This window comes from Notamacropus eugenii, chromosome 2, assembly GCF_028372415.1.
Source record: "Notamacropus eugenii isolate mMacEug1 chromosome 2, mMacEug1.pri_v2, whole genome shotgun sequence".
NCBI lineage: Eukaryota > Metazoa > Chordata > Mammalia > Diprotodontia > Macropodidae > Notamacropus > Notamacropus eugenii.
Window position 1 is genome coordinate 338,220,814 of NC_092873.1, and position 101,224 is coordinate 338,322,037.

A 101,224-nucleotide genomic window follows, 5' to 3' on the forward strand; every position below is an offset into this window, starting at 1 on the left:
CAAGCAGTCTTGAGTCCCAGGGATGGTCTAGATAGGGGAGGTAGACCCAACCCAGGGAGGATCCTGATGGGTGTGGCTGGTACTCCAGACAATCCACAATCCTGGCTGGGTGATTTAGACCTCAAAAGAAAGCTAAGTAAGTGGTCAGTAATAGAATCAAAGAGAGGAATATCAAAAGAATGCTAAATTAAGTAAGGGGAATCCTAGAAGCCCAATCAGGCCAGGCTTTCCTGGGCCCTTCAGACCAATGGGACCAAAAGCTTCCCAGTCCAAGGGACAAAGTTCTTGGCTTGGGCTTGTACCCCATTACTACATGGCACACACGTATAGCTCCTTTACAGAAGAAACTAGGAAGCTCTGTCTGTTACTTGACTTGTACTAAAAAATTAACTATAATATACTAACGCTACAAAACTGCAGAGTTTGGTTTGCTCAATATACCAATAGTCACTTCCTAGCACTCTCTTTGTTGAACTCTAGAGATATGCCTCCTCAAGATGAAGCACAGTGCCTAACACATAGTAGGCACTTAATCAGTGTTGACTGACTGATTCTCCAGGCTAAACATCTCTAAAGTTCTTTTTTAGCAGATCCTTCCATGGCATGGACTGAAGGTCCTTCACTGATTTAGCTGCTTTTCTCAGGACACTTTCTAACTTAACAATATTCATTTTAAACGGTGGCAGTCAAAACTGAACACAATATTCCAGATAAAGTCTTACGAGAAGAGGGAAATGATTGCTTTTCTCTTCTATTAATAACCAATTACTGAATTACGACTAAGGTTTTTTCTTTCCTATTTCCTCATGCTCTCCTAGGTCAAATCTGCCCCCACTCCCCCATGTTAATCAGTCAGCATCTGAAGGACATTGCTGATATGGAGATTGAATTAATTTTCTCCTCCATCTTGTTCAGACCCTACTCAAATGGGGAAGTCCATTGTATTCCGCTCAGGCTTGGGTAGGGGTAGGGGTGGGAGTGGGGTAAATCTTTTGCCTAGATTACCCAAAGCTGGGGTGGTCTGGGAGCAAGAGTGAGAATCCATCATATCCCCTAGCCCCTCATTAGAATAGGTCTACCTTTCATTATAATATTCGTTCTTATTGTTTAGCAATCAGTGTTGATTGCCATCTGTCAGGAACATTCACTCTTCCAAGGGTATGTAAGCATCAGTAGGCTGTCATAATCCATCTTTGGTTCACAAGAGATGGCCAAATAACCAATCATTTAATTAATTATTTGCTAGCCATAATTAATAAAATGAAGAATTACCCAGAAATTATGTCTCTCAGACTTTTTATACATCACAGAGAGTAGAGTACAGGGGAGCTACCACCTCACTCCCAGGAGCTATGGCTCTTTGGACGTAGACCACGACCATATTAGCTTTTTTGCTCTCATATCACACTACTCGTTGATGTTGAGCTTATAGTCCCTTAAGACCCTCCAGGTCTTTTTCAGAAGAATTGCTGTCTAACTTTGCCTTTTCCATCTCGCATTTGTGAAGTTGATTTTTTTGTACCCAAGTGTAAGGTTTTTCATTTATTACTACTGAATTTTATCTTATTAGATTTGGCCCAACACTAAGTTAGCTAAAATCTTTTCAGATACTGATTAAATCTCTGCAGTGTGTTATTTCTCCCAGCTTTGTGTTATCTATGGATTGGAAGGGCATGCCATCTGTATTCACGGCATTCCTCTCATCTACTAGATTAGTAAATGTCTAAAAAGGAAATTCAATGAATCTTCTGTGAGCCGTTCTTGGTGGAGTCATGCTGGCTCTTTGTAATTGCTGCTTCTCTTTACATGTATTCGCTAACCATCTGTTTAATGATCTATTCCCAGGAATCAAAATCAAACTCCCTGGCAGAGTTTGCAGACTCTGGTCTCTTTCCTTTTTTGGAAAATAAGGTCATTTTCCCTTTTCCAATTTCATGGCACTGCTCCCATTTTCCATGATCTTTGAAATATTCTTGACAGGGGTTCAGCAAGCACATTTTCCAATTCTTATATTACTTAAGGATTTAATTCCTTCGAGTCAGCTGATTTGACTTCATTGAGGGCAATTAGGTGTTCTACTTTCTCCATACTTTAGGCATCAACTCCTGGTTAGTCATTTTTATTTTATTTCCTGTGTATGGCAGCAATGAGATGGTGAAGTGATTAGACCACTTGGCCTGGAGTCAGGAGGACTTGAATTCAAATTCAGCTTCAGATACTTAGACAAGTCGTTTAACCTCTGTTTCCTCAACTATAAAAATGAAGATGATAAAAACCTAGGGTTCTTTTAAAGATATATTGAAATAATATTTGTAAAGTGCTAGCACAGTGCCTGGTACATTGTAGGTGCTATAGAAATATCAGGTATTATTAAAGTAGTTAGCACAATGCCTGATGTAGTGTGTGTGTGTGTGTGTGTGTGTGTATACATATATGTATATATGTATGTACGTATGTATATATTTGTCCTTCGTTGCCAAAGAAGACCATGCCATCAGAGAAATTATGACATGACTTGAACTTGACTTTATTTTGAGTGAGGGAGGGCTGTGCAAGGTCATCAGCCTCACTTCTCCTCCAGAGTTATCTGGATCCAGTGACCAGATATTCATCAGGATGACTGGAGATGACCCAGGATGAGGCAATTGGGGTTAAGTGACTTGCCCAAGGTCACACAGCTAGTGAGTGACAAATGTCTGAGGTGAGATTTGAACTCAGGTCCTCCTGACTCCTGCACTGGTGCTCTATCCACTGCACCTCTTAGATAGAGGCATCCAGCGGCCTTTTCTATGAAAGACAGAGAAAGACTTGAGAGCAAGAAGAGAAGAACAGCACCCCCTCCCCCGGGGGCTTCCTTCTTCCTTTCCTGGTTTTGGGTTGCTCATTTCTTGCCTGATGTAGTAGGCACTACTTAAATGCTTATTCAGTTTCCCCAGTGCAAAGTTCACTCTCCATAGCAGATGAAACAAAAGCAAAATAAAAACCGAGGAGCTCTGTTCTCACATTTTTATCAGTTATCATTGACTCATCCATTCAAGCAATGGCTGTCATGTTTTTGCTCGGGAATGAGAAAATGTGCTCTCTGGGTGCGTACCTGAGAGAAGGCCTTAAGTCTCCATGGTTCTGATCTGCCTTTCTAATTTGTATTTCTTGTCTTGAGCACAGGTCATTGGATACAGATCCTGAGAAAAGGATATTTCTAACCTTGTGGCTATCTCGTCATTTCAAAGGATTGGGAGTCACTGAATCAGGTGTTGGTTGCTCTGTGGGGAGACATTCTTTCCCGCTACATCATTCTTGGAAAAGCTGACAGAAATCAGGAGGATGAACCTTGCATTCCTGGTTGGCAAGAATGTAAGGACCTCAGACTGCAGATTGAGAGGAACATCAAATCTGCTTAGCAGTCCCATTAAGTTTCTCCAGTTTTTCTTAGCTCCTAGCAGAGCATGAAAAATGTGGTTGATAATAGTTTATGTTTTGAATATGTGTGGTAGAATATAGTTTATGTTTAAGCATGTGTTAATGCATACATAGAAGTCTTTAGTGTTTTAAACATTTTTTTTTGTGGTAGAGAAAATAGCTGTCCTATACTTATCTACTGCTTTATACATTGAACAACTTTTTCAGAAAGGACCCTATTAAACCCTTTTGGGTTTAGACTCTAGACATGAACCCCACCTCAGCTTTAAGATCTTTTTCCCAAGACTCTCTGGTGAGAGGCATAAGCAAGAGGATATGAAAAAAAAGCCTGAATTTCCTCTGACAAGAGCCAAAGGTAGGAGCCCTTCTCTGGAAAGGGCTATAGGGTATCCTATCCATCCCAAACCAAGGTCCCATTCCTTCTTGTATCCTCCTTTTCCCCTCAATGTAGCTTTTAATAAGAGGGGGAAAAACAAACTGCTTTTTTTTTTTGTCCTTAGCTTCCCTTGTCAGCCTCAGTTCATTCTGAATTCCAGCATGTCCAGCACTATTTTTATTAGGATGTTAACACACTCACAAAGTAATGGTGAATGCTGGGGGCAAGACACTAGCAATTGCAGGTGGGACTCATTCAGGTAAGGATTCATATAGCTTATGGCACTTGAATTGAGCTTTTAAGGAATGTAGGACTTCCAACAATATAGAGGGTAGTCTGTACTTTCTTGCAAAAAAGGAAGTAGAATGGCAACACCTGATTCAGCAGTCATATACAGAGATCCTGCAACTCGGTTAATTTGACTGGAATATTCAGAACCAGAGAAAAAGTAATATGCAATAAGTTGAAAAGACAGGCGTGAGCTGATTTTTAAGAGCTTTACAAGAGTCTGTATTTAAGCTGCTGTTTAAGCAGTAATTCTTCATCTAGGGTCTCTAAATTTGTTTCCTTAATATTTTTATAACTATATTTTAATATAATTGATTTCCTTTGTAATTCTATTTATTTGTTCTGAGAAGGAAGTCCCTAGGCTTCACCCAGACTATCAAAAGGGGTTCAAGGCAAAAAAGACACAAAGAATCCCAGTCCTAGAGTTTCATCAGTGAAGTGTCTCCAGGGTTTAAAAAGCATCAATTTGGCAACTGAGGAGAATGGATTGGAGAAGAAAGCCTTGATGCTAGGGAAGCCCATTAAGGAGGCTCTTGTCCCTTCTGGCTAAAAGGAATAAATGTCCTAGGCTTCCTTCAACTTTCAGCACTGGGCCATGGCCAGCATTCCTGACTTTTGTCACTGGACTCCAATGACACACAAGGGAGTGACACCGATGACGTTGTGCAGTTCTGCCTCACTTAAATCCAATTCACTTATGAGTCAGGACTTCACCCTTGTGATGTCATAAGTCCTCTTGAGAACGAACAGCTTTTCAGCTAACATTTCATTGTCTGACAGAAGCTTTAACGTTAGTGCCTACTATTGAGGTGATCTCCAGTTTATCCTGTGTTTACCTTGCATGTGGAGGCAGCAAGGTGGCACCGTGGAGACAGAACCAATCCACCCTCAGACGCTGGCAAGTTACCTGTCTCCCCGTTTTCTCATCTGTAAAATTAAGACAAGAGCATCTACCTCCCAGGGTTGTCCTGAAGATAAAATTCTATTTACAAGGTGTTTTGAAAACCTTAAAGCACTATATAAGTGGGATTATTATACACACGTGTATATGTTTTGACTCATTATACATGCATATATGTATGTCTTGTTTGCATGTTATATATGTACACCTTGCAGGTTATGTTTGTCTTATTTCCATGTTATAAGCATGTGTGTATATGTACAGATGTGCATGTATACATATACACGCATATACGCACACATATAACGTCGTCTGCATGCTGTCCCGCCTGCTGAGCTGTGAGCTCCTGCGGAGTCTTTGCCTTTCTTTGTATTCTCAGCTCAGCACAGTATTTGACATATGTTGTCCTTCAGCTGAATGGTGTCCATTCCACAACTCTTCCTGACCTCATTTGAAGTTTTCCTGACAAAGAAATGGTTTGCCGGTTCCTTCTCTGGCTCCTTTTACAGATGGGGAAACTAAGGCAAACAGGGTTAAGTGACTTGCCCCATTATTCCATCCACTTTGTCACCTACCTGCCCAATAAGCACATGGTAGGTGTTTAATAAAAGCTGATTGAATGATGCCTTCAGCTGCAGAATATTAGGCGAGATGAGTCTGTTAATAAATATGCAGCTTTATCTGCCTGTTTAATTACTCTTCCATAACAAGGCATAATTTTCAGGAGGGCAAGTCTGCCCCGAACAAATATGGCGCCTCGGCCCAAGCTACGTCACGTCCCCTAACAAACATGGCTTCCCCGGAGAGCGGAAGTTGCGAGCCCCAAACAAAGATGGCGAGGGCGGGCCGCAAGCCTGGCGGAAGTTCCCTCCTCCCCACCCGTTCCGCCCCGCTCCGTGCCATCCCGCAGCGAAGACAGCGCCACGATGGCGGCAGCGACGGCCGGTCCGCAGGCTCTGAAGCGGCCGGAGCTGCGGGACGCCGCAGCACTGTTCGAGGCACATGGGGCGGAGGAGATCCGCGGGCTGGAGCGGCAGGTACGAGCGGAGATCGAGCACAAGAAGGAGGAGCTGCGGCAGATGGTGGGCGAGCGCTACCGCGACCTGATCGAGGCGGCCGACACCATCGGGCAGATGCGCTGCTGCGCCGAGGGACTGCTGGACGCCGTGAGGGCGACGGACCAGTGCTGCGCGCGCCTCCGCCAGCAGGGCCACGCTCCGGCGGCGGCTACGGCCACGGCCACGGCCACGGCCGCGTCGCGCCCCGCGCGCGCCCCCCAGGTCTCGCCCCCTCCCTCAAGCCCCGCCCCCCCAAGCAAACCCCGCCTTCCCTAGTCTCCCTGCCCTCCCCTCCCTGCAATTGATCCACACTGGGCACACCCCCCGGCCCCCGGGCTTCCTCCAAGCGAAGCCCGCGACCTCCCAGTGTGCAGAGGCACTGCCCCGCTGAGCTTCTGAGGGGGGCCCTCTTTTCATCCTGGGGTCACGAACGCCTGCTCTGTGGCAGGTTTAGGAGGAGGCAGCCCGAGGGACAGTGCAGGGAGGGCGCACCTCGGTCCTGGCCTCCAACACAGGCCCAAGATTAGAAATCCCGGGGCAGTTGCCAATCTGCAACGGTGGAAGGAAGGACTTTCCTCTGAGGGGCTTGAAAGTCCAGGTCCGAGCCATAAGGAAAATGTCCAAGGCGTTGGGTTAGGTTTGGAGAGTGGAGAGAAGAAATCTGGAAGGACCGCCCTACCTCCTACTGAGGGATTAAAAATAGCCAGCATTTTTAAAGTGCTCTTTACAAAGCACTTTACCAGTATAATCTTATCCTCTCACACCCGGGGAGGGAGGTGGGTGCTATTATCATTCTCATTTTATGGGTGAGGAGACTGGCAGGTGTTAAAGTGGCTCACCCAGGGGCTAAGAAGTGCCTGAGGCCGGAGTTTGAACTTTGGGCTTCCAGACACTTCACCAGCCTAACTGAAGAGCCAGGTTACATATAAAGTGTGTGTTCGTCCTTCTTTGCCAAAGAAGACCATGCCATCAGAAAAATGATGACATGATTTGCACTTGACTTTGTTTTGAGTGAGGGAGGGCTGTGCAAGGTCACCAGCCTCACTTCTCCTCCAGAGCCATCTGAATCCAGTGACCAGAGAGTCATCAGGATGACTGGAGATGACCCAGGATGAGGCAACTGGGGTTAGGTGACTTGGCCAAGGTCACACAGCTAGTGAGTGTCAAGTGTCCGAGGTGAGATTTGAACTCAGGTCCTCCTGACTCCTGCACTGGTGCCCTATCCACTGCACCACCTAGCTGACCCATTGACAGATAAAGTAAACACAAAGGAGAGAGAGGGCTAATAAGCCAGAAGATCTGGAAAGAGCTGGTAGTAGGTGACCTGGAGGAGACTTGGGATTCCCAGAGGAGCAAGTGTTTTCAGAAAGCTAGAGGGCATGTGGGATAATTTGACTGGATGGAGAGTTGAGTAAAAAGAAGTTATATGAAATAAGCCTGGAGGTAGGAGGTGGGGGTCATTGTGGAGCACTTTAAATGCCAAGCAGGGGACTTTATGTGCTATCCTAGAAGCAGTTGGAAACCACATGGAGATTTTTGAGTAGGGGAGTGACATGGGCAGATCTGTATTTTAGGAATATCAGTTTATCCAAAGTGTGGCAAATTAATACGAGGGCAGAAACACTGGAAGCAGGAAGGACAGTGAGACCATTGCACTAGCTTAGGCAGTAGGTTAAACTAGGGAAGTGGAGAGAAGGGGATGGAAAGGAGAGATGGAGGCATAAATGACAAGATTTAGCAAATAGTTGGATGTGGAGTAAGAGAGAGTGAAGAGTTTAGGACATTGGTGGGAAACCTCCAAGTCCTCAAGTGAGGCCCTTTAACTGAATCCAGACTTCACAGAACAAATCCCCTTAATAAAAGGATTTGTTCTGTAAAACTTGGACTCAGTCAAAAAGCAACACCCAAGGACCTAGAAGGCCACATGTGGCCTTGAAGCCACAGGTCCCCTACTTCTATTCTAGGCAGATCTCAAGGTTGAGCACCTGGGTGACTGGAAAGATGGTGATGTCCTGGACAGTAATCTGGAGGTTCATTCAGAAGAGAGGTGGATTTGAGGGAACAACTAATGGAATTCACCTCTTAAGTTTGTGATGTCTCTGAGACATTGTTTGAAATGTCCAGGAGGCCATTATCGATGTTAGACTTATAGTTTAGGAGAATGGGCCTGGATATAAATATATGTTGGTAATTATCTTTATTTGTTAGTTGAACCTGTGGAAGCTGATGAGGTCACCAGGTGAGAGAATATAGAAAGAAAAAGAAGAGTTTTAGAGTAGAGACAGTTTATAGGCATCACTTGCATGATGAACCTGTAAAGGAGACCACGATGGCGCAGTCCAGGAGAATAACCTGGAGAAAATGATGTCACAAAAACTCAGGGAGGACAGAGTGTTACAGGAAGGAGAAGGTGGCCAACAGTATCAAATGCTGAAAAGGGATCAAGGAGCCTGAGGACTGAGAAAGTGCCATTAGATTTGGCAATTGAGGGATGATTGGTAACTTTGGAGAGAGCAATTTAAGTTGAATATTGAGGTCAAAAGCCAGATTGCAAAGAGCTGAGAATAAGTAGGAGCAGAGTAGGTGAAGGTAACCAGCCTAAACTTTTGAGTTCTTTCAAGTAGTTTGGCTGAGAAAGTGAGGAAAAATATATGATGATATCTAGCAGGGATGATGGAATGTAATGAGACTCTTTTAAGGGTGTGAGAGATAAGGAATGATAGTGGGGACAATCTGCTGGAAAAGATGGGAAGGGTATACGTAGAAGGGCTATACTTGATGAGGTCGTCCTCTTCCTCAGAGGCCAGAGCAGGCCTGCCCAACACATATGGCCTGGAGGGGCTTGCAGTCCACCAAAGGATTTGGGGCAGCCAGCAAAAAATGTAGGATTGCCGCTGGGCATTCGCCTGTTTGTCATGTGGCCAGCAGCACCCAGCCATCTTCAGTCTATCTCTAGTCTCACCTATCTGCAAACCAAGGAATTTTAGCTTATTTTAATTTTGGCCCCTGCCTATTGCCAAATTGTGCAGGTCTGAACTGGGGTAAAAGGAGAAATACTGGGGGATGGTATCAAGATGAGAAGGGTGAGCTCTGTGAGAATGACTGATTTCTCTCAAGGTACAAAGGAGAGAACCTCTGCTGAGTGGGATAGAGAGGGATATTATGGGAAGCTTGAAGAGAGGTTTGGAGCAGCTGTTGTGGAGAATGAGATAGGTCATCAGTGGGGAGTAATAGAAGGATTGTCTTGCTGGGGCTGAGCACCCAGTTGAGATTAGATGACAAGTCTGTATTGGACTCAAGCTACATGATTTCCTCAGTTTCCTTTAGTCTTCATTCTGCTGCAGGTGAGAGGAGTGGAACGGGCAGGTGGTAGTAATTCAGGGTTGGGATTTGTAAGGGTAACTGTGTGATGTGACCAGGGACTGGAGCTGATTAGTACTGTCTCCCTCTTAAAATAATTTGTATTTACTTTTATTTTTGAAATACTGTTGTATTTGCCTACAGAATTTAAATTTCTTGAGGGCAAGGACTTTTTTTGGTTTTGGTATTTGCAGCCTCTGACACTTTGCCTGGGCACTTAAAAAAATGTTTGTTGACTTGAATTCTGTGAAATACAGCTCTGGAAAACCAGGCTTTGATTCAGATGAAGTTATTGGACTATGCCTTTAAACTCAAATCACTCTGGCTCTGATTGGCCAGTTGTCCCAACCTAAGCCTCCCTTTCTCATTGTTTGGGTTTTGATGGCTCAGAGTGGGTGTCAGTAGACCTTGTTTCTGTTCTAGTGTTACCTCAGACAAACTGAAACCCCAGAAAGATCTTAGCTTAAAAAGGCCAAGGTCATCCACTGAATCCAAAGCAATTGCCAATTGTCCTGACCTGTGTCTAGCCACTGGACTCCAGTGACTCTGGAGGAGAGAGTGAGGCTGATGACTGTGCACAGCCTTGCTTCACTTCAATCCAATTCGCTTGCAGCAAGTCAAGATATCACCCTCCTGATGTCACTGGTCCCCTTGAGAATGAAGGATGAAAAACGATGACCTGTTGCCCCTGCAGGAACACCAAGGCTTTTATTGCTGTTTTTCTGATGAATCTGATATAAAAAGTTGAGCTCTTTCAGAGCCTTGGAAAGTTGGAAGTACTTCCTTCATGTCAAACATAAGTTCTGTAGTTAGGGCATGCTAAAACGTATAGAGCTTATCCAAGATTTACCAGAGTACGCTTAGCATGAGCATCACTTGACAGCATCATGATAATGATGAATGTAGTGGTATAATACACAGGTTAAATGACAAAATATTGACAATTTGAACTTAGTTTTACCTTGAGATTCTAGAAATAGGCTTATTTTCATGGTAGCTGTGTACACTTAATTGTGTAATATTCTTACTCCCAGATCACAATCACCTCACATAGTTTTGAGCGCCCCCTATTACTCAGTGCTTGCAAAAGACTTGCCCCCAAGGAATTTGTAGTCTAACTATGGAATCTATAAACAGGTGAAAAGCTAAATAACAATAAAAAATTTGAATGGCAGTTGAAGAACTCAGTAGAATAAAAGTCCCATAGGTACATGATTAGTTGGCAAAATAATTGCTTCAGGAATTCAGAGGAGAGAACCCCAAAGGCTGGAGCTGGTCAGGGAGGCCTTCATTAGAAGTGAGATTTGAACAGTCATAAAAATGGGCTATGGAAGAGGAGGAGACAAGACAAAACAAGAGAGTAGAATGAGAGCAAGAGCTAGGAATTGTGGGAAAGGATAAGATCTATTCTGAAGACTGTGAGGAAGCTAGTTTTCCTAGAGTAGAGGATTCACATTTAGGTTTAGTCTGAGCTAAGGTTAGATAGAAATCTCAGGGTTCAGTATTGAAGGTCATTGAATGCCAGGCTTTATGGGGCCTTTTAAGGGATTTTGAACAAGACAGTGACATGGGCAAAGCTGTATCTGAAGATGATTAATCTGGAAGCTGTAATGGAGGAGACAGGGACCAGTGGCAAGGACTTCATTTTAAAAGGTGGTTGTAGTAAGCTGAGGTGAGCACAACCTGAACTCAGTGGTGGCAATGGGAATGGAAGGATGGATATAACAGAACTTAGAAGAACTGACAGGACTTGGTGACCAGCTGAATATGGAAGGCAAGGTTGAGGGAGTCAAAGTGGACTGCAAGATTTTAAGACTTCTGGCAGAACTATTCATGTAACATCCCCAGCTCTTATTTGAGATAGTTGATAGTTGAGACTGGTATTGATTAAAGGCAGTCATCAGAGTAGAGGAAAGAAGCCTCCTGGGAAATCATAGGTTTAAGCCACAGTTCATCAGACCACCAGATCCAAAGTAGGGGAAATGGGGAAACATAAGTGGTAGAGCTAGCAGGCAGGAGGATATCAAGGAATTAGCCTTGACACCATAGAGAGGAAGGGTACTGCTCAGCTTAGCTGTCATTATATTGTGGGATTTCTCTATCGAAGAAATTATTCATTTATGGCATCCTGTTAATTATTTTTCAAAATACATTTTTATTGATATCTTTTTTTATATCACCAAAATTTCTCCCAACATCCCTCCCTCTCCACTTATCCAAGGATCCATCGTATATAATAAATATTTTACTAAATATGTTGACCTGGGAAGAAATAATTAAGATACACAGCATGGGATATAAAGAGCTAGTTTTGGAGAAATGAGTTCAGTTTTAGATATATCAGAGGTGACATGAGGATACCAAAATGGAAAGATCCAGCAGGCAATTGAAAATATGAGGCTAGAAGATGACGGAGAGGGCAGACCTGTAGATTTGGGCATACTCTGCATAAGAGGTGATTGTTGAAACATATGGATAGGACCTGAGAGCAAAGAAAAAGAAGAGACCTGACTCTTGGTGGTCATCCGCATTTAAGGGATAGGATGAAAATAAACCATTGTGGATGACAAGAATATTCAGAGGCAGAAAAAGAGCCAAGATATTTCCCATGGAACCCAAGGGAGGAGGAATGTTGACACATAGGAGCCAAATTGATATTTCTGATGTGCAGATTTAATTTCCTACTCAGAAAGTTTCAGTGGCTCTTGATTGTGTCTAGGATAAAATACAAAATTCTCAGCCTGACATTTAAAACCTTTCATAATCTGGCTGCTCCCTACCTCTCCATTCTTATTTCATGGATTGCCTCTTCTTTAGTCAAACTGGCCCGCTTGCTATACACATCATTCCATCTCCCACCTTTGCTGTCCCCCATATCTGGATTGTTCTTTGCATCTCTAAATGGTAGAATCCCTAAGATTCCTTCAAAGCACAGATCAAGCACTCTCTTCCCATGAGGCCTTGCCTCGCATTGAAACTTGCATTTGCACTTGCTCTACCTTGCATTTGCTCAGAAGTGTACATGTTGGTTTTCCTCAGTTCACTGTAAACTTCTTGAGGGCAAGGGCTGACTTGCTTTTGTCTTCATGACTCCAGTACCTGGCACAGTGCCTGGCATACATAAGTGCTCGATCAGTATTTGTTGAATTGAAATGATAAAGGGAAGCCAAGGAGAGTGATGGACATAAATTGACATAAAGATAGATGAGAGAGGAGCTTGACTCTTCCGTGTGTGTGTGTGTCTGTGTGTGTGTGTGTGTCCGAGGAACTGAGTGAGGAGGGGAGGTGCTGTATAGGTGAACACAGTGTCATTTGCTCACTGATGTTCCAAAGCCAAGCTTTCTCACCCCTCAGAGTCGATAAGAACATAGCCTGCATAATTCAGGTTTGTTGCCCAAAATTAGTCCCCAAGCATTGCACTGAGTGGCAGGTGACCAAAGTTTGAGCTCTTCCATGTCCTTGATTTCTCCTGCAGCCCCCAAAGCCCTCCCAGGAGAAGTTCTACAGCATGGCTGCCCAGATCAAGCTACTCTTAGAGATTCCTGAGAAGATCTGGAGCTCCATGGAAGCCTCTCAGTACTTGCATGCCACCCATCTCTATCTGCTCTGCTGCCACCTCCACAGCCTGCTCCAGCTGGACTCCACCAGTGGCCGCTATAGCCCTGTTCTTGCCCGTTTCCCGATCCTTGTGCGTCAGGTGGCAGCAGCCAGTCATTTCCGGTGAGTTGTTGGGGTAGAAGATCATTTCTTCAGTTGATCTGGAAGCTCACAAATGTTTGCTTTTGTTCTGCTATTTAAGACTTCCCAGTTGTTTCTCAGGGTTCTGCCATGCCTTTGGACAAGTTTGAGATCCCATTTCCCTTTGTCATCTCCCTTTCCCCTTCATTTTATTTCTTCTTAGGTCAACCATTCTGCATGAAACCAAGATGATACTCAGATGCCAGACTGTGTCTGACCAGGCTGTTGCAGAGGCCTTATCTTCAGTCATGCTCCTCGAAGACAGTTCTCCTCGTCAGGCCCTTGCAGATTTCCTGCTAGCCAGAAAGGCCGCCATTCAGCAGCTTCTCAATCAGCCACATCATGGTAGGCCAAATTATTTTCCTTTGAGATTTGATCCTCATAACCTGAGAGAGAAGTTTCTCCGAGATTCTTTTTGACCATAGACTTGCACAGACATATATGTAAAATGAAATTCCTGTCAATTTCAGTAAAAGAAAATACTGTCTTCTTGTAGGTGCTGGTATCAAAGCTCAGATTTGTTCATTAGTGGAGCTTCTAGTCACCACTCTATACCAGGCCCATGCTGTCTTCTACACTTTGCCTGAAGGAGTGCTTCCGGATCCTTCCCTGCCATGTGGCATACTCCTCTCTACCCTGGACTCTGTCACAAGCCAGCAGCTTGCAGGTAAAGCCCCTGACCAGCTTCCTTAAGAGAATGGCATAATATATCATTCCATTTCAATTCTGATTTATTTCTCTTTCACAGTCAGGCCACAACCTCCTTATTATATCTATTTCCCAATACACCTTTAAGTACAATGGCTCCTCCTTTTCTCAAGAGCAATTAGAAATCATAAAACCAGAAGAGACCTTACAATGTCATTTGGTCTATGTTCCTTACTATTAAATGGCATGATTTAAATCCAGAGGAAGGAGTTGTCTGCTGACTATCTCCAGAGAATAGTGGAAGGGCATAGGAGTAGGAACACTTCCCAAGTTTCCATCTTTTTAAAAATCAGGTTTAATTCTGATTTTTTCATATCTGAATTCATATCTACCACTTCAAAGCATTCCCCACCCCAGGGGAATTCCCCACCCTCTTCCCAATTTTTCCTCTTCTTTTCCTGTTCCCTACTTTACTGGGAACCATTTTCGCAAAGCAGTAGGGAGTTGTGGAAGGGTTAGTTTGAGTGTACGAGTGAGAGTGAGAAAATGTGTGTGAGAGAGAAAGAGCATGCGCACATGCACACCACCTGTAACTCATTCTAGTTGCTTTATTTTTCCTACTTCAAATATTGACTTCAGGGTTGAAGATTTCATTTACCCTCAGTAATTTCTTTCGTACTTTGTGCATAGGAAGGGGAAGACTTAAGACTTCTGCTTATTCTGTTTAAACTCTTACTGACTAATAGGCTTCATCTGTTTAGGGAAAGGCATCATTAGTGTCTTGCAAGAGATGAAGCTGTGTAGCTGGTTCAAATACCTTCCGGTCTCCATTGTGGAGTTCCAGCCAACTCTTCGGACTCTTGCGCACCCCATCAATGAGGAGTACCTGAAAGACACTCTACAAAAATGGATCAACATGTAAGCCTCAAGGGAGAAGTTTCCGTAGGCTGGTGGCTGCTTTTCATGGTTCTCTGAGGTACAGTGTGTGATGTTGGATGTCCTGAGTGCCACTGCATGGTGCTGCTCAGGCCTGTGACGCACTCAGAAATATGTCACTGTCCTTAGCCTAAGGGGAAAAAAGTAGCACAAAAGGAATGGGACAGGGGATTCAGAAGAAAATGGTTGTGTTACAGGTGTCATGAAGATATCAAAACTGGGATCACCAGTTTGCTAGTTTATGTGAAGAGCCTGAAAGGCCTTGCAGGGATCCGAGATGCTGTGTGGGAGCTACTCACCAGTGACTCCATGAGCCACAGTTGGGAGGTAGTGTGCCGGCGCCTCCTGGACAAACGCATCTCCTTCTGGGAGGACCTATTACAGCAGCTGTTTCTGGACCGATTACAGGTGAAGGGAAAACGGTATAGGAATTGCTCTCAGGCAGTGCCTGGTCATCCTCTGTGAGGTGTTTGCCCCTTACTGTCTGCTTGACTCGGGGCATTTTCCTGTTAGCTTTCATGTCTCTTCTGTGCAGGACTCACCAGGGTTGCTCAACTTACTGTTTTGGTAAATAAGTCTTACAAATTAACATAGTCTTAGATGCCAGAGTGAAAAATGAGACCAGGCTTTAAAAAGCCCACAACTAAGAGAATTTTTTTTAAACTTGGAAAAATGACATCAACACAGAAAATGCTCATGGAGTTGAATTAAATGCTTGCTACATGCAAGTAAGGCACTGTGGTAGGCCCTGGCGGATACAAAGATAGAATGGAAAATGGTCCCTGCCCTCAAAGAGCTTATATTGTTTTGAGTGATACAACCTGTGCCATAAGTAACAGCATGTTTGAGGTGGAAGAGAATGCTAATATTAAACTGGAGGAGTCAGTAAAGGCTGCGCAAAGTCCAGGATAAAACCAAAGCTTCTAAGGGAGGGAGGTAGGGAAGGAAGAACATGTCATGCTCTGGGCACAGAAGTGGACTCATTTGACTGGAAGCTGGAGAGAAGGGAGCTGTGGGTGGTGGTGGATGCCTCTGAGGTTTTCTCCCAGGAATCTGATTGGGATTCTTTCTCATTCTCTCCTAGACACTGACAAGGGAAGGCTTTGATTCTATCTCCAGCAGCTCCAAACAGCTTCTGGCTTCAGCCCTGCAGGAGCTCGAAGCCAGTTCCAGCACCTCCCCCAATAAGCAGGTTCAGTTTGAGCACAACATGTCTCTCTTTCTCTGGTCAGAGAGTCCTTCTGACTTGCCCTCAGATGCGGCTTGGGTCAATGTGGCAAACCGGAGCCAGTGTGCCAGCAGTGGCCTCTCCATGAAAGCCCAGGCCCTCAGTCCCTACGTGCAGAGCTTTTGTCTTGCCCTAGATTCCAAACTGAAGGTGAAACTGGATGACCTCTCATCATACCTTCCCTCAGATGCACCCAAGGAGGCCTTGGGCATACAGACCAAGAATTCTGCTTTTGATAGGTACTCGGATGCTGGCACTGTGGAAGAAATGCTCCGAAACCACTGTGCAGCCTGCACTGAACAGATTGTGGCATGTGTGCGTACGGAGCTGCAAGGGGCTGAGGCAGTGCTACAAGGGCCGGCCCATACCCTCAGTCGTTCCAAGCTCTCCTCAGTCCTCTTCATGGCTAGGCTCTGCCAATCCCTTGGAGAACTGTGTCCCCATCTTAAGCGATGTATTTTGGGCAAATCGGGCATTTCTGAGAAACCCACAAAGGAGCCCCGGTCTACAAAGAAGCAGATGAAAGCAAAAGCTCAGGAAGTGAATCCTGTTCTAGCAAAATGGCAGGAAGTGAAAGAGCAGCTCCTGGATCAGAGTCTGCTGGGATACCGGCTTTGGAGTACAGCCATCACAAACGTATGAGGATGGGGGAGATGGGGTGGGGGCAGAGAGGAGGAGGGAGATAGAAATCTGCCCTTACATTATGTTAGAGGAAATAAGACATACACAAATAACTATAATACAAAGTGATTATGTTCATGAAAAGCACAAAATGTGACAAAAGTGCACTTCTAGCTGGGATTATCAGGGAGTATTGCATGAAAGAGATGGCACTTCAACCAGGGTTTTCAGTTTAGGGTTTGAGCAGGTAAAAGTGGGTATAAAAAAGTATTCCAGGCATGAGTCATAAACAAAATGGAAAACTTCAGAGGTGTTAAGGAATTGTTAACTAGCTGGAGAATTGGGGTCTGTGGGTTCATCCATTGGAACCAGATTTGGGAGGGGTGGGCCTTTAAATAAAAGGCTGAAAAGTTTAGTTTTAGTAGGTTTTTAGCTAGGGATTAAAGTTTTCTGCCATGTGTTGATTAATCTAGCAGTAGTGTTTAGTGTGGATTGGAATAGAAGAGAGATTGCAAATAAAGTCAGACTCCTCCACTAGCCCAGAGCAGACATCCTGAAAGTCAGAGAAGTGGCGGTAGAGATGGGGACAACTGTAAGAGATTTCCAGGGAGACTCGAAAGACTTGGTAGCAGTATCTATGGATGCAGATCGAGGAGAGAGGTCAAAGGTAGGTTTTAAGCCTGGTTAATCGAAAGGTTAGTTCAATTTAGTTTGGGCTATGTGGAATTTGAGCTGTCAGTGAGACATTCAGCTTATCACTTCCCCAGCTCTAAACCTGTTCACTTCTGGCACCAACATTTCAGTCAGTTGCCAAGGCTTGACCTGTTTTTGTCCCTGTCACTCCCTATATTGGATACCAAATCCTTTCGAGTCTACCTTGCAATGACTTCTCTTCAGATAGTAATTGGACTATTGCATTAAGTCTTACTGGTTTCCTTGCCTCCAGTCTCCCTCCATCCAATCCATCCTATACATTATCGAAAGATTAATCTTCCCAGTGAGGGTAGGGGTGTGAACTTAAGTGCCTAAAAAGCAGGGTTGTGATTAGACAATTTGGGGTTGTCTGTATAGAAGGTGATAGTTTAAATTGTGGCAGTGGAGGAGAGTGCTAAGGGAAAATATAGAAGAGAATGAAAACTAAGGACAGAACCTTGGGAAATGCCTGCATTTAGGGAGCTGGAGGTTACAGGAGAAATAGCATCTGAAGAGGTAGGAGAACCAGGGGAGCAGTGTGGCAGAAGCTAAGAGGGCAGAGAATATCGAGGAGGGAAGAGTTAACAGTGTTATTGAGGCATGAGCTGGTGGTGGAAAGGAGACATCCCGTACAGAATACTCTTGCAGTGGAAGTTAAGCAGTGCTTTAAGTTGTTAAATTAAGGTAGTGGTTTGGGGTGGGGATGGGGATATATTTTGAAGGATAGGAGAGACTGTGTAGAAAAGGGAAATGAGCCAGTGCAGAAGAGTATTGAGGAGTAACTGGATGAAGGACAAGGGATGAAGGGTGATTGATGGATCAGGTCCCTGGAAATGGGAAGGGATAGGATCAAAAGCACAGATGGAAAGATTAGACTTAAAGAGGCTGCCTCATTCTCAGAAACAAGATGAAGATGTAAAGTTATTCAGGTATGGAAGAGAAATTGAAGGGGCTCCTGTTGAATGATTTTATTGTTCTTAATATAAGGAGGCCTTCCTTGTGGAAAGAATGAATGTGGGAGCTTTGTGGGGTACTAGAAAAAGTTTACCGTCACTAATTTTTTTTTCTTACTAGATCCTTCTCCTGTTTTCCCCAATGTATTTTTTTCTACTTAGCACCATGACCTTAAGAACTGGAAATCAGCTTCATCAGCTGAAAATATAGGATCCCTTTTAGGGATCTCCCTGGAAAGAATTTGTTCTTTCCAAAATATCTACAATCCTTTTTGACTAGTAGTCTTTATTAAAGTGCCAGTTTTTAACTGAAAAGCTATGTTGCTGTCCTAGAAGTAACAAGAACATCCCATGTGCTGCTTTTGAGAACTTAGAACAAGGGAAAATAGTTAGCATTTACTCAAAAGGCTGAACGCATTACAAGATGCTCTTTCTGTTGCATATTCACGTTTATACCCACCCTGGATGTATCTGGGAGGTGTTCCATGAAGCCTCTTTCTTTGATCGCCAGGTCCTGGTTCATGAGTTCACCCAGTCATTACTTCTGGATAATGCTGGCTCCATCCTAGCTATGGCCACCAACTGGGATGAGCTAGAAATCCAGGAGGAGACAGAAACTGGGAGCAGTGTAACATCCAAGATTCGACTGCCAGTACAGGTGAGAGAGTCACTTTTATGTGAGCTTTTTTATAGTTAGAACTGCTTCTTGAGAAGCATAGGGGAAAAGCTGGACAAATATGGGTTCAGGTCCTGCTGTAATCTTGGGCATATGATCACCTTTCTGAGCCATACTTAGTTTTTTCTGAAGTAGAATTTCTTGCACTACTACCTTATAAAGTCGTAGGAATAAGTTAAGTTTGTGAAGCACTTTATCTTAAAGTGCTGAAATGTAAGTAATCATATTACAAAGTCATCTGCGACAAAGGACCTAAGTGATTTGTTGTAATTTCCTGGTGAGGCACAGTGAGTATACCAGGGCACAGTTAACTAGTGGGAATTGAGAGACTGGGTATGCTATTTTCTGACGCCTTTAGTAGGAGCCAAAGTAGTGTCACTTAGGGAATAACAGGACATTTTATAAATTAAGGGTTAGCACTTCAAAGTTCTAGTAATTGCATTTCCCAGTTGTTAATTTTCCCATACTCTTGTAAAGCATGGCTTCCCAAACAAGTAAAATTCTACCTTGTCTATGAATTTTGTTACCTATAGGCCATGAGAATGGCAGCTCCCTCACAAAGGACTTTTGCAAAAGTACCTAAGTGAAAAATTTTCATTTCCTTATTCTGGTTCTCTCCAACTGAAGTCTGTGTGCTCTGTGTGAAGTAGAGTCCTGGAGTGGTATATGGGGTAGGGATGGTTGATTTGAGAGGTCAAGACCCAAGAAGTCTTACATAGCTAAACCCATTCTGCTTTCCCCATGACGCATTTTGATGACTTGCCAACTCCTTTCTAAATGACAATATTTGATTCTTGTAGCCATCCTGGTATGTACAATCCTTCCTGTTCAGCCTGTGTCAGGAAATAAATCAGGTTGGAGGCCATGCCTTGCCAAAGACAACACTGCAGGAGATGCTAAAGGGGTGCCTGGTTCAAGTATTAGCAGGCTATGAAAAACTTTCTGAAGAGAAGACAACAAAGGTATGTTGTAGAGGCGCATCTTTGCCTAAAACACGACTTGTATTTCAGTAGCTCTAATGGAGGAGTTCAGACATATAAGTCAGACATGACTTTCAGACATGCTTGGCAATACCCTTAAGGAACACTTGGGTCAGATACCAATTATTACAGAATATCCAAATGCCTTTCTTACCCAGTTATAACCTTTTCTCAACCATGGGTTTCTAGCTGGTTTGCATTTTTAAAAATATGAAACCACTCTTCATGTATTTTTCCTTTTTAAGCCTGTACATACCCAAGTTTGATGCTGATCAAATTCAGCTCTTGGCTATATCTTTCCTACTAAGTGACTATGTAATTCCTATTGGTAGCTAGAACATCTAGCTTCCCTTCCCCTTAATTTAGTCCTTAAATTGTCATGGGGGGAGCTAGGTGGTGCAGTGGATAAAGCACCAGAGCAGGAGTAAGGAGGACTTGAGTTCAAATCTCACCTCAGACACTTGACACTCACTAGCTGTGTGACCTTGGGCAAGTCACTTAACCCCAACTGCTTCACCCTGGGCCATCTCCAGTCATCCTGATGTATATCTGGTCACTGGATTCAGATGGCTCTGGAGAAGTGAGGCTGCTGACCTGCACAGCCCTCCCTCACTCAAAGCAAAGTCAAGTGCAAATCATGTCATCATTTCTCTGATGGCATGGTCTTCTTCAGCAACAAAGGACAAATACACATACAAATTGTCATGTAGGACTCTAACCTGCCAGTACATGGTGTAAGCCTTCAGTCTGTTACAAATTGGAGGCTTTAACTTTTAGATCAAGGTTTAATCTTTTATCTAGAAACTTGGAATTTCAGTTTAAAAGTTTTTTCTTGAAATATAAAAATTTAATTTGCCCAAGACCAATTCTGGATTATTGGTAAAAAATTGTTGAGCACACACTCTTAGTATGTGTAATTTACTTATAGTAAATAAAAATAAAAAGTATATACATATACTACCACACTAATTATGTACATTATAAAAGTTACACAAAAATAGAAGTCTTAAAAGGGTAAGACAGATGAAATATTTGATCCCAGAGGCAAGTGAGCTATGGAACTGATCGAGTAGGGGACTGACATCCTCAGACCCAAGTCATGGAGGATGACTTGGAGGGGAAGAGATCAATTAGAAGGCTAGTGAATCTGTTACTGAAAGACTACTGAATCAATCAGTAGTCCAGTTGATGCAATGGAAGGATGAACTAGGGTGGGTGGCCTTTTGAACAGGGAAGGATGAAAAAAGATGTGGCAGTAGAAACTGCCAAATCTGTAAATGGTTGGATATGTTGGGGGAGGCAAATATGGAAGAAAGAAAAGGCAATGACATCCTTGATCTTTCACAATTCATCTCTTTCTGCTTCTTCTATGTACTTCACTGTCCCTTTGTCAGGGGTTGGGGGGTTGGCCTTGGCTCCTTGTATCCACCAGTCATTGTCTAGATACAGGGTGAATGGAGTTATGGCATTTTCCCATTAGCACCTGTGTAGCTGCTGCTATGAGGAATAAGGTTTCATTTTCCTTCAGAGATGACACCTGGCTCAGTAGAGAGAATAGCTGAGGCAGAATAGAGGGATATGGTGCTGGGAGCAGATCAGCCCTACAACTGGGCAGGGATCACCATGTCTTCCCATGTTGCAATTTGTTGATCCTTTAGGGGTCAGACCTAATCCCACCCTTTGAACTTTGGAGACCACTAACTAGGTTAATGAATGATTGCCCACATAATTCCTTTGTGTTTGGGGAAAACAATTTGCAGAAAGAAGGTGCATTTCCAATGACCCAGAATAGGGCACTGCAGCTACTTTATGATCTGCGTTATCTCAATATTGTGTTGACAGTCAAAAGTGAAGAAGTGAAAAGCAGTCGAAGTAAACAAGACTCCAGGTATTGTACCTTACCCTCCTCTAAAAGGCCATTTTGGGGGTGTGGTGGGGGGGGGGGGGTGGAGTTGTGCCCACATTGCTAATGAAATAGTGCTGACATGGAGGCTGCTAAATTCCAGGTAGAGGGTGTGGTAAGTGTAAGAGAAGCTAGGTTATTGGAATCTAATCTTAACACGTCTGCAAACCTTAGAGTGTAATTTGGCCCTCTTTCCCCAAAATTAACAACATGGAATGTGATGTGACCTCCTGAACGCTATAGCCCAAGTCTGAGGTTAATTAAAAGTTGGCTGCGCTCATCTACCTGTGGGATAAATGGTGAGCTACCATTTAAAAAGCAAAAATAAATAGAACAAATCCCAGTACTGGGTTTTTCTAGGACATGTATAGATTTTTGTAATAGCTTTCTTTTCAGGATACTGAAAAGCAATTCTCATTCCAATTTTTTCTTTTCCAGAATTGAAAAAGTAACAGACTTCTTAGAAGGTCTCATAGATCCTTTTGACCTAGATGTCTTTACACCACACCTAAACAGCAACCTCAATCGCTTGGTTCAAAGAACCTCGGTAAGTCAAGATGAGAACATGCTTCTGTCTGAGCGGTAAGCTTAGCATGGGGGAGCTCAGGTTACAAAATAAACAAGTCAAAGCATTTGGCAGTACATTAGCAGCTGCCTCTCAGCTGGAGAGTGGAGAAAAAGCCAAGCAAGTCCTTGTTCTAGTTAAAGGTGAGTTCCATGTTTATAGCAGGTACTAAACTTGAGGCAGGTCAAGTTAAATCTTAATTCAGATGATTAGTACAAAATCCTCCCCAAGGGATTGAATATAAAGATTGATCTTTTAAAACTGCAGCAAGGAAAACTTAACAAAACACAAATAGATTCCTGTGATCAGTGGTAAGAAAAGAAATCACTTTCAGATTTAGTATTCTCAACTCAAGGCAGAAAAAAAGTTGATCAGAAGCAGTATTTAACCTAAAAGAACACTTCCATACTTTAAAGCAATAAATAAAAGATCCCCATCTTAATTTAATTTGCCGTTTTTTAAATTTCCCAGGTTCTATTTGGATTGCTAACTGGTACAGACAATCAGTTTTCTGCCCGGAGCAGCACTTTCAACTCCCAAGAACCCCATAATATACTGCCACTGGCATCAAGTCAGATCAGGTAATCTTTCACATGGGACTTCACCTAGGCCCTGGGGTTTTCTGGTGACTCTTCTGAAACCTCTCCATTCCACTTTTCAGGTTTGGACTTCTTCCACTTAGCACAACTAGCATGAGAAAAGCTAAGTCCACTAGCCGAAGCACAGAACCCAAAGATCAGGTTAGTGAGCACAGCATTCTACATTCAATGGCTCTCCCTCCCCACTCTCCATACAACCTTTAGGGGATCTCCCTGTTAAATACTAAGAAAGAACTAAAATGACAACATGCACTAATGCTGCATTTAATGGTGGCGCGATACAAGTACAAGATCTTACTAGATTGAGTGGATAGTTGTTAAAAAAGACGATTGTGTTTAGACATTAAGCAGCCTGAGTGGAGGGAGTATTTTAGGCTGCTAATACTATAGAAAATTCTGCAAAAGATGGGATGGAGTTTTATTTAGCATACTAGGGAGGGAGCTAGAGTTACATAGCCAGCCCCAGAAAATGGTTGTTATTCATTTGGAAAATAGAAAAAATTGTTTTGTCCTAGTCATGGTTTCATCCTCCACAACATAAAATTTGTTAGGAGGAAACAGGAAACTTATTGCTTTTTCAAGCTGTTTGCCATGCAGTAAAGCCTGCAGCAATCTTACTGGAGTATTTCAAAACTCAAGCCAGTTCTCTCCCCTTAGTATCTATACTATCTGTTTGCCCTGTATCTATAACTGAAAAGCAAATGTTAGTTTTGTATTCTTTTCCCATTCTTTGCAGACCAGTCTGTGAAGACCTTCTTCCTAAAAACTTTTAGATCTTAAATGCTTTTTAAAGGCAGTGAGAGGAATAGAGAAAATACCATTCCCCCACCTCCAAGAGTCATTAGACTTCAATTTAGATAAAATTATGTCCATTCCAATCCGGTGCCATAATTTTCTCAGTACATTAAAACTTCCTCTTCAAGTGTCTGTGGCAAATCCTATTCACACTAAAAAACCCAACAGTGGGAAGAAGTGTAATTTAATTTAAGCTTATTCTTTTCCTGAAAAATTTGACTTAGTAGTTTTGTTTGTCACTCAAGTAAAAGTTAATATCAGTCTAGAGAAATAGTTTCTTCAAATCCAGTCTTTTTCTAACCTTACCTACTAGAGGAAAAGGTCCTCTCACTAGCAATCCCAATAGTTTAAGATCTGCTTTTATGTGTTGGGTGACTTTTAGAACAGAAGACTGGAGTGGGTAAAGCAGGTAAGAGAATCCTGGTAAAATCTAAGGCACTTTCCTTTCAATCTAATGGCAGGTTGTACTTCCAGCACTCTCCAGAGCAGATGATGACATGATGCGTCCTGGTTCCTTGTTCAGACAGCTTGTCACAGAGGAGGAAGACACATCAACACCATCTCTTTTCAAACTTAGTTGGCTCTCTAGTATGACTAAATAAAATGAATCAACTTATCGGGACATATCTCTTTTTCTAAATAAATATTACCATGTATTTATTAGTGCCTCTGCTAATTTGTTTCTAAGTTCCACCAATTTTTGTGGTTTCATTGAGGGCATGTGGCCCCCTAGCGACTATTAGAAGGTACTTCAAATATTAAATTGAACCTAAGCTAACACATAGTTCTACAGTACCTGTTACCTTAAACACCAGCTCAGGTTGCTTAGTCTTTACTGTTAGTCATCTGTGCCTTGAGAGACACAACAGGTGGAATTATCACAAAATCATTTAAGCTGCTAATGTACATTTGTGTCTGAGACAAAAGTTACAAATACAGTACAACTTCTTGTCTTTCAAAACTGTGCAGTGTTTGCTAAGAAGCTTGAAATTTAGCCTTTGGAGGATTAATGATATTATAGAAATAATCAGGGTTCAAGGAAGTATCTAAAAGACATTCTCCCTGGAATGCAAACACCTTACATAGGGAAGAGAAGAAGACAGATGGTAGGGAGGATGTTTCCATCTTACAAAGTCTAATCTAATAAGCTTGGTCTAATTTTCCTCCCCCTGTAACAGGGGAAATTAATTTCAATAGGACATCTGCATACTGAGAGGTAGTATGGTAGCCAGCTTCAGTCCCAGACAGAAGCAAGCTCTTTTATACTTTGGGAAAGAAAACTAATGTTTTTCATGCAAACTAGTCTTTACTAGTTTACTGAATTTTTTTTTAAAAAAATCTTTAAAATTTGAGGACCCCATGTTTTAAAAGGACTCCTTGCACAAAACAGTAAGTTTCCAATGGATTTCCAAATCTGAAATGGAGCCAGTATGGACTCTTAACATGCAGATGCGGTTTCTTCCTACCGTCACCTTCACTGGGATGACACCCACCCTGAAAAGAATCCCATAAAAATGGCTTCAAAGCCCCTTTGAAATTGCAATAGTGCAGCAAAACCACAAGTAAACAAATGCCTGCTAACCTGTTATTTCAAATATAGACTGAAAAGCCAACAGGCATATTTTGTGCAATTTTTTAACAAATTTTTAAGTTGAAATATCAAATCTGCACAGTGCTGTCCCTTCACAGAAGGCAAGGAACTGCTAGTTCATCATGTAGGAGGTCGTCCTCGGTGCTGTAGGCTATAAAAGTGTGCCTCCTTCAGAATCTGGTTGATGTGGAAGTAAGGGCCTTGGCATAGTGCAGACTGCTCCTGTAAGGACTGAGGGGTATTAGGGCTGGATCCGGTAATTATCTGGTTTAAGCTGCTTTCTTGAACACTTCCCCTGTCTGGGCTATTGATGCTGCTGCTGGTACTACTGCTGCTGCTGCTGCTACCACCACTGTCACTGCTTGAAGACTAGAAAACAAGAGAAAAGACAGAAGAAGGTTAATGGCAATAATATTAACTCTGCTTGTTCTTTTATACTCAGAACATTTAGAAAAACCCCTTTATTCCCCTTAATACTTCTGACATACTACTTTTGCCACCCATTCCAACAGCTACTGTGTAAAAAGGAAATTCTGGACCTCCAGGGAACATGTCAATCACTGGGAGCAGGTTATAGTATCAGTAACATTCTAACCATCATCAAAGAAAGGAAGGAAGGAAGAATGAAAGGAAGGAAGAAAAGGAAAGAGGCAAAAAAAGTGAAAGTAAAAAAGCAATTTTTGCCACAATTTTGTAGTTCTTACCTGGTCATGAACTACACTGTACTACTATGATAATCCAAGAAGTGTATTTTGCTCAATCTTTAATATAATTTCAGAAGTCTGTGTAAAAAACTGGCATTCCTGTTTGCCATTAATTTTGCCACTTGCTTCCTCCCTTCTAAACTGAACTCAGCTGACTCAGTGCCTCCTGCTGTCATATGGAACAATATCTGACATCATTATCAGATCTGATTCTGAATATTAGGTCTCTAAAAAGAGGTCTTCCAACAGAACTCATTTCAAAATTAGGTTATTATACTTCTTAAATAACCCCAAGTAACTAGGTTAGGAACATTTATTCCATTCCTAAGATTCAAAATTTAACAAACCAGTATCAAAAACCTTAAAAAGCATGCCAATACTATCAACAGAGCAAGGAAAGAAAACCTAAGAAATTTAGAGATTTAGTAATGATACTATATACAATGAAAATTTAAATTTATGATCTCCTTTCAATCTGTATTCTCCTTTGAATTCCTTGAGAGATAGGCAGAAATGAGGATATTTAAAGAAACTTGTTTTGCTGCTCTTTCATAAGAGTTGCTAAATAATGGCTATCTACCATTTAAATTCGAAATGTCATCGACACGTATAATTAAAACAATAAAAATAAGTTTTAATCATGTCAAGTTCAATATATATGCATGACCATTTGTAATAGCATGGATGACAATATTAGGGAAAGAGAACAAAACATATGTTCCACCAGTCATCTGTGTCTATTCAACGTGTTACACCAATTTTTACTACAAGAAGCCAAGCAAATTCAGAGAGATGAAGATAAAGTTCTTTTTAAGTTCAAGAAAATTAAGCCATATGAAGACAGGTTGAAGAATTTATCCACCATAAGAAGTGACAGTATTGTTAGCTGTAAAAATGAAGTTCATACAGATGTGGACTTTATACATAATTTAAAACTTAGCAAGTCAAAATAAGACAATATTGTCACTACAGGAATATATATCCTAGATTATATATGCTCAGGACTCCATTTGAATAGGCCCCTAGGTTAAAGAATGGTAGTCACAAAGTAAGTTTGCTACTACACTGGATAAGAAACCCACCGCACAGAACACTTTGTTTCCTCTTAGTCTGTTTTCTTTACTGTTTTTCGTTACGGGTGCTGTCTGAAAATTAAGGTGAGAACTATAATCAGTTTCTAATCAAGTTTTCATCTTAAATTATATCAAAGTCTACAATTGTAATGACGAATTTGGTAATTCTTGGTGAAATGGTAATGTCTATTTCAAAATTGCAAAAGAAAGATTTGAATAAGTAAAAACAAAATACCCCTGAACAAAGTAAACTTCAACCCAAATTCAATTTAACTCATACACTTGAGTACCACTGAAAATACTCCATGCCAAAAGATCTCATTAATTTAGATCAACTATTTCTGAATTTATAACATGGTCCTTAAACTATGAAAAAAAATCCAATTATAATAGCATAAATAAAATTGGGGAGAACATTCAATCTTTCAAACTTCTCAATTCCTAAAAGCATTTTGGAGGTGCACTATACACAAATGAATGCATCTAATTAATATTTTTTATCTATGAAAAGAAAGGTCTGTATGATATTCTCTACTTGATAACAATTTTCTACAGGGATTATGTGAAAGTTACACTTAGATAGAATTATTTCTAAGATTTCTATAATCCTGTTAAACTTTTTGTCATTCTTTTAAAAATAGTCTCTACAAACATACCCCACCCTCAGAGTTGTCCTCAAGAAACACTGTTTCACCATTAAATCATATTATACATCATAGCCAAATTCAATCACTCATTTGTAACATTCTTCCTGTGGAACGAAGCATGTTACTTCACCTATCTTACATTTTCCTGGAACCAATTAAGGATTTAAGTGAAACATGCAATACAGTTCTGAACTGATTCAGAATTGCCTTTAACCCAAAATTGTACAAATCAATAAACATTTATTAAGGATCCACAATGTGCAAAGCACCATGCTGTGGGAAATGGGTCACTATCATGTAGTTTATAAGACAAGTCCAACTATAATATGTAGTATTAGCATTAAAGAGGGGCAAAAAGCAAAGGATATCAGATGCAAGGCAGATGCAAGCCAGATACAAGAAAAGCTCAGTAAATAAAGGCAATACCATGCGAATTGGACTTTAAAAAATAAGTAGAAATAATAAATGGGCAGAAGGTAAGGGAAGCTATACATTCTGGACAAAAGAGAATATCCCACAAGCGTATGGAGGTGGAATGAACAAGGACAGAAAGTATTCAGTTTTGCTGGAGCAGAGAGTACAGGGCAATGAATGAGAGAAGGCTTGAAAGGCAAGGTTAAACACCTCAAAGGCACAAAATTGAAGTTTGTAGGCAATTTAGAGTTAATGACTAATAGAATGACATGACCTAGGCATGAGATAGATTTTCTGGCAGTTAATATGGATAGATAAAAGCAGAGGAGAGAAGTTCTACTAGCCCAGGCAGGTGGTAATGACAATGATGGCTACAAGAAAGGACATATTATGTAAGATGTTAAGAAAGTAAAATGGTCACAACATGGTAAATGTCATGACAGCTAGGTGGTGAAGTGAATACAGTCCTGGAGTCAGGAAGACTTGAGTTCAAATCTTGCCACTTCCTAGCTGTGTGACCCTAGGCAAGTCACTTAGCCTGTCTCAGCTTCAGTTTCCTCATCTACACAAGAGAGATAATAATAATACCTATACCTCAACGTTGGGACAAACGAGATCAAGCACTTACAGTATAAATTATAAAATGATCAGCCATGAGAGGGAATAAAGACTAAAAAGATCATCCCACTCCTCACTCCCAAACATTCAAACATGGGAGAATTAGGCAGAATGACTAGTAGTGTCTGTCACAGAACAAAATGGTTAAGTATGAGAGAGGAGTTACTGAGTAAAATTAATGAATGAATGAAAAGTTTAAGGGAAAACATAAGCTCTGTCCAGGATCTAAGATCATACATTCAGAGATGAAAGGGACTTAAGAGGTCCCCTAGTCAATTAATCAACAAACATTTATTAATGGCACTGGGAATACAAAAATACTGGGAATATAAAATATTCCCCTCCCCCAAGGAGCTTATATTCTACCAGGGAAAACAATATGCACACATATAAATAGATCCAAAATACATAAAAGTAAATATGAGTTAAATGGGGAAGACACCAATGAGTTGGGAAAGGTTTCATAGCTGCTAGAAGTGACCTCTGAAGGAGACCAGGGATTCTAAGAATTTCTTCATTTTATAAATGGGGAAACAGACTTAGTGACTTACCCAAGGTCTACTGATCTCACATTTAGTACTCTTTTGATTTCACATCCTGAGTGTGAGGTGCTGACAAATCACCTTGCAAACAGGAATGTAGATCTGAAGGTCAGAGAGGGCAGGACTAGAGATATGAGGCTTAAGAGTGATTTGCAGTGAGGCAGTCATTAAAGGTTTGGGAGTGATCGAAATTATATGATAGCAATTACAGGCAAGATAGTTCATAAAAGCTCACCTGCTAAAGCTTTCTCATAACCTGTTGGTGGTTCCAAGGGCATGAGGGAATTGAGAAGCCCAAAGACAGACATTCAGGGGAAAAAAAACTACACAATATTAAGGGAAAAGGAAGAGATTTGGGACAATAAGCAGCTGGCAATAAATGGATCAATAAAGTTTTTTGTTGTGTTTTCAAGATAGGATGGCTATGGTAGGTATGTGGGGAAGAGCTAGTACTGAGGCAGAACTAAAAGAGAGAGAAAAGCTGACTGTTGGAGGAAGGTCCTAGAAACAAGAATTCAAAGACACAGGCAGAGATGAATCTCTGAATGAAGATCATGGATACCTCAAATGACCAAAGGGAAGGGGAAGAGCCTAAGCAAAGACACTAAGAAGTTTTGAGAACTAAAAGAATAAATCAAAATCAATTTTACTTTATTTCCCAGTTCTAAGAATATACCTGTTGTGTACAAACTATCAAGGTCACCTCAATACTCAAAAGCTAGTGGGGCACACTGGCCCTGGAGTCAGGAGGACCTGAGTTTAATTCTGGCCTCAGACACTTGACACTTACTAGCTGTGTGACTGTGGGCAAATTACTTAACCCTGACTGCCTTGCCTCCCCATTCCAAAAAAAAAAAAAAAAAAGGAGTCCATTTAATTAGTGGGAGAGGGCAGAACAATACAGAGAGCTCTCCAGACTTATTCCTCTTCACACTGTTCCAGGCAAACTGGCCTACCAGCTATTACTGAACTCAGTAAGCCATCTCTGGACACTCACCCATAAGTGCCTCCTTCTATAATTTATGACACTCTTCCCAATGTCTCCAAGTTGTTAGTTCTCTTGGTCTTCAAATTATCCTGTATTTACTTATGTGTCTATATGTTAATCACTCCCTTCCCTTCCACACCTCAGAAAGTCAGCAGGTTGAGGAAGAAGTCACTCTCTCTTTCGATCTCTGTATCCCAAGCACCCAACACAATACTTGACTCAGCCTCAAAGCTTGCTGAATAGATCTCCTAAGGCATGGAACTGAATTCTAAAAGTCTAAGGGGAGAGGAGGGATTTTAAATCTTTTTTATTTAACTTTTTGGGTAACATTTTAAATTCTGAGCTCCTCAATTCATATTGCAGGCCATCATCTGGCACATATGTCTATATGTGTAAAACCATACAATGTATATACTTCTATTTATCAATTCTTTCTCTGGAGGTAGGCAGCATCTTCCTTCATAGGTCCTTGGTAGTTGATCTGTGTATTTGTAATACTCAGAATAAGTTACTGGTTCAGTTATCCTTTGAACAATATTGCTGTTACTACAGGTTTTGCATATTTCAAATCTTCATTGTTTCATACAAGTCTTTCCTTATGTTTCTAAAATCAATCAGCTCATCATTTCTTATAGAAAAATAGTATTCCATCTCAATCATATAGCACAACTAGTTTGGCCATACCCCAACTGATGGGCATCCCTTCAATTTCCAGTTCTTTGCCACCACAAAGAGAGCAGCTATAAATATCTTAGAACATACAGGTTTTCTTTTCCTTTTTTCCTGATCACCTTGGGAAACAGACCTAATAGTAGTAATTCCTGGGTCAAAGGGAGACATTTTAAGAGTCAACAAGCAATAAATTCCTAAATTCCTATTACAAACTAAAAACCATATAATGGTCATGTAAAAGTTTTTCAGGCTACATTTTGTTCTCATAGTAAGTTTACTCCTTCCAAAGAGAGAGGGTGATTTCTATGTAACTGTGATTTAATATTGTTTAAGAGACGACCAAAGCAATCATGATGAGAATCTCAGAAATACACTTACCACTACCTGATTAACAGGCCACAAGCAGTTTTCTTAGTTTTAGTCTTGTGGTAACACGCATGACTTCCTTCTGAAAAATCACAAAGTATAGCACACAAATCCTCTCACTTCAAGGGCAAAGTGATTCTAGGTAGATGTCCACAAAATAATATTCCAATCAACATACAATTCCATAACTGATCTCATGAGTTTCTGCCAGAAACAGATGCTTATACAAAGACTGGCTGCTCCAAAATTCATCTTTACCTCTGTGAAACTGTGATTAAATTTTAATATCCATCAACGTCTGACAAATTATTTTCATGACACCTTTATGGTAAAACAATAGAGAGGCTGAACTGTGAAAAAGAATCCCTTGCAAATACAGATGAGCAACAGGTATAAAGAAAAATGCAGAATATTGAAATGTGAGATCATAATTTATATATCAGATCCTCAAAAGAGTAATTATCCTCAAGGTTCATAGGGTTTTTATTATCAGTTAGAAAGAACATTTTATTAAAAATAGGTAATTGTGGGAAAAGAGTTTGGGAACTGGAGAAAAAAATCTTTGCAGCAAATTTCTCTGATAAAGGTCTCAATTGAGATATATAAGTAATGCATTCAAATTCATAAAGATAAAAGACATTTCCTAATAAATAGTCAAAGGATCTGAGGAGGTAGTAAAATGCTCCAAATCATCAATAATTAGAAAAATGCAAATTAAACGACTCTTGAAATTACATCTTATGCCTATCTAAGTGGCAAAGACAACAAATGAGGAAAATGACAAATGCTGGAGGAGCTATATAAAAAGCAGCATACTAATGCACACTGTTGTGCAGTTGTAAAGTGGTCTAGTCTTTCTGGAAAGCAATTTGGAAAAAGGCACTAAACTGTGGATACGTACCCTTTTAACTCAACTACACCACTATGATGCCTATTCCCAAAGAGGGGAAAGGAAGAAGGAAAGAACCTATATGTACAAAAGTATTTATAATAACTTTTCATAGTAGCTCTAAACTGGAAACGAAGGGGGAGCCCACCTATTGGGAGAACAAACTATGGCACAGAAATGTGATGGGAATATTACTATCCCAATAAAAAAATGCTGAAATGGAATTTCAAAGGAAATTGGCAAAACTTCTAATATCTGATGCAAAGCAAGCAGAACTAGAGCAATTTACATACTAACATTAAAACAATCTTGAAAGAATTTAGAATTCTAATTAATATAATAAGCCACCAGTCCCCAGGATTGAAGATGAATCCCAGAGTGCTGATGGACTTAAAAACAAGCCATACATATTTGAATATGGCCAATTTGCTTTACTGGACTGTGTATATTGTGGGTTGTTAGTTTTTTTGGCAAGGGGGAAAGTGGGGCTAATTATTCTATAAGGAGATTGGAGGGGAGAATGGTAAGTCAAATCAACAAGCATTTTGTTAAACTGCCAAAGTCCCTGTTCTTGAGGAGGAGGGAGTGGTATGGAAGGATTAAAAAAACAAAACAAAGTAAGGAGACCTTTACTAGCATGAAGGAAATTTAAATTATGCCTATAATCACAAGAACAGTTTTACTTTTTTTAAGCTTTGAATTTTTTAAATTGTGAATTTAACCAAAAAAATGAACATTTCCATAGAACAGAATAATACTGAACATGAAACTGTGAATCTTTATCATGTGGGGCTTACTTTTCTTTTAAAATACAAACATAACTTCAAATCTGTCCTGCATGTTGTCTGTGATTTCTTTTGGCTTTCTTTTGCTTCTATTCTCTTATTCTTTCTCATTCTCTCTCTCTCTGAAGCAATACACAGTCTTTTCACTTTAAAACAAAAAAAGAAAAAACTAGAAGATGTCTAACAAAATTACATAGTGAAGTAAAACAAATTACTACATTGGTCAACCCCCCAAATGGTATGCTTTGTTTTGCATCTTGAGTGCATCGTGTGTCTGGCGCTGGGCAGCATGCTTCATTCATCATTGGTACAGTGGTGCCAGCAGGTCTTTTCATTGATCAGTATTTTTTAAAGTCTTTCAAAGCTGTCTTTACAGGGCTGGTGTAATTGTTTTCCTGATTGTGCTCACTCTGCTCTTAATCAGTTCATAGAAGTTTTCAGGTTTCTCCAAAACAATGCTATTCCTCAGAGTGCAGAAGCATGATTTGTTCAGTTATTCGTTCTCATGACTTTAGTTTTCAAGATACTTTTTGCTACTACAAAAAGGAGTTTGTACATATAGACCCTTTTCCTTTGACTTCTTTGGGGGTGCAGAGCCAGTAATGAGGATGCAAAAAATTTATGACTTTTGGGGCACAGAACAGTCTGCACCACAAACAGCGCAGTAATCACTGAAAAAAATCAATTAGCAAACATTTATTTTTTCTCCTTTCTCTCCTACTGAAGAAAACAATATAAAACCTTAACAAATATGTATAGTCAAGTATAAAACAAATTCCCATGTTCCTATACCCAAAAATGTATGTCTCATTCTATAACTAGAGTCTTCATCCCCTTCTGCCAGGAGATGTATATATACATGCTTCATCAGTCTACTGGAACTGTGATTGGTCACTTCACTGATTAATGTACCTATTTTCTGCAGTCATTTCAACTGTTGCTTTCCCTTTTTGTCATCTTTGCCAATATGATAGATATAAGGTAAAGCCCCAAAGCTTCATTAATTTCATTTGTCAAATTATTAGTGAAATAGAACACTTTTTTAATATGAAAAAGTTTGAGTTTCTTTCTTTCAAAATTGCCTATTCATAATATTTGACTATCTATTGGGAAATGGCTCTGATCAGTTCTTTATCTTAGTTATGAGATCTTTATCAGAGAAACTTGCTACAAAATCCCCCCCACCTCCCAGTTAACTTTTTCCTCTTCTAATTTTAACTAATTGGTTTTGTTTGTTCAAAACCTTTAAACAATTTATCTAATCAAAATTACCCATTTTATCTCCTATGATCCTCCATCCCTTGTTTGATCAACTTTTCTTCCTCTAGGTATAGTTCTGGAAGATATTTTCCTCTTTGTTCCTCTAATATATTTTGTGACCTTTTCTATCTAGAAATTCATGTATCTGTTGCTGCTAAGTTGTCTCAGTCATGCCTAACTCTTCATAACCCTGTCTGAGGTTTTCTTTGCTAAAGATGCTGGAGTGATTTGTCATTTCCTTCTCTAGACTATTTGACAGATGAGGAAACAGATGTACAAGGCCCAGGGTCATATAGCTAGTAAATGTCTCAGGCCAAACTTGAACTCAGGTCTTCCTGATCTCAGGTCCAGCACTCTATTCACTGCACCACCTCGCTGCCTCAGTTCATCTACTTGGAGCTTATCTTGGTATGGAATGTGAACTCTTATGCTACCTAATTTCTTCCAGAATGCTTTTTTTGGATATTCTTAACAGTTTTATCAAATAGTAATATCATTCAGTAGTCTTTGGAGCACAAGATTTAATTCTTGATTGGTATTTTAAGGTAATATGGAAATTTTACTTCACTTCTAGTTCTTATTTAGCCTTTATTCCTCAGTCTCTCTCTCCCTTTATTTAGCCATAACGGATAACTGAACACTTTTTAAAAAATGTTCTATGTACTAAAATTTTGGGGGCTCGTTATTAATTTAAAAAGTAGAATATTTTATTTTTCTCTAAATTATTAAGTGAATTTTATGTGGTCTTCATTTGGAGGGGAAAGTTTCCCAATCCTAGTACACATGCTATGTATCTCTGATATCATAATAATGTGAATTCAATAAGTACTAAGACAACTGCAGAAATTAGATCAGGTGAAAGGGTTTAAAGCAAGCTTGGACACCACAAATTCTGTTTACTACTAAAAAGAGATTTTGAGAAAACCCCTCCTGGCATTTCTCAAATTTTTAGTCGTTTAAAAGGTGAAGTTTGAATTACTATAGACATTGTGTCATTAAGATTATAATTCTGCTAGAAACAAAGTAAAACACCACCAATTAGGGAATGTCTAAACAAAATGAGGTAAGTGAATGGAACGGAACATTACTATACTACTAATAAATGGCTATGAAGAATACAGAGAAGCACGAGAACTTATGTCAAAACACATATTGATGTTCTCTTAAATACCCTAACTTTCTAGTTCCTCAAACTACTCAACTCCCATGGCCTACAACTCCACTTTACCTCAGCTACCCACAGGAGTGGTCACACCTTTGATCCTGCAATTGACCCACAAGTGCTTTATTTTCATGATCAAAAAGCTAAAATCCCTTTATCCTGTTCACAATATCCTATATTATCACTCCATTTCTCTCTCCACCTGTTGTCAACATTTTGCAGCTCCATTTATCCCAAACCCCACCTATGGATTACTCTTACCATCTGCCTCTTTTATTCATGTGCTGCTGGATGGAGCAGGAGAAAGCTGGGCAACCATGTAGACTAGGGTTATTATCTAATTTTAACAGGACGCAAAGCTTTGACTCCTCCCTTAACTGACTCTCCACAGCCTGTGTTCCAAGTCTTCTCTTTTCTTTCAAAACTCTCATACCAGTCCTACCCCATACTCTCACCTCATACTTTAACTTAACTGAGAAAATCAAGGCCATTTCACCATGAGCTCCATCCCCTTTCCTTCACATCTCACAACCTTTAGACATCATCCTCTACTTTATCCTCCTTTACTCCATACTCTTGATGAAAAAAGTGTCTGAGGAACATTCTACATTATCTCTTTTTAAAATTTTATTTTCTCTCCTCACATATACCCCTTTTCACTGGAAAAACAAAACCCTTGTAACAAATATGCATAGTCAAGGAAAACAAATTCCCATTTTGGTTACATCCAAATGAAATGTGTCCCATTCTGTCCGCTGAGTTCATCACCTCTGTCGGGATGAGGGCAGCATACTTCATCAGTTCTCTGGAATTGTTGGTCAGTGCATTGATCAAAGTCCTTTAAACCTTTCAAAGTTGTTTGTCTTTATAATATTTGTATTTACTCAAGTTTTTTTTGGTGCCACATTACTAATTTTTAAGGTGGAATATTTTACTTTTTTTCTTAAAAAAATAAAGCGATTTTTTACATATGGAGTCTTCAAGTGGAGGGAAAGTACTTCCTCAACCTTAGGACACATGCTGTATCTCTGTAGTTATAATAATATGAACTCAGTACTAATTAACTACAGAAAATGGATTAAATGAACAACTAATTTCAACCAACTTTGAGGCTTAAAGCAAGGCTAGACAACTATGTAAATGTATAAATTGTTCTGGTCATGCTCACTTTGCATCAATTCATACATGTCTTTTTCCAGGTTTCTTTGAAACTACCCCTTTTATTTCTTACCACAAATAGCATTCCTTTACATCCACATACTATAATTTGTTCAGCCATTCCCCAATTAATGGGCATCCCCAACCCCCCCAGCAATTTCCAGTTTTTTTGCCTCTACAAAAATTGCTACTATAAATTGTTTTGCACATACAGGTCCTTTTCTTCTTTCTTTGACCAATTTAAGGATATTTAGGATATAGATTTAGGGATATTTAAGGATTCAGAACCAGTAACAGTATTTCTGGGTAAAAAGAATACACAGCTTATTAACTTTTTGCATACAGTTAAAAACTGTTTTCCAGAATGGCTAGACCAATTCACAACTCCACCAAGCAGTGCATTATTGTTCCTGTTCTCCTGCATCCCCTCCAACGTATTTCCTTCTCCTCTTTTGTTAATTTTGCCAATGGTATCTTAACTGACAAATCTAACAGTTCTCCTCTTCAATATGACAGTGTTGGCCAGCCTCTCCTCCTAGATAATTCTCATTTCTGGGCTTCCTAAAAATTGTATTCTCTCGGTTGTCTTGTTTGTACATATTTGTTTCTTTGTTGTCTCTCCCATTAGGATTGTAAGTTCTTCAAAGATAGACTGTCTTCTGCCTTTCTATCGTCAGTGCTTAGCACAGTGCCCAGTACTTAACAGGCACCTAAATACTGACTGACCACTTCCTTTGATGGATGACCATTTACAATTATATCCCCTATGGCTATATTCTCTCTATATAACTCACTTGGTGACTTTATCAATTTTCATGGGTTTAATTATTAACACTGTACAACTGATTCCCAGATTTCCATATCCAGCCAGAGTTTCTTTTCCAAGCTCTAATCCCATCTGAATCACCAACTGCACATTGATTATTCTGAAATGGATGTTCTCACAGGCATTTCAAACTCAACATGTCCAAAAAACTTATAGTATTTCCTTCCATATTCCTTATTTCTGTCAACACTATCCTTTAAGTTATTGTTTTATAACCTTTGGCATCATCTTCAACTCCTCACTCCTTTACTACATATATACAATCATGTCAGGTTTTGTTTCTAGTTCTTCAATATCCCTCACTTGTCCCTTTCTCTCTGCTTATCAAGCCACTACTTACAATGATAGCTTCGTCACCTGTTACCTAAACTATTGTAATAGCTCCCTAGTTGATCACCCTATATCCAGTCTCTCTTCACTTCAACCATTCTCTACAAGGCTCCCAAAGTGTAGGTCTGATAATGTCACACCTCCTATTCACACTCCAGTGGCTCCTTAATACCTTTGGGGACAAATAGATACTCCTCTGTTTGACATGTAAAACTCTCCAAAATCTGGTCTCAACTTACCTTTCCAGGCTTATTCACACATTAATCCCCTCCAAGTATGCTACAGTCCAGCCAAACTGGCTTCTCTTATGTACTTCATTTGCCATCTCTGGCTTTTGCCCTGGTTTGTCCCCTCCTTATCTCAAATGAGCTTCCTCCTTAGAGGAATTTCAGATTCCCTCATTTCCTTCAATACTCAATTCAAGTACCACCTTTCCTGATACAAACAAACTGCTACTGCATCCCTTCCCCCAAATGGCCTTGTATTTTGCATATAACTCTATGTATGTGCATATTGTTTCCACCAATACAATGTAAGCAGACTTTTTCACTTTTAACCTTTATACCAACAATGCCAAATAGCAGCAGTCCACCGTTAGCATTTACTAAATCATTGGTTATAGATTTACTGATGCAAAGGAAATTAATCCAAACTACTAAACATACACTACAATGTAAAAATGTAAGAATAGCAACCCCTCCCCCAAAAGACCCCCAAATGAAAACAAACCCCAACCCAAATGCTGCGTGAATATAAAAATCAAACCTGAACCTAACAAAAGGTAGCTCTCTGTCTGTTACAAAAGTGGGAGACCATGGGTGTGCAATAATGCAATACTATGAGACTTGCCTGATATGTACCTTAGTTTTGCTTAAGTCCACTCCCCCTTTCTTATAACGGATAATAACACTCTGGTGGTGCAGTGGATAGAGCACCAGTACAGGAGTCAAGAGCACCTGAGTTCAAATATCACCTCAGACACCTGACCCTTACTAGCTGTGTGACCTTGGGCAAGTCCCTTAACCCCAACTGCCTCATCTTGGGTCATCTTCAGTCATCCTAATGAATATCTGGTCACTGGTTTCAGATGGCTCTGGAGGAGAAGTGAGGCTGATGGTGACCTGCACAGCCCTCCCTCACTCAAAACAAAGTCAAGTGCAAGTCATGTCATCATTTCTCTGATGGCATGGTCTTCTTTGGCAACGAAGGACAAACACATAATAGCACTCTGGGCAGTGGAGGGGCATATATGTTTGAAAATAAAGATGAAATAAAAACAGAAAGTAGCAAGACTGCAGATCAACTATACTATGTGCCATATGAAATCAATCCTTCCTTAATTAAGTTGCCTGATCAAAACTTTTCCTCCCAACTGAGCTATAGTATAAAAGTAAAAACTATAAACCAGTGACTTACAGGGTTTTCCTCTGGAAAAATAACTGAACATATTTGGGTCTCAGTTTCCTTATCTATTAAATAAGTGGCTTGGAATATTTGACCTCTATGCTCCTTTTAAACTCTCAAATTCTATTATCTCTATGACCACCTCATCTCCCTAAGATAGCTGAGCAGGGAGGGAACAATTTCAGAACTGGGACTCTCAACTGCACAAATATGTTGGCAACATCTTCACGCTTTAAAAACAATCAAGCATGTGATAATCAGTTGCAACATTAAAAGTCTTGTATGCAAAATATTCACTGTAGCACTTTTTGTCATAGTAAAAAACTACAAAGTAAGTCCCAGCTGGCTAAGGCATGGCTAAATACATGGTGGCACATGAATATAATGGAGTTGGTGCACCATGGAAAATAACAAATGTGAAAAATTCTGAGAAAAATAAGAATTCTTTTAAACCAGGAAAATGATTTATGAAAACAAAACAATAAAGTGAAATGAATCTCCATGTAATTATAATGACCCAAGCTTGGCCCCAGGGCAGAGCTGAGAAAGTGGAACTTCTTTTCCTTTACTGCAGAAGTGAAGCACTACAGATGTGTAATATTACACATACTGTCAAATGTAGTCAATATTTTGGTTGGTTTTACTGAATAGTTTTTCTGTCTCAATCTGCTTACAATGGAAAATTTAAGTGGGGTGGGGCAAAGTAATATATTCATAAATGAGAATGTGATAAAAACAAAGACATCAAATGATAACTAAATTTAAGATATTAAAAAATAAAAAAATAAATATTCGTATAATTTAATGTATTTTAAGTGGACATGATATATATTACTAAGATTCCAAGGTCTTGAATCATAACCAAAGTTTGAAAATAAAAAATTAATGAAATTAAAACACCTGCGAAAATATAGTTTTGATTTTTCTGAAATTAATTTTTTCTTAGAATATGGTTCCTATTTGGTTATAGGGCTTAAAAACCTTAAAAAGCTCAAAACTGAAGAGACATACCAAAACAACCTAAAACTCCTGCTGGTTTTATCAGTTTTCTACATTGTTCTTGTTCTCAAATTCACTGCTAGTCATGAGAGATGGCTGAGGCCATAAGAAGCTTTAAAATACTTGGTTTTTATTCTTATTAATGTTACGGTCTTTTAAAACTATAACTGTTTGAAAAACCACATCTAACACACAGTGAATATTTCACAGGATTCTGAAATCATGCTGTTGCTTGGTCTTTGTTTATTCATCCTTTACTTTTTACACTGAGAATGCCCTTAGAATGTTGAGATTGTGACATCAATGGTTTTTCTCTACTGAGAAAAGAAAGGGACAAGGCAGAAGCTTGAGGTAAGTCCTTTCTGTTCTTTTCCTCTCATTTTCATTTCCAGATTGTTCACAGAATGTGATCTTTTAAGTCAAATATCTCAGCAAGTTGGGGATGAAGACGAAACAGACATTCGGGTTACAATGTGGTGTGCCACAGGCATAGCTCATACCTTTTTCAGGCGGAAATCTTTAAGTGTCACTTTGTAGTATTAGAGAGTAAGATTACATAAGAAAACTCCTGGTTTAAAATGAAGAAAGATATAAAACAAGCCACTAAGCTTTGTTATTAGCATCTAGGCAGCCCTTCTTAAACTTAAACCCACATGGAGTCATAAACCACAGTTTAAGAAATGCTGAAGGGTCTGAGAGTGGAAAAAGTTTAAGAAGCCCTGACCTAGAGTACTGGTGAGGAAAAAGTCACAATTATCTCAAAGTGAATGGGGCACAGCTGAAGAGGCCACCATCCCAAAAGGCACAAATTCTCCCTGACCTTCATCCCACTCTCTTACCCCAGTCAAGTGACTGGCCCCTCCATTTCTTCTTCTGCCCAGTACTGGGCTATCATCTTTCCAAAATCCATGACGACTTTAGGCGTCCTGTGAGAGTGCATAATGGCAGATTGTATCACTCCATACCCTACAGAGGCTGCCTAGCCCAGTACCCCATAACAGCCAGGATCAGTGCAGAATTATCTGATGATACCCAGGTGCCCTAGTTCTCTCCCAATTATCGCCCTTTCCTTTGCTTTGCCTTTCTTCTGTGCCCTTTGAAAACTTCTCTGTTGTGGTAGTGATTTAAAGTCAGAGTACCTGAGTCCTTTCCCTACTTCTGCCACTCATAATCTATGTAACATCTCAGGCAAGTCATGACTTCACCTCTCTATGCTAAGGTTTCCTTACCTGTAAAATGAAGGAAATAGATGAAATGATTTTCAAGGTCCTTTGCAGGCAAAATGTTATGATCCTGTGGTCCCTTTCTATCATTCAGTCCACTTTCTGGAGTTGGCTGAACTCTAGCTTTCTCCTGGAGACTGCATTTCTCTTACACACACTGACACAGAGCCAGGAGAAGCTGGGCATCATCCTTGTTCTACACTGCCCCCTTCAAACTCTTTTCATTGCTACCACCATTGAAGCAACAATCTATCTTCTTTTAAAATTCACTCCAGGATGTCTCTAGATCCTTGTTGCTGTCATTCTCTGAACCAACATTCTGCCTCCATTTTTGGTTCCTCCTTCCTCCTATTTGATTAACAGACTTCTCTGTCCCAATCCCTGTCCCAGTTCCTCAACTCACATGACCTTTTTGTCTATACTTAGATGCCAGAATTCCTCACTGTAACTCTCAATAAAGTGAGATCCATCACACAGAGCTGATTTCTATCCAAGAGCAATGTGTGAGATACACTGAGTGGTGAAAATGAAGTAAAAATTTGGGTTCAAATCTCACCTCCAGTACTTATTAATAAATAACCATGGACAATTCATTTCCACAAGTCTTGGTTTCCACATCTGTAAAATATGAGTTGGATGAGATCCTAACACCTATCCTTCCTCACAGGACTGTAAGGTTCAAATGAAATCATGTAAAGTATTAGGGAAACTTTAAAACATTATATCAATGTCAGTTATCACTATCTGGCTATAAAAAAAAGGACTGTGTCACCAATGGGGGATAAAAAAAAATGTTGTGCATGGATTTATATAACACCTCCTGTTTTCCAGATGTAATATAGTTTTTAAGAAACAGGATGATTATTCACTAGGGAAAACAAGTACCTTCCTTGCCTGAATCAACATCATATGTAATTCTAGAGGGAAATTTCAAAATTTTCCAAAATAATACATACTATAGATAGGAGCCCTTGTGAAAGTAAAGAAAAGCTAAAAATTAATACTATACCTAATTTAGCTCATATTAAGTGTAAGTTATACTCAGTATAAATATAATCTAGTCAAGACTGAATTAATATTTACATTTTTAAAATCACAAATAAGATATGTGAAGTAACATCAGGACCTAATGCACATGAACTAGAAAAGCACTGTTTTGTATACTATGTTCTTCACAATACAAACAGGGGTTCAATTAGAATTCTAATGCTATTATTTTTCCTCCTAAATTATGTATTAAAAATAAATGTGTATCAAATTTTTTGAGGAAAACAGACTTAAATTTCCTTCTCTCCCACCACTCTCAATTTTCCTGACTCTGCTTACCAAATGCTTACTTGTAAGAAAGACAAAGTTATGCAAAAACAACTGCTTGTCAATATATTTCAGGTACAAAAAGCTTTGCCTGGCCAAAATGGTTTGGGAAAAACTGCTTTAAGTTAAAGTACTCCTGAGTTCTCCTGGGTAGAGGTTTGGAGAAGCCATTTGGCCTCAGTTTCTTTTTTCCAGTGAGAAACTGAGGCTGGTATCTAGCCAGCTAAAAGCATATCATAATCAAAGATACTTCTTATAAGAAAGCCAGGGCAGCAGGGCAGGACAGACTGCTCCCTGCCCCTGGGGACAAAGCATAATTGGTGATTCAACTGCTACAGGTGGGAAAGACTATTTACCCCCAATAAAAAGCAGCACTCTTTAAGCCAACAGGACTGCTCTGTTCAAACCAGTTTGACTCTTCTAACTAAGACTTCAGAGCACCTCTGACTACCTCTTCAAGAGTTACTAGGGAAATACTAAATATTGCTGAAAGCGGGGGAAGGGGTGGAAAGAGAGAAGGAGCAGGAGAAAAAATACACAAAGGGATTGTGGGAACTTAAGTTTCTCCAGACATAAAATTTAATACAGGGAAGCAGTTCACAAACTGTGAGAAGCACACACAGTATGATCATTTTTGCAAATGGAGAAACTGTGCCAGATACTGAAACAAAGAAGTTGAACCAATAATAATTTTTTAAAATTCACATCTATTAACTCACTTATTAAAACACTTTTAAGACAAATAACTGTAATAAATAATAATCCTCAAATTTTCTATTACGCAAATACATCATTCAAAAAAACCCTTCAGGCTAAAAAGTTAAAGTGCCTTTTTAAAAAAGTATTTTAACCACTTTGAAAAGATATGAGGCAGTAAATACCAATACTTGGGCCTATACCTCAAGGAGGCAAAAAGACATGAAGGAAAGATCCCATCTGTACAAACATGTTTGTTTCATGGTAGCACTTCTTTGGAAGCAAAAGCCCAGGAATCTACATGGGTGCCTATCAATTGCAGGAATGCCTGAAGAAATCATTATATAAATGTAACAGTAAATAAGAATTCAGAGAAACTTTTTAAGATCAGTATTAACTAAATAAAATGACATCAGCAGAATAAAACCAGAACTCAGATCAGTGGAATGGCCAATCTGGACTTCAGAGGCCTGAAAGTTAAAACATATACCACTCTCCTCTCAGTAGACATAGTCATCCATGACCAACAGTGTTTGTTTTGCTTAACTATACTTTTCTGTACAACGGAGGGCAATGATGGGAACTGATAAGTTATTGCAGTAAGACAGACATAAAGGAAAACAGTGTCTCTTGAGTTATTACTGAAAGCATAACTGACTAAAAGCAGAAAATGAGATGAAAGCAAACTAAACAGAAAAAAGGCACAATATTTTTTTCCCTTTAAATACCAACCTCTTCCTCCCAATGTGTTAACCTTCAGGGGTGGGGAACCTGTTGCCAATCACGTGGCCCTCTAGGTCCTTGGGTGCAGCCTTTTGACTGAGTCCAAGTTTTACAGAACAAATCCTTTTATTAAGGAGATTTGGATTGGATTGTGATTGGATTCAAAGTGCCACACTTGAGGACCTACATTGGCCTCAAGGGCTCAGGTTTCCCACCCCCAACTTATTCAGTTCTTCTAATGCGACCAATACAAAGAATAATTGAAATAGAAGCAACTCAATTGTTTGGTGATAATGGGAGGATCACCACTTTCCTGTTTCTCCTCTTCTAGCTCCTTTCTGGCGGCCAATATCTTTTCATCTGAGAAGCAGCTGGGTATTTGGGCCCAGTTTAGGATTTCTGGTAAAAGTTTGAGGAAGAATGGGGAATTTAATTGATTCTGAATTTTGGATTACCTATTGATTTCATCTACTCTCTCCTTGTCCCATTTAAAAAATGGCTCATACCAGTAACATTTTTGTATTGGCACTGAGCAGTGTGGAAGAAACCCTGGTCCAGCCTCAAGACAGATGGGGACAAGAACCATTACAAGAGACTCAAGTGTCTGGGCATTATGTGAACCAAAAAGTGAATGGCAAATTTCTCCTTTACTTCCTTAATACCAATTATACACACTGAAGAAATATTTAGGTTTTACAAAAACAAAAATCTAAGAGTTGACCTCTAAGGCAGTTCTTGTTCAGCTCTATTTCTCTTGAAACTATAGACCAGTTATTTCCAGTTTCAAAACACAGAATGAAGAAAAGATAATAGGTAACTGATGATAAATACAACTTTTAAAAAATTAGGTCCTCCAATCAGACCTACAAACTATTATCTTTGATGCACATGTAAACACATCACATGTAGCAGAAGCAAAAGTGATACCAATGTTGAAAAGCAGAAGAGTCTCACTAACAAAAGGTCAAATAATTTCCAACAAGTTTTTCCCTACTTAATTGAAAAGGAACTTCAGCGTGCAATTGGAATTACTGTTACTTCAATTTTTAACGCAAGTGCTCTTTACAATCACTAGCGTGGTTAATTTTGTCCCTAGTAACTGGTCTTTCCCCTTCACCAAAAATCACATCATTCTAATTTCATCTAATTCACTCTATCACTTTCTGTTCAATAAATTCAGGTGTACTAAGCATTGATTCAAATGTGCCAACCAGTGCTCTAAGCACTAGGGGAGATAGCAAGTTTAAATAAGCCTTCAAGAAAGGTACTAATAGGGGAATATGACATATACACAGGAAATGAAAATATTAACTAAGGCATAAGAGCATTAGTATTATCCAAAATGATAGTACATCCAAATTGGGGGCGCCAAGGGAATGGGAATGGGTACAGGAGGACAGGTGGTGGACAAAAAGGCCAAGAATTCTAAAAGACTCTAGGAACTCAGTTTCTAGACAGTGTTTCTAACCTGCATCTATTACCTTTTGGATACAGTGGTAAGGAAGTTTTTACATATAGAAATCAAATTCAATTTAGATGAGCTAAATAATAACTGTTGTGATAGAATTCTGTTGAACAATATATTTTAAATAAATGGACTGGGGCTTAGCAAACCTTTATATGGAGATTTTTTTTTTTTGCTGTTGTGTTTGTCTTCATATGATTTTACCTGTAATACCAAGAGTTCAAACCCTTCTCTTTAATTAATGTGAGCTTCCATTTCCTAAAATGGACCAGCCTTTTTCATGTAAATCTGGTTCATTATCCATACACAAAGTACCACTTTCAGTAAGTTTGGCTTAGATATGTGTCCAGAAGATTACTGCTGCAAAGCTTTTCTAATATGTGTTGAATCCTCATATTTTAAGGGATTTTCTTTCATTACTCGTAAAGCTGTTCTGGAAACAGCTGCCTAAGTTTAAAAAAAAAAAATTTTAATTAGGAAAATCCCCCAGAAGCACCATGTAGATCTAGTCCTATACTGAACAATTATTAGATGTTTATATGTCATTAGTAAAATAATATTTAAGTGCCTACTATGTATCAAAGAAAGGCAGAAAGCAAATTGTTTTTCAAGGTACTTAAAACACTCAGAAGTACTTCAAATATTTTAAAGTGAAACTCTTTTCTTGTTTATTTCTCTGAAAAACTGTCACATTTCTTTTGGTTGCTCTTAACAATGTGTATATTTAGTTTAGGTAGCTTTTAAAAACAAGGGGCCTTAAACTTAATCCAGTTATTACCTCTGTATCCCAGGAGTCCTGAAAGACAGGGTTTCTGCTACTCCGTTTGGTCTGGGGGAGATGACTGTCTTCTTCATTGCCATTCCTTCTCCTTTTCCTGAAATTAAATCATTCAGGAAAAAAAATTAGCAAACTATTGACTTTTCAAGTGTAAATAAGAAGACATAAATAATTTTACATCTACCCTCTGAAATGCCCTCCAAAACTTGAATAATTCAATTAAAACTAGGGTAACTTAAGAAATACAACAGTACCACTAGGCACTGATAACAAAAACAGTATCAGTATACAAGCAGCAATAATGAATGAAATTAAGGAGTGTTATTTAGATTCTGTTCTAAGCCTGAAGAAATTTCAAGTAACTACCAGGAATACTGGTAGGATTAAACTGTTAATAACTAAATTATCAATATCTACCTAATTAAGTTCATCTTTTTACAATCCCTGAAATTACAATTCCATGTTAGCTAATTTTACTCCCTTCCATGTGATGGCAGTTAAGCCAGGTGTGGCTGCCAATCACTATTTACCCTTAAAACACTTTACAATAGTACTATGACAAACACTGAAAAGGTTAGACTCTTCTCTTGTTAACCCAATTGCTCAGATTGCTTGTACCAGTTAGTATTATGACATAGTTGTTACTTCACTGGATTATTCTGAAGGGGAAAAAAAACCATTTATGTTTTTCAAGGCTCACTGGTAAAAAGTTTTAAATTCATGTCTGACTCTTCTTAATCAAGTATTCTGGAAGGAATTTAAGTAATCAAAAGAGACAAGAGTATGGATGTACTCTGTACGGGCCACACTTAGAAAAAGGATCTCTACTGGGATTGTAAATAGCTGCTGAAAAACAATAAATTTTAGTAGTCAAAACTTGTCGTGTAGTTTAAGTTAGATTTGCTCTAGAGTCAACCTCTTCCTACTGCAATGAAGAATGATCTAAAGTTCAACTTCTATAGATAGAAAGCCAAAGACTGGGGTGGACAAGTGAAGTCTTCTCAAAGACTATTTAATCTTGGGCATATAGTATGGCCTCCCACTATGGATGCTTGACTTCAGAAATGTGTACAAAAATCCTAAAATAAGGAATAAGAGGCTCTAAGTCCTGAATCTCTCAGTTCCTTGAATTATGTTTTCCCTCTTAAATGTAAACCCTGTTAATACAGATAACGATCTCAATTTCTGCCTGGTCTGGTGGAAACGGATGTTTTCAACTCTGTTACCAATTTTCTGTGGGCCAAGTCTCTTTTAGACTCAGTTATCTAGCTGAAAAATGGAATAATTGTCCCTGTTTTCCTTACTTCCTCTCAAGGGCGCTGTGAAGAATATCACATCGGTACAATTATACTTTGAACTCCTTGGAGGTGGATGCCACACAAAGGTATTGTTATCATTATCATTAAGTGGGTGGGGGAAAAAGTTCAGCTGCCAGATATATAGACCTAAAAACTGCTACCCTTGGCACCTATTAAACTACCAGAGTAAGGGGAAATCTAAGGAACTGCAAGGTAAGCCTAAATCATTTATATCATGGTAAAAAGAAGTTTCAAGTATGAACCAACAATATGTATTTCCCATATGACAGCAGGAGTGGGTTGGAGTGGAGAAATCTTTGGTTGGAAAATTTGAATTTTCAAAAATGAGGGAAGTGTCCCAATAGCAAACCAACACACATAGGAACAGCACTACAGAAACAGAATAGACTTTCACCACTTACAACAGAAAGTACCTTGACTCTATTTATGATAGCATCAAAGCATAGACCTAAAACGACCATCTCTTTATAGATAAGTAGTTTCTATATGGCCCCAATTCAATCCTTGGCCTCTTAGCTTCTCTTTCTGATCAACTACTCATGTATGCTGATCATATGAATTTCAGGTTTTCACTTATCTGGAAGCTGGACCAAATAGAAATATTGTAATTCTAGGAACTGGTTTTGAGGTGGAGAGTGGGAAGGCAAACAGTCATTTGAATAAGTGTTAGCTTATGTTAATTAGGTGTCACTAATGAAAGACAAAAAAAATCCAACTTGCTACTCAATGAAATTTTGACCCTTAGCTGATTATGGATTTCCATTGTGATTTTGGGGCACTTCACCTTTCTGGGCCTCAGTTTTCTCATCTGTAAAATAAGAGAGTAAGGGTATATGATCTCTAAAGTCTCTTCTACTCCTAAAAATCCACACCAACAGAATGACCTGGATTTCAAAACATCTGGATCTTTTTCTATTTCATTCTGTGGCACTTTCCCATCACCCCTCATCTCCAAATAAATATGAGACTGCGCTGCACTGTAGTAGCCACTGAAAATTCTTGATTCTTTTAAGGATTCTCTCTGTATAAAGGTAGTTCAGCAAGGGCAGTAAAAAAGGGAAATAAAAACAACAGAAAGGAGGCAAAAAAAAAAAATCCAACTTGCTCCTCGAGCCTGTCTACCCTAATCACAAACCGAAGAATAAACTCCAGCGTTTGGAGGGAGCCAAGCACTGGGGCTAGACACGGGCGGTGTATGGTGAATGCTACCTACCCCAGGACAGCTGATTCTCTCCTCTTCCCAAAGCTGTCCCAGGATAACACTCCAGCACCTCCCCTTCGTCACATATCTCTCTACCACATGAGAACAACTTCATTGTCGAAGTCTTTCCCCCTTGCAGTGGAAAGCACAACTTCTCGTTCCGACATCAAGCAAACAGGAGGTAACCCCATCCTCCCGGGGGCAACACAACGCCGTAGCCCCCGCTGTGAGACCACAGGGTTAGACTCAGTCTTCCCTAAAGAAGCCAGGGGCCTAACCTGCCGCGGCTCACCTGAATTCCTACCGGGGGAGGAGGGGAGCCAAAGGGGTGCCGAGAGGCTCCCCATTAGTCCCCCTCGGGCGAACTACAGGGCTCCAGCAGCATCGAATCTGTATGCCTCCTCGGCTGCCCCCCGGAGCCCAGCAGCCAGGCGCCAGCACGGACGGACTGACGGACGGAAGGAGCCCGAGCAGGGTCCATCCCCTCCCGGCTCCACGCTCCACCGCTCCCGCCCGCCTCCCGCCGCTTCGGCCTCTCTCCAGGGAAGGGGGGTGGGGGGATCCCTTCTCTCACCTGGGGCGGAGGCGTTCGCTCATGGCAGCTGATAGAGCGGAGCGACGGCACGTCGCCAGGCGGGGAGATCGGCGGGGAGGTCTTCGGTTCAGGCGGCGGTAGCGGCGACCGCCGCCCCCACGCCCTCCCCCTCCGGTCCTACCCCCCACTACCGCCTTCCTCTACGCCGTCGGTGTGGAGTACCCCTCCACAGCACCCGTAGCACCACGACTTCCGGCGTCTCCCCGACACCCCCACTCCCCATACCACAGCCTCTGTAGGCCCGCCCCCTCGCGCTTGCGCAATTGAGTCGACCCGCGAGGCCCCCGCAATCCCACCCACCGGAAGAGGGGGTGTGGCGAGCGGAGAAATTCGATCTTCACCTTTCAGGAAGGGGGGGTGGGGAAGGGGGAGGGAGGAAGGTAGGTCCTCGTATGTAGGTGTCCGCGATTTTCGCCTGTTTTCCTCCTGATAATTACAGACACAATTCACATCCCCAAGTTACAGAGAGACAAGAAATCCATAAGGTCGATATAAAAATATTGGCGTCAAATTAGGGGTGCGTTTTGGAAAAGGAAAGCTCACAGCTATCCGGCAGTTGAAGAGACAGACGACGAGGGAGGTGGCCTTTTCTGGGGTCCTTTGAGGAGCAGCTGGAGGTAGAAAATGGAGCATCCCCAAAGAGGGCGTGCTCTGGGCTTTGCTGAACTCCCCGGAGTAGAGGTGGGGGGCTCTTAAAGTGAAAATCTGAGTTGTGAAGAGCCCCCCAAGAGGGAGAGCCGGCAGTGGAAGCCGTGCTCCGAGATGGGCACTGCCTAAGAGCGGGGGGCTGGGAGCCGGCCTGGCCTCTGAGCTGTCCCGGAACGTTAACCTTCGCCTTCCTTGGGGTTTACAGCCGAGGAAGGGAATGGGTCCGGGCTCTGAAAATACCCAAACCCCTGCCCAGCCGCCGAGCAGGATACCTGCAGCACAGGGTCTCCCGAGGGCCGTAGGCTTTAGGACTGGAAGGAGCTCGAGGTCGTTGTACATTCTGGGGAAACCGAGGCCCAGAGAGGTAACGTGGCCTGCTCAGTGTAACACAGCCAGCGCGGTTCTCCAGTGCTCCCTAGCTTTTTTCCATCACATCTGCTGCTTGTGCCCCTCCTCCCCCTTTCCTTCCTATCGATAGATGTAGAGGAGTCTAGGGGAAGGAAAAGAGACTCCCCGAAGAAACCAGAAGTTCAGGAACCACGTGGTGAGGAGAAGAAAGAAATAGGGGCTAAGGGAATGTAGATGTCGGGAAGGGAAAGAAAACAAAACGGGAAAAGAGAAGGATTTCTCCCTGAGGATGGACATACTGGCAGCGTGAATTTCAGAACTGGAAGAGACCTTAGAAATAATATGCTTCGACTCTTCTTATAGATACAGAAACTGATTGAGATCCCAGAAAATAAAAACCATTTACTCAAGGTCATATATAGTTAGTGACCAATTGGGAAGAAATAGGAATATCTCGACTTCTGACCCCATTCTCCACACTTAGTTTACCGAATAATAATGAAGATCATTTTCAAAATTGGCTGGGTTGTGTGTACACATACACTTGTCTAGTTTTTTTAATCACACAAAATTGACTCAGATTTCTCAAGCTTATAGAAAGATTTATTTTTCTTTTCATCATTTGTCACTAAATCCCATTTAGTTTTTCTTTATATTTACATGTTTATACTTTATTCTTCTGTTGGGAAGCAACACAGTGGATACAAATTTATTGCTTGAAATAGTTTTAGATCATGGTTTGAGTCTTAGCTCTGCAACTTAGTTTTATAGACTTTGGCAAGTAGCTACTGAGACTCAGTTTTCTAATCTTTAAAATGAAATTATTATTTGCCTAACAAGTTTGTTGGAGCCAAGATTATTTCCTGACCATAGAATACTATCTATTTTATTGTTTTTGTTTACCTAATCAATCTTTGAATTAGTAAAAAGTATGGTCTCTGGAACAAAGAAATTGATAATCTCCTTTTTCTGTTAATAACAATTGATATAAAGTGCAGTTCATGTTACCTTTTGCCATTTGTTATATTTAAGAGATACTAAAGGATTTGTTTACTGCCCAGTTTGACAATACAAATTCTAGCAAAGATTTTTGTGGTCTAGCATAGTTTTGTCAGGTTAAATCTCTGGAGTATACATATAGATCAGCATGTAGATCCCATTTTAGGAAATGTATTTACAAGTTGGTATGGATTCTAAGGAAGAGTGATGAAAAGACTGGAAACAGTATGTAAAAGGAACTGAGAATGTTTATTCTGGAAAAGAAAAGACCTGATTTCTATCTGTAGGACATAAGAGTTTGTCATGTGTCAGAGGAATTCGAATTTTCTGCTTAGTCTCAGAAGGTAGAACTTATACTGTCTCTAGATGGAAACGTAAGGGAGGACAGTTAACAATTCAAGTTGTCTAAAAATGGAATAGGATAGGTTGTTAAAGCCCCTTTGCAGGAATTGTTCAGGTAAATTGTAGGTGACTACTTAAGAATAGTGGTAATCCTGACATTTGTCAGAGATGTTATAAAGAGGGTTCTTACTTCAGGTAAAACCCTGAACTAGGTGGTCTTAGACGTCCCTTCCAACTCTCAGTTCTTAATGGCTCTAATTAACTTTTTCTTAAGTGTTCATCCACTGACAAGTTTTAGTGCTAAATTTACTTTATGATGGGAGAATTATAGCTTTAACTTTTATAGAGATCCACAAAATATTTTGTTGTGAATTTTTGGTCTACCTCTTGCGTGTTTCTGTTGTTCATCTAGTCTTCCTTTCCCATATTTTGTCCACATATCCTGCATTTTTCACTTCTGCTGACGACTAGCCCAGTTGGTTTTTTTTTTTTTAACCTTCATAGGCAGTATAGCATATCTTATCTCCCTCATGACCTGGTATAATTCTTCTATTCTCTCCAAAACATTCCTTTCTTATTCTTTGTCATCTGTTGTCTCTTTTCCTTCCAGTTTTTACTATATGCTTCCCTCCCATCTTTGTGTAAACCTGCCATATGCCTTCTTTCTCATTGCCTTGTGTTTTAATGACCAACCTTATTATTAGCCTCTTATTTATATTCTTAAGTTTCATTGTTCCATGATCCTTTTTTCTTTCTACCTTTATTTCTTCTTACCCTTCCCCTCAGCTCCCTCACCATGTTCATTGCCATCTTGTTTTTGGTTTTACATCCTCTTTCAGCACCTTTCTTATACTACTTATGGAACAGCTAGGTGGTGCAGTAGATAGAGCACCAGTGCAGGAATCAAGAGGACCTAAGTTCAAATCTCACCTCAGACACTTGACATTCACTAGCTGTGTGACCTTGGGCAAGTCACTTAACCCCAATTGCCTCACCCTGGGCCATCTCCAGTCATCCTGATGAATATCTGGTCACTGGATCCAGATGGCTCAGGAGGAGAAAGTGAGGCTGGTGACCTTGCACAGCCCTCCCTCACTCAAAACAAAGTCCAGTGCAAGTCATGTCATCATTTCTCTGATGTCATGGTCTTGTTTGAAAATGAAGGACGAACACAACAACGTAATTTATCATGTAGTGTAACTCAGGTCTCCTGATTGCCATTCCAGTACTTTATATCATGCTGCCCTATAATTCTAGGGCACACTTCTCCTTTCTACCTTGAATGATGAAATTATGGTGCTTATTAAAAGGTTTCATGTGCATTTATGTAAATATGAATAGTTACTAAGAAAGTTTGTTATGTTAGCATTCAATGTTTTAAATAAAACCTTTAATTTTTCTTAAAACCTTAACGTTCACCTGGTATCTGCTGGTGTGCTTCAGTGGTTAATGATTAATCCCATATTTAGCTTGTGTTTTAAATCTTTTCCTCTTTCTTCTTTATTCATCTATTTATTTGTTAGTTTAAGATTGTTATCCTCTCTTTTCTCTCTAAAGGACTTAGTATTTTACTGAAGGTAGAACTCAGGGTTGACAAGGAAATTCTCTTAATTCTCTTCTGTAGGTGATGATCCCCATAAGACCTCAGGAGAAATTATAAAATTCCTCACTGAGGTTGGAGACAGAGGCTTGAGTTTATTTTTAAAGCAAAAACTATCCCATTAGCTTATTTTCTACCTTCACAAAAATTTGAAATGAAGAGTCATTAAATCCCAACTCATTTCCTTGATGTTTAAGATGAGTATGAATGGGCACTGTAATGAACAGGTGGAAAGGAGGTTTATTTCCTTTATAACAATATGTTACATTTATGTTTCAGGAAGATGGCAGACATCTTACCTGAAATGGAGCTGTGTCCCAACTGTAAGAAACAATTTAAACGATTAAAGTCTCATTTACCTTACTGTAAAAAGGTAAGAGCCAGTCTTCCTTTTAATTCAGACATTACTCATTCCAATGCAGTTTTATTCCAAGCCCCAAAATCAAAGGAGCTACAGAAAGAATTAGCAAAAGCCGATGATGAGGAAACACGTAAAAAAAGTCAAAGTAAAAGAAGAAACACTAACCTTATGAAGGTTAGACTACATAGTGCTGAGTTAGAAACAAGAACTGATATGCAGACAAGTGAGGATGTGAAGAAGCAAATTAAAATTACCCCCCATCCAAAAAGGGTTGTGTTTCTGGCTGAGAATGGACATATGCTTTCTGCAGCAAAAAAATATTCCAAAGCAAAATTGACAAAATCTTTACCTAAATTGGGGCAAGACAAGAGCAAAAACCCTTCAGAAATTTTGGGGACGAGCCCTTCTAAACAGTCTTCTACCAATGAAGATAAAAAACATTTTTCAAGCTTGCTAAGTGATTTCAGAATTGAGCACCCAGGACAGAAACTGTTGACAGAGACATTAGACTTGCCTTTCAGTATTTATGAGAGTTTTCCAAGTCTTGATAGGAGTCAGAATCCTTATGCAACTCTGCAAAGCGATGAGAGAGGCCTCAAAGCTAAGAACCCCATTTCAGGAGCTTTACACACTGTCAATAACTCTGAAACCCAGAGAAGAATCACAGGATCACTCTTCGCAGCCAATTATGTAAACTCTTCATTGTACAAGATACTTCAGACTGGAGGAATGGAGAATCGTCACATCAAACACAGAGCAAAGAAAAAAGAGTTTCACTTTGGGTTAGAGGCAGCTGGAAAAGGTAGTTGGAATAAAGGATTTGAAGGTAATAAATCACCAGAGGTAGAGATATCAAAATCAAATTACATGAGAGATGGCCCTAGAAAACAAGTTAATAACAATGACTTAGCCACAGAAAGGAAACGTCACCATGACAATCTGAATTCGCCTTTGTTACCTTCACGAAAGCTAGCTCATGAAGAGGCTCTCTCTTTGGCAGATTTAGGTAACCAAAGCCTCTCTGCTTTGGTTTTAAAATATCTACAAGAAGAGGAAGGTGGGTACAAGGCTCCAGTCATTCCAGCTAAGCCAGTGGAGAATAAGAAACCAGTATCTTTAGAACCAGACCCTGAACCCAAGACTTGGGCAACCCAATCTGACTGTCATCTGCTGCCTTTAAACCTAACCTGGCATTGTGCTCCTAAAAACTTGACCAGTGGTCATGTTGAAGCAACTGGCAATAAAAGCCTACCTACATCTTTGGGGCTAGAGTGGTTTCCAGAACTCTATCCTGGGTATCTGCATCTAGGAATGTTAGCAGGGAGACCTCAGAAGGGGAATATTGAGCTCCAAAAACCTCACCACGATATCCCAGAAGAAAGCAGCTTTTTAAAAGGTAAACAAGTATTCCATTTTCAAATATTTAACTCTCCTGAAGGTCTCTTTATAGATGCATATGGCTGCTAAAATTTTGAATTCCTATTAATATTTGTACTAACTTTACCCCTTTCCATAGTGACAGCCTAGGTGCCTGACGGAACTACCATTGCCCCTTAAATGGTAGTCCTCCTGTGCCGATTTTCTAGGGGCCAAGACTTTGGTAACATCAAAAGGAAATGAGAAGGAAGAGTAAGTCCTGGGTGTGTAATATGAATGTGGAGAATATGGATTTGGAGGAGGGATTTGATGCCAGGGATTTGGGCATCTAACCATAGAGAACTTGGGTAAAAAAAAGGTACAGAGGACTTCTATTCCACCTGACCTTGGTCAGTCAGCCTTTTCTGAGGCAGAGACTTCTTATTTCTTCCTTTATCATAGTCAGCCCACAAGTAGGCACAGCCACCTGGAAGAGCTGGATATAGGACTGATGAACTAGTCAAGATAACTAGATAACAACTCCTCACTTATTACAGTTGGTCCTTTTCATCGAGCTGTGCCTTTAGAAATGGGACCTAACTCTACAGTTATAATCAATAGAGTTTCTTGGTTTTCCTTAAAAGGACCCTTGTACCAGGTCCTGATCAGAAGCTTCAAAGCATTGTCCATTGTATAAATAGATTCTTCATTGGTGTTCTCAGATGCCTCAGTGTTTAATTTTGTCAGGAAATTTTGGGGGACCTTTAATAGGTTTGAAACTCAAGTTAACTCTTATAACTTGGTATAAAAGGGGGAAGAAGGGTTCAGCTTGGAGACAGGAGACCTGAGTTGGAATCCTAGCTCCCATACTTATTTCACAAGAGACCTTGGACAATAACTTCTCATAACTTCAGTTTCTTCATAAGATAGGGATAATATTTACATGCTGCCCCCTCATAAAGTTGTTGTGTGGAGAGGAAAACAACTTTATATGCCTTAAGTTCTATGTAGAGATGAACTGTCATTATTGCTCTTGCTTCTTAGGAATATCAAAGTGTTCTTTTCTCATGAGTTTTCTGCGTTTTAGTATACGAGACGAATGTCTCCATAATGATGTTTTATTATTAAGGAAGACTAATAGCTGATTCTGTCATTGTTTATCACCTTCCTGAGGTTTTCCCTTAGGACCTACTGATATTAAGGATTTTTATATAACCCATCTCTTGAACTCTTGGTCTCAGACTCTCCCTCTCTTAAAAACTATGTTGTTGATAATACCACTCTTTTACATTTGATTAGCATTTTATAGCTTTTTACATAAATTACCATTCTGATCATGAAATTATCCCCACGAGACAGGCAGGACCAGTTGTATTCCTATTTTATAGATAAGGAAACGTGTAGAAAAGTGAAATTATTTGCCCCAGGTCATGTAGCGCATGATACTGGAGTTAAGACTAGAACACAGGTCTCATTACTACCAAGTCCTTTCTATTTTATAACACTATATAGTAAGTACAGTATGATACTTTACATATAACAGGGAAAGGGACTCTTTTTTGTGAGTTCTAGCTCTTGTTAAGGTTCTACTGGTAGTTTTACCAATCAGGGTTGTTGTGATGATGAAATGAGATAACTGTAAAGTGCTTAGCACAATGCCCAGCACATAGAAAGTGCTATGTAAATGTTAGCTGTTATTTTATTATCATTATCTAGTTTCCTTTTTAGGTGAAGGTCTTTCTGCTCAGTCTTGGCAATTGTATTGGAATAGAGATGACCTGTTTAAACATCTCAGGAGGTAGAAAATTCTTTACTTAAAGCTCATAAATACAGTGACTAGTGATTGCATGTCTTAACTTTTTTCATCGGCTGCATTCACCAAAGCAGGTCAGGTAGCCAATACTGTGAGATTAAATGTGTTATGAACAGATAAGATTATTCCTCTAAGCCCCAGTTCAGATCTTTATTAAGAACTCAAAGTAGAGGGCTAAAACGATATACTATCTTCACTAATTAGAGGTCTATAAATATCCAAAACTGTTGAGCTAAAATCTCATACATACTTTTGAGAAGACTCATCAGATGCTTTTCATCAATGTGTATCCCCATTCCTACACACTTTCAATGTGGGGATATTGCTTATAGTTTGATCTCTAAAAAAAACATCAAGTTTTTCCATTGATACTAACTTTCTTTTATGTCTGATTCTTAGGTCATCTCAATAGTTTCTGATATTGGCTCTGAGATGGCTGTGGTTGGCTTTGGGGCCATCACAGCAGACTCTTATGTTTTTGGATCAAAGTTGAGAGATATGGGCGTTCCAAGGATCTTGGGCTCTGGTGAAAAGTCAGAAACTGTGTCAGCAGCCATTAGGGGCTACTCCCAAATAACCAATATCTTCAAAGATTCTGGGACTTCACTTTGATTTATAGTTGGTTTAGAATGCAGCGCTGACCCATGGAGGTTATTGATAGTGATCACTATCTCCTCCATAATCCAAGTTACTTTGTTTAGGATATCTGCAAGGGTTAGAAACATCTCTCTGGGGTAATAGAGCTGGGTTCTCTGGAGGCCTGGTCAATCCAAAAGGCTAATGTTGATTCCTTGGGTATTATTGTTCAGAAATGATAACAACCAAGGACAGCGTATGTCAAATAAGAAGAGATCTTTGAGATATAGCCATGCGTAGGGAGCAGGAGATGATAAACTGGCAAAAGAGACTATGAAGAGTAGTCATACAGGAAGAGAGAGCAGTTTCTGTGGAGGAGTGGGGTTGGAATGTTAAGAGGTTGGGAGCTAGAACTGCAGAGAGTAGATAATTCCACCTAGGAGCAATCAGGCCTATTGGGTTATAAGGGACTAAATGAAACTAGATTTTGTGATTCTGCCAAGTTAGTATCTTACTGGGGTTAGGGAATTACAGAAACCTGTTCCTGCAATTTTGATGAATGACAAAAGGTCATTTTTGGTAAATGAAAGAAGATTCTTCTGGTTCTAGAAAAATAGGAGTTGGTTTGCATAGGCTTGGACATAGAGAAGTGGACTTGGTTGTAGTAGGGTCACAGACCAGGTTTCGGGGAGAAGAGCCAGGCAGAGCCCAGGGACCATTCTCTGAAGTTCAGAAAAAAAGGAATTTTCATATATTTAAAACATTTAATAGAAAGGCAGGTCTTAGGAAAAAAAACCAGTTGTCTAAGGCTCAAGATAAAAGGAAGATTCAGAGGGAATATGCATGTTTCTGAGATTTTTCAACAGGAATAGATTTTCTAAAGATCAAGGAAATGCTTCCAGGAAAGACTCCTGGATCCAAAGGAATTTTGAGGGCTGGTTTTAGAGTCCAGGGGACCCAGGTTTCCAGACTTTAGGATATATAGGTGACTTCTTGGAACCTAATTGATACCAGGACTAGGGTCCAGGTAGTATAGCTAGAACAAGGTTATCAGGCTTCAGACTCTGAGGGAAGAGATTCCTAGTTCATTGTGGCATTGCTAAGACTCCTAGAGTCCTATTTAAGAAAAAAAATCACTGGAGGAGAGATCAGGCCAGTGATGGGGAACTAGGGGTTCAGGCCAGGCCTTTATTTCCAACTGCAGGTCAGCCAGGCCACTTAGAATAGTAGTATGTTGATGCTGGTTTGCACACTTAATGTATGCATGTTGCTTTGAATGGAATCTAGAGAAAAGACTCAAATGCCAAGACCAAGACTTGAATGTCCATGGGATAAAACAGGCCAAGTGCATCGGTGATGAGAAAGTGTGACAGTTCTGTATTGTCCAGAAAGGGTGAGCATGTTGCAGAGTTTTAAAAGACCACCAGAGTTTGGGCTGGGATGGGAGGGATGGATGGAAGGCAGGTTCTTGGTAAACAGGCAGGGTGTGGCATCCAGGAGTTTAGAGCAGGATCAGAATTCAGTTTGGGGGAATGGTCTGTGTTATACTATATAACACTATCTTGCTTAAATGACACCAATTAGCAGTAGTGGTTATGAAAGTGGAAATGGGGTCCATAGTTGGACTTGAGTAGGCAAATCTGATTGAAAGATATCTGGATATCTTTGTGGAACTTTTAGGATATTTAGGATTTTCAGGATGTTTGTGGAATTTTACAACACGGTGGTTTCTCTTCCTACATTATTTTTCTTCCGCGAAAAAACCATTTTCCCCCAAGGTTGAGGAATATCCTTTTTTCTTTCCATTTAAGATCTTTTTCTCATCTGGCTAGTTTTCATTTCTATCATTTCTTGAAGCCCCTGATAGCTCTCTTCATTATGATTTTTGATGACAACTTGTTCTAGCTTAGCAGTTTTCATCTTCCCTGTAAAGGTCTTTAGAGATATCACACTGTACCCTATTGAGTTAATTTACTATGATGACAACTATGAGGACAATGCTGGATCATAGGGTAATGGGGGAGAACACTTTCTACTCATTTCATGTGTTTAGAAAGGGTGTGGGACAACATTGAACAGATTCAGGAACTTTTCAAAGTCAACACACCTGCATTATTCACATATGAAATATGGGCAGGAAATAATTGCTGGTTTGAGTTCCAGATGGAAATAAGATAGAGAAAGTAATGGTTGCTAATTAATAACTAGTGAGAGTGAAATAACTCAGATGTGTGGAAAATAAAATGACTATTACTATTTCTTCATGCTGTAGTGCAAAGGAGCAATATCGTTTTAGGTAAAATGTTGATTACAGTGTTGGTTCTTGCCTCTGATACTTACAAACTCTATGACCCTGGCAAGTTACTTCATCTCTCTGTAGCTCAGGCAACTCCATAGGACTTGATAGGTCAGAGAACCCAAGATGGAATCCTGGCTGTGCCTGGGTGACTGCTTGGTCAAGTCACTTAACATCTGGACCTCAGTTCTTCATCTTTAAAATAAAAAGGATGATCTGAGATGATTGTTCAGGTCCCTTCCAACTCTAAATGTTTGATCTACTAAGAAGTGGAGAGGTTGCCTGGTGCTCAGTTAGTTGAAGCTCTAGCAAAAAGGGTCTGTATAGTATGAGAACAAAGACCTGAGTGGCTTTGTGATGGGACAGATGAGGGGAATAGAGCTTTGGGTATCTAGGTACTGAGAATATGCAACAGAGACCATGGGGAGCAGACAGATTATAAAGTTAGATAACCATGGTTTGGGCAATATTGGAAAGAATGAACAGCAAGTAGGTACTTAGTTGGTGGAAGGAGTTCCTTATGTGGACACTCAAGCTCTCTCTCTCTCTCTCTCTCTCTCTCTCTCTCTCTCTCTCTCTCTCTCTCTCTCTCTCTCTCTCTCTCTCTCTGTCTCTCCACATATATATATATATATATATATATATATTCAATATTTGTGTGTGTATGAGTATATATATATACTGTAGATATGTAGATACACATGTTTGTACATGTGTGTGTTCATATACACGTGTATATATAGATATGTGTGTGATATTATAAAGGATACACATGAAGAAGTAACTGAGCACTGCATGTGCATCAGCTAACTTAAGAATTATGAACTTCCAGGGGAGCTAGGCTACACAGTGGATAGACTGGAGTCAGGAGGACCTGAGTTCAAATCCCACCTCAGACACTTAATAGCTGTGTGACTCTGAGCCAAGTCACTTAACTTCGATTGCCTAAAAAAAATAATTATGAACTTCCTTAACAGACCAAGGTGAATTGTCATAATTCTTGAGGGCTGCAGACTGTTGAAGATTCTTCTGATTGAAAAGAGCTTTGTATCAGGGTTTACATGACAGATGTGCATGCAGTATGTTGCCCAGAATCATGACTTTTCTGTAGCCCATTCTGGGGAATTTTCACCGCTAAAGATACTAAACTGTCCCTCTCCTAGGAAGATTTGGTAGGAGGAGAGGGTAAAACTAGATGGTAAGGACAAAGTGGGTGAAATTGGATGACATATTACAGTAAATTCTGTTTGCATTTATAGCTCCTCATTTGGAAAGAAGTCTGAGGGATGTAAAGATTGGAAAGCTTTCATCTTGGCTTACAATCTCCAACTTCTCTTTAGTGGGACTTCTGGGAAAAGTACAAAAAGGTGAGACCAGATTGATGATGATTCAGTTGCTGGGTTTGGATGATTTTACAAACTTTCTTTAGAAATCTCTATAGATTTGTGATATCTCTACCACTGGGTTTGTCATTTTATAAGAACCTGACCCTATCTCTCTATCTCCTGTTGGTTATGAATTAGCTTGAAAACATATGTAATAGATACCTATTGAGAATCCCAGACCTCTTACTATATAATGATGTTTTCCCATGAAATAGTTAGCCTCATCTCCTAATGAAGGATAAAACTGCTTTGGCAAAGGTAAGTTTATAACCTTTCTGGGCATTTGAAGGAAATAGATTAATTGTTCTTTAAGGTCCCTCTGAGAGAAATTTATGGAGTTATATTTTCATCTCCCTGACCAATAATCTGAGAGAAAAGACCTTGAAAAATAAGTCCCAGAATTAGAGTTCACTAACAACTAGACTCATGCTTCTTTTTAAACAGCTTGGATTAAATACCCAAAATATATCAGCCTGAAGAAGGGTAGCGCCGGTGGCATCACCATGCTCTTTGCTGGATACTGGGTCCTTTGCTACAGCTGGAGTTTCAAGCACCTGAGTAAGACTTCTGGCTTTTGGGCTTGAATTACAGACCCTTAAATGATGGTAAAATATATTAGGGATTGACTCTTCTTTTGCTTTACCAAGTAATGCCCTGTGCTTCTGACCTTTCATTTTCCACAAAGTTTATGCAGACAAAGTGCCTTTGCCTCTCAGTATTCTAATATTGCTCATGTGGCCTCTCCCATTTGCCATGTACACAACTGCACTTCCCCACTTATTTAGGTCCTTTGATAAATAAACCTTGAGTCCTCTACGAAAAAGTAATCTTCTCACCCTAAGGGAAGTAGTAGTCATTTCAGGCTTCATATTTGGACATAGATAAATGAATGTTCCTTTGTAGATCTAGACTGAGTCCAGACTAGGGGCTAAAAGCAGAACCCTCTAGGCAACCAGTCCTGAGACTTGAGTATGGCTCCAGACTACAAGTCAGAAAAGTCAGACATAGTAACCATTTGAAGGCCTAGTTAAGTCAGTCTGACATCTAACCCAACATATTCTTTGTAAGCCTGGTATTTCCTACTATCAAGCTTCCTAACTTTGACAACACATTCCTCCCCCCTCCCCTTTTTCTTCCTGTTGGAGGGAGCCTACGAAGGAAAGGCACCAGGAACAAAGTATCATTTGAGCTTTTGACTTCATGAGCTGTTTGGGGTCTAGGCTGAAAGAAAAACTTAATCCGTGACTTTGAGTCTCAACTTGTACAAAAAGACTTTACTTCATTTTATGCTCAATAATTGTTGCCTCTCAAACCTTACTTCTTTTTCTCTTCTCTAACCAAAGAGTTGCAACGTTGGCGCAAGAACCACTGATCTGGATACCATGTATCATGTCAAGAGTTCTTCTGATAGACTGAGAGAGACATAGTAAGAACCACTGCAGTTTATGTAAAAGCTTAAAATTTCATTTGGGAATAGGGGAGGAGGAACAGTAAAGTTCCTGAAGTATATTAAAATATTAGTGCTACATGTATAATCAGTATCAAATTGCTTGCCTTTACAGGAGAGGGGAGGGAGAGAATTTGGAACTCAAAATTTTAAAAAAGGGAATGTTAAAAATTGTTTTTACATGTAATTGGAAAAAATTAATAAAATACAATTTTTAAAAACAATTAGTGCTATAGGAATATTATTCTCATTGCTAGGATATTAGTAGTTGGAAATTAATGAAAAGAAAAAATAGTCAAACTGAATTTGTGCCTGATCACACAGACTGCCTTCCTTGGCCTGCCTGAATGGAGGGTGTGGAGTAGGAAGTAATAAGTATTCATTTTATTACTTTGGTGCACTGTGTTACAGTTAACCTGTGTGTTGGAGTCTTAGTTTTAAAAGGAAGAACAGATAAATTGCAACTCCATCCCCCTACTAGGCCTTAGCCAGGTAAATAGATGCTTTCCCCTTGAATTTGGTTCAGCTCTAGACCACTGGTACCAGTCCCTTCCATATTTCTGTATGAGGTTTCCATATTAGGAAGACTTTATAGCTATCTTCTCTAGAGCAGGAATTTCTGAAATAATGTTTAAGGGAAGTAATTTGGAACCCTCATTTTCCCATCTATATAATTTATGTGCTCTAGTCCTTTACTTTCTCTCACATTAGAGTAATGCTATTATACCGTCCTTTCTCTAGCACCTTTCCATTGACTTATATAATCCAACGACAATGTTAAAAACTTTACCTTGTCCTAGATCCAACATTTGTATTTTTCAAAAGGATCTTCTTAAAGAATGCCATTTTCTGGCACTATAAGGCTAAAGAAAAAAAAATCACAACATGTAATCATCTATCTGAACATATAACCAGCTGTATTAGGAAACTCCACTTAGCTCACAGCTAAGATATTAAATGTCATTTTTAAACCTTCGAGAGAAAGACTGACTACTAAACTCAAGTGCCTAGCTATGAATGTTACAGTAGAAGTCTGTCAATAGTAAAAAGACCATAGCAGTTTCAGGATACTCTGGTTCACATGATCTGTTAGAGAGTATGTGTGTTAGGTAGTTGCCTCTCTCTAACAGCTCATATCTTTGAGGAAGGAGTGTCCACATCAGTTTGCTAGTACTTTGTTTTTAAAGAAAATGAACCCACATCTAATTGATGCCATTGAAAGTTTTTCAGTAAGTAGCCAGTTTTCATTAGCACAGATGTGACACATTAAGTTGATAAAAATAAAGTTGCTTTGAGTCTAAGTGAGAACTTTGTACTCTTCCTTCCACCCATTCTCTTGTAATCCATTCACATCTTCAACGTCCACTACAGAGAGCTTAGGTCCATCTCTACCCTCACTCACATGCTATGTGCCTGTAGATGTCTCTCTTTGGAGGACTGGTCATTACCTCACATTCAGCATGTCTGAATAACTCATTTCTTTCACTTTCCACACCTCCATGTCAATCCCCTTATCTCCATCCATACCATCATTGATGCAATCATGAAGACTCTACATCTATGTTAATTCTTCCCTATATCAAGTTATATACCTAGTGTATAATATTTCTGGCTCCAAGGATAACTAAGTTATTTCAAAGGGAAAATCCTTTCCGTCCACACTACTCTCATACAAGTCCAGACCTTTATCTTATGCCTGGATTGTTATTGCAGCCTGATTGCTCTCCCTGTTGCCGTTCTCCTTCCTCTCAAATCCATCTTGCACATGTCCCTCTAAAATTCTACTTTCATCGTATCTCTCTGCTCATTCATCTTGTATACCCTGCAGAGTAATGTCTAACCTCTTTCAGGGCCCGGTCTAGATAACACAGTGGTGCTATTATCTCCCACTGTTCCCAACATGTTTTTTTCCTCAATCATCAAGAATCTTCATTGTCTCTCAAACATGGATGCATTTCCACTATTTTGTTGACCCAGATTCCATTGTCCCTTAGGGATCTACTCAAGTTCCACCTCTTTCGTGAATCCTTCCAAAAAGAAGCTAATCTGTGCTGCTTTCTATTACATTTTGACTTCCTGTGCTATAAAAGTAGAAAGGTATCATGGTGTAGGACAGAACCTTCAAGTTTTATGACCCTAACCAGATTAAAGTGCAATTGGGAAATGTTTAGCAAAATAAATAAAAATACCATAAAACAGAGTTAATGTTAGTTTGTGGTTTTCCAAATCAGCTTGCATCCTGTGGGGTTCCATTTCTATTTGAGTTTAACACTGTTTAGTGGATAGAGAGTTGGGTTCTAAGCCAAGAAGACGACCCGAGTTCAAATCCTACATCTGGCACATACTCACTGTGTGAGTCTAGGCAAATCACTTAACTCCCTCCCTCCTTTTCTTTTTTCCTTTCTCCCTTCTTTCCTTCTTCCTTCCTATCTCATCCAGGTTGGAAATACATTGGTCATTATGGACTGCTGTGTCTTTCCAACCTGAGTAATCCTTCTGCACCTCAGAACTCTCGATCCATTAGTCTCATCCTCATCCAGTAGTAAGGATTATAACCATTTGTCACCATGCCCTCTCTAGATAGCTTTCTAAAACAAAAGTTTTTAACCATTTTTGTGCTAATATAAAGGTCATGAATGGTACAAATTAACTGTCAGATGTGCATGTCATCACTAAGATTAAAAAGAGTATCTCTCACTTGGACCTAGCATAGTGAAAGCATAGAACCTCACACTTAGAATGAGTACCAAGTGCCTTCATTGTGTTAAAGGCAGGTATTGTATTAGAACAGATTATGAGACTTTGCTAGCTCTTAGGAACATTTCCAGTCATACATGGCAGATCCAGCTTGTGTAAAATATGAAATTGTGAATTTTCTTAAATTTTATGTTTTTTCCCTTGATATCATTTAACATACTGAATACCTCTCTCTCTCTCTCTCTATATATATATATCCATATATATATGAATGAATATGTATTCAATAATTTACTATATGTTATAAGTCAATAGCAATCAGATTCAGACATTCTTCCTTCATTTTTGTTTTGCTGCGTGAGGTTCATTCATTCATTGGATAAGAGAATAAGATGAAACATTTACCTCTCATGCTCAGGCTTCAGTGAGTTTACCTCATTAAATTACATTAATTTCAACATTAAATAAATAAGTTTCCTTATAGTGAGTATCATATGTGCTGTGAACGCAGGGGATATTTGCCCAAAGAGTCTTCCAGTTATCCAGATATTCTGTTATTTTCTGAAGAATACTGTTGATTGATTCTTGTTGCACTTGCTAGCACAATGTCCCCTTCCTCTGCACTGAAAGGAAAGAGTTGATGGGTTTAACTTCCTCCTCAAATATATACTACAAGAGCTCCCCACATTGCATGGTGAAACCCCAGCAGAATCCATGACAGCACATTTGATTTCCTTTCTCTCTCTGTATGTATGTATGTATGTGTGTGTAAACAAACACACAAGCCATATATGTGTGTATATGTAAAATGTGTACACATATATGATTTATTTTTCCTGTCAAAAAAAGGTCCTGCACTTAGCTAGAAAAAGAAACTTGAGAAGAGTACACATTGTCAACATCCTGATAGACCACATTCATTCACTCAACAAGGATTTTTAAGGACCTCAGAGTGGACAATGATGCTAGGTAGAAGAGAAAAGCATAAGCCTTATTGTCAGGGGCTGCAAAAATGAATGAAATGTGACTAATGTGAATATATGTTTAATATGATTGTATATGTAGATCCATACACTCACATGCCATCTTGCGGAGGTGGGAGGAGAAGGAGGGGGAGAAAACTTAAAACTCAAAAGCTTGTGGAACTGAATGTTGTAAACTAAAAATAAATTTTAAAAAATTTAAAAATATAAAAGAATAGAGGTGGGGGAAATGTTACAGATGTTGAATACTACATGTACTTTCAGATGAATTCACTATATTGTGATACAGATGTATTCACTGTAAAGTTTGGCTTTGTTATAAGAACAGTGAGAATAATCTATAAATGTATTTAATGAAAAAACAAAACACACATGTACACAAACCCCAGAAAGAGACAAAAAAACCTCAATTCCTTTTCAAATATGTGTGTGTATACAAATATGTACATATACACATATATATATGTAAAATCATTCTCTAGATCATTCTATTTACCATTTCTTTCTCTGGATACAGATAATGTCTTCCTTTATAGGGCTTTGTAGTTAATTTGGGTATTTATAATAGCCAAAGGGATTCAGTCACTCAAAGTTGTTCTTAAAACAATATTGCTGTTACTACATACAAGTAACTTTATTATAAATTTAAAAGGAATAGCAAGTTATACATAATAAATTTGTAGTTTTATATTCAATCATCTATTTACTATGTTGTGGAAGTGCTTATTTTATTTCTTAAGTTCAGAATAAAATAAATTATTTTAAATGGAAAAAAAATGAATGAAATGGAAGGCCAAGAAAACTAAGAATTCCACTTTCCCTCCTTCCCATAAAAGCTTGGAAAACCCTGGGCAATTTGGTATCCCACATCATACGAATTTAACAGATTCCTTCCTTTCTTCCTTCCAAGACCAAGAAAGAAGAGTAAGGACCTCAATCCCCCAAAGTTCCCAAAGGCTCTGTGTGGATACAGATCAATAAAATAATAATTGGAATAATAAAGATAACCTTTATTAACTTATATTTTTGCCTTTTTAAAAAGGCAAGCAATACCATTTGGCAGGAGATATAAAAATAAGATTATATTGCTGAGAATTGCCTAGGCATCTTAAGCATTTGATTTGCCAACATCTTCCCTCTCCCCAGTCATACTTTATTTCCTTAAGTTCAAGTAGTTCTTTCCTCACTTAGTACACATAGGGAATTATTCACACCCAGATCACTGATCAAAAGGTACTCCTAGTTCACAACATGAAAGGCAGAAAAATCCTCTTGGCCTCAATACTCACCTTAAAGCTAGTGAACTGTTGCAAAGGGTGCAGTGAGCTTGCTTGAGACTTCAGCTGGTGGGCTCTCTTGTTGACCATACTCAGAAGACATTTCCACAATGGAATCAAGTTTTGTTTGTCCTCGTGGTTGACTTACATTCTGAAAACATTAAAGGAAAAATAGGAGTTGAGACCTATTGAAGAACTCTCCAGTGTCAGGGCATGGTTTTATGCTCAGGGGATGATGAAGTACCCAAAGCCAAGCTTGTAAAGATTAGTTATTTGCTGGTTTATCCAGAGGAAAAGGGGGTGGAGTGGGGAGAGGAGAGTGATTAACAATTCCCTTCCACATTGCAACTTTCACCATCATGGTTTCAATATAGGTCGGGTCAGCATAAGAAATTAAATGGCAATTTTGGGGAAGTTTTGCAGAAACCAATGATATGTGAAGACTAGTAGCTGATACAGAAGTTTAGAAACTCAGAATTGCAGGGTTATTATATATTTTAAAAAGTCATTCCAGTAGACTCACATCGTAGGAGAAAAGGCTAAGTCCTTATATAATTTCCTAAAGGACAGTGAAGGTGAAGCATCTACCCTGATAGGTTTTACATGGATTTTCCATGTAAACCCCGCTGATGTGGAAGGGATAACTATACATTTATTTTACTTCTTCAGAAGTTAAGTGGGCAAGTTAAGAGAGATTTCCACCTTAGGCCAGCAATCTCCAGTCATAGATATTGCTATCAGCTATTTAGGACTTTCCCTTTTAAGACAGCAGGTGCCAGGGATGTTTCCTGTTTTACAGTGCCAGTGTCCTACTTGTATGAGTTAACATCTGCTGCCCAGCCAACAAGCTGTCTCTTTCTCCTCTTAGAGAACCACCCTAGAAATAACCTAAATGGACTGAGATACTAATGTGTAGTGCTCTATAGATTTAAAAGGGGATTTAGCGGTTATCTGGCCCAACCTCTTCATTTTTGCAAGGAAGGAAAAAGGCCCAGAAAGGTTAAGTGATTTGCCTATGATCACATAATGGATAAGTGACAGAGTTGGGATTTGAACCCAGTCCCCTGATGCGTCATTTTGTGCCTTGTACCGCCTCACATTTCAGGCCTTTGCTTTCCTCCCTTTACCTGCCCTCGTTTTTTCCTGTCCACCACAGAGAAAATTCCCTTTTCTTTCTTGTCAGATCCTACTTGCTCAAACATTCCATCTAAATCTAGGTTCTTTTGGGGGTTTAGTATGCTGTTGCTATTGAATAGAGTAACTGCTTCTGTGTCCACAGATGCTAGGCAGAGGCACACTGCCCCACTTCTACGTAGAAGGGCGATCGACACTCCAGACACAAAGGCTGGGATAGGTTTAGCAACTCTTTTATTTAACAAAAATCCTAAATGATACATAAGAGAAAAGCCAAATCACATGAAGCCAGGAAGTGTTTCATGGATCAATTATTAATGAATTCTATTATTATTGATATTATAACTATTAATTTATTATTAATTGATCAATTAATCAAACATTAAAAATATTAAAATTGTTAGCAGTTTGGGCAGAACACATGCAAAAAAAATACAGCAGACTTTAGAGATGTCACCTTTTTCATGGGAGAAAGAGGTGCCATTTTTCTGGGTTTAGGAACTCCCAGAGAACATAGCGATGGTAGAAAACTGAAATGAGGTCAATGTAGCAGACGTAGACCTCTTTCTAGTTCTTACCTTTGAGTGACTTTTATTATGCAGTAACAATGTCATCTTGGGGCTGAGGAGAGTACATGAAAGGGAATTAAAAAACCAATCTAACCCAACCCAAGAAAAACTCCCCCAACTTCAGTCTATTAATGCACTTAGTACCACAGACTGTTGTAAACTTCAGGTTTCCAAACCTTGAAGGGAAAGGATTCCCACCCAGGCCAAGGAAGAAAAAACATATGCAGGTAGCATATGCTGGGGGGGAAGGGAGGACTGACAACTAGGTTTCTCTTCTGCTGTTTTCAGGATCCTTAATGAGGAATTTTGTTAAATCAAGGGATAGGGAGTAACAAGAAAACCCTTGTTATACTGTATCGGTAGAATGGGCTACTTTGAAAGTGTGAGAAATTTGGGAGGGGGAAAACCTAGATCATAGGCATAAGATAGTCTTCTATGAGCTATTGGAGGCACAGAATACCTCTGTCCTTTGGGGGTTAGGAATTAGGAATCAGTGAAGAGTCTAATCTAGCTTTCTTATGTGAACTGGTGGTTCAAGAAAGTACATACTGTGCAAATCTGCAACCAGGTCCCTCTGGACAGAAGCCAACTAAGTAGTTGATACACAGTACTCTTCTCATATGGCGGAACTTACATAAAGGACCTACCAGGTCAAAAAGAGACATACCTTAGACTGCTCAGCCCCTATAGAGACAGGAAGAACAGGCTTTAGGGTGGGTAGGAAACTGACAGGAAACACAGGCAGAGAAGCTGCAACGGGAGGATTATCATTGAACAAAGTGATTTCCTGCCCACTCAAAAGTAATTGTCTGGACCTAGGGTCTTCATTCTTGCTACTCAAATAGGACACGTTATGCCAGTAGGGACTGTTAGATGAATCTATCACTTGACAATAGTCATAGTAGATGGAGCTTGAACTTTGATGGTGAAAAATATTTAGCAGACTACCTTTGGGGCCATGTGAACTTTAGGCATTGAACTATTCTCCTCATGATATCCTCCTCTGTTAACTAGTCTAGAAGCCTGGAAGGCTCCCAACACCAACCACACACACCTAGCAGTTCTAACCCAGAAGGGAGAGATTTCGTGAAGCTAGTACATATGGCTAACTTATGCTGAAGCTAATCATGCCTAAGAGGAATAATCCAGACACTTAAGACTAAATGAAGGGGATAACAGGAAAGATGTTATAGCCAGGTAAAAACATTCACGATCGTTTTTAAGACTTTTGATAAAATAGTGGCATTTGCCATTACAAAAAGTAGGGGCTGGAGAGAATTTGGGTTAGGGATATAAAAAATAGAAAATTTCCCCCTAAGAACTGCTTTGGCTATATCCCCCAAATTTTGGTGTGTTACTCTTAACATTGTCTTTAGTGATATCATCTATCATTTTTATGTTTTGTCTTTCATTGTTGTTTTGTTTCAGTCATGTCTGATTCTCCATGACCCCATTTGGGGTTTTCTTGGCAAAGATACTGGAGTGGTTTGCCATGCCTCTTCTAGCTTGTTTTACACATGAGGAAACTGAGGTGCACAGGATAAAGTTTGACTTGCCTAGGATCAACTAACTAATGAGTGCTTGAAGCCAGATTTGAACTCAGGAAGATATGTCTTCCTGATTCCAAGCCCAGTGCTCTATCCAACTGTGCCACTTAGCTGCCCTTTGTCCTTTAACCCACCAGTTCTTTAGGATTAAAATATTTAGTTTTCAATTAATTTCTTCTTCAGTAGTCCTTTGCTGAATTTATTTTTTTATTGCATTTGGTCATGAAAGAATGTATTTAATATTTTTGCATGTTTGTGGTCAATTTTTGTGAAGGTGCCATGCATAACTGAAAATTATGTATATTCCTTTCTATTGATAGGAGTAAAAGAGGCTGGAAATACTTCTATTCTGATTTGAGCATCAATGTCAAGGACTAGGGGACCTCAGCAATAAATCATACCTTTCACCCTCCCCACACACTTTTCCATAAGAGAAGAAAAACTGGACTCTTCTGTCAGTCACAACCTTACCATACTTGCAGAAGCCTTGATCATACCAGGGGCAATCTCGAATCTTGGAGGCTGAGTCAGCATGAAGGAAAAGGCATTCTTTATTGCAGCATTCTCCTGAAATAGTACCAATCACTGTTCTATTGTGTCCATCTCTTAGAACTCCTCCCTTCATCTCATCCCCACACCTACTTAGATTAATCTGGGTCCTTACATGGGAAATTTCTTTCTTCTGTCTGTCTTTTGCCCTTTAAAGCCATTCTGAGGTATTTCCATATATCTCCTATAGAAGTATGCCTAATCCCATGCCCTTCCCAGAAAAATAAAGAACCCTACTATTCTATCCTGCTGTTGTGATATTAGACTTATGGCTAGTGTCCTTGGCTCCTTGCCCACTTTGTTTGCATGAAGGGTCATGAAGTCCCTCTGATGAAATAGTAATAATAGCAGTTCACTTCTCAGTGAATACTACTTATATAGCACTTTAAGGTTTTCATTGTACTTTACATTTACGTCATTTGGTTCTCACAACAATGCAGTGAGGTAGGTGCTATTATTATCCCCATTTTACAGATGAGAAAACTGAGGCTAAAAGAGGTTAAAGTCACAGGCCATATTTGAATTCAGGGTTTCCTGGCTCAAGTCTAACACGCTACCCCCTGTACTACCTATTCCCTCCCAAGGGGAAGTTATAAACCCAAGTGCTCTAGTGTCCAGTGATTCAAAAGTCCAGGTCCCATCTCTTATAGGGATGGATTTATTTTGTGGGAAAAAATAAACTATGTTTTCCTAGACATTAGAGTTCATGTTAAAATTCTGAGATTCATTGCTTTTCATATCTGTATGGGGCCATCAGATCTAACCTCCTTATTTTACAGAGGAAAAAACAAAGGCTCAGGGAAATTAGGTGACTTCTAAGGTGAGACAATTAGTGGCTGAACCAGCACCATAGTCCAAGATATTACTTCAATAAGGCATCTGTTGAACAGATCCCTGTTTTGTATGGTGATACTATGGAGAAACAATCAAGTAATCAAGGCAAAAAGTTATCCTCTGAGAACTGGTTCAATATTTTAATGAGCAGAGTCTGTGTATTGAGGATTTATTCCATTTTTTCCTCCTCTGACAACTCTTTAAGAATGAAGGATAAACAACCTCTAAGAAAGGATTCTTGATCATGCAGTTCTCTTCAGCATCAGAAGGTGGTGCTAACACATAATTTTCCCCAGACTTTATTTCCTGTTGAAATAGTGTCGTCATACATCTTTTGTGGGTAGGTCAGTTCAAAAAGGCCAGAGACCATCCCTACTTTCTCCATTCCAAACCACCTGTTCTCATTGGCTACTCCTCCTTCCCTCCCCCTTCCCCCCCACCTCCACCTCCGTCAAGAAGACTCACAAAAGTTCATACAAATGGGCCCCCATCCGTGATTCCACTGGTATAAGGAACTCATACATTTGGTATAGAGCACCGTGTTAGAGAGTTGCTTATAGTGCTGAGCCATAGGTATCAGAAATGGGAGCTAACTTGGGTCTTTCTGGTTTCAGGGACAATTCCATATCTGCCATACAAAACTGTCTCTCTGGTCATCTAAATGAATGGGGAAAATGGGATGCTTTGGATAGGACATCAAGGAAGGATATTATGTATTCATTTGTTACAGAAACAAAAGAACAGACCCATTGATAAAGTCATAAATGGCTTCAAAGAAAATCAAAATTATACCTAACTTTTAAGGTTAATGTCTTAGAGGCAAGCCCTGCCACAGGACATCCATTAGGACTGGATTCAGATCTCTGATGCTTACTGCCTGTGTGACCTTGGGCAGATAACTTACCCTCCTTAGGCCTCAGTTTCTTCATCTGAAACATGAGGTGATTGGACTAGAAGGCTTCTTAGGTCTCTTTCCAGCTGCAGATCTATGATCCTATGAATGCTGTTGGCAAGATAGCATCCAAGCTGGATGATCCTTAAGTCTGATCTCTTGTGACAATTCTTACCATGGGGGGTGGGGTGGGGTGGTGTATGATTCTCCCCCAATCACCTGGGATTGGGCATTCTTTCTGGCTCTATGAAGATTAACATGCTAAATGATATACTCTTTACTTTGCTTAGATGATACAGCAACTCTTAAGATTAGTTCCCATGACTAGGGTTTGTATCAGAGGACTGGCCATTAAGGTTAGGGGAGATGTACTTATGAAAGAACCTCTCCCCTAAGTAGACTATAAGAAGAATGAAGAGAAATTGCTTCCAATCTCTTTTTGAGCACTTGATTCTTAAGATGGATCCAATATATTTTCTCAGATTTCCAGTTGGGTGGTGGGGTGCCCCCCTCCCCCTCCAGTTGCTACAGAAGCTCCCAATTCCAGCACATGAAAATGGCAAACAACATGAGCTCACCATGGCAAGCCCGAGATGAGACCTCAGGAACCTGGATGCCTCTTTGCTTTTTGTTCCTTTGCTGAGTGCAGGTATTTGACCAGTAACCATCAATCCTGAAAGATGGACATGTGCGGCCTTGGAGGCTGTCTTGTCAGTTATAAAACTCCTGGGTTTGTGATTGGTGCCAGCTACCCACCAAGTCATGCTACCTGCTGTGATGCTGCTTCTCTGAGATGACCACTTCTGGGAGGATGCTGCTGTTGAAAGGTTGTCTCCTGACTGGCCAGAAGAGCTGGACTTCGTGAGTTTGTTCAGACAGGTCTAAGGGGAGAGTGAAAACTATGCCACATTCCCACAAAATGGTCTTTACCTCCCAGGAGAGTATAATTGAAGTGATATCTTGTTTCATGTGTTAAGTACTTGTTACTATATACTTATAAGCCTTTGGTGTTTGAAGCATTTCTTTTTTTAGAGGAGGAAAAAATAGCTACTCTATACTTAATATCAACTTTGTATATCAAGTAACTTTTTCAGAAGGAACCCTACCAAGTCTTTTGTAGGGGGGACCCCAGACAGGAGCCATACTTAAACTTTATTTGAGAGATTTTTCTCCCAGGGACAGCCAGATAGTTAGAGAAAAACCCTTTTTAGGGGTCAGGTTCACACCCAGGATGGAAGGAAGGGGACAAGAATTTATTAAGTGCCTTGCAATTGTTATCTCATTTGATCTTTACAGCAATCCTTCAAGGTAAGTGCTATTATTACCCCCTTTTGCAGTTGGGGAAGTTGAGGCAGAGAGTGACTTGCATTGATACCAGATTGAAGCACTGTGCCCCTTTCTCCCTAGAAGAGGACAGGCACTCCTGAGACCACAAGAACTGGGATGGGGTTGGCACTCTTATGTTTAAGAAAAATCCTCAGTGATATATAGAACACCCAAATCAGATGAAGCCAGAAAGTACTTCATGGGGCAATGATGACATTAAAAAAATATATCAAAATGATTAGCAAATTGGACAGAACCCATGCTAAAAAAAAAAAATACAGCAGACTTTTGTCACCTTTTTACAGATGAGGAAACTGAGGCCCTGAGAGGGCAAGTGATTTGCCCAAGGACATTAAAGCAGGTAAGTGGCAGAGTAGGCATTTGAATCCAGTGTTTCAGACTGGATTCTTCACCAATATGACATCACCAAGATCTCATATTTCAACATGCTAATTCTATTTCAGTATGCTAATAGGACTAGATACCATTGTAAAGACCTACATGGAAGCTCCCTGCACTATACTTTGATGATTGCACTTGATTTTCAGTACACCCACACACTCACACCTTCAACTTTCCCTAGGAAAGTAGGACATGTTGGTTATTGTCCTTCATTCTCAAAGAGGACCAAAATGGCATCACTACATTGTAGTCAAGGTACTTTGTGTTTGACTGTGGCTGATCAGACAAATAGGAGCTTGGAAGGCTCTACCACTGGGCACAAATTGTCTATGGACAGGTCACCTATAGGGTAACCTGTAGTTTACATTTTCCTGGCAGGTGCAGAAAGGAAGTAACAGTGACCAAGTCCTTCAATAAACCCTGCCTAGCAGGTCTCGCATCCTGGAATGTACCTGTCCTCCTTTGAAAAGTTTGTCTTACCCTCCCCCTCTCCCTCACTCAAATCTCCTTCTTTTCCTTCCTTTTCTTAGAACCAGATTTTATTGAGCCTCCCTTAAACTCACCATCCAGCCCCTCCTTAGTAGGGTACTAAAGGAATGGACCCTAGCCAAGTGAAGCTTGGCACCAGAAAAGATGCATTACCAAATTTGGAGTAGAAGTAGCACTCGGGCATCTTGGTGAGGTCATACTGGTGCAGAAATTTGCACTGGTCGCTCCTCTTACAAAGCCCCCTCAGCCAGTGTTTGCACACCACTGTCTTCTCCCCATCATCATGCCGGAAGGGACAGAGCTTGCCTAGAAAATGCAGATGAACTTCAAGAAAATCATGCTTCTCCCTAAGGTGGGCTCACCTTCACCTACTCCCCCAGATGACATCACTACTTTGGGAGGAAGAAAAGTAGGATGTTTAACTACCAGTTGCCCCTTCTCACCTACCTCCCCCTCTTCCTGCAACTATAAATGGATCTCCTCCCATTGAGAGGTTTAGACCTTTTTTTGAGATTAGAGGAAGAAGATGCCCGAAAAAAGGAAACAAAACATGAGAAGATAAGCTACAAAAAAGGGGGGGGGAGGTAACCTATTTACTACCTACTAAACTAAGGCATAGCATTATTACAGTAGGCCTATCCTATAAAACTTCAGATTAGATCCTACCTGATAATATTACATTTAATGATCTATCATTTAAATTTAATTTTTTCCTAGTGTTAACAATAGAAGGAATGCTTAAATTTTTAAGTTTTCAAGGAGAGATGTTCTCAGGAATAAGAGGGCCTACCTAACTGATGTCATCCAAATGGTGCTTGGAAGACTCCCTAACCAAATACAGCTCTTCTATCAGCCTTTAATTCTGAAATTAAATTTCAGAATTTTAATTTTAGAATTTTAAAATTTTAATTCAATTTAAAATTAAATTGAATTAAAATTTCATTTAGAATTTTAAATTCTGAAATTAAAATTTCATTCCTTTGATTTCTCCATCTTCAATGGTTATTAAAATACAAATACCCCTGAGAGTGGTGATACCAGTACTATATGCAAGAATTTTACATTTTAACAAGGCCCCCCCAAGTAGTTATAGAACACATTAAAATGTAACTGGTATAGGAATAACAATGTGTCTTCCAGCTGTAGCCCAGATGTTCCCCAAATGGGGCAATACCACTAAATGCCACAGTGTGGTTATAGCCCTTTATAGTCCCCTAGACTATTGTAAAATCATTTTGGAAATGGCTGTACTAAGAACAAAAAGGGGACGTGGGGTGAGATCAAAGCAGCCTGGAAGGGGAGGTAGGAGTAGATTAGGTAACCTCAACCCATGGTTTCACCTATAAGCTCTAGGCTCTCTAAGCTCTGTCTCTAGTCCTCACTGCTTTCCCTGGTTATTGAATCAGATTTCTAATTGCTGTAAGACTTCTCTACCTAGCTGAATCTGAGGTACCAGGGGTACATCATTATGAAAACAGGATTCATTATCTTTTCTCCAAAACCTGCTTCTGCTTACTGACTTCTCAGTGAATGCCACCATCATTCTCTGAATTACTCAGACTCTCTCTTTGGTATCTGTTCCTTTTCTATTTCTACAGCTACTACTTTTAATCTGGTGTTCATGATTCCTTGTCTGAATCATTGCAATAGCTAAACTACCATTTCCATGTCCAGTCTCTTCGATAAGCTACTGCCAGATTAATTGCCATAATAAAAAAAGCTCTGACCAAATCATTCTACTCACTGCTTTAAAACAAACCAAAAAAAAAAAAAAGTCAGTAGTCTTCAGAATGCTGTCTAAACTTCTTAAAGTGACACCGGACAAGTCACTTTCTTTGTCCCAGTATCCTTATCTATAAAATGGGGATAATGGTAGCACCTACCTCTTAGGGTTATTGTAAGGATCAAATGAGATGATATATGTAAAGCACTCTATGTTAAAGTGTTATATAAATGCCTGTTATTATTATTAGTCATTATTATAATACTCAAGGATCTTTATAATCTGGAGCCTTTCTTCCCAGTCTTATCTCATACTTCTCCCAATCCATTCTAGCCTCTCCTGGCTCTATGAATATGCTCAGGTTCCCTGCTCTCTCTCTCTCCCCCTTCCCCCTCATCTCAGCCTGTTGAAAGCTTACCCATCCTTTAAACCTAGCTAAAATGTTGCTTTCTCTATAAAGCTTTCAGCTTCTAGCTAGCTGGATGTGATCTTTTCTTCCTCTAATTCACATAGCACCTTGTTCGTATCTCTCTTAGGCATTTAGGTTCTTTTTTACATGATAATGCTCCCTTATCTGCCACAGGAGATGGTAAAGTTTCTTTATGGGAATGACATCTCATTTGCCAAGCAGTACATACTTGGTACAGAATAGACTCAGCAAGTATGTGGTGGATACAGAAGATACAATTTCACTTCAGTCATGCTTAGAGCAGTCTTCTCCTTTTACTCGCTTATTTAATCAATATGCATTTATCCAGTTCTTAATACATGCCAGTCACTATGCTAAGGACTGGGGAGAGTAAGGAGAAAGGAAGAGAGAAAGAAAGAGAAAGAAAGAAAGAAAGAAAGAAAGAAAGAAAGAAAGAAAGAAAGAAAGAAAGAAAGAAAGAAAGAAAGAAAGAGAGAAAGAGAGAAAGAAAGAAAGAGAAAGAAAGGAAAGAAAAAAGAAAAGACAAAAGGAAGGAAGGAAGCAAGGAAGGAAGAAAGGAAAGAGAGAGAGAAAGAAAGAGAAAGGAAGGAAGGAAAGTAGAGAAAAGAAGGAAGGAATGGAGGGAAGAAGGGAGGAAAGAAAGGAGGAAGAAGGAAAAAAAAGAGAGAAAGGTAAGAAGGAAAGAATAGAAGGAAGACAAAAAAGAACAATTTCCATTCTAATGGAGCTTACCATCTATCCAGAACTCTGTCCCTGTCTCCACTATAGTAAATTTTATTTATAGTTGCCTTTATTACCTTCTCAGCTCACCATGCAGAGATGGCCTCGCAAGCTACTGTGACGTAGTTTGTCTTGAATATTTCTTGCATTTTCTCCTCTTCCTTTCTTCCATAGACCCACTAGTGTACTTTGGAGATCACTCTCTAATGTCCCAGAAACAGGTCTGATAAGATGTTACCAGACTGCTGTTACACCTGCACCATGGGGCTAAAAGTAGAATTTCAGACATTGTGGCCAAGTCATCTCCTAAATCAGTGATATCCAAAGTGAGGACCAAGGCTCTCAAGGGGATTGCTGTGACCTGGTCTGAAAGGGTGTATGATCAGGGAGCAGGGGAGAAATATGATAATAGCTACAATTTGCATAGTGCTTTAAGGTTTGCAAAGTGCTTTACAAATATTACCTCATTTGATCCTCACAACAACCCTGAGAGATAGATACTATTAGTATTCCCATTTTACAAATAGGAATGGGGAAACTGAGGCAGACAGGATACATGACTTGCCCAGGGTAGCACATTTAGGAAGGGTCTAAAGTGGGATTTGAACCCAGGTCTTCCTGACTCCAGGTTCATCGCTCTGTCTGGAGCTTGTTTCCAACATAACCACATCTACCCTTATCTCCCCCCAACATTCTTCCACCTTACCCCTCTCCCTCCCTTGTGTAGCCTACTGACCTATCTCCTTCAGAATTAGGCTTTGACCCCTCAGGGTAGTTACAACTTAAATGCCACCTAGTCACATACAGCTCTAGGTGCCAGTGGGAAAATTTCATGCCCCCTCTATCTCCCAGTATGTGAGCTCTCAATAACCCAGATCACTCTTTGGCTGCAGCAGATACCCCTTGAAGGGTAGGCCCTCCAAACCAGAATAGTGATGGTTGAGTAAGAATCTTTTCTTCCCTCATTTCATTTTGGGTGGGACAGAGTGAGTGAGTCAAGAAGATTCCTACTCATTCCAATTTCAAACTTCCCTATTACTGGAGAGGGTATATCAGCCTTCTAGTCACCCAGATTCCCAAGCTCAGTATCAATCTTTCAGTCTTCACTCATCATCACCTCATGTAAGCTAATAAGCCAAGTCAAGTATTGCCTACTATCTGTTAAGTAAAGACAAAAAAATAGTCCCTGCCCTCAAGGTGTGTTCGTCCGTTGCCGAAGAAGACCATGCCATCAGAGAAATAATGACATGACTTGCATTTGACTTTGTTTTGAATGAATGAGATCTGTGCAGGTCACCAGCCTCACTTCTCCTCCAGAAGCCTTCAAGGAGCTTACAATGGAATGAGCTCATGTAAATCTTGCTGCTTCTACTTCTACATTGTTCATATCTGTCCTTTTTTCTCTACTCAGAAAGCTACAGCCCCACTCCAGGCCCTCATCACCTTTTGCCTTGACTACAGTAACAACATTCTTAATAGGTTTCTCTGACTCAAGTATCTCACCTCTTTAATACATCCTCCACTCAGCTGCCAACATGATTTTCCTAAAACTCTGGTCTGAGTTTCATACTTAAGATGAAAGAAAGAAAGAAAAAGAAAAGAAAGCAAAGAAGGAAGGAAAGAAGAAAAGGAAGAGGGCGAGAAGGAAGAGAGGGAGGGAGGAAAAAATGGAAGAAAGGGGAGGAAAGAAGAGGGGGTGGGAAAGAGGAAGGGGAAAAGGAGGAAGTCACTTTCTTAATAAACATCAGTGGCTCTATATTGGCTCTGTATCAACTATTATTTCATCATCTCATCCTTTAAAAATGTCTGGTTCAAATATCTGGTGAGTTTTATAATTTATCATTATCAGTACAGTATAGTAGTACATGAAGGCACCTAGATGGCACAGGAGTTAGAGTGCCAAGCCTAGAGTCAGGGGGATTCATCTTCCTGAGTTCAAATCTAACCTGATACTTACTAGCTGTGGGACCCTGGGCAAATCAGTTAACCCCATTTGCCTCAGTTTCCTCATTTGTAAAATGAGATAGAGAAGGAAATGACAAAGCTCTCTAGCATCTTTACCAAGAAAATCCCAAATGGGGTCATGAAGAATCAGACATAGCTGAAAAATGACTGAAACAAAACAAAACAAACAGTATATACATGCATGTAATTTTAAAATAAGTAAATACGTACATATTGGGAGTTACTGCTCAAAAATTATTCACTAATGGGGTCTACAATCAAAAAAGTTGGGAGACCACTGCCCTAGAGTACAGTAAATAAAATGATCACCCACCTGTGGTAGTTGGGCAGTGACTTAGGATGGTAGCCAGTAGGAGAGGATATGAAAATATGTTGAATACTTACTTGGGGGAGGTAGGGGGTGTAGGGAAGTACCAGAGGCTGACGTATTATTAACTAATAGACTCTGCTACCATTGCCAAAGCAAAAGGCTGAGATGGTCCATCTCTTTTAACACAAACTCCTCACGTTTCTTTTCTATGACTTTGTTCCCCTCTCCAAGGCTGCCCTTGATTACAAGTTTCTTCTGGGGCAGCAGGGATGGCTCTAGGCCTCAAGAGCTCCCCAGAGAGGAACCTAATTGTGATATTTGGTTGAAGGTCAATTGAAGGTTGAACTAGAGCCTGAAGGTACCTTCTCCCTCAGAGACCATCTAGACCAACCCCTTATTTTACAGAAGAGGGAACTGAGGCCCAGGAAGGTCTTGCTTAAAGTAACATAGGTAGTAAGTTGTCAAGAGGAAGAATTTGAACTCAGACCCTTTGGCTCCAAAACTCATGTTCTTTCTACTCTGTCATGAAGAGTTATTTGTCAGGTGGGGAAAGAGACCTTTTACCATCTTTCAGATCATACTATGACACCCCTTCATAGGGCCAGCTTGTTTTTGTTGTTCAGTCATGTCAGTCGTGTCTGACCCTTGTGACCCCATTTGGGGTGTTCTTGGCAAAGATGCTAGAGAGGTTTGCCATTTCCTTTGCCAGCTCATTTTACAGAGGAGGAAACTGAGGCAAACAGGATTAAGTGACTTCTCCAGGGTCAAACAGCTAGGAAGTATCTCTAGGATTCCCTAGCATTTCTCCTCCTACCTATCTGACTGCATCTTCTGATTCTTCTTGCCTGAAACATCATTTACATCACATGCTTTAACTATGAAAATCCCCCAAGGCTCTTACTGAGTCTTCTTTTCTTTCTGTGTTCTCTTTCTTGGTGATCTCATCTACTCCAAAGACTGTAACTGAACTCAGGAAAATGAGTCTTCCTGACTCCAGGTCCCGCTGTGCCACCCTGCTGCCCTCAGGTCTAACTTACCCTTTTCAAATTCCAAGTTGCTTTTCCTTGCCTGGGCATTACCGTCTCCTTTCTGATCCTCTTCCCCTTCCCCCCAATAGACTCAAATTGATTTGAAATGGATCAGACAGATTCTATTCCTTAGGCATTTACTCCTTATCCAGACTCATCCTTTTTCTTTTCAACTCACCTTTCTCACAGAGACCTTTGAGAAAGAAGGTACATACAGCCACCCCTGATTCTGGAAGAGAAGAAAAAAGCCGAAGTTGTGGAGTTTGCTTCTGTCCTTACCTCTCACCTTTACAAAAGGAAAAGAAAAATCTTACTATCCCAGAGTATAGGGATCTAGAGAACCCCTAAACTGGAGTGCATTTGTGGTAGTTATCAAACAACCCAGAGTACCACACTCCTTCCTAAAATTCTCTCTCTCTCCCTCTCTCTCTTTCCTATAATAAATTTTCTTTTTCATTTTTTAAAATAATTATTTTAATTGTTTTCAGTGTTCTATGATCACTTCTTAGATTTTTTTCCCTCCCTCCCCACTCCCTCCTTGAGACAACTTGCAATCTTATAGCCTGTAATATCTTTTTTCTCCTTCTTCTGCTCTCAACAGTTTGTGTAAGAGCACTGAGCTGGAAATCAGGAAGGTTCAAGGCTCAGTTCTTTACTGTAATCACCTTATCTCTTAGAATTCTCAGACCATTCCATATGGAAAATGGCTGTGTAGTTGCTGGCCCCTTCCAGAGCCTTGGGGAAGAGATCAGGTCTGAGCTCCTAAGTAAAAGGGTTATTCTTGAAATCCTAGATCAGACCAGGTGGCCCTTGATTTAACCTCTCCTTTCTGACTGGGGAAGTGTGTGCTGGGACATAAGAAAAAAGAATGAAAGAAAAAGACTAGGCAGTTATATAGTTTAGCTCAGGAGTTCCTATCCTTTTGTATCACAGACCCTTTTGGCAATCTGGTGACGCCTATGAACCTCCTTCTTAAATAAAGTTTTTAAACACATAAAATAAATACATAAAATTACAAAGAAAACCAATTATATTGAAAACAGTTATAATTTTGCTTAAAAGTTCATGGACCCCAGATTAAGACCCTTGATATTAGTTAAAGAAATATAGAGAAAGAAAGGGCCCCCACTTAGAAGCATGGCCAACACTTACACTCCCCCACCCCCCACTTACTGTCCATTCCTGGAAAGGGCAGGAACCCAATACCCCTCTGATTCTCCACATCATCCTCAAGATCAAAGGTGATTTTCTCCAACCCAGCAATGACTTCCTGCATCTTTAGCCTTCTCCCTGGAGTTTGCTTAATTTTAACCTAGAGGCCTTACAGGTGAATCTTATATACACCTTATCACAGGGTCAGCTAAAGGGGCCCAAGGACTAATTTCCTTTTCTAGTTTTTCTTTACTTCTGAATCCTTGATTGTTTCCTAAGAAGCTAGAGTGCTAGGACCCTTCTGTACACCCAATCTTAGGATGCCTAACACACACAATCTGTATATCTGGTCACAGGTCACCAAGTCAGAAAGTGGTGTGAACAAATGAAAATGGTTTTCTAATGTTACCAAAGCTAAAGAGTTTTCTCTTTTAGTATGTAACTCCTTTCTGGGTCACCTATGCTCCTTTCCACAAGAGCTCATTAAAACCTTTTAATATTCCCTAAAACACAGGAATTTTTTTGGTTGTTAATTTGTTTTTATTTTCATTTCCAAATTCTCTCTGTCCATCTAATACTTCCCATACCCATTTTGAGGCAAGAAATATAACGCCCATTATACATATGAAGTCATGCAAAACGTGTTACCACATTAACCATGTTGCAAGAAAAAAAAGAAAAAAGGGAAAAAATATGCTTCAATTAGAACTCAGAGCTCATCAGTTCTTTTTTTGGAGATGGATAGCATCTTTCATCATAAGTCCTTTGGAATTATGGATCATTGTTATCAATCAGAGTAGTTAAGTCTTTCACAGTTGATTATCATTACAAGTTTGTTCATATGGTATACAACGTAAAACAGGGATTCTTAACCTTTTTTGTGTCGGGATTCTTGGTAATCTGGTGAAGACCGTGTAGTCCTTCTCAGAGTAATGTGTGTTACCTACATTTATAATCGAAAGAAATGCTAAATTCCAGTTCTAGGACAGTAAAAATAAAAGTGAATTTTTTTTGCATCCAAATTCACAGATACCGTACTATCTGAGGACTCAAACTGCTCTGAAGGTGTTAGAGAAAGAAATAAACTAAACAGGCATAGTAGGCAAAAAAAGTGACTCCTTTACTCTTAAACTCAGCAATTCTGCTACTCGGCATATACCAGAAAGTCCAAGACAGAAACAAAATTTCAACATAAGCCAAAATATTCATAGCATTATTTTTTGTTGTTGTAGCAAAGAATTGAGAACAAAGTGAGCACCCATCTCGTAGACCATGGTTGAAACAATTATGGCAATGAATGTAATAGCATATTATTCTGGAATAAGAAAAAACCCAATATGAGAAATCTTCAGAGGAACATGAGAAAATGCATATAAACTGATTCAAAGTAAAAGAAGTCAAATCAAAAGAACACAATGAGTACGAGATAAAAAGATCACTAAAAGCAATAGGGACTCCAAGTAATTGAAAAAAAATGGTCCCAGAAGACATACATTCCCCATTGATAAAGAAGTGGAGACCCTCAAGGCATAATGTTATATTTTGACTGGTCTCAGAGTTATTTATAGTTAACTGTCCTTCATAGTTACTAGGGACAGGTCATTTCTCAAGTGTGAGGAAGCAGTAGGAATGTGGAAGGGAGAAGTATAAATCTAGAAGTGATATAAAAATGAAAAGCATCTAAAATTTACTAGTTTAAAAATTATTTTTTAAAGGATGGACAACAGCTAAATAAATGTCACCTTGTTTTTCATTCACTTAATAGTTAGAACTTTTTAAAAAATCAGTTTTACTTTATTTTTAGTTCCAAATCTTCTCTCTTCCTCATTGCTATCCACCCAAGAAAAACAAAACCCATCACAAATATGTATAATCATGCAATATTAATTCTCACTTTGGCCTCCCCCCCCCCCAAAAAAAGGAATGAAAGAAAGAAAAAAAAAGAATAAGCTTCAGTCTCTACTATGAGACCATCAGTTGTCTATCTGTAGGTGGGTAGCATACTGCATCATGAGTCTTTTGGGATTGTGGTTGGTCATGGTGCCTATCAAGAAGATGTGTTTCAAAGTCATTGGCCTTTGCCATATTGTTGTTGCATAAATTGTTTTTCTAGTTTTGCTCACTTGACTTAATACCATTCCATACAAGTCTTTCCAAGTTTTTTTCTTAAACCCATCTTCATCATTCTTACAACACAATGGTATTCTCTCACATTCATAAATGATACCTTGTTCAACCATTCCCCAGCTGATGGGCATCGCTAGTTTCCAGTTCTTAGCCACCACACAAAAAGCTAATAGCTATCAGTTATATAGCATTTTAAAGTTTGCAAAGCATTTTATGTATGTTATCTCATATGGTCCTCCCAACAATGAGTTAGGAGCTATCATAAGTCTTTATTGATAGGAGGAAAAACCAAGAAAGTAAGAAATTAGGTGACTTGCCTCAAGGCCATATCCATGTGGCCCTCTAGATCCTCAAATGCAATCCTTTAACTGAATCCAAACTTCAGAGAACAAATCCCTTTAATAAAAGGATTTGTTCTGTAAAACTTAGACTCAGTCAAAAGGCTGCACCCAAGGACCTAGAAGGCCACATGTGTCCTCGAGGACACAAATTTCCCATCCTTGGGCACTATACTGTCCTTACCCTTGGTACAGCCTCTAGAGAGGCAGTGTGCTGGAGCTTCAAGGGCCATGAGACTTGTCTCCAAGCAGGCCTACTTTGGAGTCCTGTGATCCTGCCACTTAATAGACATGGTCCTGTGTTCAAATCTGTCTGGGCCCCAGTTTCCACATCTATAAAATGAAGATGGGTACCTGAATTACCTTACTCACAGAAATATTTTGTGAGCTCTAGATAGCTAGCTGAGACAGCAGATAGAGTGCTGGATTTGGAGTCAGGAAGACCCACATGTGAATCTCGTCTCAGATACTAGCTCAGTAATCCTAGACAAGTGACTTCACCTCTGTGTGCCTTGGTTTCCTCTTCTGTAAAATGGGAATAATAATAGCACCAACCTCCCTGGAGGTGTTTGTGAGGAGCAAATGAAATAACATTAAAAGGCTTCATAAACCTTGAAGTGCTATGTAAATGCTAGATAAAATTAATAATGATTATATATTATAATATTATATAATTAATAATAATAGCTAACATTTATATAGTAAGTGCCAGGTGGGCAGTTAGGTGGCATAGTGAATAGAATGCTGAGCCTGGAGTCAGGAAGACTCATAGTCCTGTTTTCAAATCTGGCCTCCAACACTTACTAGCTATGTGACCCTGGGCAAGTCACTTAATCCTGTTTGCCTTAGTTTCTCCATCTGTAAAATAAGTTGGAGAAGGAAATGGCAAATCACTCCAATATCTTTGACAAGAAAACCCAAAGGGGGTCACAAAGAGTTGGGCATGACTGAAAAATGATTGAACAACAAGAACATGTGCCAATGCTTTATAATTTTTCCTCCTCCTCCTCCTCCTCCTCCTCCTTCTTCTCCTTTGCCTCCTTCTCCTTCCCCTCCTTCTTACCCTCTTTCTCCTTCTCCTCTTCCTCCTCCTCCTTCTTCTTCTCTTCCTCCTCCTGCTCCTCCATCTCCTCCTCATTCTCCTCCTTCTCCTTCCCCTCCTCCTCCTTCTTCTTCTTCTTCCCCTCTTTCTACTCCTCCTTCCCCTCTTTCTCCTCCTCCTCTTCCTTCTCCTCCTCTTCCTCCTTCTTTTTTGAGTATTGAGACATTGAGGTATTGTGCACACCCTAGAGTAAGGAAGATTCTTGTTCAAGTTCAGACTCTGATATGTTTTTAATGTGCAATTATTGGCAAGTTCCAGTGCCCTTTGAGCCATAGTGTCAAATTCATATAGGATGTGGGCCATTAATGTTTACATAAAGATCTCTGCAGACCATATATGGACTTAATTTTTTTTTATGTAATGTTTTCTACGTTTTATTGAATTTTTATTTTACCAGAAATTTCCAAATCGCATTTTGATTTGGTTGTGGCTACATTTGCGGGGCCACAGAGTTGCATGTTTGATACCTCAGCCCCCCACATCTCTCTAAGACAAGATGTTTTAGTGGCCAACCTGCCTCTGTGGTCTAAATTCTCCTAATAAATGAAATCATTGGGTTTCTTTGCCCCCGCCCCTCATGTATGTTATTATTATCATCAGGATTTCCTTGGCACAATAGTTAAGAGTGAAACATTTTTCAAGCGTCACTGTTTCAAGCCTTCAAGGCCCAGGTTCCAGAAAGCCCTCTCTCTTTCTTGACTCTCTGTTTGTTTGGTCATAGCAACCATTATAGCTCCTGCTTCCTTGTTACCTGGGCTATGGGCCTAAGCATGTTTGTTTGCTTTCCTGGGGCTATGTGCCAGGATTTCTTCTTTCTTTGAACTCCAAGTGAGAAAATACATTCAAGAGATATTTTATATGTTTGTCTGGCATCTCTTAGCTGGTCTGGGAAGCCCAGGAGGGCTGGGATCTAAGTTCTATCTAATCTTGGTATTGCCATCCCCTCCCTGTTCCCACCACTCCCAGGAGTCAGTCATAGAATCTAATAAACAGTAGCCCTTTGATCAGTATTTGTTGAAGTTGTAGTTGAAGTTGACTTTCACAGGGAGTTGGGCAGTGTAGACCAAATCCTGTAGTTTTCAGAAGCTTTGGCCACATACACTTTACAACAACATTACCAAAAGGGGTAGGAGGGGGCAAAACCACGGTCTAGTGGAAAGGTGGATAGGAGAAGTCATTGGTTAGCAATCGTTGCCCACTTGATTGTTCACCATGTTCTTCTGATGTTCTTCTGTCTACTGAGAATTCTGGTAATTTGTTGCAAATTGGATCAGAATTGCAGTTCATACTCTTCCACCTAAAAGTTGTGTAGCCTTGTTCAAATCATTTAATCTTTCTGGGCTTCTGCAAATTCAAGGTAAATGAGTTCAAGTCTATGTGATTAATTTCCCCAAAAGGGATATGAACAAGCAGTTTTCTAAGGAAGAAGTTCAAGTTACCAATAGTCATAAAAAAAATGCTCCAAATCATTAGTGATTAGAGAATTGCAAATTAAAGTAACTGAGATTTCACTTCATGTTCATCAGATTGGCAAAATAGACAGAAAAGGAAAATGACCAGTTTTGGAGGGGTTACAAGGGAAAACAGGCACATTAATGTATGATACTTTGTTAAAATGATTAGCTCATTTCAAGTCTAGGGGGAAATATAATGGTCCTAAAGGTCTACTCAATTTTCTTCTCTAGTTTTTGGTAGCTTATTTTAGAGGAAAAGTGAATTCAGTCACAGTTGACCTAAGTCCCTAGTATGAAAAACTTCCTAACACCTAAGAAAAGGTTTTCTCTGCTTAAACTTATATTTATATCTACCTTTGGCTAACCCTAGCCACTTGTGATTAATGCAGTTTACTGAGGAATGAAACAGCAGTTTATTTAGTGTCAATGGATAGACAGGTATCAGTAGGGGAATTTGGAAAAAGGGCTGATTGACCTTTTTCTTATGACTTCCTTCAGCCTGGACCCTCTTCTCTAAGATGCCAGAAGAGGCAAGATACCTATTGTAGCTACCTTCCCTTTTCCATCACAGCTCAGTCTTCCCTTTGCTCCATGTCTGCTCTAGTCTCTAGAACCATAATACTCAGAATCTCTTCTTAATTCTTAGTTTCTCTCTTTTATACAAGGTATTTGACAATCCCTCAGTCTTTCATACGATGACTTTGATTGATTCAAGGAGGTATACAGACCCTGTTAACACTCAGTTCTGGTTGTCTGACTTAGTTTTTCACAAATTGCTTTTACCTGGTCAAGGCACCAGAGACAAATGTTTGGTTTTGACACTACTACTCTAAAAGAAAGATACAGGAATGTTGAAAGGGTATAGCCATTTTGGAAGCAACTTGCAACTTTATACCTCAAAATTTATTAAATTGTTTATCCCTTTGACCCAAAGGAAAAGGACTTAAATATACAAAAATATAAATTAGTAAAATACAAAAAACAAATGAAATAAAATATAAATTTTAAAAAGCTTGTTTTGGTAGTAACTGAGAACTGGCAACTCAGGGGATATCCTTCAATTGGGGAATAGATGAATGAATTACAGTATATGAATGTGATGGAATACTATTGTGATGGAATACTAATCTAGGAAGATTTATATGAACTGATGCAATGAAATAAGCAGAACCAGGAGAATAATTTATACAATATAAAGGCAATTAAGTCTGAAAGTTATAAGAATAGGAGCAGCTAGGTGATGCAGTAGATAGAGTGCTGAGCTTGGAGTCAGGAGGACCTGAGTTCAAATCCAGCCTCAGATACAAGTTGTATGACCCTGGGCAAGTCACTTAACTTTGACTGAGAAAGAAAGAAAGAAAGAAAGACAGATAAACAGACAGACAGAAAGAAAGCTATAGGAACAACGATCAATGACTAACTCATGATTCCAGAGGATCGACGATGAAGTATCTCTCCCACTTTCTGACAGAGAAGGGACAGACTCAGGGTGCAGAATGAGACATGTTTTTTGGACATAGCCAAAGTGGGAATTTGTTTTGCTTTACTACACATAATTATTATTTTTTTTTTCTTTTTCCCCTAGTTGTAAAGAAGGGAGGAAAAGAGGGGAAGAAGAAGAGGAGGTTGAGAAAATATTTATGTTAATTGAAAAAAATAAGTAGTAATTTGAAAATAAACTGAAGATAGCATGTGATAAAGGATGGGAGCATTGCTTTGGAATCAGGATGACCTGGGTTAAAATCCTGCCTCTGACAAATGGTGACCACGAGACTCTGGAAAAGTCCCTGATATGTCAGTACCTCTTGACAACTCCCTAGATCTTAAAATTCCAAGAGAGTTGCTGATCTGTATTTTGTAGTCAACCGGGACTTCCCCAAATTGATGAAATCACAGGTCTGGATACCACCCCCCCAAACCTGAAGATAATAACACCTGCTCTGCTTAGCTCATAAGGTTATGCTAAGGATCAAAAGATAATGTATGAATGCTTTTGTGTTATACAGATGTGAGCTTTTATTATCCTCCCTTTCTTATAGCCAGATAATGCTTATAGCTCATATTACTATAGGGTGACACAGCTTACAAAATAATTTCCCTACAACTTTCCCAAAGGGTAAATGAATTAGCACAGATCTTTCACCAACTGAGTAACCCCATTTCACTTTAACTAATAATGATTCCTAAATCAAATATAAGGCAGAAAGAAACAGCGTGGTGCAGGGTAAGGAGCATATTAGGGGGGCTGAGTAGATCTGGATTTGAATTCTGGCTTTGCTATTTATCATGGGTGTGACATGGGAGCTCACTTCTCTAGGCGTTAGTTGCTTTAGAGGGTTAGGTTAAAAAGAACTCTCTAGCTGTAATATCCTATGATTCTGTAGCACCTACAACACCCATCTCTCATACCTAATATTTCTACCCCAGGTTAAACTAGTCTGTGAGTCTTCAACCACTTAAAATTTTGTATCATGAGCCCCTATCAATGGTTCTGATTTTTCAGTCATACAGAAAACATAAGTAGTTAATAGTAAAGTCATCTAATAAAAGCATAGTAAGGTAATTTGCAATAGAATATCTCTCCCATAAATATAAGGCACACTCTCCCACATCATCAGCAGGGACAGTGAGAAGGCATAGTGAGAAGGCAATTACGTCTGAGGGTAATAAAGGAGAATACATGTGGAAGGGCAATTCATAACTCCAATGTTTCAGGATGACCACAATACTCTCCCAATGCTCACCTGTTTCTCCCTGGTTCCCATGGCTTTGATTTCTGTGTTGCTGAGCTTTCTATATGCTAGTGGCTAAAACCTGGCCAGATAAGGGTAGGCTGACAGCTTTTTAGTCATAGTCATATAGTTAGCTGTACCTAGCTAAGAAAAGCTGAGAAAGTACCTTCATGCAAGGTAGGGTCCTTTATAGGCAGCTAGGTGGTACATTGAACAGAGTTCTGGGTCTGGACTCAAGAAGACGAGCTCAAATCTTGCCTAAGACGCTTACTTGCTATGTGACCCTGGGCAAGTCCCTTAACCTTGTTTACGTCATTTTCCTCATCTGTAAAATGAACTAGAGAAGGAAATGGCAAACCACTCCAGTATCTTTGCCAAGAAACTCCAGATGACAACAGCAACATTGTCTTCTCAATGCCTTACCTCATCCAGGGAGTAGATCATAAGGATAATCCCCTGCATTTATATATTTTATCTTGTCAAAGTGCTGCCTTCCAACCAATGATCTCATCTTGATGTGTCTGTGTGCATGTAGTCATTTTTATTCCCATTTTACAGATGAAGAAACAGGCTCATAGAGGTTAAGGGACTCTTCTAAAGTCACACAAGGAATTAAGGAATAGAACCCAATCACCCAATTCCCAGACCAATCCTCTTCACCTTTGGCCACACTGCCAAGATCATAGGATAATAACTTCAGATCTAGAAGAGACCCTAGGGTCATCTTGTTAAACCTTCTAATTTTATGTATGGAGAAACAGAAGTCCACAGACATTAATTTCAAGATCGTCAGCTCCACTCCCCCCCCCCCTTTTTTACCTCATTGCAAAAATGGTATCCTTGTTTTATGAAAAAACAATAAAAATATAATGGAAAGGTATGAACTCCAAGTTAACACAAGAAATTCAAGATGGTACAAAGATTTGAAACCAGGAGTCACAACCCAGGGAACCCCTCTCCAGGGCCAACAGTCCCTGCAGAGAGTTGTCCACTGATTCTACTGAGCCTGCAGCTTTTTCTCCTGGGAGGCATCAAAGGTGATGTTTATCCACAAATAGCAGCATTTTGATTAATTAATTCATGTCTGTAAAATGAATGTGAAAAGCACTATGTTAATATTAATATGAATTTTTAATAATCACATCATTATTACTGTGCTCTCACTTACCTTCTGCTGGAGATTTTCTAGATACTCAATCCCAATGGTACCTTGGTCTTAAGTGCTAGGAAAGATAGGAATCCTGAATTCTCAGGCTTTCAGGGCCCTGCCAGAACTATTTCAATTCTCCCTCCATCTCCAGACCACACTGCACTGCATCCAACTTATCCTCAAGATCTCCAGTAGAAGATATTTTTACACTCTTTTATCTCATTTATCTTCCTTACTGGGCCCTGTGAGAACTCTGGAATATGGTGTGGAAGCTGAGGCACAGACAAGATGTAGTTTACCCATATTAAATCAGAGGTAAATCTCAATCAACACAGGGATCCAGGCTTCAAGACCCAAGGTGTTACCATTTTCTTACCCTCCTACACACTCCCTTTCCTAATGTCTTGCTCCTAAAAGGAATTTCAAAAGAAGTTGGTTTGTGCCCAGTTCCATGCTTATTTGGTTTTTAGGAGCTGGGATCAAGGTTACAATAATGCCAGGGGGTGTAGTTCCTTCAAGGGCTCGACAGCTGGCTAACCTGGGAAAGAGAAATCCTTTGCTCTCAACAGCTGGTGTTTATTGTTTTGCCAAGAGAACAATAAACCAATATGCCCAGCCCCGCACACAATCTTCTGTGGCCCATGGATCATATGTGGTTCATATGAGAACCTGGCCTCACAAGAAACACTTTGAAGTATGGCCAAAGACATCCATAGTCACTGCTCTGTCCTGGATGGATTAGCTTTATACACAATAAGGAATAAGATGTAACAGGAAGGTGGCAACTAGGTATCCCCAGGAGGCCCGACCACCTGCAGGAATAGACTCAAACCATTTCATAAATGAATCAATTTTCCTCTGTGTGTGTGTGTGCGCAGACATATGCACGTGTGCTCTGGTGCGCATACACTCAAGGGACAGGGTGGGAGGAGAGCCTAAAATATATTACATATGTTAGAATTTTTTTGATGTCTTTTTTTGTTGGGTTTTTTTCTGTTTAAATTTTTTTTATTGTATTAGACAAGTGGTAGAAAGGAGGGGGAGAAAATACAGGGAAGAATTTAAGCTGTATAAAGACAAAAATTACTAATAAAATTTTTGTTGAGTGAGTTAACCTAACCCATTTTGGGTGTATTATACATGGGCAGTCTGGTACAGGGGAAAGAATACAGTATTTGTATTCAGAAGACTTGAGTCCAAATTCTGACTATGATATTTATTTCCTCTCTGGGCCTCATTTTTCTAATCTTCAAAATGAGGAGGCTAGATTTCACTCATTCTCAAAGTGTGGTTTAGGAACCCTTCGGGTTGCCCAAGATTCTTTATGGGGTCCATGTAGTTAAAATTATTGTCACAAAATATTAAAATATCTTAATTTTTAGTGTGATAAATATTGATAGGTATAAGCCCCATAAACAAAAGTTCTTTGGGGGGATTTTTGATAATTTTTCAGAATGTAAAGAGGTCCTGAGACCAGAAAGTTTGAGAAGTACTAGACTAAATGGGTCTACTAGGTGGCACAGTGAATAGAGTACCAGGCCTGGAGTTCAAATCTGGCCAAAGGTACTTATAGTGTGACCCTGGGGAAGCCACTTAACTCTGTTTGCCTCAGTTTCCTCATCTGTAAAATGAACTGGAGAAGGAAATAGCAAATCACTCCAATATCTTTGCCAAGAAAACCCCAAATGGTGTGTGAAATGACTGAACAACAAAACTATGTTGAATTGTAGATGCTACAAGCAGAGACTTGTTCAGAGCAAGGTAACCAGAATGGTGAGGACACATTAACCAAAATATGGATTGATTAAAACAACAGGCTAATGCTTAGCCTGTAGAGGGAAACAGATAGGGGGAACACAATGGAGTTATACTCAATCTAGCTGTATTTGAAGGTAAATCATACAGCAGAGGAATTAGACCAAACTAGGATCTATGGGTGGCAGTTACAGAGCAGCTGATTTGTTTGATAAAAGGAAGAATTTCCTAACAATTAAAGGCAACAACTAATAGAAAGGACTGCCTTGCCAGGTAGTAAGTTCCGCATCACTGGAGGTATTCAAGCAGAAGATGACTTATGATTCCTACTTCAAATAGGAAACTAGTTAACTCTGCAGTTACTTTCCAACTTTGTAATTCTAACTTCACCAAGAAATAGGGGGAGGAATGCTCACCGGGGCATCATAGCTGATGAAAATACATACCTCTTGAACTTTAGAAACAAGTTTGGGACTTGGAGATGTGGGATTGATGTGGTTTTGAGTTTTGCTGAGTTTTAAGTTAGCTGGCTCACAAATGATCTTTTCTTTGGGCCTCTAGAATTCAGGTGCTCTTGGGTACTAGAGTATGGAATCCTGGCAGCTTCTCTGTTCCTGTGCCTGCCTCATAAATCCCAGGTCAGGCCTCATTTCCCTGTACACAATCTTCCTCCCTTCACCTTAACCAAACTGTTCTCTCTGACCTCCTGCCCCAGGCTCTGTAGGCAGAGTTAGGAGTTGATTTCACTTTCACACACACACACACACACACACACACACACACACACACACACACACACACACACACACACACACACCACACACCTGCCTCCAGAGAAATATAGAAAATTTGCACATGATCCCAAGCTCTGTGGGCTACCCTCTTACTAGCCCTGCATGCTCACAGGGGGTCAAGGCCTCCCCCTTGAGCAGAGAAGAAAGGGGTAGAGTCACTGGAGCAGAATTACTTCAACAGGAATGAGTCAGCAGAAATGGCATGAGAGGCCGGCTCTGCGCCAGCTTTCCCACTCAGGTTACATGCCCAGGGACCAGAGTGGGGGTGGCGGGGAGGAAAACATGTCTTTTCCTCCGGCTGTTCACAGATGGCAGGAGGAAACCAGAGTCAAATGGACAGATAAAGCCAAATGGCCTACTTCCTAACCACATTCCTTTTGCCCCTACCCACCTGGGCCTCTGCCCACATCCCTAAGCTTCTCCATTAAACCTCTCCAGGGCCCTTCTTTCTCCCATTAACAGAGAAGAAAGTTCAGGACAACCTAGGAGTGCAAGAGGAAAGGTGTATGTGACTCTTGCCCCTCTTATCAGACTCTAACTGGGATATGAAAAAAGAGGTATGAAATTGGAGGGATGGGGAATTCAACTCCCACCCCTGCCTCGGCGTATGGGGTGGAGAGAAAGAACCCCCTGGGTCACATTGTAAGGTGTTGGCCACAGATTAAGTAGATTGAGTAAATGACAGTAGAGAAATGGTCCTGGAGTCAGGAAGACCTGAGTTCAAATCTGACCTCAGACACTGACTAGCTGTATGACCCTGGAAAAGTCACTTAACCTCTGTTACCCTGTTTCCTCATCTGTAAAGTAGGGTTAATAATAGCACTTACCTCCTAGGGTGCTTGTGAGCATCCAGTGAGATAACTGTCAGGTTCTTAGCACAGGGCCTGGCACCTAGTGAGTTTGTAATAAATGTTTGTTTCCTTATCCTCTCCCCTTCCCTTGTGAGGATCTGATCACTTGCTATTTTATCTATTCCTATTAACCCTGCTAACTAGTTTCTAAGCTCAATTTCTACACTGCCCTCCAAATTTTGGCACCCTAGGATAAAAGCTCAGGCATCCTATCCTACTTATGGCTTTTGCCAGGCCCTTGAATCCTCCAAGGAAGGAATCTCCTAGAACAAGACTTGGAACCCTTAGAAGAGTCACTGGCCAGCTCACTCTCATCAAATCCAGTTCCTGGGTGCTCCTAATTACAGGGCATGTTTGCATTCCTGAGAGTCCCCATATGTTGGTATGGAGTTCCCATTGCTAATCCCTGAGAGTACTTAAACATATTTTCAAGGGAATCATGGAGGGTTTACATGTTGTAGTTTGTATGGCAGTTATTATATATACTCCCATTTCATTTGCTACCTTGAGTAAGAACCAAGTCTTCGGTTGAATGCTCCATTAAAACTGATTAGAATCTCATAGATCTAGAGTTGGAAGTAACCTCAGAGTTCAACCCTCTCATTTTACAGAAGAGGAAACTGAGGCCTAACACAATATGTATAGAATAAGCATCCATAAATATTTGTGGAATGAATGAAGACGTCCTCCCCAAAAATGCAAGCTTTTAACCCCAAGGCCAGGCCCCAACTATAGTCAACTCTGATCACACTCATATTTGTTGGTCATGTTTCATTTTCAAAGAGGACCATCAATATCATGTGGTCATGTCTTGACTCCTGCATGAACTGGATTTAAGTGAGGCTGAGCTGTACAAAGTCATCAACCTTGCTGTCTCTTCCAGAATCATCAAAGTCCAGTGGCAGGACAAAAGTCAGGATGACTGGGGAAGGCCGTCTTTCATATCCCTAATCACCACTCCATAATGGCTGCTTCAGCTCTGCCATTGGAACAAATTGTCCTCATCCACCCATTTCCCCAGGGAAAGTCTTCATATGCTTTCCCCAAACTCACCAATAATTTTGAGGCCTGTCAGTAACTCTCAACCTGGTATTGTTTCTCAATTCATTCCTAGAGAGGGAAATTGGGGAGGGGGTGAGAAGAGGAAGGATGAGAGGAGGGGATTCAAACACAACCCATTGAAAAGATGATGCATCCCAAAAACCCATTAATTTCCCTAGCAGTGTCCCAGTTAGCTTACTAAGGTCACAGTCTCAAGGCCACAGATTCAGTCTTTATATGGATTAATTGGCTTGGGAGACAAAACTCGATTCCATTACCAGAGATTGTACCCTCTGGCCAACTCTGGTCACAAGAGTGTGAATGGAAAAACACTCAAAACCCATGTCCTATTGACAGTGAAGGACAGTTGGAGCTAAAATTGGATGCCCCCAAGCAGAGGCCAAGGCCTGATTTTTTCCTGTTAGGTTAACCTAACCTGACACAGCAAGACCTAGGAAATGTTGGGGGAAAGGCAGCAGGGTCACATGGATCTTAAAACAACAGATTCATGAGTACATCTTAATGGGTGGATGACCACTGGTCAGGATTATTGTGGAGCCGATTCTTGCTTGGATGGTCACACTAAATGTCCTCTAAGGTTCTTTCCAGCTGTGAGAATCGATGATTTTTGTCAATTGGAATTTGCAGTTGGATAATGAAAAGGCTGAATGACACCATTTGCAACCCTATTTATCTCTGTTTCTTAGTTTCCATGACTTCTTTTGGGTCCCAGCTGAAATATTACTTTCTGAAAAAAGGCTTTCCTCATCTCCTTTAATGCCAATGCCTTCCCTCTGTTATCTCCGCACCAGAGATTATCTCTCAGCCTGCCCATCCAGGTCTTGTTTGTACAAAGTAGTTTACAAGCTCTGTCCCTGATTAGACTCTGGGGTCCTGAGAACAGGGACAGTTTGCTCTTCTTTGTGTGTCTTCTCAGAGCAATAGTCCCTGGCACATAGCAGGCCTTTAATAAATATTTGTGTTGATTTGACTTCATTCACCTCACCTGATTCTAGAGAGAAACCAGTATATCTTCTGATTGGAGCAGTAGGTTATAGAATCGAAACCAAAAAAAAAAAATTCTTTCAGTCTTTAAGAAAAAAATTTTCTGCAGCCTCCTACTTGGGATATATCTTCCAGCAGTGAGGCAGGACTGTCAAACAGGCTAGAGGAATGGACAGGAGGAATTTTTCCTTTTTGTTCAAAGCTTGGTTTCTGGGAATTCTGTGAAGCAGGGGCATTAGGAAAAGATATGGAGAGACCAGTTCAAGGGTGGTGGTCATGGTTCTGTGGGTAAGGGATTTGGTATATCTGGAATACATCTAGGAGGGCCCAAGACCCTCAACCTGATTCTGAATTCTAGCATTCCTCTTACCCATCATTCTACTCCTTCAAAGACTGCCTCCTCCGACCCCCTGCCTTAGCTGTCACTTCCTCTAGATAGGATGGCACTGCCTGCCTGATGTCCCAAGGACACCTCAGTTAGGTTCCCAGAATATCATTCTATTTTGCTACATCAAAAATAATTCTTCCACTAACTATTTATCTATTAGACTGGATAAGTTACTTGATCTTTATTTCCTCATCTGTAAAATGAGGGAATTGAACCAGGGGGTCTTTCTGAGCTTCCATATTTCCATTATCTGATTGTAGGAAAATCTTTGTCCTCAGTACATCATGATAATCATAGTGGCAAGGAGGGGGATGCCCATAACCTCTGTATCATATGGATGAGCTTGGAGATGAGTATGCATGGCCAGATGAGTGGATAGTTGGACTCCCATTCTGTGCCAGCACATTCATGGGTGTGACACAGACAGAAAAGGGCTGGTAAGCAATTAAGTTCAAACTAGGAGCTCTGCTCTGATCCAGCTCTCCAAGCTCCCCCCCCTGGGGAACTGCGATGCCAGTTTGAGCCCCAGGTCCCTGGTTTTTAAGGGCTGCCAGCTTGTTGGGCTGAGCACCAACTATCAGACAATGGGAATTATCAACAGAGTGGGCCAAAGACTGCCTGTTCTTAATATCCCCTGGAACAAGTTCTCTCACGGACTAGACTACCCAGGACAACTTGACATATCCAGTTATTGCCAAAGCTGGGTCTGTGTTACCTAATATTTGCCTTTTCATCTATTTCCCTCACATAGTAGAAGGTCAAGGAACTTAATGCATACTGAATTGAATATCATCTCTATCCTGCTTAGCCTCCAACCAAATTGCTAGTTCTGGAGCTGTAATGAGGACTTTTTTTCCACCTTTCCTCATTTAGTCTAGGACAAAAACAGCTGAGGGTGGGAGAAATATTGGGGTCCTGGTACAGAGGATTATTGGACCGAACCAAGGGTGTGGTCATACTAGGGAAGGTGGCAGTTCATTCTTTACAATGATGAGGGTAGGTAGGAAAGGAGGAACCTGAGACCTTGCCATGCATATGCAAGGTGAGATTTGAAATTGGGTGGTTACCATCAGGAGGAGGTGATACATCAAGTTCCTCCCGGCCATTTCTGCACCATGGGACAAAGCCCTCTTTGTCCCATGCTAGTTATAGCTTTTACCGGCACTTTCTGATCCTCCTGCAAAATGATAGTTATCAAAAGTCCTGATTTGATTTGGGTTAGGTGAGGTGGCAATTACTACTAGAATGTTAACTTTAAATGACCAATGATTAACCAAAAATGTCATCTTGCCAAATGTCCTATTTCCTCCTTCCCCTCCTGCCCCATACACACACACTTGGGTGGTAGACCTATTATTATTGCCAGCTCTTAGGAGCTGTAGGAACCTAATAGAGTTTGAAAACTCTATTTTGGATCTCTTCCCTAGCTATAAAGTTACACTATACACAAAGGTACAACTGTGAGGCATCCTGATATTCTGTAAAGTATGTTAGATTTGTAGTTGGAGAACCTAGATTTGAATCCAAGGAAGCTCATATCTGCAGCTTACAAGCTATGTGACCTTGGGCGAGTCAATATCTCTGGGCTTCAGTTCCTCATCTGTATAATGAGAGGGTTGGGATTATATAGCCTTTTAGATCCTTGCAATTTTAAATCTATAATCCTGTGATTCTATCCTATAATTCCCTCCCTCTAAAATATTGTAGGATTCTATAGCCTCCAAGAAACCCCATACCCTAGTCTGTTTCCTCCTAGCACCTAGGGGGTACAGTGCCAAAAACATTGGGCCTAGAGTCAGGACGACCTGAGTTCAAATCTAGCTTCAGGGACTGTGTGACTCCAGGCAAGTCACCTAACCTCTTCCTGCCTCAGTTTTCTCAACTGTAAAATGGAAATACTAGCACCTATCTTCCAGAGTTGTGAGGATCAAATTTAACATATTTGTAAAGTGTCTTGCACATAGTAGGTAGCTAGCAAATTCTTGATTCCTTCCTTCCCAGATTATATTTCTTCCTTCCAATTTCTTTTCCCCTCCAGGTGATCCTCAGCTGCAACTTTGCAAGCTCAGTCCCATATCCCAGCCTCCCAATAGGTTGCCACATCTTGTCCCTGTTGGGTAACTTTTAGTCTCAGCCACCTCCCTCTCCTTTCTCATTAGTTTTAATGAGTATTATTCATTTATATTTCATTATCCATTTTAATTATTTCTCCTACATAAGGCTAGAGAGTTAGTCCTCTGGAGAGGTTCACACCAACCCCATCCATCAGGCAAGCAACAGAAGAGGGTGGTGGGAGATGGAGAGGAACATTGCCTAAGAGGTGTGGTTTACCCTTACAATCAGGGATAGAAGACTGCAAGAGACCCACCCTGGAGGAGGAGGGATGTAGGCCTAGGGAAGAAAAAGAAGACAAGGGAGGAGGCTGAGGATGTATGAGGAGGGCAGATCACTTGGCCCTACCCAAGAAACCAGGGCAGAGACACCTCCTTGACCTAATTTCCACAAGACTCAATGCCATATCTAGCAGGGAAGGGAAAGGAGACTAGAAGGAAGAAAACTTGACCCTTTCCCACCAGCAGCCAGCAGTTGCTGGTTCTTTCAAATGATCGTTTGAGAGGTTCCCTGTTTGCCAGGCTTCCTGAGACTCAGAGCTAGAAGGCACCCAAGGCGACTTGGGATCATAGTGATCCCAGGATCTGAGCTGAAAATTGACTTCTGAGACATTTTACAAGTGAGGAAACTGAGGCCCCATCTGCCAATTTGAATCAAGGTCCCTGGACTCCAAATCCATTGTTCCTTCTGTTATAGTATAGCCATCTCTCAGGGGGTGCTATCAAATTCATTAACACTCACCAGGACTTCTCATTTTTCTGGTAACAGCAGACAAAATTCATTTCTTCAGCAGACTAATTACCCAAGAGACCTAAATTAAAATCTGTGGAAAAGATGTATGTGTATGGTGGGGGGAGGGTTGGGGAAAAGGAAGGTGTTAAGGTCAACTCAGCAACAGCTTTTTACCCATTGGCTATAGCCTTTCCCAGGCCCCACCTTCCCAATTACAGAACCACTGGGTTTTAAATGTTATCTGGAAGAGATCTTGTAGGTCATCTAGACCCATGAATTCAGACCTTTTTTGATCAAACACCTCATCAGGAAAGTTTTGAGCACCCAACGCTCCTGCCGACACATGCAGGAGGTGCTAGAGAGTAGAGTATCTAACGTCAAGTCAGAAATTCGAATCCTACATTGGATGCTTACTGTGACATTGAGCAAATCATCTTTCCCAGTTTCCTCATTCCTAAATGGGGATAATAATGGCACTTACCTCCCATTGTTGTCGTGAGGACAAAATGAGAAAATATTTCTAAAAGAAAATACTTTGTCAAACTTTAAAGCACGGTATAAATGCTATTATTATACTGTGTGCATTTATATGTATATAACACTAGCAATTAGTGGCCTTTATAGCATATAAAACTGGACATTTTAAAAGGGATGAATTGATGAAATAACATTTGATCTAGTGTCAATAGGGAGCCACTGGAGTTTATGGAGGAGTGACATGCTTAGTCCTGTGATTTAGAAAACTTTGGCAATTGTGGAGAAGGGGAGAAGATCCAATAGTCTAACAGTCCAAGGTGATTAAGGACGTGAACAAGGGTGGCAGCCATGTGAAGACTGAAGGGGACTTAAGGTAACTGAGTGCACAGTGGAGCGAGGGAGAGTGAGTCCCAAGATGTGAATGAGGGTGACTAAAAGATGTTGGTCCCTTTTACAGTGACAGGGAAGTTTGGAAGAGAGGTGGACTT

At 40.1% G+C, this 101,224-nt stretch overlaps 4 protein-coding genes across 12 annotated transcripts; 2 read left to right on the forward strand and 2 right to left on the reverse strand.

Moving 5' to 3' along the window:
- Positions 1-5,734: 5,734 nt before the first annotated feature.
- Positions 5,735-24,398, forward strand: COG1 (component of oligomeric golgi complex 1). Its single transcript, XM_072645557.1, is given in 16 exon segments — positions 5,735-5,767; positions 5,770-5,874; positions 5,876-6,265; positions 12,879-13,123; positions 13,305-13,486; positions 13,638-13,808; positions 14,551-14,707; positions 14,923-15,133; positions 15,810-16,589; positions 18,732-18,878; positions 19,697-19,858; positions 21,637-21,764; positions 22,218-22,326; positions 22,816-22,925; positions 23,006-23,084; positions 24,200-24,398. Coding segments are annotated over 16 exon segments (3,150 nt in total). The 3' UTR covers positions 24,341-24,398.
- A 961-nt stretch (positions 24,399-25,359) lies between these two features.
- On the reverse strand, positions 25,360-49,789 carry VCF1 (VCP nuclear cofactor family member 1). 3 transcript variants are annotated; one of them, XM_072645565.1, is made up of 4 exons: positions 49,460-49,745; positions 46,366-46,462; positions 27,116-27,178; positions 25,360-25,698 (listed from the first exon to the last, which is right to left on the reverse strand). In XM_072645565.1, exons 1-4 carry the CDS (start codon positions 49,480-49,482, stop codon positions 25,450-25,452), a joined length of 432 nt encoding a protein of 143 aa, XP_072501666.1. In that variant the 5' UTR covers positions 49,483-49,745; the 3' UTR covers positions 25,360-25,449. The 3 variants fall into 3 exon arrangements, with proteins under 3 accessions (XP_072501666.1, XP_072501667.1, XP_072501668.1); XM_072645566.1 differs by lacking the exon at positions 49,460-49,745 and adding an exon at positions 46,783-46,896; XM_072645567.1 differs by lacking the exon at positions 27,116-27,178 and having other exon boundaries at positions 49,460-49,789.
- Positions 47,681-62,875, forward strand: MTNAP1 (mitochondrial nucleoid associated protein 1). Of its 7 annotated transcripts, none has more exons than XM_072645562.1 (5): positions 47,681-47,749; positions 53,697-55,174; positions 61,079-61,186; positions 61,649-61,762; positions 62,548-62,875. In XM_072645562.1, the coding sequence occupies exons 2-5, from the start codon at positions 53,701-53,703 to the stop codon at positions 62,574-62,576; spliced, it is 1,725 nt and encodes a 574-aa protein (XP_072501663.1). In that variant the 5' UTR covers positions 47,681-47,749; positions 53,697-53,700; the 3' UTR covers positions 62,577-62,875. The 7 variants fall into 7 exon arrangements, with proteins under 7 accessions (XP_072501663.1, XP_072501661.1, XP_072501660.1 ...); XM_072645560.1 differs by lacking the exon at positions 47,681-47,749 and adding an exon at positions 50,062-50,492; XM_072645559.1 differs by lacking the exon at positions 47,681-47,749 and adding an exon at positions 50,067-50,492 and having other exon boundaries at positions 53,701-55,174; positions 61,649-61,809.
- A 3,011-nt stretch (positions 62,876-65,886) lies between these two features.
- CPSF4L (cleavage and polyadenylation specific factor 4 like) lies at positions 65,887-82,901 on the reverse strand. The gene is made up of 8 exons (XM_072645568.1): positions 82,700-82,901; positions 81,705-81,755; positions 75,504-75,656; positions 71,330-71,425; positions 69,861-69,954; positions 69,321-69,363; positions 67,621-67,759; positions 65,887-65,971 (listed from the first exon to the last, which is right to left on the reverse strand). The coding sequence occupies exons 1-7, from the start codon at positions 82,800-82,802 to the stop codon at positions 67,628-67,630; spliced, it is 672 nt and encodes a 223-aa protein (XP_072501669.1). The 5' UTR covers positions 82,803-82,901; the 3' UTR covers positions 65,887-65,971; positions 67,621-67,627.
- Positions 82,902-101,224: the final 18,323 nt, after the last annotated feature.

What these genes read in the sequence shown, in the direction of transcription:
- VCF1 (XM_072645565.1), bottom strand. Translation starts at nt 49,482, where the DNA reads ATGAGCGAACGCCTCCGCCCCAG. An exon ending in AGCGAACGCCTCCGCCCCAG is followed by an intron (nt 46,463 to 49,459) that starts GTGAGAGAAGGG and finishes ATTTAATTTCAG; the next exon opens with GAAAAGGAGAAGGAATGGCA. An exon ending in GAAACAAAGTGTTCTGTGCG is followed by an intron (nt 25,699 to 27,115) that starts GTGGGTTTCTTA and finishes CTTGTTTTCTAG; the next exon opens with TCTTCAAGCAGTGACAGTGG.
- MTNAP1 (XM_072645558.1), top strand. Translation starts at nt 50,346, where the DNA reads ATGGGTCCGGGCTCTGAAAATACCCAAACCCCTGCCCAGCCGCCGAGC. An exon ending in GGAAACCGAGGCCCAGAGAG is followed by an intron (nt 50,493 to 53,700) that starts GTAACGTGGCCT and finishes TGTTTCAGGAAG; the next exon opens with ATGGCAGACATCTTACCTGA. An exon ending in TCTGGGAAAAGTACAAAAAG is followed by an intron (nt 61,187 to 61,648) that starts GTGAGACCAGAT and finishes CTTTTTAAACAG; the next exon opens with CTTGGATTAAATACCCAAAA.
- CPSF4L (XM_072645568.1), bottom strand. Translation starts at nt 82,802, where the DNA reads ATGCAGGAAGTCATTGCTGGGTTGGAGAAAATCACCTTTGATCTTGAG. An exon ending in TCAAGGCTTCTGCAAGTATG is followed by an intron (nt 69,955 to 71,329) that starts GTAAGGTTGTGA and finishes TTGACCTGGTAG; the next exon opens with GTCCTTTATGTAAGTTCCGC. An exon ending in ATAATAAAAGTCACTCAAAG is followed by an intron (nt 67,760 to 69,320) that starts GTAAGAACTAGA and finishes TAATGTTTTCAG; the next exon opens with AATGTAAGTCAACCACGAGG.